General features: G+C 42.0%; 5 protein-coding genes and 1 non-coding gene across 6 annotated transcripts; 2 read left to right on the top strand and 4 right to left on the bottom strand.

Moving 5' to 3' along the window:
* Positions 1-1222: 1222 nt before the first annotated feature.
* On the bottom strand, positions 1223-28204 carry SERINC4 (serine incorporator 4). Its single transcript, XM_075273398.1, has 12 exons — positions 27486-28204; positions 25347-25514; positions 23170-23348; positions 22094-22173; positions 17990-18083; positions 17212-17423; positions 14371-14466; positions 12930-13056; positions 5947-6019; positions 5544-5589; positions 4759-4912; positions 1223-2889 (listed from the first exon to the last, which is right to left on the bottom strand). The coding sequence occupies exons 1-12, from the start codon at positions 27570-27572 to the stop codon at positions 2676-2678; spliced, it is 1530 nt and encodes a 509-aa protein (XP_075129499.1). The 5' UTR covers positions 27573-28204; the 3' UTR covers positions 1223-2675.
* Positions 28205-35073: 6869 nt separating this feature from the next.
* WDR93 (WD repeat domain 93) lies at positions 35074-52368 on the bottom strand. Its single transcript, XM_075276189.1, has 15 exons — positions 52082-52368; positions 51451-51646; positions 51298-51362; positions 51142-51220; positions 49920-50026; positions 48141-48225; positions 47346-47529; positions 46142-46209; positions 39924-40010; positions 38017-38151; positions 37745-37940; positions 37451-37511; positions 36299-36455; positions 35281-35443; positions 35074-35197 (listed from the first exon to the last, which is right to left on the bottom strand). The coding sequence occupies exons 1-15, from the start codon at positions 52346-52348 to the stop codon at positions 35095-35097; spliced, it is 1953 nt and encodes a 650-aa protein (XP_075132290.1). The 5' UTR covers positions 52349-52368; the 3' UTR covers positions 35074-35094.
* A 1412-nt stretch (positions 52369-53780) lies between these two features.
* Positions 53781-57163, top strand: HYPK (huntingtin interacting protein K). Its single transcript, XM_075273421.1, has 4 exons — positions 53781-53998; positions 54203-54258; positions 55233-55284; positions 56614-57163. The coding sequence occupies exons 1-4, from the start codon at positions 53837-53839 to the stop codon at positions 56707-56709; spliced, it is 366 nt and encodes a 121-aa protein (XP_075129522.1). The 5' UTR covers positions 53781-53836; the 3' UTR covers positions 56710-57163.
* Positions 57164-67952: 10789 nt separating this feature from the next.
* MFAP1 (microfibril associated protein 1) lies at positions 67953-80504 on the bottom strand. The gene is made up of 9 exons (XM_075273330.1): positions 80345-80504; positions 78155-78374; positions 77806-77944; positions 77424-77611; positions 76139-76247; positions 75899-76059; positions 69822-69981; positions 69641-69730; positions 67953-68946 (listed from the first exon to the last, which is right to left on the bottom strand). The coding sequence occupies exons 1-9, from the start codon at positions 80421-80423 to the stop codon at positions 68764-68766; spliced, it is 1329 nt and encodes a 442-aa protein (XP_075129431.1). The 5' UTR covers positions 80424-80504; the 3' UTR covers positions 67953-68763.
* On the bottom strand, positions 74858-74939 carry TRNAS-CGA (transfer RNA serine (anticodon CGA)). Its single transcript has one exon. It is a non-coding gene; the product is annotated as a tRNA-Ser (tRNA).
* Positions 80505-80590: 86 nt separating the features above from the next.
* RPL37A (ribosomal protein L37a) lies at positions 80591-85573 on the top strand. Its single transcript, XM_075276188.1, has 4 exons — positions 80591-80621; positions 81398-81526; positions 81624-81706; positions 85429-85573. Exons 1-4 carry the CDS (start codon positions 80619-80621, stop codon positions 85490-85492), a joined length of 279 nt encoding a protein of 92 aa, XP_075132289.1. The 5' UTR covers positions 80591-80618; the 3' UTR covers positions 85493-85573.
* Positions 85574-122035: the final 36462 nt, after the last annotated feature.

Here is a 122035-nt window from a genome sequence, read left to right as displayed (position 1 = left end):
TTCCATCATCTTCTGAATGGGGGCTCAACAATTATTTGTTACTGCAGACAGGGCACAACAGGGAGGCTCCTGTACCAGCCAGTTGTCTTAAAGTGCCCCTCGAATAACTTACCGGTACTTGTCTTACTGTTCTTCCTGACTTCCCAATATGCATACACTCTTATATAGCCAATCGTATATGGGTTTTTGACTCCAAGAAGGAAAAAAATATAGGACATTGAAATTTAACATGGTTTCAGATGCTGCCTCCCCCCCTCAACATAATCTGTAAGGACACACACGTTTAGTCCTCAGGAAATTGGTGCTTACTTTGTGTTTTTTTTTTTTTTTTGTGTGTGTGTGTGGGGGGGATGTCTATGTCTATGGAACCATTAAAACCAGACCCATGACAATGAAGAGGAGGAGGGAAGCCATAGCTGAGCTGCTGTGACAAGGGCGATGGAGATCTCTTTTTATATTTTATCTTAATTGCAGTATGAAACAAAATAGCATCAAAGGAGAGGAGGAGATTGAGAGGAAGTGCTGGGATATTTTTATCTGTTTGTACCTTTTCAGTGTTTAATGTTTTCAACAGAACCCAAACTCCCATATACTGTGGCCATTTACAGCCAGGATTCAGTCATTTCTAAGTCCTCATAATGTTAAGTGGCCAGATTAAATGAAGAACATCAATGGCTGTTTTATCATTATGTCATTATCATCACATCATTTATAGCAACTTTTATCCTAAGCATTACTTATTGGACTAACCGCTCATGAGATAAACGCTAAGGCAATCATGTCTATCAGATATCAATCGGATCAGTAGACGACAGCCAGGCCATGATGCAGAGGAGCTAATAGTGAAATTTTCAAATCGCAAAATCAAAGAGATAAGCAATAATCGTAAGTACCAAATCACCTACGATCTGCAAGCCCATGTATCTGAGGTCACTGTACCATATGGACATGGTGTCCAATGTGAAAAATGATGCTACAAGTCATTTATTTTGTGTTTAGATCATTTTGAACATTATTGGGGCATTCACATAAATCAAAGTATAATGTTAAACATGCATTTCTTCCAGGAACAGCTCCTCACCCATTCATGTGTCTGGTATTGCATCTGCGCTCCACTCAAGTAAATGGGGCCACGCTATAATACTACAAAAAAACCAAAAAACCTTTGGACCGGTGTGGCGCTGTTTTTGGATGAAAGTAAACATGTTTTTCTAATCCTCCAACTCCTTTCAGAATAAGTGCTTGTGAAGATGATCATATTTCCATAGTTAATTTTGTCTGTCACTGTACCCTGAAGTAGGATTCTGGCACACAGACATACATAACTTTATTAATGTTGGGTGGTCCTAAACTGTTTGTTGGGCATCATCCAATTAATAAACACAAAGTTCTTGCAGGATTGAAGTTAATGGAACCCCTTGAAAGTAATGCTAGTTATATGAAAAGGGGCAGTGGTTTTCAGCTTCATTAGGCTTGATGTTATCGTCAAAATCTGAACTGGAGCCTAAACACAAAAGGAAATTCCCCTTTTCCCAATATATCTGTATACAAGAACCTGAAAAGAGTTGTCATGACACCATGTAAACAGTAACTGTATTTCATCCAGTCACCGTGGCTATAAATAATGGACATTGACCCCCTCCTGCTATACAAAGGACAACTGCTCTGAAGTTATTGCAGTGTAGATCCTGCCTGACCTTGCAAGCCAAGGTAATTCCCTCCTAAGATTTTAGCTTGGGGCTTTCATGGGACACATCAGGTAGCTTTGGCGCAGTAATCCCATTATGTATAGATGAGAGCAGAGGTATGCAGACTGCACAGCTTGTACGCAAGTCCTATTGTGTTGCTTGTAGGCGTCATTTCGACATTGCTTGGTCTCAGGATACGTTCTTTGTGAAACTTGTTTGGTATTTGGGACAGAAACAAAAAAAAGTATAAAACTTTGGAATGGTTAGAATAGCTAAGAGCTTATAGCCATTCATTGAAAATCACAACAAGCATACAGTATTGCAGATAATGTTTTTATTCACTTCTGGAGTCTTGGATACCTTTTGTAAGGGTCAGTTCACGAATGTCAGTTAATTAGAGATTTTCTATTGTGATGTCTAACCTATTGAGCTTTGGATTTACCCAGAATGCACTGCCCTTACCCTTGATACTTCAGAAAATATGGCTACATGTGTTGTCATATGGTTAACTAGCTCTGCTGTGTAACACCTAGCTGAAATGTATCTCAAGATCAAAAAAAAAAAAAGTTGTCCTCCTTGACAAAATCATGTTGTAGTTCTTTGTAGTCCACATTCCATTGTAGAGTCGCAACCAGAATATGGAGCCAACATTCTCCTCTGCTCACTCTATATAACAAACGTAAAAATGAATGAGGACTATTATATCTAATGGAACATCTGATATTATCAAGGATATGTGTCAACAGGACCTTTAGGAAAGGAACCAATGGCTCTGGATTTTTTGTCCCACCCAAAGCCATTGTAGACAGATTGTTTCTCTTGAACGTTCTTAAGGTTAATTGTATGGATGAAAGTAGGAGCAATCCAGTCTCGCTAGATCTGTATTTCCTGTTGTTAATCCCCACATTTTCTTTAAGCATTGATCTCACATGTCTATTGTAAATGCTGTCACAATGCCTTTTACTCAGAAGAAAGGATTAGGACATTTCACTTAGACACCGTGACTCTTCGGAACTGTCTTCGTCTGAGTATATGTTGTGGTGGGCCACTCCCTTGGTTATGTCCATTTCCAGAAAAGCATGTTGGTGCCAAAAGAATCCACAAATAAAGGAAAACGCATGTCCAGCAGGATGCTACCTTGATCCAAAATGTAGGCCAACTTCCATGTGTGAATATGGTCTCCAAAGAAGAATCCTCATAGCTGCAACCATAAAGCATAGATGAGAATGCACAGCTTGTCAAACATTAGTCACAATGATACTTAAACATTACTCACAATGAGGTGTTCCCATTGCTAGCCATCAGTGTTATGTGTGACTTCATGAACATACTAACCGCAGCAATTGTGAACTAATTGTTTTGCCCTTTGGCTACCACAGGATGAAACTAGTACATTCAGAAGGTATAGGGTTGCTGCTACTTGCAGTAGTGTTCACATCACAACAAACCAGATATAGAAGGGAAAAAATCCTTCCACCCTCCAGATAAATAATGAAACTGGGCCGCAGCCAACTCCATGTGTTCGTTTTCTCTAGGGAGGATACCATATGTTACAATCTGCCTTTGGCACATATCTGTACACAGTCCAGAAGTGTGTAGGTCTTGTGAGTCACACTATCATAAAAGAATATGACCACGTCTGACTAGCTTTTCCCATGTAAAACCCCAGTATTAAAAGTTGTTATATGTTAGTGTATATCAGGCAGACATTACTTTACCAATGTATGTGAATATCTATCATCTGAATATTATACACTAGTAAAGCCTACGGCTACGCATAACAAAATACAGCTAAAAATTGCTGCAGGTAAAATGAACATGCTACATTTTGGATTCTGCAATGCGTTTTTTTTACAGTGAGTAGATGAGACTAACTAGAATCTCAATTACTTTGCTGGGACTGTAAAACACAGCATTCTAGCGAATCCCATCCACACCTTGGGGAAAAATCTGCGTAGCAGTTTTGGAAATCGCAGTATGTCAATTATACCTACGGAAATACTGCCAATTTCCCTATAAATATAATGGAAGCAAGTGTTGCTGCCATGGTTTTTTCTACAACGCTTTTCTGCTGTGGCTTGCTACATGGGGCCTTTGCCTAAGGGTCCATGCACATGGAGTTTTTTGACACTGAATCCACCTCAGAATCCACGTGGAAAAAAAGCCTCCCGCTAGCAAAAAAAGGAACCCATTGAAGTCAATGGGAGGCTTTTTTCCACGTGGATTCTGAGGCGGATTCAGCATCAAAATCAGCACCAAATAACTGTGAATGGACCCTAAAGATGAGGCCACACCTTGTGGACACATTGTTTTGGTCATTACAGAAACACAACGGAAAAAAAACCTTGTGTTATACAGTCCAAGTAAAGTGAATGACATTTAATAAAATTTTCATCCGCACCTTGCGGCAGGTACATTTCTTTTTAGGTTAATTTCTGCAGGTGCAGCAGATACTGAGTTATTGCACCTATCTATAGGGAAGATGGATCCTGAACGACCTTGCTCTTTGACACTCCTTAGTTTATATACATTGTACAATTGTTATTATAAGTCTGCAGCTCAGGAACAGACCTGATTCAGGTAATATGTCACTGGTATCTTTTCTGGTAGTTCCGTACATAATAATCACAACGTAACATATAAACCTATAAAATGTCAGCAAGAAACATCACAGAATATTTCTCATGCCAAACCTTCTGACCTGATATGATAAATAACCCGCAATTCCCTTCGGCCTTTACTGTAGAGATTGTAATGCAATTTGAGATAAAAGAACAAAGGCCGGCTACAGTGGCACATGGTATTACACCACTTACATTCCTGGACGGCTTCCAAATCAGAACCAACAAAGGAGTACTGGGCATTAGGAGACATTATTGTAAGAAAAGTTGATCTTCTTGCTCAATCAACATGTAAGAAGAGAATGTCCAATAAGTACCATAAATGAACGTAGAAGGGCTCTCCTGGCTTCTATCTAAACATACTGTAAATCACAGCGAGTTATTTCTAAGCAGGCTCTTATGTGGCCCAGCAAGAAGCCTAAGCACCTGGGAATGTTCGGAATGCGCACCTGAACCAGTTGGTGAGCGTCATCATTACATAGAGAGAGGCGAGCACAAATACAAAGTGGAAGAAGGAGTAGCTGTAGATCACTCGCTCGTGCTCATCGTGTATGACCGTCTGTCCACCTCCAGTGTTCCCATCCCCCTCATGGTTCTTTTCACCTGTTACAGAAGGCAAACAATGACTACCAAGTCCTTCAACAGAATGTGACCTTATCTTTACATATTGCAGCTTTTATATAGAAAGCACTTTGGGAGCGTATTAATACTGAAGTGGTTCCAGTTCTAAAAATACTTTCCATAAATGAAAAGTGCAGCTGAAGAAACTTATTATGGAAATCTGTTTCCTCCTCCAATTATTAAACTATTCTTCTTCTCATCTCCTTGGAGGAGGAGGAAGGTGATGAGTTATTGCCTAATTCTGTGCCCTGATAGGTTGATACCTTGATCATAGCAGTGTTAAAATAAGTCCCTTACTCATAGTGTAGAAGATTGCAGCAGCTGCAGTGAATTGTATGTGTTTCACAGCATCTTCCTCCACCTCCCCTCTCCATAGACCATAGGCTATGGAGAGGGACTCAGTCTGATGAGTGGAGAAGGAAACATGTTTGTTTTCTTGTTTTTTTTAATAAGATATGTTCCAAAGTTTCTTCTATTTACCTTATTATTCATAACTACAAATATAATTGTGTTGAGCTGTTATACAGAGTGTAGAGTGCAGGTTCTATTTCTAGGTTAGAAGAATGTATTTGGATCTAAATATACATGAAATTAGAACATAAATGTTCATCACCTCCTTCCTCGTCCTCTTCTGGACAGCAGAAGCAGCAAGATGCTTTCTACGAAAAAGATGGAGAAAATAGGACAACATAGTAAATCCACAGATACATATGCTCTGCATTACACTCCATAATCTTCCACGTTGCAGTCAGTGTATCCCATCCTAGACCTGACGACATCTCTGTGCACTGTGTATCACTGTTCTCTTAATGCTCAATTTACCACAATAATTCTTCAGTTGGAAATGCTGATCTGAACTAGCAATGAACCTCTTAAAATCCTGAGCTTACAGAATGAATGCCCACCAGGAAGGAAATGTGAGAAAAAGTCTCTAGCCTGAGAGATAACAGGTTAGGAAGTTTCTGAATGCACCAAAATGTGTTTTTTTTTTCCAATACAGAATAATAGTTACTAACCTGGAACTCATACGTGTAGACCTTGATCATCCACATTGGACCAAACATCTCAGCCAAGTAGGAGGCCTCATTGCTGTAAACATGAAAATACACAAACATGAGTGGTCAGTACATCGATATGGATTGTATCCTGCATGTTTCAGTAAGATACTATATGTTCAAAGGAAAGGCTATGTACATATTTGCAGCGACTGTTTTGCTGCAGCATCCAATTGCATCTAAACGTAAAAAAACAATCCTGCAAACAATCACCACCTTCAGAAAATGGCCTTAGGTTTACTTATGCTTTGTGTGTCTTATTGTGATTTTATGATGTATATTGTACTGAATATGTTAATGACTTATTGCACAGTATGATGTTACACTGTCACTTTAATTGTATATTTGCTGCAGAGTCAATGCATCTACCCTGGTCTGATACTTTTAGGAAATAGGGCATTGCAATGAATCTCCAAACAGGCAGAATCTGGTTGCACACATTGGCTCTGCAGTGAGTGGTGTCCTTTCAGTGTTGCTCGAGGTACAGTCTTTGTGTTACGGAATGATGACTTGTAGTCAAGTCATATAGTGCACTTCCAGGTCAAACCTGTTGTTTCAAAAGGCCGGTTTGGTAAAACCATTATGTACCTAAAAATCCTGTTATAAGGATGTTGTTGTAGGGGTTAAGCACAAACCCCTGTCATCTCACACTGAGTCTAGTGTTCTGTTCCTACATTGTGGACTCCTGATATTGACCCTGGCAATAACCTGTGTTGTGCTGAACATCATCTACCTCAGGATATGCTGGTGACAACATGTCTTTGTGAGAAGGGTGTATTTCTTGGCTGGAATATTACTAAATGGGGATCTAGCTACGCCTGGGTACGGTGGAGTAGGGAGAGGTGAGTTAAGCCCGGAATAACACTTAGTTACACAGGCATAGTCCAAGCTGGCCATGGATCCCTGGCCCCTACAGGCTACAGCATTGGCTTCTCTTGGGAGGCCTAAAAAGGTGAGCGGAATGACAGCACACCTACATGACCTCTGCTCCATTCATACTAGAGTTCAAGGGACCTCATTCTCATGCATTTAGACATCCACCAGACACTTTGCACCTATCCTGGGGATACTGTAACATACCTTATATGCATGGTGGCTATATCTAGAGTGGTGAGAAGCTAACTATATTTGTTTTCCTGCACCAATGTATAAAAAAGTGCCTTATGAAAGTGCCTTTCAAAATATGAACCAAGCAATAGAGTGACTGCTCTGCATACAGATGGAAGCAAATAAAGAGTGCCAATGATATTCCCAGCATGAGGTTGGTATGTTAAGCCAAGATTTAGAGAATTAATATTTACACTAATTTATGAGAATATAATGAACGGCTTCCATAGAAAAACTTCATTTGCTACCAAGAATCTCCTGTTCCCATCTCTCTTTGGTAAAACAGACCATGTACTATATATTTTCACTGTACGGTACAAGGACATATTTTTTCTTTATATATTTTCACGTCAGCAAAGTGACCTTCTTAATCTTGCAGGTTTCTGCTTTGTGTCAGTCAGATGTCCCAGTATGGGCTGAGGTTTGGAAGCAGTCAGTCTAGCAGAAGGCAGATCAGCTAATGAGGAATCGTGTGAGGTCTGACGGAAGACGTTTATTGAGGCTTAGTAAATAACCAATTCCCCGCTCTGTTACTGAAGTGAAGAGAGTTTGCTGTACTCCATCACATCCTCACTATCCGGCGGCCAACCCTTTGTGCTGGTAAACAGTAAGATTGTACAATTTATGCTTTGTATTCTATTCTATAAACAATAATATAAAAATAAATTGTGCTTTTAAAGTGCGATTTATAATCTACTGAAAAATATAACCACCAGGGAAGACAAGACCAATAACTATCAATATTCAATGTCACTGTCTAATATCATGGAATAGACCAAAGATGGATTATTGTATTACAACTTCCTCAGTGCAGAAATCACAATGAGTGCCAAGTTAGAGGTTACGTTTCTTTTCTATGGTTTACAAACGATGGAGATTGTCTTGTAATCCCATGCTGGAAATCCTACAAATCAGTTTATTAATCTCACAAAATTATTTTTTACAAACATTTAACTAAAAGAGAAACTTAATCGTAAAACTGATAAAGAAAGACTGAAATACAGATTTGTACTCATTTTTTTTCACATTTTATAGTGTATTTAGGGATGTTCTCAGTTACTAAGTCTCATCTAAAAGAAACATTTATACTATGTATAGTTTGGGAGTAAATTTTGCAGTACAAATTATCCAAATTAGTCCAAACCTGTCAATCTCAAGGGTATTATGCTAGGTTCACATCTGCGTTCAGCTTTCTGTTCTAGACTGTAATGGGGTCCACTGGGTTTTCCGCCCAAAAATGTGCATTTTCAATCAGAATGGGGAACGGAATCCCTGAACGTAATCCTGGTGCAGGTGTAAATCCAGGCTTAGCCAATTTGTTAATATGTATGGGAATCTCCCCTAGTGACATTATCATAATGCACAGATGACATCACATACCATTGTCACGTGATATAAGCAGAGAAGAGGTCCTGGCACCCACATGAGTGCTGTGGCCCCTTAAAACAGATGATCAGCTAGTGTTCAGGGTATCGGTCCCTCATTTACCGCTTATTGATGACCTATCCAGATAAATATGACCAGGATCATAAAGGAGAGAACCTGTCATCATGTTTTTTTTTTGCATGTATCATTTGCTCCATGGTCCTTCTTTTGCTATTCTACGGTATGTTATAATGCACAAGCCTTTTATCTTATATTCTCAATACAACTACACACCAAGCTCTAATGTCCCACAAAGGAACCATTTATTTTACAATGCCAGGGTTTTAATCATTCCACTTATTTTATTGGGAACAGTCAGCTTTTTATGGATGACTCTTCCCACTTGTTAAGAGCAGGCGGCAGTAAAAGGCTTGGCTGCATAACAATACAACATAGTTAGAAGTATTTACAGCGCCACAGTTAGCAAATGTCCATAAGCAGGCGTGCGTTGGAGGGCAGATATCCAGAGGGCAGCTGCTGCGGCTGGCCTGTGTGTTTTGAACTCCTAATATTGTTGGCTTCATTAGAAAAGATATTTTGCATGCCTGGAGAACCAGATAATTCCCAAATGGTTCTTGTTGCTCTGTTCATGACCTTTCCACATTTCCACTCAGAGCTCAGTTAAGTATAGAAAGCGCCATTATTTATAACAGCTGGCAATGACTGCTGCCTTTATTAAGATAAGTGTAAATATTCGTACGTTTTCTCCAATGGTGGGCATCGTTTTTATTTAGCGTGCTTCCTCCCTCTCATTCCTTGTAACATCCCCATGATTGTTATCTAAGGGAAAAAATCTTAGACCTGTGGAGGTCAGAGCAGCAGATCCCAGTGGACTTCATTACTGCTATAGCACTGAACATCAACAAGTTGCCAACATTGTCAAAAAACTATTTCCTTAAATTACGAGGCTTTGATAAGAGCTGTCATTTTGTTTCACATTGTGTAAAATCATAACTCACAGTATTTACTTATCCCCTAGTATCTAAGGAATATGATGATCCCCTTGGTTAAATGGGTTGTATGTAGAAATGAACAAACTGATTTTGTTAGAATCATAATGAGCCTGAATTTTTCAAAAGTTTCTCCCATGCGGGAGAACAAATCCCACCCCATGTATGGGACCTTGATGGGACTTGGCAGCACTGTAAGTGACCGTCTGCTTCACCCCAAGTGTGAGAAGGAGCGCTATCACAGGTCCTTCCTTCCAACCGCGACCAGGCTGTATAATCTACATCAGTCCAAGCGAAGATCACTCCGCACAGAAAACTAATGATTATGACGATGACCAGGAAGTCTTCCTTCTTTCTCTTCCGTTTTTCGCTTAGCTGCTATGGACTCCTAGTATATCTTCTCTTCTCAGCATATGTGTGCCTACATCTGTATTATATTACTGTGTATTATCCTGTACCTGTATTACTATGCTGCTGTAACATGCTGAAATTTCCCCAATGTGGGATTATTAAAGGATTATCTTATCTTATCTCTTATCTTATCTTGATCAAACCCAAAACTCTTGGGGTTTGCCACCCACAAAATACTATTATATTCTGGGGGTCTGAGGCCCAGGCAAGAGGAGTAAAAACAACAGAGTTATACACACTTTGCCTCACTCCTTCTGGGCATCTAGTATATTCCTGCTGTCCTCTTTAGGCATTACACATTCAGGGTTCACCGCTGAGACCCATCACAGGACTCAACAGTGACCCTAGGCAAAATTATGTCAGTCAGGAGCCTGAAGAGAATGCCAGGGTGCCACAAGGATGCCTAGGAGAGGTGAGGCAAAATGAGGATAACTGTTGGTTATTTTTGCTCAATGGTAGATTTTGAGCAGGTTACGGTATTTTAGGTAACAAAATGCTAGATTATTTTGTGCTTGTGGAGATCAACCACCATCATAGCTGTCAATCAGCCATGTGCAGACTTGGCATTTCAGGGGATCCAAGTAAAGTTATGTTTGGGGGCCCCCTAATGCCCCATTTACTGAGCTCTAGGGTTGAGCGATCGTGTTCAGAAAAGATCGGATTCCGATCGGCGATCGAGAAAATTTCACGATCGCGATCGGAATTCCGAACACGATCTTTTTATGTGGGATCGAGATCGGTGTTCTTTTCCCACAATGCTTTGCTTAGCCTTCACACTGAGTATACACTGTATACTCATTGTGAAGGCTCCGCTGCAGTTCAATAGGAATGAATGGAAGCAGCCGGCACACAGCCTTAACCCCCTGCGTGCTGGCTGCCTCCATTCATTCGATGGGAGGCTAAACTAAACATCTCTAGTAGCTACTTACCTCCAGAGATGGCTGCTCCGGTGCCCTCCTTCTTCTTGCCTCGCTACCCTGCCTCCCAGGTTAGTGTTTAAAGTGCTAGGTAGGCGGGGCTTGTGGCTTAGGAGAGTGTGGGCGTGTACAGGGTGGGGAGACGTGACGTCTCCCCTCCCAGTACCCGCCCACACTCTCCTAACCCGCCCACACTCTCCTAACCTGGCAGGGAGGGAGCAGCGAAGGGAGAAGAGAAGTGTGGAGCGGCAGCGAGGCAAAGAAGAAGGCACCGGGCACCAGACCAGCCATCTCTGGAGGTAAGTGGACATCAGGGGTGACTAAGTAGCCAGAGGATTAAAAAAAAAATCCTCTGGCTACTTTAGTGATTCACTACACAGCGTGGATTCTAACAATTGTTAGATTCCATGCTGTATAGTGAACAGGATTGCTTTTAAAATCCGATCTCCGATTAATAAAAAATCCCATTGACTTGCATTGGGATCGGAATTGGGATCGAGATCGGGTTCGAATGAAAAATGATCGGAAATCGGATTTTAAAATCGATCCTGAAAAGTCAAGATCGGCTCAACTCTACTGAGCTCCAAACAGTATAACACCCTGTTTACTGTCTCCCACAAAATATAATGCCCCCCTCAATGGACCCCTCACAGCATAGTAAACCCTTCAATGCCACCCATACTGTATAACGGCCACTTTACTTGCCCCAACACAGTATATTGATTTATATACAAGTCCTGGCACAGTATAACTCCCCCTTTACGGGGAGGATCCGGAGAGATAGCTATTAAACAAGCATATGGCCAGATTACAAAACAGTGATATCACAACCAAAGTGTACTCCGTATAAACTACACCCATTGAGAAGGCTAGCTTGCCATGGGCACACAGATGTGGGTCATGTGAGGTTTCATAAAGTAAAAATAAGGTGAAATGTAGATATTACCTATGTATGAAGATTAACACTTGTGCTGTCTTGTTTGGAACATTAGAAAATGACTCATAGACATGTAAGGAACACAATGTAGTAAATCATCTCCAAAATATGTTTACATCACTTCTGTTTTCTCCTATCTCTTAATCTTCACCCATTATCACCAGATGAGAGACATTTTTATGTATAGTCTATTAGTTTTTAATGAAACAGTTCTTCTACTAGGACAGTCTTTACAACAAGAACAGAATGTGAACTATATCACACTTCTACATTAACAAATAAAATAGTAACAAAATGACACCAAAAAGTCATTGACACAAGGTAGATAATACGCAGATAATGATTCTCTGGCAGCGCTTTAACCCATCCCTGCCCAATGTAACCCATACATGCTCAGCTGTACATTACTGTCCTGTTCTTTTAGGAGATTGTCACTGAGCTAGGATGTGCTGTCATTTCACTGAATGATGCATATAGGGAACGTTATTTGGAGGGGATGGGGGTATCAGTCAGGAAAGTGATTGTCCATGACGTAAAACACATATTGCCTTGCTACTCAGTTCACACATTATGTCAAACCCAAGTTAAACATGTCCAAAGAAGTTGTCGTGAGGGTACTACTCTACCTGGTTTACCCTATGAATAAGACATCACCTTACTCAAAAGGGGTACAAAGAGCTACCACTACAAAAAAATGAACAACCCCTCCCAGCAACTAGCCGTTATGGATGGCCGCTAAAAAATGATATAGATCTAGACCTTTAATAAAAGTTCATTCATTTACTCACTTGTATGACAGTGAATATTTTGTAACACACCATAGCACAAAACTTGCACAATGACCATTTATTTACCAGCTGCTACATTTGTATATCTCCCATGTTGTCTACTGGGGAGTACGACAATGAAAGGTCAGGCACAGCTTATGATATAACGAAGGGTTAATGCAATAACTAGCCCATAAGTGCCTAGGCAAATAGCACAGAATACATATGGATAAAGGTTAGCATCCAGGGGGTCGTTAAATAAACTAGAAAGGCCAGCACCACTTCAATGCTAGGGTAAATTATGTGGAGGGTTTTTAGGAGTCATATTGTACCCCAAAACTAAATTTTAATTTAACATAATTATTATTTACATTTTTGTTTCATTGTACTCATGCTGATAGATAAAGCATATAGCATATTTTATACATACCAAGCAAACAAGACGCAGATGTACATAATGCAGGCTCCAATAATAGCAATGGATGTATCTTCTGTCTGTAGCCCTTCTCTGCTGATGCTTGGGAAACACACCGTGATATTCTGTCCTCTGTACTGAACTGCAGGGAAAACATACAGTATAGAAAAAAATTGACAAGTGACACTTTAAGTGCACATGCATAGAAAACAACAATGTTCCAATTTGTATTAGGCATAGAAAGGTAACATACCATTTATATACTGCAGACAAAATCTAAGCATCAAACATACCATGTTTTACTATGAGTATAAATAGTATTTTGGACTTTTGAGTATATATTTATTTGTGCACATATGTGTGCACAAATAAATGTATACTCAAAAATCCAAAATAATATTTATACCCATAGTAAATTGGCAGGGGAAGGTGATATTTTAGCGGTTCTTTCTACAGGGGACGGTTCAGGTCTTCTATATGGCCCTTAACCATATTGTATGTATCTAAGTTTGTATGTGTTGTGTATTTGGTTTGTATTATTTATTTGCTTATGAAAATGAGGGTTTCTCCATTAAATGTAGTTTGATCATATACTATATACAGTATAGTCTATATCAACCAAAGACCTCACGTTTGGAATTATGGAGAATGCCAAGTTAAGCAATCTGAACACAATGACCTTCACTCTACTTTACTAGTACAAGGATGGAGCAGGAGATGACACTGCACAGATCGTGGGCATCAGGCAGGGTCTAATCTACTAAACAAGTTATCATATCCAATCCTCGTCGTTAGAGAAGTTTATATCTTTATAAGAGATGGAGTACCATGAAGTGGTGGGAAAACCATCACACACTGCAGGTTTTCAAGGAGAAAATTATAGAAATTGATATGTTAACAGATTAAAAAATGGTAACAAACAAACCAATGGAGAAACCATACAAAAAGAAAATAATAAAGAGGAAAGAGTAGCCCAAAGCAAGGAAATGAATAGGACTGTTTTGTGGATTGTGAGCTTGTCCTGTGAAAGGATGGCCACGTTTCAGTATAACGTGTTGACAATTACTTTTTGATCTATCTGGGAGACTGATATAAAACCCCCACAGTGAACACAATCCCCATTACACAAAGAATAGGGGCTGGAGAAGTCATTGTCATCTCATACTGACACATATAAACAGGCTGACAGCATTACAATACAAAAGTTCAACCAAGGACTTGGCAAGTGTATGAAACCACAATTAATCCTTGTCCCCACAGGGCAACAGCAGTGCAATAGTTAACTGCATCACTATCATAGGTTTGCTATGATTTTATCAGATTTTTCTCTTTAAAGGGATCTTTTAATGCAATTGATGCTATGTAATGTCCTGTATGAACATGGCCTTATTGCAAGTGGAATATTGTTATCTAAGCTGTATCATTGGATTTTTGTTAGATTTAGATTTCCACTGACCTCTTTCTGGAGGCCGACTGGACAGGGCTGAAAATGTAAGGTAAGTGACATAGCAGCTAATGATCGAGGCTTGCAGCAATCCAGACCTTGGCTGCTCTGCAAAATAAAAAATGAAAATTATATCCTTATTCATGTGAAGGAAATGAGAAAAATAATCATTGTTGTAAACTAGTCTAGAAGTATGTTGTATCATTCCAATAGATGGTATCATTGCTTCTAAACCAGGAAATATTCTGGCAGTAGCAGCAGGGGATGCAACATCAAACAGATGGATACTCTGAGCCCCTTTGGTACAAATGTCAAGATACGAGAATACCATTCACATGCTAAGTAGACAAAGTCATGACCTCACATGGCCTCACTATATGATTTGTGCCAATGGGATTACTGCAAGGGATGCTGAGCGCTGTGGGCTCTTATAGGATTTGGAAGAATAGTTTAAGCATAAATCCAGTTTGTTTATTTCTTTGCAGATCACAGGGCAAGAAGTTATCAGACTGACCCAAACAGCGGGATATCTGCGGCTATCAATCGCACTGCTGAGAAAGAACACAGATTGTCATTTAGAATTAATAGGATCTCAGGCATAAACATAAAGCGGCAGCGCTGCTCATAACAGGCAGGCAGATTTCATTGTTTTTTTTTTTCCAGATCAGACTTTAAAATGAAAGATTTGTTGCAGGAAGTCCAGAGCAAGGAGTTTTATATGTTTTCCATATAAAATATTGCACAAGTAAATTACATATGAAGGAAACCTGTCAGCTAAGTTAGGGGCACTAAACCACCCACAGGTCCTTATAGGATTGTGGTTTAGTGTTCCAAATATCCTTATAGTATTCCTGTCAGTATCTGGGGTCAGAGCCACCTTAACCATAGGGCAAATGGTGCACCAGGCCCTATAGTAGCAGAGGCCCCATCTCAAATGTGCTCCCAATGTTCTGAACAGTGGATCGAGGCCTTTCAGATTCCAATTTATCTACTGATGAGTTGAATATAATGGTGAAGCAGAGACCCGTCCAATCCCTGCTTCACCATTTGGTATCACTGACATCGCACTTGCTGCTCCCTGAGGCCTAAAGGACCAGCGACAGAAGGAGATGGGAAATGGCATTATTTTATTTTTTTATTTTAAACATTGTACTGGGGGCAACTGGAGGGTGATATAAAATTGTAGGGGCAACCAAGAGGGGGGCATGATATTGTGGGCACACCAGGAGAGGGACTTTATACTGTGGGTGCAACTCTATGGGGGCCTTATACTGTGAGGGTAACTGAAGGAGGCCAGAGGCCACAGACAAGGACATGTTAAAGGGGCTCTATCAGCAAAATTATGCTGTATGAGCCCCTCTAAAAAGGCTATTCAGGCACCGCTAATTTAATTTTAAACCCCCCTCCCGTTTTAAAATAAAAGTATAAAAACATATATGTAAATCATACCTGAACGTGCACGCTGGGCAGTCGTGCACGATCCGACTTCATCTTCAGTCCCTCCTTCCTCTTCTTTCTTCTTCCAGCGACGTCCTCCTGTTCTGGACAGAAGATACATCAGCCAGGACAGGAGGACGTCGCTGGAAGAAGAAAGAAGAGGAAGGAGGGACCGAAGATGACGTCGGATAGTGCACGACTGCCCAGCGTGTACGTTCAGATATGATTTACATATATGTTTTTATAGTTTTATTTTAAAACGGGTGGGGGGTTTAAAATAAGATTAGCTGTGCCTGAATAGCCTTTTTAAAGGCTATTCACACATATGTAGGGCTCATACAGCATAATTTTTCTGATAGAGCCTCTTTAATGTCTGAGAGGTCACTGGGAGGGGACAGGTTAATGTGTGATGGGCCAATATATTATAAGGGGCATTTAACTGTGTATAGGGCCACTAAGAGGACATTAGAATATTTGTGGGTCAGGTAAGTGGTGGTGATAGGGGGGCCACTTATGAAACCTTTAGACTAGGCCCATCCCTGTGTTAAAACGACCCAGTCCAGGATGTTTCATAAAAAGAGTTACTACTCAGCAAGAGGTGGTTGTGTTGAATGCCCAATTCTCCTTTGAAGTCAGTGCAGTACACTTTAGCTCTGCTTCATATGCATAGTGACCTGGCTTCATTGGAGAATTGCACATGTGGTGGGAGTACTCTTCTTCTGGGGAGTATAGTTTTTTTTATTATTTTAAAACATCCTTCACATGGACAGGCATACTATAGGCATATCTTGGACCCTAAAGAATTACCCTACAGACTTAGGGTGAGTTCACACGGAGTAAAGTGCCGTGTGATGTGGCACGTATACGCCGCAAAATCACGGCCGCAAAATAGCGCTGCGTATACGATCCCGGCTCCCATTGAAATCAATACGTGCCACATCACGTTTACTCCGTGTGAACTCACCCTTATAGTGTCTCAACTGCACTTGATCCTTTTACATAACATTGTATTTACAACCATACATACTATAAAAGCAGTTACAATCCCATCTTGAGTTTGAACCCAAATGCCCAATCCTTATCTCACTTGGCCAATAACTATTTAATGTGTATGGCCACTTCAAGGCTAGGTTCGTATCTGTTTGAGACTTGGCAGATTCTGTGAAAAAACCCACATAATCTTTTTTTTCTATTAAAATGACAGACACCATAACAAAACTCGATGTCCAAATTTTAGCATTAATATATCCATTATATGATGGATCCAGCACTGCATTATTTATGGTGTTTCTGTGATGGAACAGACAAACATAAAAGTACAGATGTGAACCGAGCCTGAGTAATGTGTTTTTTACTCCTTGTTATTACAAGACAAGCTACCAAGTAGCCAGACACCCTGCTATATACTGTACTTACTGAGCTGTACACATGGGGTGATGGAGATGAATGACATGATTATACACAAGCTGATATTAATGCTTATTAGTCCTTTGTTCAGGAGACAGCCAGCTGGATGGGTAAAAAATGTATATAGGAAATAGAAGGCCAGGGAGGCGATGGTATAGAAGAGTAAGGTGGCCACCAGGACAGCTAAATACCAGCGCTTGTCTTTAGCTGCACCAGTCAGCCTGTGGAGAGAGAAACAGATAGCGTTTAATGGTAATACTATAATGTATGTATCTCTTTGCTATTTTTGTATCCTGACAATAGGTGGTGCCACTGAGCATGTCCCCCATTAGAGGGAAATGCAATTTTACACGTTTCTCTATTTTGATCATTGATAGATTTGATATACAGTAGATATACCATTACATCTTATATAAATTAGCACTACTGACATGGATTTGCAAGTTAATGTCCTCTGTCTGACCACTACCCAAAAACACATTGACAAGTTATTTCGCCAATCTGTTCCTCATCTGTACATATAAATATATGCAATATGATAAATACAAGAACATTATAGTAATAGGATAAAGAAACACTGATTTCAGAGGCAAACACATAATCCTGTAAATATGGAGATGTAGCTGGTACTCCTGAAAGCAAAAAGCGCAGCTCTCACCGACACTGTCTATACTGCCCCCTGGTGGTGACATCATCTGCATACATAGACCTAATCACTTCTACTGTTCTTGCTATTAGCAGCAGAAATCATGTTAAAATTTACTATATGAGCAGAATAAAATCTTACCAATTCTTATTCCATGTGTGAGCAAATGCTGTTATCAGTATCAGCTGGATGAGGACAAAAGCAAACCCACCACATACGCCAACATAATGCCATACTGCAAAGACAGATGCCAAGAGTCAGAGAGTCATTCAAGTATGGAGTCAATTCCAATAGTACATTTAAGGGATATATACCAATATAGATGTATATTATGTGTATGAAAAGATATATTAAAATAAATACATCAGTAACATAAAATATCTTAATAGCTGTGATAGAAATAAAGTGTTTTCCCCTTGTGAATCGCTGTCTCCATTGCTGAGAAATGTTTGTCAATATGCTAATGAGCTATTTGGCGCTATGAGCGTGCTGGCACTTCCTTCTTTTGCAACAACATCAATGCTCTTATTGCTCCAAATTGTTCATTTGCAATATTGATAATAATAGCAATTAGCAACAGAGGCAATAATAGAGATTCACAGGCGAAAACACTGTTTAATTCAGATGACTCCAACCTATCTATCTGTGGAGCACACTCCCATTAACAAAGGTATATTGTTTTTCAGTATATTCTTCTCTATGTGGTCACTTCTATATGCATATCCAGCAAATCAAACAGCCCTGCAGATAAATAGGTTAGGAGCAGTGAGAGTGTTGCTGTTGCTCCAAAGAGTTCATTGGCATATTGACAATAAAATCTCAGCAACGGAGGCACAATTCACTCAGTAAAAACACTGATAGGCTGTATTCACACTGAGTAACGCTGGCGTTTTTTGTGCTTATTTTTGCACATAGCGCCGCGTTAACGCCACGTAGCACCGCGTTAACGCCACGTATATGCCGCGTTAACGCCGGGCAACGCCACCGCAAAATAGCGCAGCGTTAACGCGGCGTTAACACAGCGCTATGTGCAAAAATAAGCACAAAAAACGCCAGCGTTACTCAGTGTGAATACAGCCTTAGAGTCAGATGACCCTAACTTTATCTATATGATGACAGTCTCCCTTTAAAGGTAATTGATACCGATGACCTACCACAGGATAGAACAGCAGTATCAGAGCAGTCGGGGTCTGACATTGAGACTTCATCTCGTTCAGGTTTTTTGGCCGCGAAGTAGCCATATACTAGCTATATGGCTGGAAGCAAACCTGCTTATATACCCTTCAAGTGTATGTGAGTGCAGCTGCAGTTCCAGGCACCACACTACAGTGTTCGGAGCGCCATAAACTGTATAGGGCTTCCAGTCCGTACAGTGTAGCAGTGGCGACAAAAGATTAGGGATATAAAATCCCAAAAGGGTTGAAGTTTTCAGCATATACAAAGAATATTGTAAAACAACATCTTTTATATTGAAAAAATTTCATTGTTTAAAAGTTATATGACCTATAAAGACAACACACAAAACACCAATAATTCAAAAGAAATGGACAGCCCACAAAACGGGTACAACACTGTCAGATCACAAAAATACATGTACGTCATAACACTGAGATATTATTTATTACCCACACAAGTGTATGGGCACATATACATGTCTAGATATATATCATCTCCCACCTGAAATATATAGATATAATCAGTCAGGAAGGAAAAAATCTCAGTGCAAGAAAAATATACTATCAAAAAGATACCAAAGAGTAAGGGAGACCCAGTTTGATCATGTGAAATAAATACTACATGTATTCAACCATAACCATAGGTGGCATGCCTAAGTAAACCTAAATAGGAAAGTATGAGGAGTAAATACTCAGTATAGGTTGGCAAAAAGCCCAAAAGACATGCCTACAGGGAAAAAATGGATCCCTTACCCATATTAGAGTGATCCGCAGGAGCCCGTGGTTGTGGGGAGTCCCAACCCGACACGCATTTCGGTCTTCTTCCGGCCTTCTTCCACCCCCGGAAGAAGGCCGGTCACACGGCTGTGATCTGACAGTGTTGTACCCGTTTTGTGGGCAGTCCATTTCTTTTGAATTATTGGTGTTTTGTGTGTTGTCTTTATATGTCATATAACTTTTAAACAATGGAATTTTTTCAATAATAAAAGATGTTGTTTTACAATATTCTTTGTATATGCTGAATACTTCAACCCTTTTGGGATTTTATATCCCTAATCTTTTGTCGATACGCATTTTTTTCTGGTTGAAGTATGCTTTCTATGATTGGGCTGACTAGTGGGAGGTATTTACATATATTTGACTAATCTTGAACTCCCTTGTGCTATGCTTGTTCAGTGTAGCAGTGGCATCTGGAACTGTAAGCCTGCACTCTTTCACTTGAACTGAAGCCAAAACACCTCATTGAGGCTGGGGCTGGGTGTTGGACCCCGACCGATCTGGTACTAATGACTTATCCAGTGAATAGGTCATTAGCGTCAATTACCTTCAGATCCTGGACAACCTCTTTAAATTTGTAGGTTCATGAGAGTTGCAGTAAAATATCTTATATCTAAAATATGCTAGTTAGGCCTTTGGTGCACTTAGCGTGCACATCCCAGCCGTTCTCGCCCCTCCCATCTTGTGCCAGGACCATCCTCTGCAGTAGGAGTTGAAAATCTCAGTGATCTTACGAGAAGCAGAGATGCTTCACAGGCTAGGAACCTGATCAACGCCCATTGCATAGGGTACTGCTGGCACGAAACAGGAGGGGTTAGAGCAGCCAAAGCGATGCTCCAGGAGCTGAGGTTCACACGTCTAGTGCACCTAAGGGCTAATTAGTATATCATATATTAACATCTTCAAGTGTATTTTGCCACAAATCTTGTGAACAAACTTAATAAAAGCACATTTTTTTCAATGTACTCTGCACCTTGGTGGGGCCCTTCAATATGCTTAGGATAGGTCATAGACTTCCTTAAAAGAGACACAGGACATACAACCAAGTATGTGGCAGTAGTTATTAGAAAATCAACCAAAATGATCTCCATAATAAAACAATACTATGCCAGTTTTAGGTGAGCATAAGAAATCTCTATGATGCTGTCATTTTGGGTTATTGACCCTGAGGTCAGGCTGAGATGTGAAGCAGTAATATGGGTGCAAAAAAGGGATTGTGTGAAACTAGTCTAAGTCCTCGTTCACATCAGCACTTGAATTCCGTTGGGGGAGTCCACATGGGGACCCCCTGAATGGAATACCAAACGCAAGTGCAAGCGCTGTGCTGTAAAAGCACACGGATCCCCATAGACTATAATGGGATCCGTGTGCTTGCCGCGAGATCTCCGCCGTGGGCAGTACGCGGCAAGCACACGGATCCCATTATAGTCTATGGGGATCCGTGTGCTTTTACAGCACAGCGCTTGCAATTGCGGACTCCCCCAGACGGAATTCAAATGCTGATGTGAACTAAGCATGGGTTTAAGGCCAAAAATAGTGAATCGTAGCTATATAAAGAATGCTTGCATTTTTCACGGTGCTAATTTTTGCCTTCCCACTCCTTATAAGTCTATAGGGAAATACAGCCTTCCTTCAGTAAAAGTATACGTTTTTGATAATGCTACTTTCCACAGAGTTTTTTTTTAATGTTTGGAAGAGGTTAAATGAAATCTCCTTGAGACTATAAAACACTACATTTTTTTCTGTAGTGTTTCTGCATGTGGTCTCGGCCTCATGATAACTTTGCATTAAGAATTTTTGTACCTATCCTCTACCCTTTGCTATTTTGTTGCAGCTTTAGGCCTTATTCACACAAGGCTCATGTCCCAGGATGTGTTATAATAATGTTGTATTTGTTTCTTTAGAATTCCATCTCTTTTTTTCTCTCATTGACATGTCATCACCAGTACAGATAATATTTCACACTGTACAGATATACATTTAAATTACTCGGGCATGTTTTTACACAGTGAGTGATGCCATCTCTCAGTTTGACAGACTGCCAGGGAGACCGGAGATAGAATCGGGAGGTTCCTCTGGGCAATTGAGTGAGAGCGCTCACTGACAGCTTATATGGATGACCGGAGATAGCTGGCAGCTGCTTTTTGCCCATGTATCTGATTTTCAAGGGTTCAGAATGAATTAATGTAACATCTATATTTTTGAAACCATTCTTCCTTTGTAGCATTTTTTCCACAACTAACTAAAACTTTTGCACAGTACTGTATAGAGCAATATTGTTGATATCTCTTACCTCGTATAAAAGAATCGCTGGGGATAAAGAACGCAGCCACACACATTCCAATTAATATCAGCAACTTCAGACACCAAAACCTACAAACATAATACAAAAGTAATGACAATCAATAACGTTTCATCTTAGAGCTATAAAATGTATTTTTATATGATGACCAACTCCTTAAATGGTCACTAACTTTTCAGACAACTTAGAGCATGTGATTCTGGGCCAAAATGTAATGTATTTAATGAATATATTTCCGTTCTAGCTAATTTGCAGTTCACTTCTTTGTTACCAGAGAAGTTTGTCCATAGATATTGTTATTCCGTCTTGCTTATCCTATAACCTTGGAAGGGGCAACTCTTTTCTATCTTCACACGGTGATTGAAGCAGGGAGGGGGTGATTCTCCTCACTGCCTGACTCACATGTCTGCAAACTGTTTCTCTGTACTAAGGTTTGAAGATTCTGCAAATCTCACAGCTTACAATGTAAGAAAAGTCTTCTATGTACTTGTATCTGCTTCTGGCTGCTTGTCTGATTACAGATGGGAAATTATTCACTGACAGAAAGCAGTTTCCTGACTATACACATAGATTTTATTTTATTGTGTTTTAGCTGCTTGGCTGCATGTGTTTGCTCTGTATTTACAGTCCAGTGTTCCTGAGTCTCCTGGTAATTTGGGCCATTCTCAGCCATTTGTTTGCTGTTGTACAGTTACTCCTGGCAAAATGGCATAACAGTATTAGTAATGAACAGGCAAGGGGTAAGACTTATTATTATTGTACACTCCCACAGCCTGACAGACAAAATTTAAATGCATTTTAGCATAATGTGATTATTAGCAGCAGAAAAACTTTATACAGTTATAGAATAGACTTCCCAGCAAGGCCCTACATATATTTCAACTTTTCATGAAAACTATTTTTTTATTTTATTTATTACCCGCTCTTATTTATTATGTGTAAATAAATATGCAGGACTGAAAGGGTTAACAGAGGGAAGGAATGTATCAGTTTTAAAGATATTGCACATTTATTACAATTCATGGGGCCAAAACTCATCGGATTTATGATATTGTATTAAACTTTACCCATTGTGAACCATGGCTCTGAACTCTTGTGTAGACTTCACATTGATGAGGAAAATGGACTGAATAAAATAGAAAGATGCCGTGCCAAAGCAGACGCGGTAAACGGCAGTATACCCAACAAGAATGTCACAGTCATTACCACCAGGCAAACGATTGCACAGGAAAGAAATCCAAGGCACCTGTCATTGAAAGGAGGCAAAACATAGTCAGAAGAGGCAGAATCAGAGTTGTCAGATGTGTCAGCAACTGGCAGCAATGGAGAGAAGCTCATTGTAACACCACAAGTTACTTTAGTCTGACCCCATGGTATCGTGACAAGCTTTTCAGTTCCTTTTATCCGTATCAGCTGTTGCATGTATCTGCACACTGCACTAGCCATATATCACACTCGCTCCTCAGTCTTCTACAGTATTACAGTCTAGTTCATTCTATCTCATAAGGCTACAGTCCCACTGAAAATAGACCAATAGCAGATCACATACCTGAGAAAACTGGTAAAAAGAAATTTTCAATCATGTTCACTTGACTAATTTTATGATGACATTTATATTTCTGTAATATTCTACAATGCTGTAACTCATACCTGACTGTTCTCAGTGAGGATTTTGATGACTTGAATTTTTATATTTATTCAAACAAAAATTGTCTATGTAAGGTAAAAACTTTTCCAACCATTTTACAATGCCAGTATACCTAGTAGCAGTGTGCCACATATCCAACAAGCGAAATACCACATTTTGTAATGCAAATTTCTCAGTACGGCTTGTACAGGCAAAACCCATAATAACATGTTTCACCTGTACAAGATTCATGGTCAAAAATTGTATTAACAACTTTGCAGTCGCAGGGGTTGTGCCATTAATACAAATGACTATAATATGCATTTTAGAATAGACCCTATCTACAGTGAGCAAAGTGATCCTGGCTATAAATACTATGACACAGAAGGTGTATGAGAAATGAGGGGGACAACAGATGCCATGGGGAAGGTGGCTAGATTATCAGGGTTTGGCATCCAATGAATTGTTAAGATGTAGGATATTTAATTTTGTGGATTTGCTTTCAGGGAGATCTTGACCTTTTTGGATTCTTGAGGAGGGGGGAGTTGTCTCCTCTGATACAATGACTCCACTGGGACAGCTTAATTATGGACATACTTAGATGGTATGACAAGCTTTGTATAGGTTGGGGGTTGTTGGGGGGGGGGGTGTTAACTAGAGGCCTCATTCTGTTTAGTTTTGTACCTTTTGTTGCACTTATGTTCCTTTCATTGTGTTTGTATAAGTTTGAAGTGACTCAATAAGCGTTACTTGGATTTAAAGAAAGCTTCTGCTTTAACCTCAATAAAAGAAATAGGGATATTATTTAGGCTGGACATAGACTTTCTTTCTGCTTCTAAGAGAAGAACCCAGTATGGGCAACAGTTTATAAGAGTCAAAGATAGATGTACCAATACAAACTCCTATCAGTGATGATAAAGCCATTAGATACGCACCTCACCACTCACTACTGAAAGAAAGCCTATGTCAAGACCACATGATATGCCTAGTTTTTTTAATCGAGGTCGTTTATAACTAACAAAGCCTCACTGCAATATTACGGTGAGGAAACTTTTTTTAATTCTTTAAAAAGTTATTCTAAAATACATATTCAGGTTAGTTATTGCCATTTGTATTGATGGCACAACCCCGATAAACTAAAAGAGCAGCAGAAAATGTTTAGGGAATGTAAAAAATGCTGCTTTTCAGGTTTACTGCACTAACAACTTCCAGGGTCAGGTTGCAATGTTATACACAATATTATACTGTGTCACAGCGCCCAGAGCTGAAGAAGGAGCCCAAGAGCAAGGAGGGTAATTTTTCTGGTCTGCATTTTAGAGGTCTGAGTAAATTAAGGTACTTATACTTATACTTGTCCCAGACATCATATGGGCCGGGCCTGCGTCATTATGCGTTGCGATGCAGGTCCGGTTCACATGACGTCTGGTTCATCATTGAACATGGTTGATATCAGCAGGGAGTGCGCCGGAGACAGGGAGAGGTAAATAACATAGTTTTTTATGTTTGTATCCTCTCCTGGGTCTCTGATCATGTCAAATGTTCGCCTTGGAGCCTAGCCATTCCTAGTTACGCCACTGCCTGAAACCCCCATTGCTACAGAGAAAGTCCTATACTCACATGTTCCTTGACGGTTTCTGACACCTTTCTGGAAAGCATGAGGCAGCAGACGGTGGAGGCTAGGATGTGGAAGAATGTGTATAGCAGTCTGGTACCAGTAGATACCTTGATGCTAGGAAAGCATGCACAACATAAAGAGCATGGAGAAGGCCCACAGCAGCAACATATCTGGAAAAACATACAAAGTAAAGAAAGACAACACAGAAAGAAACATTAGAGAAGGAAGATGTGGCTAGAGAATACATTACATTGTTCTAAGGCTATAATGTGAGGCGCCTACATACCTCATATTTATAAAGACTATCAGTGTGAACTACTTGGCTAATGTACAAGATCAAGATGCTACCAGATCAAAAGTCAGAAGTCAATCAATGCCTATATGCAAGGAGTGTATCACCCACAAAATGTCTTTATACACAAAAAACTAGGGCAAAAAAGGGGCAGAACTACATGAATATTTCTACTGTGCCTGAATCAGGCAAACTGCCATAAACATCACAAAAATTGTAAAAAAAATGTTGTACTTTATTAAATTTGACACATTAAAAATACACAATAATGAATGTACAGGGGATAGTACAAACCATATAATACATGGAGGTTAAGTTGCAATACTGCATCAAAGGCTGTAGGTATAACTCATGTTACATATATATATCAGATGTCATAGTATATCTGTGCATCTGAACAGCACTTCATTAGTTTAAACATGGTTTACATAGAGTATATACACATACATAGAATTAAGATCATGCAGGGTTACATTTACCTATAAGTAGACCTCCATGTACATGAACGCGCCCCGACGCGCGTTTCGCCACTGCCGTGGCTTCGTCAGGGGGAAAAAAGATGATCTTTTTTCATCATCAAACATCATCTTTTTTCCCCCTGACGAAGCCACGGTAGTGGCGAAACGCGCGTCGGGGCGCGTTCATGTACATGGAGGTCTACTTATAGGTAAATGTAACCCTGCATGATCTTAATTCTATGTATGTGTATATACTCTATGTAAACCATGTTTAAACTAATGAAGTGCTGTTCAGATGCACAGATATACTATGACATCTGATATATATATGTAACATGAGTTATACCTACAGCCTTTGATGCAGTATTGCAACTTAACCTCCATGTATTATATGGTTTGTACTATCCCCTGTACATTCATTATTGTGTATTTTTAATGTGTCAAATTTAATAAAGTACAACATTTTTTTTAAATTTTTGTGATGTTTATGGCAGTTCGCCTGATTCAGGCACAGTAGAAACCACAAAATGTCTTGTAAACCAGTGCCACGTGTCACTTTCACAGTAATGCCTATTTAATCCATGACAACACAAGTCTCTTAAAGAATTATAGAAAAAAGTATAGGAATTTTATTTGGAGAGTATTGGATTTGTACAATTTATCTTGTATTCACTCGAGAAAATTATGGACCCATGGCTAACTCACCATGCAAAGTAGTGGCATGACGTGGGGGGCGGGGGGCTCATCTTTGAGATGGGAATACCCATTTAATAGTCAGCATAGTGAATGATTACAACATTGGGAAAACTAATTGTTGACTTAGGAGTTCTTAGCTTAGGAAAGTTGAGAAGTAGTGACTTGAAAATATAAAGGGCTGAGTCCAGGTATACAGTATGTTAGCCTTAGGCAAAAGAATCCCAATGGGCTCTTGTCTATGCCAAGAACCAAAATATCCTCCTATCAAGAAAATACTCTGCCAAAACAATTTACAATTATGTACATTTAGGTCCAGAAATATTTGGACAGTGACACAAGTTTTATCATTTTAGTTGTTTACCATAACATTTAATATACAGTTATATAATGGCAGAAAAATAGTACAAAACAACCTAAAATGGTGTTGGTGTTTTTAGTGCTTGCACAGTCGTGTATAGCCTACCGCTTACTTTTACACTTTCTGTGGTTTTCAATAAAAGTGTATTTATACATTTGTGAATTGTCTTAGCTGCGTATTTTCTTGGTATGATGTCTTTCTTTTCTTAAATAAAAAAGAATAGTTACAGTATCTGTCCTATTTCTGCTAAGTGACCAAGAATCAAAATTTCATCCATCAAGAATTCTGCTTATACAGTACTATTTTAGAAGAAGACATATTGTCTCAAAAATCTCACCTGGTAGGAGACAGAATTGATGAGATCCTTGCACAGTTTGTTCCTCCTCAGGGCCTTCCGAACAGCCATTTCATCCATCAGCCTCATAATTGCTACTGACGGATGTCTGCTCTCTACAATCTAAAGATCTTCACCTTACACAATAACATCTTCCACATCTTGATAGCTTGGTTGTAGCAGCTAGGTGTCCTACAGAATAAGATGTATTTGAAGTATTTTGTCTTCTTTAGTAAAACATGAAGTCCTTGCTTGGCTGAAAGGATGTTTAGTGACTATTGATTGTAGATATTCTTCCAGGTTTATTGTGCCCCAGGATGGACATCAGAATAAGGTTGTGTGGTTTTGATTTTTTCATAGTGACATGTCTTGACACAGATCCCCATTAACAGGTCAGCTCCCTTCGCAATATGTCAGGATCCCCGAGAAAGAGAAATGCTGAAGTGCTGATGTGTCACTAAGAGCTCCGACACCGTTTCTGTCATTTCTTCATTGATATGATCATTCATTTTTACCGTCTTGTAGAGCCATGCTGGCAGTTATCACCCTATAAGTAATGCTATAAAACAGGGTCTGATTGACAGGATAAAGTCCGTGACCGTCTTACCATCTGCACAGGTTGGGGGAGGGCTATGAAAGGCTCAGTACATTAAATAGGATTTGTTTAAAGCCAGTTAGTTACATTTCAAAATGACTATCCAGGCAATGCAATGGCCGCTAAGACCACACAGACCAAACATGTGCCAGTGAGAGCAAACAAGTAGAAAGAACACCAAATGGCATTTATAGGAGGAAGCTGCTAAAGTTGGTGCCTTATAAGTTTTTTGGCCACATTTATGTTGCTTATAGACCCAAAAATGTCTAAATATCTATGATGACCTATTATAAACCTCTAATAAATAAGATTATATAAGGCTGAGCCCCCCATGGTGCGGAAACGCAGCTTTTTTTGTTGCGTTTTTTTGAGCCAAAGTCAGGAGTGGATTGAGCAAAAGGTAGAACTATAAGAACTCTTTATAGATTTCCCATTCCTTTTGTAGCCATTGTTGGCTTTGGCTCAAAAAAACAACAAAATCCGCAATAAAAAAAAAAGCTGTTTCCGCACTGTGGGGCCTCAGCTTTAAGGTGTTAATTTGCATTAGAAAATCATATATAAAGTAATACATCATTTTTTTCATATGGTATTTTAAGTACATTACATTTGATTCCCATCAACAGTTAGACTAAAAGTAAAAAATAGCCGAATATAAGGGATAGAGAAATACTGTAAATTTACTTTGAAACCTCTGTATGAGACATACATTGCTTTTCTGCACTAAGAGGTGCTGAGCATCTACATGAATGGTGCAAGAGCTGCAGATAATCCTATTAACTCTTAATTTAGCTAGGCTAAAAATACTGCGGGCAGCAACAAAGTGACATGCGTGTCACGAGGAAGAACATCGGTAAAGTTATACAGTCCTATGAAAAAGTTTGGGCACCCCTATTAATCTTAATCATTTTTTGTTCTAAGTATTTTGGTGTTTGCAACAGCCATTTCAGTTTGATATATCTAATAACTGATGGACACAGTAATATTTCAGGATTGAAATGAGGTTTATTGTACTAACAGAAAATGTGCAATATGCATTAAACCAAAATTTGACCGGTGCAAAAGTATGGGCACCTCAACAGAAAAGTGACATTAATATTTAGTAGATCCTCCTTTTGCAAAAATAACAGCCTCTAGTCGCTTCCTGTAGCTTTTAATCAGTTCCTGGATCCTGGATGAAGGTATTTTGGACCATTTCTTTCTACAAAACAATTCAAGTTCAGTTAAGTTTGATGGTCGCCGAACATGGACAGCCCGCTCTCAAATGATCTGAAAACAAAGATTGTTCAACATAGTTGTTCAGGGGAAGGATACAAAACGTTGTCTCAGAGATTTAACCTGTCAGTTTCCACTGTGAGGAACATAGTAAGGAAATGGAAGACCACAGGGACAGTTCTTGTTAAGCCCAGAAGTGGCAGGCCAAGAAAAATATCAGAAAGGCAGAGAAGAAGAATGGTGAGAACAGTCAAGGACAATCCACAGACCACCTCCAAAGAGCTGCAGCATCATCTTGCTGCAGATGGTGTCACTGTGCATCGGTCAACTATACAGCGCACTTTGCACAAATAGAAGCTGTATGGGAGAGTGATGAGAAAGAAGCCGTTTCTGCACGTACGCCACAAATAGAGTTGCCTGAGGTATGAAAAAGCACATTTGGACAAGGCAGCTTCATTTTGGAAACAAAAATTGAGTTGTTTGGTTATAAAAAAAGGCGTTATGCATGGCGTCCAAAAAGAAACAGCATTCCAAGAAAAACACATGCTACCCACTGTAAAATTTGGTGGAGGTTCCATCATGCTTTGGGGCTGTGTGGCCAATGCCGGCATCGGGAATCTTGTTAAAGTTGAGGGTCGCATGAATTCCACTCAGTATCAGCAGATTCTTGAGAATAATGTTCAAGAATCAGTGACGAAGTTGAAGTTACGCCGGGGATGGATATTTCAGCAAGACAATGATCCAAAACACCGCTCCAAATCCTCAGGCATTCATGCAGAGGAACAATTACAATGTTCTGGAATGGCCATCCCAGTCCCCAGACCTGAATATCATTGAACATCTGTGGGATGATTTGAAGCGGGCTGTCCATGCTCGGCGACCATCTAACTTAACTGAACTTGAATTGTTTGTCCAAAATACCTTCATCCAGGATCCAGGAACTGATTAAAAGCTACAGGAAGCGACTAGAGGCTGTTATCTTTGCAAAAGGAGGATCTACTAAATATTAATGTCACTTTTCTGTTGAGGTGCCCATACTTTTGCACCGGTCAAATTTTGGTTTAATGCATATTGCACATTTTCTGTTAGTACAATAAACCTCATTTCAATCCTGAAATATTACTGTGTCCATCAGTTATTAGATATATCAAACTGAAATGGCTGTAGCAAATACCAAAATATTTAGAACTAAAAATGATTAAGATTAATAGGGGTGCCCAAACTTTTTCATAGGACTGTACCTATACATTCCTATGCAGCCAATGCTGGATATCCAAAATCACCGCAAATAATGTGTGATTATAAATTTGGCTCAGCTATTTAAGAAAGGTTACTTAAAAGGATACCTAAGGATACCGCTTTCAAAAATTTTCAGAAGTCCTTTTAAAGGTTTTTCCGGGATAAAGATTTTTATGGCCTATCCTTAGGTGTCACTTACAGTCGCACCTAAAGCCGTATCTGGCGGGAGAGAACGGCAAGGGGGAATGGGGCTTGAGTGACTATTAGGGTTTTTTTTGTTTGTTTGGTCTATTATACTGCGATCACCAGAAGGAGAATATATTGAGAGGGCACCAGGAGAGGGCCGTAATATTGTGGGGGTAATCTGGAGGGGAACTTTATACTGTGGGGGCAACTAAAGGGGACATTATATTATGAGGGCAACTGGAGTAGGACACCATAATGTTGGGGCATTATAGGGGCTTTAAACTGTATGGGGGCACAAAGAGACATGGAGAAGAGTGAGCAGAGCCAAAGTGGAAGTGGGTGTGATTGGAGGTGGGTCTTACTACTTGTAAATTTAGAAGTGCCGCACATTCTGTCCCACTTTCAGTACTTTGAAATTTTGTGGAGGGTGAAGGGGAGTGTGTAAGTAGTTCCCTCATGCTGCTTGCAGATTGTAGGCTGCAGACCTAACGTGGCCTACGGTCTACAAATGGGAAAGTGTCAGTAACAGAATCGGGGTTAGAGACCCTCTCCATCCTGCTTCTGTGGTCTGGACGTATTTTTAACATTGGCAGAAAACTGTCCCCTCTGCCCATTGTACTGTAGCCCTAATAGTATGTAGTCACAAGTAATCCAAGAAAATCCAGTAACATTTCCTTGGATTGTGGATTCTCGTTTCTCATCCTCTCCATTCTCTACAGACCGTCATAAAGTTTCTTCAAGATACAAGTTATTTTTGCAGAGTTTGCCATACAAATGTTTTAGGTTCCTCATATTTCCATCATTCCCTAAATTCTGCTACAACCTCTAATACCGTGCCCCAATACTACAATAGCACCATGCAGAGGAAAACGCTGGGACAGAAAGAAGGGTGAAGACGACAGCAAACGTAATATTTTAAATCACACCTCTAACCTCGCCCACACAGTATAATGTCCCATAGTGGTCCTCCACACAGTATAATGTCCTATAGTGGCTATCCATACAATATATTGCCTCATAGTGGTCCTCCACAAAGTATAATATCCCATAGTGATCCTGCACACAGTATAGTGTCCCATAGTGGTTCTCCACACAGTATAATGTCCCCTAAGGGAGGGTTCACATGGTGTAACGTGCCGCGTGATGTGGCACGTCTACACCGCGGGACCCTTTGCGGGCCGTACACGCTCCCATTGATTTCAATGGGACCGGGGATTGTATGCGCCGCGCTAGTTTGCAGCCGTGATGTTGCGGCCACAAAATCACGGCCGCAAACTAGCTCGGCGCATACGATCCCCGCTTCCATTGAAATCAATGGGAGCGTGTACGGACCGCAAAGGGTCCCGTGGCGTTTACGTGCCACATCACGCGGCACGTTATACCGTGTGAACCCTCCCTAAGGATCTTGCACACAGTATAATGTCCCATAGTGATCCTGCACACAGTATAATGTCCCATAGTGGCCCTCTAGATAGTATAATGTCCCATAGTGTTCCCAACACAGTATATTGTCCCTTAGTGGCCTTGCATGCAGTATAACGCACCATAGTGGCCCTACACAAAGTATGAAGCTCCTTGGTGCAACTACAGTGTAATGCTATGTAAATACTTAACATGTTCACCTCGGGCATTCATCTGATGACGGACCCCGGTAAGTGGACCTTAGTGTACCCCTGACATACATGTTTCTATAAAGATCAGGGAGGGCTTACCATAGTCATGTGAGATTACATCACTTTAGACAGTACAGTAATTGCTTTTTATCTAAAATAGTGTCAGGACAGATATGGTTTATAAGATTTTTGAAAGTTTTTTTTATTTTTAAACTGGCTGCACCAATATGAGGTTTAAATTAAAAAACAATCCTGGTTAATGTGAAAAAAACAAAAGATAAAAGATTTAACAGCACTCCAAGAGACTCCAGTGAAAACCTGTGATTCCTATGCAGCAATGTTTCAGGCCTACATCTAGACTTTCATCAAACAATAGGTTACGCAGTGTGGGAATGTGATTGCTGGAGGAGAATATGCCATTAGAATTACAAAAAAAGTGTGCATCACACCCTAGGAAAGCAGGGTGGAAGAGACAAGTCTTTTTTTATTTGAAGACAACTGGGTTGTTAATGAGCTTTAATTAGTAGCCAGGTAGGAGGGGCTCTACAAGTAAAGTGCCAACCCACCCCATTATGCTTCCAATCTAGGGGAAGACAGGGTGTGAGTCGGGGGGCTTTGGGACCAAGAACCACGTGAATGGGTATGAATTGTTATGATTGTGGAGATACTGGGTAGTAGGCCCAGGGTCTCATGGGGAGGGGCACTGAATGTGTAGTCAGTAGCCAGATGGCTAAGGATTTGTTTTGTACTGTTATGCGCATTCTACTTGTGTGAATAGAAGAATAAAGCTGGCTGAGGTAGTTTTGAACGGAATCTACTGCTTTGTAGTGAGAAGTTATAGGAAATATTTGATGTATCAACCAACTTAATGAAGAGATGGCTATCCCGAGAGCTAAAATAACCCGTGAGTTGTCACAACAGCAACATATTCACATCATGTGATCCACTTACATTCATTTACATCAAGTGCAATAGAGTTACAAAAGTCTTTTAGAAATGTGGTACTATAGATATACATATGTGTAAAATCACTGTGCCCAAACAGATAATACATATATAAGATGAACAAATTTTAAAATCATCAGATTATGGTCAAATTGTATCATCCCTATGAATATTACAGAAGATGTGGGATGCTGGGATAGTAAATGGCTCACAATAGCTCCCACCTATAGAAAGTTTGTAATAATCCATTAGTATTGCTATAATCCCAGTGCACATGTCCACAACACTGGCCAATCCACACTTAAGAATAAAGTCATCTAGTCGAGTCTACTAGTTACCAGGCACCAAGAGAGGATTAACATCTCAGTTATGTGGTACTTCAGATATATGCACACTGTGAACTATCCCGGTGAATCCTGCCATCTTGGAAATGTCCACCTATTAACTAGAGGCGTAGAAATAAGCTGTGCAGTAGTAGCAGTGACTACCAGGCCCTGCACCTTGAAAGGACATTAAAGGTCCCCAGCCACATTACAAATACTACTATTCTAAATGACATATGATACGTAAGGGCCCCATTACAAATTTTTGCATTGGGTCCCAGGAGCTTCAAGTTACACCACTGCCAGTAACTTCATAGCCCTGTTTATCTCATTGCATGGGGCTTGGTCACATGTATAACCGGTTACTTCCAGTAAAGGTGCAAGTAGTAACATCACAGATCTAATATATTGTATTGTGCTTTATCCAATGACTATACAGGCATGTATGCAGTGGAGAAACATCACTGTCAGTGCATCTACTTTGGAAAGCAGAAACAAAAAAGGTAAATAAAAGGCGCAATAGTCCCATTTGGGTAAAAGGGCTACCAGATATACAAAAATAGTTGAAAGATCCAAATCCAGCAAATTTAAATCAATGCTCCAAAGACGTATAGCAAATATTACATATATTATAATCTCTCATAAATGGCATCCTGCTACCGTATGTCATTCAGCAAGCAGGCTCTTTTGCTGATGAAGCACTTTAAAATACCCCCCTTTTGTTCACTGAACATACACCACATTTTTGCTGTATTGTCCACAAAACTGAGTCAGTTGTGCGTTTTGCCACTAAATATTTGTCAAAATACTGTGGTTTGCAGCTTAACCACTTCAGAAGATCTCACTTTAGATTTTTTAAAGAGTGAATGGATTGGGAGTACTTAGGGCTTTGTTGTGATCATTGGAAGTCACCCAGCAATTATCCCCTATTATCACTTGTTATTAGTGAAATACCCCTTTAACATTGACAAATAAGCATACTTTATTATAGTTCCTATACCTTCTTCACACTTTAATGGACACTGACAACATATGTTGGATAAATTCCTTTCCAGAAACTTGAAAGCAGAACAACTTCCTTTTCATAGGGGATGCTATTCCAGGTGTCCAATCTCTACTGATAAGATATTTAAGACACAATATATCATATTTCTTTGACAATAATGATTATTGTGAAAAACATCCTTTAAGGTTTACTGACAATAACAAGTCATTGATATGGAATACAGCAAAAAAAAAACCAAAAACCTTCCAATACGATAAAAAAAATTCCTGCCTTTCCAACATCCTATGTCCTGTAAATTCAAAAACAACTTTATAATCTGGGATTTTAGGATGGAACTGTGCAATAATCTAGGGTGCGCTTCCTATGAAATCGTAATCTTTACTTAAATTATGACTGGGAAATCTAACAGTCCAATATCATCTTGGAACTTTTTTGCGAGTTGAAATTCAAGTGTTGTTTTAACATGGGACCTATACATCTTTTTGTTCTTCCATCACCTGCTCAGTGTATTGCTCTGGGTAAAATCGGAGGCCTGCTTTCTGAGAAGTGACCATGATTCTGCAATCTTCTTTCTCCTTTCTGGAAAAGTTTCTAACCTGATGAAAACAGAATGACACAGAGCTATGATTCCTATGTCCTTTTGAGAAGTTTTTTGGTTGAATGTACTGGATAAACCTACCTCATCTGAAACAGTGACTTGCATCTTTCTTCCCAGTGTAAACTTTGTGCAGGTAAGATCACTGGCTGCTGAGTCTTTACTATAGACTCCAGACTGAAGACAAAAAGAGAAGTAGTGAACTTTTCAGGGGTCATATTCTCTCCAGAGACCCTGTTCTCATTTGCTACAAGATAAAGATAGAGAATTGTAGACAGGTCTATTAAGGAGCAAGATCTTCATTTCTAAAAAAACAAAACTGGGAAATTTTAAGGCAATAAAATATTATTAAGAAAGGGTAAAGTGGCAGAGCACAGGATACATGCTCACGGTCACACAAGCAGAATCCAGAACTAGAGCTTGTAGACTAAAACAACAGTGTCAATGAGCTGAAATAGTTAATATCCAGTCAAACAATAGTAGCAATCTTACCCTATATTCACAGTAATAATCGGATGTGTGATGGATGGTTTTTTTTAATGTCTGACATACGGCCCACATTAATTGCACTGTATGTGAATGGGGGCTATTCACATGACAGATATTTTGACAGGCTGTTGTAAAGGACCATCAAAATATAGGCCATGCTTTATTTTTGTGCATTTTCACAGATCGCTCCACACACTGCAATGTATGAAGGATCCATGAAAATGGCCGCCTCTCGGTTGTAAAATGGCTGTGAAAAATTGACATATTTCATGGCCGTTTTCATTCATGGTTGTGCAAATCTAGGCTAAGGCTGGGTTTACATGGTACTTATTAATTTAACAACTATATGCAGTTTTTAATTACAGTAACGCCAGCACGTTACTATGCATTTCACCTATATGCTAAAGGTCATGGTTTACTGGAACAGTAAAAATGTGCTACTCATAGCGGCAATAAAAAAAAACTGCATACAGATCTTCAGAAACAAAGTAGAGTGTACACCTAGCATAAAAAGTCAAATAATCACTGTTACTAAAGCTGGTGTATAGAGTATATTGAGCTAAATTTCAGCAGCAGATGTGTGAGTTATACAATGTTGGATAACATTATCTACCTTTAAGAAAAAGACAGTGGTTTACTGCATCAAGCACATACACTGGCTGCCAGGGAAATGCTACTTTATAGGGCAAAGGAAGAACAAACTGGCAAAATGGTTGTTGTTCAGCAACATCCAGAAGCTTTACCAAACCACCGCGGTAGAATAGGAGCACCTACAAAAGAAAACAGAAAAAGTCATGGTAGAAAAACTGGATAAACCCGTCATTTTATTTTTTATAATGAATTTCCCTTTCTAATATAACACAACAATCCAGAATAATCCACTGTACAGAGTGTGCTGTACAGAGACTGTCATGACTCATTTCAGACTTATAACCAATGGGGCTCATACTCTCCCTATTTCACACATTCATATACGACAGGGCCAATTCCCTAGGAAGCCAATTAACCCATTTGTATGCGCTGAAGCAACAAACGTATACACAAGAAGTGTATACATGCTCCATTCACATATTCTGGAAGGCAAATCGAAATGCAAATAAAACAATTAGAAGACACAAAAGAGCAGGTACAGTAGTAGAATGAAGAAACTAACAGGTATGTGCTTACTTTGATGTGTTAATAATAAGTACAATTATATATAGTATTAGTTGGTCTGCTCTAGCAAAGAAGGTGGGGCAAAGCCTCATTAGAAGCAACAAGATCCTTCCTGATGGTACCTATGATACCCAAAAAGGAAGCAAGTGGAAAAAAACAAACTGTATTTGGTGCTGCTCTCGATCCAGAAGTCACAACCATAAGACTGCACATAGAGGAAGTGGATATAAATATATACTGCATTTCTAGCTCAAAGTCTTTATCAGGGTTGAAACTTATAGGAGATTTAGTTGCAATATAGTATATACTTCCTCTACAAGTGATCTCCTGGTTGTGACTCAGGAGGTCAGGACTAACACCAACAATAGTTGTCTTTTTCCACTTACATCCATTCTGATGTTGGTCTTCAGATTCAAAACTAGGATCTTAGGACAAGGCAACAATGCTGACCGATTGCTCACTATGGTGATCTGTCTGCAAACATAATACATTTACTAAGCCTTGCTTATCAAGAAGGAAACAAAAAAGTGGGACAGATATCCATAGGGTTTTAGCTAGAGGGGGAAACAGGGGCACCATGAAAGATTAAAACGTAAAAACTAGAACTCACACCATTGGGAAAAGAGGAGACTGGGGTCACTGCACTTATTAGTTCTTCTTTGGAGTCAGCGCTATAAAAATGAATAAGACACTGAGTAATTTGCTGTATTATACATATATAGCATTATTACAGAGTAATTCAGTCATTTACAGCCACTAGGCATAAGAATGGAAAAAATGGTAAAACACAAATTAAACCATATAATTTGGAAGAGGTATGTATAGTCATAGCTAGCCAAAGTCACAAACCATTCACAGACTGAATTTATAGACCAAATTAGTAGTCTAGATTGAGATGCCTCACCTGTCATGGAGAAGAACGACGTGAGACTCCTTTCCTCCAGCTGTAGTCACAAGGTAGAGAGACTTATCCATACACCACACCAGGACCTGGGCCCTAAGAACAGCAGGAGGATCTCCATTGGAAGTTATGGGCTCCAAAAAATAAAGACTAGCTATAGATTTTCCCTCCGGCAGGACAACAACACCTAATGGAAATCCTGAGACAGAAGAAAGAGGTCATGGCCAAACAAGTATAAAATAGAAACATACCACCGAACTTCTATAACAACGTACCAGAATGCTTCACGTCCCAAACTGTAAGGGTCTCATCTTCAAGGCCATAAGCAAAGTAAGTGAAGCAAGAACTGACTGCTGAGAATTTTATAGGGGCTGCACATGGCCAAACCACATCAGGTTTTATGTCACCATCTAAAAAACATAAAGACGTACTATTAAAGGGATATTCTGGCAAATATTTAGGTGTAATGTTCTATGATTTCTAATACGCCTTGATTATCCATTATTCAAGATCTGCATCCCCCATACCCTAGAACTCCTTACCAAGACACATAAGACCGACCCCCACAATCACAGGCTTCAAGAAGGCCCTGAAGACTCACCTATTCAGGAAGGCCTACAATCTCCAATTACACTACTGTCACCACACCGCCTTCTGAACAGTCTGTATCCTCACCTTCTGTCTCTATCCCTCTTCCTTCATAGACTGTAAGTTCTCACGGGCAGGCCCTCTATCTCACTGTGCCAGTCGGTCATTGTTAGTATCATATCTGTTTGTACATTTTGTGTCCTGTATGTAAACCCTCAAATGTAAAGCACCATGAAATTAATGGTGCTATATAAATAAACAATAATAACAACAACAACAACAATAATAATAAGAATAATACTGTAATAATACTTTAAAGATTAGATTATACAATAAATCATCAATATGCGCTAACCATTCACATCTCATGCCTGTTTTACTTGTATAGCACCATCATGTTCCGCAGCGCTTTACTGACAATGTCAATGCTGTCCCATATAGGGCTCACTATCTAAATTCCTATCAGTATGTCTTTGGAGTGTGGGAGGAAACCCAAACAATGTAGAAAAGCTTTCTGTATGGCAGTCACATAACCTTGGCCTATTTGTTCACATGACCATTCCTAGGCCTGATGTCATACAGTGACAGATTCACTGCAGAAAGTGGTCAAATTACATGATGAAATGACCGTAGTATGATGCTTATACACATTATATTAGTCATATATATTATATGGGATTCAGAAATCTTCCTTGAATACTTAGATTTTTAAATAAAATGTGGAGGAACCTACATATAACCACATGCATTTGTCTAACCAACAGCACCCAAAGGCGAGACATCTGTACATACTCTGCCCCCTTATTTGCGTTCTGTATTTCATATGCATCATGTCAGCAGAGCCTAGTCGATAGAATATGTAAAAGATTGTGCAATATCAATACAGATTGAAGAAAATGAGCATTCTGCTGCTTCAGGAGTGACTCAGTCATTCTATGTGAGCGCACATCTCATATACAGACTGGAAAAGCTAATTTCAGAGAGATTTCGGCATTTGTGGTCCCCAGGGCCACAGTCTCATCCTCCCGCATTCACGCAACTCTGGGACCTGCATCAATCAAGAATTTATGGTATATCCTCTGGGTGTAACCATAAATTTTAAGATGGGAACACCCCCCTTTTTAACATGCAATTAATCCTATTCCAAATAAAAGTTATCTAAATATACAATACACATAGAATTACCAATGGAAAGATCCTATTAGATGTGTGAAAATAATCTAGCAGCTCCCAACTCCCTATAAGGCTGAAGCCCCATGTTACGGAAACGCAGCTGTTTTTTGTTGCAGATTTTGTTGCGGTTTTTTGAGCCAAGGCCAGGAGTGGATTGAGCAGAAGACTGAAGTATAAGAACTTCCTAGATAATTCCCATTCCTTCTGTAGCCATTCTTGGCTTTGGCTCAAAAAACTGCAGCAAAATCTGCAACAAAAAAAGCTGTGTTTCTGCAAAGTGGGGCCTCAGCATAAAATATTCTCCTCCAAAACTACACTGACTTGTTTTTAATATGACAACGAATTAGAACAAATATAGAATTACAAATCATTTTCCAGGATTAATAGAATTTTACTTATTTAGCACATTTACATTATTTACCTGGTTTGTCCTTTGTCGGTTTACCTAGTAGGTACATAAGATGATTCTGGCATGTATCCCAGTGTACAATTATGGCATTAGATGTAGCTATAGAAAGAAGAAAGAATTAGGAAGAGATTGTCAGTATCTTCATTTCATTACAATGTAGTACATATGCTTGAGTAGAAGATTTAAGTAGTGGCACCATCTAGTGAACAGGAGTGACATTTACACACTAATATCGTGTAAGGTATAGTAGTACAAAATATAAAAATCCTAGGACCTGATTGGTGGCAGATACATTCTGGATTATTGGACAGTCACAGAAATATACCTAAAATTGAGGCAAAGAATTGCAAAGAACACAGCACAAAATAACACAGTGCATAGAGAGGCTTTGAATTGGTCTTGTGGTTCTGGAATCGTCTAAAAAAAAAAAAAAAAAAAAAAGGTGAAGAAACCTTGACTTCAATATTGTCATAGCAAGCGTCGGCTTGAGTCTGCAAAAGAGTACGAAAAGTGGACAGTAGAAGATTGCTCCAAATCATCTGTTTCTCATGAGATGAAAGTCAATAGCCTGGGAACTGATGGGTGCAAATGGGTCTGGAAGAAACAAGGAAAAAAGGGGCTAATGGACTGAGATGTTGAAGGAACGGTCAAGCTTGGTGCAGAGAGCCTGATGATATGGGTTTGTTTCACAGCCAAAGCCATTGGATACTTTAGAAGGCTCGCAAGTGGTCAAAATGTTCAGCTATATGAGTATCCTACAAGACAGTATAATGTTCCACCAAGACAATCACCTGAAATACATGCAGGGCGAAGAAATGGTTCAAAGACAATGAAGCAGAGGATTAGTCTCCAGACCGTAACCCAATCAAACACTTGTGGTTAGAGTTGAAGAAAAAGCTATGTCTGCACTTAAGTGAGTTGACCAGTATGCACCAACATTAGGAATGTGTAGATTCAGGCAGTATTGAAAGCCAAATGACAAGAATCTGCATAACTAATCATATGCTAAATAGTTGTAAGTCCAATTTATGTATGCGATAGCCAAGATGATGGTAGTCTCAGCTTAAAAGTGATTTTAAATTATTTTACATTGTAATATTTCACCAGAAGTCCAGAAATCCAACATGTATGTATTATTATAGGTTTGTATTGCAAAGATCTTGTATATTGTCTCATGAAGACAAGCCATGTTCATATGTCTTACTCCGACTGCCTAGAGGAAAGGTTCTTCTTCCTGTGTTCATCAACCATTCTGGTAAACGTCTAGTAGAAGGCCAGATCTAGTACTTTTTCTCATGGCAAATTTTTCAATAATAATAATAATAATAATAATATGTGTAACAAAATTCTCTTATATATTGAGGACAAGACATCAGCCTACTGGTGCTTCAGAGATTTATTCATCTATCTGAGATTCACATTTTCTAGAACTGTTTATTATTGAGCACATAAGTAGACCTAACAATAGGAGGAAATTGTAAGAAGAAAGAAATGTACATCTTCCTTTAATAAGAACAAACAGAATAAAATATGAAATACATTCTAGCTTACTTCTTGCTGGTATTTTAAGTTACTGGAATAAAGCCTACAGGACGTCTACATCTAGTTTATCATGATATTTCTCCCTGTGCTGTCTACAATGCGCACTTTCTTACAGTCTTGAATACTACTTGTTATGTGAGTATGTTTGTACACACACGAGTCAAATCACATTATTATGACCACCAGCTAATATACAGAGTAACTACCGTGTGCAGCAGGGACAGGAGCTAAACAGGCTAAGAAGGACTCAGTAAGGGGCTAATAGGTTGGGTAAGGTATCTGACGCCATGCTGTCTGCAGTGCATGTCACATTTGCTAGAGGGTGCATGGGGAGGATACACAGAGTGAATATAAGATAAGATAAGATAATCCTTTAATAGTCCCACCTTGGGGAAATTTCAGCGTGTTACAGCAGCATAGTAATACAGATACAGGATAATACAGAGTAATATGTTACAGACGTAGACACAGATAAGCTGAGAAGAGAAGATATACTAGGAGTCCATGGCAGCTAAGGAAAAACAGAAGAGAAAGAGGAAGACCTCATGGTCATCCTCATAATCATTAGTTCTCTGTGCGGAGAGCTCTTCGTTTGGTCTGATGTAGATTATACAGCCTGGTCGCGGTTGGAAGGAAGGACCTGCGATAGCGCTCCTTCTCACACTTGGGGTGAAGCAGACGGTCGCTTACAGTGCTGCCAAGTCCCATCAGGGTCCCATACATGGGGTGGGATTTGTTCTCCCGCATGGAGGTCACCACAGACAGTATCCTTCTGTCACCCACCACCTGTACTGGGTCCAAGGGGCTCCCCAGGACAGAGCTGGCCCTCCTGATCAGCCTGTCAAGTCTATTTCTGTCCCTGGTTGATATACTGCTTCCCCAGCAGGCCACACCGAAAAAGATGGCTGAGGCAACCACAGAGTTGAAGAAGGCCCTAAGAAGTGTCCCCCGGACTCCGAAGGCCCTCAGCCTCCTGAGCAGGTAGAGTCTGCTGTGGCCCTTTCTGTGCAGCGCCTCCAGGTGATCAGCCCAGTCTAGTTTATTATTGAGGAGCACGCCCAGGTACTTATAGGTCCTGACTATCTCAATACATGTTCCTTGGATCTCCACCGGGGTCGGAGCACCTCTCCGTTTACTAAAGTCCACCACCATCTCCTTGGTCTTCCCAGCATTAATCCTGAGCTGGTTCTGCTGGCACCATTCAACAAAATCCCGGTTTAAGTCTCTGTATTCCCTATCATCGCCATCAGTGATAAGACCGACTATAGCAGAGTCATCGGAGTACTTCTGTAAGGAACAGCTGGATGAGTTGTGCCTGAAGTCAGCAGTGTACAGTGTGAAGAGGAATGGGGCAAGAACTGTACCTTGTGGTGCCCCCGTACTACAGATCACAGTGTCAGACACACAGTCCTGGGCTCTCACATACTGAATATGGCGACTGACATGGTCCCAAGGAAGTACTTTTAAGTCTTGATCATGCTCTTCCAACCTCTGTCTGACATTTCTAGCCATGTGACATGTTGCACTGTTTTAGTGGGAGATTCTATCCAAGCAAGACAAACAGCATGTATAGATATGTAATCTGCATGGAATCATATCAGAAACGGTTCAGAATGCCTATCATATGGTTGGCTCACAGAAAGCAATAAAATAATTTCCCAGACCATAACATCACCACCAGCTTGTGTTCTTCCAGTGCTGGCTGCACACTGTGTGTTCTCTGATGTTTCTCGTATGACATACCAATGTCCATCTGTTCACTGAAGCAAAAACTGTGACCTATCGGGGAAGACAACCCTTTGCCAATCAGCGGCGGTCCAATTCTGATACTGCACTGCAAATTGAAGTCTTTTTTCTAGTGTGCCTTTGTTAGCATAGGTGCAGTAACCATCAATCTGCTTTGGAGCCCCATATATGCAGTAGGGTTTGCTGAGCTGTTGTTTTAGACATGTCTGGTAGTCCCCTGGTTCATCTTTCATTTGAGCTGCTTCACTGTAGCTTGTCAGTTGGCCATCAGGCACCTTTACAGCTAACATTCACCTCTCACAAGAATATTATACGGTTCTTCACAGTTTCCATGTTGGTTATTCCCAATGGTGCTATTTGCCCACTCATGATACAAATCATTCATCACAGCAGCATATAAACAGTTCATAAACTGCGCTGCTTCAGAAAAACCACCATCATTCCTTTTTTCAATTCTGATAAATCACTTTTTTTACCCACGGCAAGAAATATTATGTGTTCAAGCAGCCTATCATAATAATGGGACTCAACTGTATGTTGGGGTGTAGATGTATAGGCATGGCTCAAAGGCAGAGCAACAATTGGAAGTTGGATACAGGGTACAATATCTGAAAACATCATGCCTATAACTTCAAGCACAGATACAAAAGAAATAAGCAAACACAAAGATTTTAGTTCTGTACACTTTATTATATACACCTATCATAGAACACAATATGCTGTTCACTAGAGATGAGCGAACAGTGTTCTATCGAACACATGTTCGATCGGATATCAGGGTGTTCGCCATGTTCGAATCGAATCGAACACCGCGTGGTAAAGTGCGCCAAAATTCGATTCCCCTCCCACCTTCCCTGGCGCCTTTTTTGCACCAATAACAGCGCAGGGGAGGTGGGACAGGAACTACGACACTGGGGGCATTGAAAAAAATTGGAAAAAGTCATTGGCTGCCGAAATCAGGTGACCTCCATTTTAGACGAATAGTGGATTTCAAATCCGGGTCATATGAGAATGTGAACTTTGTGACTATGAGACAGGGATAGCTGTACAGGCAGGGATAGCTAGGGATAACCTTTATTTAGGGGGGAATGTTATTAAAAATAACTTTTTGGGGCTCTATCGGGTGTGTAATTGTGATTTTTGTGAGATAAACTTTTTCCCATAGGGATGCATTGGCCAGCGCTGATTGGCCGAATTCCGTACTCTGGCCAATCAGTGCTGGCCAATGCATTCTATTAGCTTGATGAAGCAGAGTGTGCACAAGGGTTCAAGCGCACCCTCGGCTCTGATGTAGCAGAGCTGAGGCTGCACAAGGGTTCAAGCGCACCCTCGGCTCTGATGTAGGAGAGCCGAGGGTGCACTTGAACCCTTGTGCACCCTCGGCTCTGCTACATCAGAGCCGAGGGTGCGCTTGAACCCTTGTGCACACTCTGCTTCATCAAGCTAATAGAATGCATTGGCCAGCGCTGATTGGCCAATGCATTCTATTAGCCCGATGAAGTAGAGCTGAATGTGTGTGCTAAGCACACACATTCAGCTCTACTTCATCGGGCTAATAGAATGCATTGGCCAGCGCTGATTGGCCAGAGTACGGAATTCGGCCAATCAGCGCTGGCTCTGCTGGAGGAGGCGGAGTCTAAGATCGCTCCACACCAGTCTCCATTCAGGTCCGACCTTAGACTCCGCCTCCTCCAGCAGAGCCAGCGCTGATTGGCCGAATTCCGTACTCTGGCCAATCAGCACTGGCTAATGCATTGTATTGGCGTGATGAAGCAGTGCTGAATGTGTGTGCTTAGCACACACATTCAGCTCTACTTCATCGGGCTAATAGAATGCATTGGCCAGCGCTGATTGGCCAGAGTACGGAATTCGGCCAATCAGCGCTGGCTCTGCTGGAGGAGGCGGAGTCTAAGATCGCTCCACACCAGTCTCCATTCAGGTCCGACCTTAGACTCCGCCTCCTCCAGCAGAGCCAGCGCTGATTGGCCGAATTCCGTACTCTGGCCAATCAGCACTGGCTAATGCATTGTATTGGCGTGATGAAGCAGTGCTGAATGTGTGTGCTTAACACACACATTCAGCTCTACTTCATCGGGCTAATAGAATGCATTGGCCAATCAGCGCTGGCCAATGCATTCTATTAGCGTGAACTGAGTTTGCACAGGGGTTCTAGTGCACCCTCGGCTCTGCTACATCAGATTGCTACATCTGATGTAGCAGTGCCGAGTGTGCATCAGATGTGTAGTTGAGCAAAACTGACTCAGCACTGCTAAGTCTCTGCATTCGCATAGGAATGCATTGGCCAGCCTTCGGCCAATCAGCGCTGGCTCTGCCGGAGGAGGCGGAGTCTAAGGTCGGACCTGAATGGAGACTGGTGTGGAGCGATCTTAGACTCCGCCTCCTCCAGCAGAGCCAGCGCTGATTGGTCGAGTTCCGTACTCTGGCCAATCAGCACTGGCCAATGCATTTCTATGGGGAAAAGTTAGCTTGCGAAAATCGCAAACTGACAGGGATTTCCATGAAATAAAGTGACTTTTATGCCCCCAGACATGCTTCCCCTGCTGTCCCAGTGTCATTCCAGGGTGTTGGTATCATTTCCTGGGGTGTCATAGTGGACTTGGTGACCCTCCAGACACGAATTTGGGTTTCCCCCTTAACGAGTTTATGTTCCCCATAGACTATAATAGGGTTCGAAACCCATTCGAACACTCGAACAGTGAGCGGCTGTTCGAATCGAATTTCGAACCTCGAACATTTTAGTGTTCGCTCATCTCTACTGTTCACCTTTACGTTCTGCTGTGAATCATGGCAGCACATAAATATTTTTATAAGAGAAAGCTGAATCAATTAGAAAGTATATATCCTTCAGAATCTCCCTATGTTATTCTCAGACAGATATGATTTTATATCAAATATATACACATGTAATATAGCATGCTTACCTGCAGTCATCTGTTCTGAATCGCTGTGCATCATTTTATTATGCGGAAGGAAATGAAACATGGTATTCCTAATGAAAGAGAATCTAGTCACATGTAGTACATGTAGTTCTGCAGCTTAGACATTCATATCAGCTTCAATAAATAGATACATAAACAAAATATGTATGTAGAAAGGTAGTAGAGGGGAGTTTGTCACGTGACTCTATAGGGATGCATTGTGCACCATAGCTTTGGTGCAACAGGTCAAAGCTCTTGTATTTCATATGAAAATCCTGCCTGCCAAAATGGGAAGGCACAGTTGGCTCTGCCCGGGTCGCCATTTTCAGGTGGTCTGTTACAGTGCTGCGTCTGATGTCTGTGAAAGGCAGAGAAATCTATGACGCGGGGGGTGCTCGGAATGTCCCCGGTGGTCTGTGATCGTAATTAGCATAACAGAAGTAACAGATTTTATTAGAAATGGCGGGGAAAAGAAAAGGATGGAAGGTAGGAGTAGAATAGCCTTTTTAAAGGCTATTCCAACGTGACATTAGTTAAAAAGCTGTTTTTCTAATGATAAACTCCCTTTAAGGTCCATATTGGCCGTTATAGTCATTCAAACTGACCACACATATTCAATGATACAGCATGATGAACAAACAATCTCCACATGAACATTAAATATGGCCGACTTCTTTCAGGACACTGACAATCTCTTATTAACTGACTAAAATACTGTTAACCTTACAAATGATCAGCTTGGTTGAAACTGTATAGCCACTTTTATACAACGATATCTAGATTTCATTAAGGCTATGACATCCTTGATGTCATTAAAAGGGTTATCCAGTTTTTATCATTGATGGGCTACCCTTAGGACAAACTGTAGCGGCGAGTGTAGGCACTGCAGTGCTGCCGCATAGATTTCAATGGGTCAGCGCTGCAATACCCACATTTGCTGCTACAGTTTGCACGGCGAGTGAGCAGCGCAGCTTGAGGTAGGTAAACAATACCACGAACCACGCTGTCTCAGCAAGAGTGACCTGCGGGATCCCAAGTGTTAGACCCCGGCAGATCTAATATCGATGGCCTCTCCTAAGGATAGCGCATCAATGTCAGAAACCGGATAACCCGTTTAGAGCACAAGATCAGCAGCAGTAGCTTGTTTTAGAAACACTGTTGCAGAGCATGTATGACGATATTCTCCTCTCTATATCATCTCATTTACCTTGAAATCCTTCCATCTTGTGTGTTTGGCAAGTCTAACCTCAGATACTTCTCAAACATTCCCATAAATACTGAATCTTGTTGATCCCACTGATGAGAACCGATCAAGTGATTCTGTCCAGTGCCAAATACACAGTTGTCATCATTCTTCTGTACAGCCTCCTGCACACTTCTAAAGATACTTCCTATAAGACAAAAGGTGAAAATACAAAGCATCACACGACTCCAAATCTTCAAATTTTATACAGCCCGACTCTGTCTCCTACTCAGTTGATTCAGAAATAATGATTGTGATTGAATTGTTAAGAAAGTAAATATGCCACAAACTATGTATTGAATTAATTCTACAATATCAATAATTTATAACATATTTAAAAATAATGAATCATTTTATTTTGAAGCCAGAGTTGGAGTCAGTAACTTTTCTGACTCCGACTTTACGGCCCTACATTATTGTATTCCAACTAGTGCTTTTTCAGACACTACATCCTCAAGATGTTGGTAGGTAAAATGACTAGTATCCATTATAATTGACTGCAGGACTCCTCTGCTAAGAGGAGCCATCCACCCATTCATCACATAACAAATAAAGAAGTAAATATTGCCTAATAGATTTATCATCTTTTGCCAAACAGGTTATGCATTTAGAGATTGTACTGTACTACTTTATACTTCGGTTGTTATTTTAAGGGGAGTTCATGTGCAACTGCTAAAAGCGCTAAGCAAGAGCCCTCCACTGTGCAGACGTCGCTGATAGGAGGTTATTGCATATCCAGCATGAATCACAATTTGTTACCTGCAATAGGTTTAGGTGGCCTAATCTTCATTAAAAGTGCTGGTTGTGTTATCTTTGGGTCAGTCATAACAGGCATACTAGCTGACTGGAATACAGAAATAAATGTTACTTGTCAGAGGGAATATAAGCTACTATATGGAGAAAATCCCAGACTAGAACATTACATAGCTGTAAACAATTATAATAGCAAATTTAGCATTTCATAAAAAGCTCCATTGACTGTACCTACACAAAGGTCTACAAGTTAAAGTTAATAATCTTCAAATTTTTTGCAGATTTGCCACATCTAATTGCGACATTTTTATATACATACAAACTAATACCACGTCTGAATATTCTATCGGATTTTTACTGGAAACATAAATGCAAATTCTGCATTCTTCATAACTGTTGCAATGGTAGTAAATAGAGATGAGCGAGTACTATTCGAAATGGCCATTCACCCATAGGAATGAATGGAAGCGGCTGACGCGCAGACTTTGTCGGATGCCAGCCGCTTAACCCCCTGCGTGCTGGCTACGTCCATTCATTCCTATGGGTGCGTGCTATTCAAAATTGGAGTTTCGAATAGTACTCGCTCATCTCTAGTAGTAAATTAATTATATAATCATTATTATTTTTTAGCCTGAGGGATTAGCATTACAGATGGTATACTTTGGATAGCCCTCATAGGTTCTGCCACAAAGGAAGACTACTTAAAGAGGACCTTTCACCATTTTTCCCAAAGGCAGTTTTATATACTGCCGGCTTTCCCAATCTGTGCCCGGTGTGAAGAGCTTACGGTCTGGTACCGTAGCTCTTCTATGGTCAGAAGGGCGTTTCTGACAGTTAGCCAGAGACGTCCTTCTGCCTCGCGGCGCCTATCGCGCTGTGCTTTGGAGCGGGGAGGAACGCCCCCTCCCTCTGCTCACACAGCTTGTCCATAGACGAGCATTATCAGGAGAGGGAGGGGGCGTTCCTCTCCGCTCCAAAGCACAGCGCGATAGGCGCCGCGAGGCAGAAGGACGTCTCTGGCTAACTGTCAGAAACGCCCTTCTGACCATAGAAGAGCTACAGTACTGGACCGTAAGCTCTTCACACCAGGCACAGATCGGGAAAGCCGACAGTGCGCTGAATTCAGCGCACTGTCAGCTTTCCGGCAGTATATAGAACTGCCTGTGGGAAAAATGGTGAAAGGTCCTCTTTAAAGTATGTAGGGGAAGGTGTACATGTCCCCTTTCTATAGAAATTTATGCAACATTACTGAGTATTCGATAGAGGAGAATTGTAGTAAGACTGCCCTTATGAAATAAAAGGGATTCTGTCACTTGATGGTATATCCTACCCTATCGGAAAACAGCATAAAGTTGCAGTAGACATTTTATTATAATGGTGGATCTCTTACTTCTTAACATGCAATAGTTTTCATAAAATCACAATTTCTAAAATTCAGTGTGGGATGAACACAGAAACTACTCAGTGATGTCCACACATTCTGGAGTTGTCTTTATTCATGAGCAACAGGTAAACCCCACCCACTCAATATGAATTGACAGCTTTCTCTCTATGCCATAGTAATGGAAGATAGATAGGAGAAAGCTGTCAATCAACATCATGCCTATGGGTGCTATTGACATATGCATCAGGAGTGTTCCTGCTACATAAAGGAAATGTGCATTACACATGCAGATTGAAAAGTCTTTTAGATTTAAAAATATTGCACAAGTTATTAAAAATTCTAACAAAAATGGTATGAATTTGTAAAGTGTAATAACTTTCTTATTTTATAAATGCACTCACCAGAGTGTCTGATGTTGGTGTGGGTAGCGCTGCCACAGAAGATTCCAACTCATTTAACCAGATTTCTTTGGGTAGTTTATATACTTCCAGACAAGTATCTTCTACACCTGAGGTCGATATGTTAATATGTTAACAGTTTAGAGCAGCATTAGGGCGACAGCACAGTTAGTGGCTGCTCTGCTACAATTGCACAGGCCAGGATCCCATACATTGCTACATTTGGTGTCGGCCAAGTGCAGTCTCCACATGATGGCCACTAATTGTGTTATCACCCTAAGTATACAAAAAGTATCTTTAATATAATAGGGTATCATGAGATCTAAAACACCTAGAGTGGAGTCTCTCACCATTAAAACTGATATGAACCAGCCATAGTGCATGGTAGTCTGAGCATTATCAACATATCTTTAGATCATCCTTTTTTCACTTCTTTGCCTCCCAAAAAAATTGAATAAAAAGTTATCAAAAGGCCAAAATGTAATCAATAAAAGCTACAACTTGCCTTACAAAAATAACTGACACCAGCTGATACAGCTCCATAAACAAAGTTATTGGTGTCAGAATACAGTGCTTACACTTTGCCTTTTAGGCAAAACTTGGGTCCATTTTCCATGTCACTAAAATATAACTTGGGTTTAGGTTCACACTGGATTTCCTGGTCGATTTCAAGGAATTATTTCAGTATACAATCATACACAGAAGGTTGTTTTAACCTTTTTATTTTCTAAAAGTTATTATAACATAACAAAAACTATATGAATTTGCTATTGCCAGGATGTACTGGTGCACAAAATAAAGACAATGTGTAATTTTACTACCAGCCATTTTGTTTTGTTTTTTACTAGTTTTCCAGTACATAACACAAGATATAAAATAGTGCAATTTGTTCCGTAAGAAACATAAGTCCTCGTACCACTGTATATACAGAAGCTTTTGGATGGTGGGGAGTTAAAAAAAAACATGTCAAATTGATTTTTCATTTTAGTTTTTGCTCAATCTAAGGTATGATATCACTCAGAATAATGTCCCCTGCAATGCATTGTTGCTGCTTTAACATTGATTTCCCTGGTGACAGACTCAGGAACCAATAATTCACAAGTGACATGTTTTGGGTTTCGTTTAATTAATATTCCTTAGTATTTACATAGCAAAAGTTATTCTTGAAATGAATATGCAAAAAAATGGAGGACAGGGTGTTAATACATTTATACATTGTACACACCTTCTAAAAGAATGCCAGCATAATCGCCTCTTTGGGAAATCTGAAATATTATGCAGTTGGTCCTCTTGCTTATATCTTCCTGTGAAGAAAGCATTACACTTTACAACTGAGGCAAATGATCTCTCTGGATCTCTGTAATAAGAAAACAATTCCTACCGGCTCATTAAAGGACTTCAGAAAACTGAGGTTTTCATCAGCAAAATAAAACAGACGAGCAATTCCTAGAGAAAAAAAAGCAGACCATTATGTGAAGTAATGTAAGCACACACCATCCATCTACATAGTGTCAAAGTGAATTCAATACTTTACCCATATCATCCACTGTGCTAAGGAAATAGACTTGGTTTTGAACGTGGCACACTGTTAGGGCACATACTTCTACTTTATTGGTTTCCCAACCACAGATCCAGTCATTGTCAGTTAAGCTGTATACTGCCAGACCTTCGGAAAGACCAACAAATAAATACGATCCTCCAACAGCCAGACAATTCACTCTTTTGGTCACCTGGTAATACAGATAAAAAATACAAGGTGAGCTGGTTAATGAAAAGCAGGCTTCTGAATGGATACTATACCTTAATATTCTTGTTTGTAAGATACCTGATATTCCAGAGTAATGGCACAGCATAACACTAGCTTTACCCCATGTTTTTACCAGTTAAGTCATATGTTGTGTGGAGCATGCTGCAAAAAATGCATATATATGACTGGATATATATGCACGACAGAAAATCTAGAAGGCTGCACTTTTCTGTATCATCAAAAAAACATATCCAAAATCTAAACTTGCTTGTTCAAGCACATCGTAGCTCTTCCCATCTTAGTACACCGTGTACCAAGATGTTAAAAGCATGCATATGTTAAAGAATCTGGCCATACTGAAACAGGTTGTTGATAAGTACTTAAACACATGTCTCATTGCGGTGTGAACAATCCTTACATGTATTTCAGCGGTTGGTTGCAGGACATTAATTTTTGCCTTGACTTTCTCTGCCTCTCGATTTTGCTGACGTATGTTAATCATTTCAATAGCCTGATCAATGAGAAGGTCCACTACTTTCACGATCATCCTATAAGGCTGAGGTAGCCGATCTTGTGACTGGTCTGGATCCCTCAGAAAATAATCTTCCTCTTGTTCTTCACTGGCCCAGTCTTTCTCAGATCCTGGAGGGATTTCCAAAGGCCCTTTCCTGATATATACAGGCATGGTGCAAGCAAAATATTTGTTACCTGGCCTTTTACTTGAAGAACTGATGTCCTAACACCTGAGGAATAAAAACATAAGAATATGATTGTGTGCAAATAACTACTAACATTGTAATGCATTATTTATGATTGAAGGTTTATACAGTGGTTTTACCTTAGTACAAAGAAATTGGTACTAAGGTAAAACCAAATGACTGTCAGCTGAAGCTGGTCTTACATGTTGGATAGCTGTCGATGGAACACTTGTTCATTATTAATGATAATTTTCTTTAGACCCATTTGCCTTTTGCTCTCATTTCTTAATAGCATAGAATCTATAATAAGGGATTGTAAAAGACAAGTCAGGCCCATTAAAAGTCACTATATATTGTATTCTAGTCAGGATGCTACTTCAATGGGATTACTGAAAGGAAGTACAGGAAAAAAGTGGATACATGATCACTACTATATACTACATACAAACCTCCAGAACATTTATATACAGTATATATGAGAGTCATACTAGCAGTTCTGTTTATAAGAGGGCACACAGATCTCTCCCTATGAATTGCAAACAGAAACCCTGCAGCTTTGAGCAGTAGAAGAAAGGTGGATGAGATCTCATCTAATCTGATCCTCGCAGTGCGCACTCCAGACATATCAATTCATAATGTGGATTTTCACAATTGATTTCAACCTTTACAATGTATAGGGTGAAACCTGCTAAATACCCGCACTGATGATGCTATGACTACTGCAGCAAAAAACTGTTTCCCTAGGCTCCCAGGTAGACAGGGCTGTAACTCTAGGCAGTGCAATGGAGCAGCTGTGTAATGTGTGCAACTGCTCCACCTTACAAGATGACAGAGCTCCTGTGGTGCAGTATACCCTGCCAATGTCACATATATGACTAGTGGACACCTGTGCCCTACAAGACTCTATATAATCCTCACCCACTCCTTGTCACTGCAAGGCAAGGTTTACTCCACTTTGCTTCGCTTGCTAGCCGTCACCATAGTAACAAAAACAGGAAGTGCTTGGGAAACAATTCCGGACACAGCAAAAACTCTCAGGTTTTATTTTCCCGCTAGTGTCATATAAAGAGTATGGGGGTAATAAGGGAGGTATTCTGGGGCATGTAGGTGTCTGGTAAAGTTTGTTTCTGGATCGGACGAGTTACAGGCTATGTTTAAGGAACGTTCCTAGAATGGTTGCAGTTTCCGTCGGAGTTCGTAGTAGACGTACAGTCACGTGACCATGCGCTTGAACGTTGTGGTCGGCCTAGGTTACTCCAGCCAGTGTCTGTGATACTCATATAGAATACACTTCATCTGATATGTGCAACAACTATTAACTGAAGTATTGGCCACAAACCAGTTTTCAAAATGGCGCCATAAGCTTCACCAATTATAGTTTTGTCAGTGTCTGGCACAGGAAGCGACGTAACGTCTGCCGGAAGTGTAGTTGCACGTTCAACTCCCTGTCTTATTTTCCGGCACGGGGAAGAATCATGGCTGCTGAAGGAGATGTGGAGCTGGAGTTAGAAACTGAGGAGAATTGTAGTGAGCGGCCGGCGGATAAACCCCGCAAACATGACAGCGGAGCCGCGGATCTGGAGAGAGTCACGGACTATGCGGAGGAGAAGGAGATCCAGAGCTCCAACCTGGAGACGGTGAGATGTGCTCGGTGCTCGCCTGCAGGGTGAGGTGGTGGCTGCTCACAAAGCAAGGGACCTGGGAGGACAGGGGCGTCCTGTGCTTGTGTGGTCACGTGATAGTCTGTGCAGGTTCTAGCTGTGCTAGTAGTGAGACCAGAGCAGGGCTGTAGTCACGTGACATCTCGGCCTCATGTAATGCTGCTTGTATGTCGTCTACAGGCCATGTCAGTGATTGGAGACAGGAGGTCCAGAGAACAGAAAGCCAAACAAGAAAGGTGAGTTATTTCTCCTTACAATATACCATACTGAATATCATCCTGGTTTTTACAATTGCCTGAAATATTGCATTTCTCTTGTGTGTATTCAAGTGGCAAAATGAGTTGGAAACTCTGTAAAATAACCATTTGTTAAACCCTCTGCTCCAGTGTTCTCCCTCGTAACTCCAGCGTCACTGGCGTCAGTGCTCACGTGTCCTATATAGAAGTGTGACTGCTGAGGCTGGTGACTGACTGCAGCTGCCATCTGAATGGTGCACGTGATGTCACAGGGGTATTTATTGGGTGACAATCAAATCAAAATCATCAGCATTTTACCTCGACTATGATTATTTTAGGACACTCCCCTCTTTACTTGTCAAGTCAGTATTTATATGCCATACCATATATAACCAATCCTGATTGCATAGCCAACAGTCAGTGACATGTCCTTTAGCCAGTGACAGTGTGAGACGGGATGGCATGGATGCAAAATAATTGAATTAATCAATGTAAGCAGATTCATTTGAGCTGACTTTCACTTGCAACTATTTTTCGATAATGGCCCTGCCCGAATGGTTCCCTACAATTATAAAGTGTGATATGCCAATGTTTTATAACATGAGAATACTTCTTTAAGGGAACTGGAAAATTGCATTGTGGACATTTATCACCAATATACAGTGTGGGTTATCAATGTTTAGTTTCTGAGTCCCCTGCCAGTTACTAGAATGGGGTCCAAAGATTCTGCAGTGATGTAGAATCATCACCCTGCCTCCCCATTCAATAACTATGGTGCTGTTTAAAATAGTAGATTTAAAAAAAAAATCTAATGAAGTGGAAGTACAACCTATGTGATGTCCTTTGTGGAGGGAAAAAAAAAAGTATAGGTGTTTTCCTACCATGGTAAGTGATGTCATGTAACCAGAGCAGCTAGCTGTTGCCTTCCACTATGCTGTGCTTAAAGGTAATCCTAAATTGTTTTATTGTTTTAGAGAAAAGGAACTAGCAAAAGTTACCATCAAGAAGGAAGATGTGGAACTTATTGTGAGTATGGGTTGTTATCTGGTAATAAGTTAAGGCACAGTCAAGAGATGCATTCACCATCCTACAGGTTTTTGTCAGTAAAGGCTAAAGGGGATGTCTGGGCACCAGGGCATTTGTCATACTGATGATCTTTCCTCGGGATAACTCCATCAGTATCTGAAGGGTGGGGGTCCGACAACCAGACCCCACAAAAATCGGCTGTTCCAGGTGCTGGAAGCAGAAGTCTCTGTCCGTTGCATAGCAGCTGTGCCTTATTACTGTAGCTCTGCGTCTACTGAATTTAATAGGGGTGGAGCAGCAATATCCCAGCACAGGAGCTATACAGCAAACAATATCTTCTGCTTCTGGCACCAACCCCGGTATAGCTTTCAACATCCTGAAGATAAGTCATCAAAAATTGCCTTTGAGTCCAGACAATCACATATCTCTTACGACAATATATACTGCAGTGGGAGTTCAAAGGAGTTATTTCCATCTGGGCACTGATATTGAGAAGATATGCCATAAATGCTTGATAGCTGTGGGATCCACCTCTAAGACTTGAATATATCTCAAGAACAGGGTCTTCTGACCACTGTCAACAGCCACACATGGGTGGGTCTCTCCATTCTCTTGTACATGAGATCCCAAAGTAGAAAAGCAGGCAGCCTCCACTATTTTCAGAACTCCCATAGAAATGTATAGAGAGTCCCATGCATTTGTGCCACATCTCCTTCATTGTGGCCATGAACAGCACTTCATTCTTCATGAGGATGAGTTAAGTGATATTTCTTTATTGTTGAACTCATGAATTAAAAGTCATACAGCTATGGTGCCAACATGTCTGAACCAAAGTTCTTCCACATAGTCTAGAGGCTATCAAAACTGTTATGGAAGATTTATTATGCTTTGTATGCCAGTTCTCTGATTTTTATTTATTTTTTTTGTGCAAAAAAAAAAATGTATTTATGAATTTAGGCCATGGGTATACAGCTGTCATTACCTAGATAGGAATACTACTTTAAGCTAGCTATAGCCATGGTTTTTTGGTTGGGGGGCACAGAGAATCTCTGCCCCTTCCAGAAGAACACACAAGTTTGCATTTCACTGATCTACCAAAAATCTCTTTTCACTTTTCTTATACACTTCTTTCAGTAGAGATAAATATGAAGTATAGAATGTTTTATCCTTATGTGGTGTCTAGTATTACAAGGAGAAACATTTTCCGCATTATAGTGTGTGTGTGTGTGTGTGTGTGTATATATATATATATATATATATATATATATATATATATATATATATATATAATATATAGTATACATATAATTTTTTATTTTTTTTTTCCAGATGAATGAAATGGAGATCCCCCGATCTGCAGCAGAACGAAGTTTGCGAGAACACATGGGAAACGTAGTAGAAGCCCTCATTGCTCTCACTAACTGAACCTTTATTCATTAGATGAAAAATTCTCTTTTGATGGTTTCTATAACTTCAAGGAAAACCTATGATTGGAGAAATGGGAAACAACTGAAATGCGGACTGTCCATTAGTGCATAGACCAGCAATGTTGTTGTGGAATACAAAACCTAATATGTAGTAGATGAGCTTGGACTTTTAGTTTCATATCAGGGGTTATTAATGTTAAATTTATGATTTGATTTCAAATGAAACTAAAAAGTTCTTGGAGACATACGATTATATTCTGCCATTTCCCTAAAGCACTAGATTTGACTCTTGGTTATTATGTATGAAAATTGTGAACAAAGATGTATAAGAGAAACAGAAATGGCAACTATAAACCTAACTGGCACGATGACATCCCCATTTAGTATATTTAGTACACAACAACGATCAATTCATTTTGAGGTGTGGGAAATAAAGTTATTTTAAAACTTTGTGTAACAGAATGACTTCAGTATACTCTCTTAATGTTCTCTTAGGGCTAGTTCACATGTGAAAACCGCTTGGCTTATTTTGGTCCAGAAAAAACCCGCTTCCTAATTAGGAAGCCGTTTTTGGACCTTGATGCGGTTTTTGGTTAAAAAAAAACAAAAAACTTCAGAAAACGCCAGGTGGTTTTCCCCTCCTCCAAAGTGAATATACCTTAAAAAAATGCGTCACGGTCTTTGCAAAAAAAGTGCCAAAAACTTCAACAAGGTTTTTTGCCTCCCTTTCACTTCTATTGCTTGCCTTAGGTGGAATCTGCCTGAAGAAAGGTCATCTCGCTTCTTTTTTTTTCCCGCTAGTGGAAAAACGAACGCTAGCGGTCGCCATAGACCACAATTGTATGTTGAGGTGAAATTCGCAGTCAAAATCCGCCTCCTTGCCCCCGTGTGAACTAGCCCTTACATGTGTTAATCCAGGTGACAAACTATCTATGTGCCAAATTTCATCCAAATCCATTCAGCCATTTTTGCGCGATTGAGTAATAAGCATACAAACTTTCACATCCTACTAATATTATAAATATGAATATTTGTATGTTTGTTACTCTATCACGCAAAAACAACAACACACAGACAAAGTCGCGGACAGAGGCTAGTTTGTAATATTAGTAGGATAGAATCTACCATAGACTGCAAGACAGTTGTATTGCAGTCTATGGGACTTGTAATCAAATGACTGCAGGGTCAAACCCTCTAGGGAAACTAATAAAATAGTAAAAAAAAAAAAAAAGTTTTAAAAATGATTTAAAAAAAAAAAAAAAGTTCAAATCACCCCGCTTTCCCTAGAATACAAATAAAAGTACAATATTGTTGTGCAACACATGCACATTAGGTATTCCAGTGTGCCCGAAAATACCCAGTCTATAAAATTGTAAAAATATTTTTCCTGTATGGAGAATGAAGTAGTGGGAAAAAACAAAAATTGGAAGTACCAAACCGCTATTTTTTCACTGCTTCACCCCTGCTAAAAATTTGAGCGAAATGTGATGAAAGCAATAGATATTCCCCAAAATGGTATAACTAAAAACTATATCTGGCCTTGCAAAAAAAGACACCCTATACATCCCTGTACACAGAAATCTTAAAGAAAAATACAGGTGTCAGAAGATGTTGATTTTTAGAAACAATTTTTTTTTTTTTTTTTTTTTGCAAAGGTAGATTTTTGAAAAACGATGCCAAAGCAGAAACACCAAATGTATAAAAAATATATATGAAAAAGTTTTATTTGAAAATACATAAAAACATACAATTACATCAAAAAACATAATTTAGAAAGGAAAATAAAAAGAATTCACCATGATATTCAAAATGACCTAGTTTTGTATGTGTGTATAAAGTTATATTTTTGTTAAGGGGATAAAATATAAATAAAACATTGGTATCCCCAGTACCGTACTGAAAAATTGAATACAGGTGTCAATTTGGCTGCAAACTGAATGCCATAAAAATAAAGCCCGTAGAATGTCGCACAAATTCACTTTTTTTTCAAATCCACCCCATTCTGAATTCTTTTCCAGCTTCCCAGTACATTGTACAGAATAATTAATGGTAGCATCATGAAGAACAATTTGTCCTGCCAACATTTAGCCCTCATATGGCTCTGAGATTGGAAAATTAAAAAGTTATGGGCATTGGAATGTCACTGGTGGAAGGGGTGACAGACCCTATGGTAATGGCCCATTATATGATATGGGGCCACTGAAAGGGCAATTTGAAAATGATGGGCCACTGAGGGGGTATTATAATTTGTGCGGGTCAGGTATGTTCCTAGTGGTAAAAAGGGGGCTGGTTTCGGCACCCACTTTTAAAAACCATTGTGTTTCCTTTAGTTTTCCTTTTGTTGCCACTCCTTGGTATGGTTCAAAAAAAAACACAGCAAAATCAGCTGGGGACTTCAGTCATGGGACCTCAGATTATTTTGCACTTGCAGTTTTTGGGGGCTTTATTTTTGTTTTAATTGTTTTACAGCATATCAGATAGATAGGTTAGAGTCACCTAAAACAAGCCTCCATTGCTGCGATACTGCTTTTTTTGTCAATATGCAAAAAAAAAGCTCTTTGTAGCTATAGGAGTCTTGACCCTTACCTTACCTGATTTGGATTCAGCATGTCACAGTACCTACAAAGTGGATGGGATTCTGGCTAATCCCATCCACACATTGCAGAAAGATATTTTGAGTTTTTGTAAATCTCAGCATGTCAATTATTACCTATGGAAACACTGAGGTTTTCCACTTAGGTATAATAGGGACAGAAAGTCCGCAGAGATAAACACTGCAGACTTTCTGTGAAAAGTAATGCGGAAAAAAACCCCACAGTGTGTTTCTGCTGCAGTCTTTTCTGCAGCAGCTTGCTATGTGGGGCCTTAGATAGAATAGGGTCACCTGAATTATCTGCAGGGTTGGGTTGATGTGCTGGTGGCAGACTCCTTTAAAGGGATTCTATCATTGGGAAAACTCATTTTTAACTAAGCATATATTTGCATAGCTTTTAGAAATGCCATTCCAGACATACCTTTAATTTGCTAATCCTCTCAGCTGTTTTTGAATTAGCCCGCTTTTATTGACATGCTAATTAGCCATCTTGGAGCACCTGAAGTTCACTGAACACTGTGTGATATGTGTACACAGGGGGAGGTGAGAGCAGGGAGGATGATGACTCATCAGCCTCCCTGCTCTCACCTACCCGTTTACACGCAGCATACACTGCTCAGTGAACTTCCTGAGTGCTCCATGCTGGCTAATTAGCATATCAATATTTCCAGATCCTAGACAAAATTCATTCCTCGGATGAGGACTCTGAGGGGTTCTGCAGTCCTCTTTTTCCTCTGGACAAGATGCCCAAGTTACTCAAGTCCATCCGGTCAGGCGATCGAGATGTTGACCCTGGGGAAGCCTCGCGTTCCACCTATAGGGGGCCTAGGGCCTTCCAAGTGAACCCTGCCTTGGAAAAGGCCATAGTGGCCATGTGGAAGTATCCTGAAAAGCCCTTCTTTCCGTCCAGAAGATTTAAGACCCTTTTCGGAGTGTCAGCAATAGCGTTGAGGCCCGCCTCCAAAGGTGGACTTTGCTGTGGCAAAATTATCCTGGCGTACGGTTGTGCCTACTGATGACGGTTCCAATTTACAGGATCCTATGGAGAGGCGCACATAATGCACCGGGAGGCGATTTTACTCTGCACCTCTGTCCAGGCCTCTGTTGGTATAGCTACCAGTGAAGTAGCTAACAAGTTACACTCTGATCTGGCTAGACTAGAAAAAGATATTGATTCGGGTGTCTCTCTTGACAACCTTTTGTCATTCATATCGTCAGTTTCCTTGGCTGCTGACTACCTGGCTGAGGCGTCCTTGCACCGGGTCAAGCTGGCGTCTAAGTCTATAGACCTGTCTATGGCTGCCAGGAGACCCTTGTGTCTTAAACTTTGGAGGGCTGATAACACCTACAAGTATAACATCTGTACTCTTTCTTTTGATGATGGGTTTAGCCAATAAGAAGAGGAAGCGTCTTACCCACTCCTATCGAGGTAGCTCTGGGTCTTCTTCCAGGGGCAGAGAATTTCCACTTCAGCCCCCACCTAGGTCTCAGTACTGAAAGATTATGAATGATAATCTGTTTTCCCTTAGCCCAAACAGCAGCACAACTGGGGTATTCCTGCCCATATGAGCTGTTAGGACAGGTGGAATTTTTAATTACCTAACAGCTTTGACCCCTATAAGAGGCTGGAAGACCTGCTCCTCCCTTGTGTTAGTAACAAGTATAATGTACAGCATATAATTTGTACAAATAGTACAGCATAGGGAGGGAGCCTTGTGCTGCTGTTTGGGCTAAGGGAAAACAGATTATCATTCATAATCTTTCATTCCCCCTACGCCCAACAGCAGCACAACTGGGGATGTAGCAAGTATAGCTTTTACCCTAGGGTGGGTGATCTTGGCAGGCTGATGCCAACACAGAGTGTCCAAACTCTGTGTAATCCGTCGTCCGCCAATTCAGTCTATAATGCTTGGCAAAAGTTAGATGCGAACTCCAGGAAGCCATGGCACATATCTGCTCTAAATAAAGGGAGCGCCTTTCGGCCCAAGATGTTGCCACTGCTGGTGTGGCATGGGCACAGACAAAGTCTGGTACGGGGAGGTCTTGAGCACGTAGAGAGCAGATGATGGCTTCCTTGATCCATCTTGACAGAGTTGGTTTGGATGCTTTGGCACCTCTATTGCGGCCAAACACGTTAACTAGCAGATTCTCTGATTTCCGGAAGGGCGCAGTGCGCTTCAGGTAAATACGTAACGCTTTCACCAAGTCCAACTTGTGCATCTTCTCTTCCCACTCAGAGGTTGGGGATGGAAAAAAGGCCGGTAAGACAATTACCTGGTTGATATTCTGAAGAGTGGGTACCTTTGGCAAGAATCCTGGGACGAACCTCAGCTGTACCCTGTCTGGAAAGAAGGTTATAAAGGGTTCGTAGGCCGCTAGAGCCTGTTGTTCGCCAACCCTCTTGGCGGAGGTTATTGCCAACAGGAAAGTCACTTTATATGACAGGTACTTCCAATCCACTTCAGACAGAGGTTCAAAGGGAGGAGCACAGAACCGCAGCTAGGTCCCAGTTAGGGACAGGAGGCTGCACCTGTGGCCGGAGCCTAGCAGCCCCTCTTAGGAATTGTTTGATAAGAGGATACTGAGATAATCTGGTTTCCAGGAGAGCAGAGAGGACTGAAACTTGAACCTTCAGGGTAGCAGGTGCTAGCCCCCTTTCCAGTCCGTCTTGTAGGAACTCCAAGACTGAATCTCTGTTGAGGTCGCGTTGGTTACTTGTACACCAACTCTGAAAAATCCTGGCAATCCTTTGGTAGCTCTGGTTAGTTGACTCTGCTCTTGAGTGCGCTAAAGTCCTTAGCACTCCCTGGGACAATCCTCTTTCTCCGCATATGGCATGGTTAGCCTCCAGGCAGTGAGGTTGAACTTGTTCAGGCCCTGGCACGGCCGGCTGTTTAGAGTTACCAGGTTTCGGACTGATGGAAGCCTCCAGTAGTTCCCCTGACTCATAAGAATGAAGTCGATGAACCATGCTCTTTTTGGCCTGAACGGCATGATCACTATTGCCGAGGTCTGGTCCTGCCTGAGTTTCGCCAATACCTTCAGAATCATTGGAATGGGAGGAAAAACGTATGCCAGTTTAAACCTCCAAGGTATTGACAGGGCATCCACCGCCAAAGGGTTGTCTTCCCGGTACAGGGAGCAAAACCTTTCTACTTTGGCGTTGTATTGGGTGGCCATCAGATCCACCTCGGGGAGACCCCACATCTCAGTGAGCTGGTGAAAGATGTCTTGACGTAAAGACAATTCGCCTGAAGTTGTCAGGCCTCTGCTGAGTTGATCCGCCAGGATGTTCAGACAACCTGGAATATGAACCGCCGATAACTGGGAGAGATTCTGTAGTGCCCAGGCGAAGATTAAGTTGGTGACTTGAAGGAGAGAGGGGGACCATAACACACAGGACAGAAAAAAACACAAAGGGGAGTAGTTCTTCCGACCTCTTATAGGGGTCAAAGCTGTTAGGTAATTAAAAATTCCACCTGTCCTAACAGCTCATAGGGGCAGGAATACCCCAGTTGTGCTGCTGTTGGGCGTAGGGGAAAAGAGACTGTCTGGGTATCCGGCTAGAGGCTCTGGATGCTGTTTTTCCAGGGATGAGATAAGAAGAAGCCTTCATTCTGACACCATCATTCCTCCTCCCTTGGAATCATCTCCAGTTGTCAGAGGTCGTCTTGCCCATTTCCTTCCCGCCTGGCTGCATTTCATCCAGGACCCTTGGGTCCTTCATCTAATTCAGTTCGGGTACAAAATAGAATTTCTTTCCCTTTAGCACGATAGGTTTGTGATTTTCCGGTCTGAAGCAGGCCTCTCTAGAGAGGTCTGTCCAGGAGTATCTGAACAAGTTGGCCTTGGAACCAGTTCTTTTGGCGGAACAATGTTTAGGGGTCTATTCTCCAGTCTTCTTTGCGCCAAAGTCATCAAGAGGTTGAAGAAGGATCATAGATCTGAGATTCCTGAACCAACTCAATTGCAGGATCCGGTTTTTGTATGGAAACCATAAGGTTGGTAATTACTTTTCTTCAGTCCGGCGACAGTCTCGCCACTCTAGACTTAAAAGACGCCTATCTGAACGTTCTTGTGTTTCCTCCACACAGGAGATACCTCAGAATTGCGTTGATGTTGGGTGGCCAGCTGCAGCATCTTCAGTTCACGGTATTGCCTTTCGGCATTTCCTCAATCCTGCATACCTTTACGAAAGTGGTGGCTCCAGTGGCCGCAGCGCTCTGGCTCCAGGGGTAATTCATCGATCCCTATCTGGACGACTGGTTGCTGAAAGCCCAATCAGATGAGGTGCTTAGTCTCTAACTGCAGTTGGCCGTGTCCTTCCTCCAAGGTCTGGGGTGGATCATAAATTGGGAAAAATCAGACATTGTTCCATCCACACGGAAGACATTTCTAGGGTTCAATCTGGACTCTGTCCGGATGGAGATCTCTCTCCCCCTCTAAGGAATAAGATCAGATCAGCAACTCGTCATCTGTATTTAACCCAGCAGGTTTCTATCCGAACTGCCATGAAAGTACCTGGCCTCATGTCAGCGTCTGCAGATGCAGTCCCTTGGGCCTTATGGCATGCGTCCCCTTCAGAGCGAGATCCTGAAGGTCTGGACCCACAGCGCGCTGGGCTTGGACGAGCCAATTCACTTATCCCTCAAGAATCGTCTCTCACTCAGGTGGTGTTTCCATCTCAAAGACAGGATGTCCACCGTCCAGCTGGTCTGGACCCTGTTGACCACCGATGCATCCTTCTCTGGTTAGGGAGCGTATCTAGAGGAGATCCCCATAAGAGGAACCTGGAATTGGTTGGAGAAGACCATGTTGTCCAATTGGTGCAAGCTCAGAGCAGTCCGCCTGGCACTCCTGCATTTTGCTCCACTTCTCTGTGGAAGAGCAGTGAAGATCCACTGAGACAATATAATTACAGTCCTCTACCTGAACAAGCAGGGAGGTACCAGACCATCATCCCTTCTCAGGGAGTCAGATCTCATATTTTCCTGGGCAGAGAAGAACCTGATGCATCTCACAGCAGTGCACATCAAAGGATCCCTAAACATTCTAGTAGATAAGCTAAACCGAGGTCTCACATTTTTGGGCGAGTTGTCCCTCAAGGAGGATATATTTCATCAAATTACCCTGAAGTGGGGTCTCCCGGAGGTGGATCTTATGTTCACCAGGTTTAACGCCGAGGTGGAGAGATTCTGTTCCCTTTATCAGGACAATCCCTTTGCAGTGGAAGCCCTGTCCATTCTATGGAGATTTAGGCTGGCATACATCTTTCCTCAACTTTCCATAATGCCGATGGTATTGATGAAAGTCAAACAGGATCAGGTTTCGGTAATTGCCATCATACTGTTTTGGCCAAGAGGGCATGGTTTTCCCAGCTCAATCAGATGAGTCAAGGGATCTATTGGAGGCTTCCCCTAATCCAAAACCTGGTAACCCAAGGAGATCGGCTCTTACTCCTGCTACCTTAAAGGTTTATGTAGCTGCCCTTTCTGCCTGTTTAGGCAGACATCTATCTCAGTATGTCCTGTTCTTTCCGTTTCTTAAGGGGGCCGCAAGATTAAGACCAACTATTCATGTGCCTGTTCCTCAGTAGGACCAGTCTACGGTCCCATTATGTCTTTATGGGGCGACCTTTCAGCCACTAGATGTGGTGGACTTCAGATTTTTGTCTTATAAGTTGGCTTTCTTTCTGGCAATTATCTCGGACAAGAGAGTTGGGGAGTTACAGGCTCTGTCTGCCTCAGAGCACTACCGTATATACTCGATTATAAGCCGAATTTTTCAGCCCAGTTTTTGTGCTGAAAAAGCCCCCCTTGGCTTATACTCGAGTCAGCAAAAAAAAATAAAAATAAAAAATATATATATTTTTTTTTTAATAGGGGGGGCGGTCTATGACCAGCCACAATATTAATGTATAGAATCTCCCATAAAATAGTGCAAAAAAAAAAAAAAAAAAGTTCTCATTCACTCCTTTCCCTAGAATACATACAAAAGTAGAAAATTACTGTGAAGCACATACACATTAGGACATTAGGTATCCCTGTGTATGAAAGTGCCCAGTCTACTAAATATAGGATATCTGCAGTGCTCCTGTTCCGTCGGGAAGGGGTTAATAGGAGCACTGCAGATACCCTATATTCAACCAGACTGAATTCCAAGTGGGGGAAGTAAAAACCCAGTCCTCAAGCTCAGGGAAGGGGCAGACAGACAACCAAAACACCCCCTCCCCTTTCCCAGCATCTACTGCACCCAAAAACACCGACCATTTTAATTTTTGAAATTTTTCAGTAGCTTCTGCACTTCCCCCCTAGGCTTATACTCGAGTTAATAAGTTTTCCCAGTTTTTTTGTATTAAAATTAGGGGCCTCAGCTTATATTCGGGTCGGCTTATACTTGAGTATATATGGTATATTTCCTTTTTCACGGACAGGGTTCAGTTAAGGTTCGTTCTGGGGTTTCTTCCCAAGGTACCCTCTACCTTTAACCCCTTCCCGACATGCGCCGTAATAGTACGGGAGCCGGGCGGCCGCCATAGCCGCCGGGTGTCTACTGCTTTAAGCAGTAGACAACCGGCTCTAATGCCTCCGATCGGTCCCCGGACCGATCGGAGGCATTAACCCCTCCGGCGCTGCTGTCAAAGGCGCCGGAGGCACCATTTTCCCGGCGGCGCATGGGCGCCGCCATTTTGGCAGGGATCGCCGGCTCCTGGAGCATGCTCCAGGGCTGACGTCCCGTTGCCATGACAGCCGGGAGCCTTGTTAAAGACTCCCAGCCGGTCTGCAAATTCTCTCTTTTGCAGGCTGGTGTATACAGCCTGCAAAAGAGATGATGATTTTTTGCAATGCATTGCAATGCATTAGCATTGTAATGCATTGCATTAGTGATCAGACCCCCTGGGGTTCAACACCCCTAGGGGGTCTAATAAATGCAAAAAAAAAAAAAAAAAAAAAAAAAAAGTAAAAAAAAAATATAAAAAAATATAAAAAGTATTAAAAGTTCAAATCACCCCCCTTTCCCTAGAACAAATATAAAAGTAGTTAAAAACTGTGAAACACATACATGTTAGGTATCCCCACGTCCGAAATCGTCCGCTCTACAAATCTATAGAAATATTTTTCCTGTTCGGTAAACGCTGTAGCAGGAAAAATAGTCAAAAGTGCCAAACCGCCGTTTTTTCACTGTTTTAATTCTGATAAAAATTTGAATAAAAAGTGATCAAAGCAATAACATTTCCCGAAAATGGTAGAACTAAAAAGTACACCCAGCCCCGCAAAAAAAGACGCCCTATGCATCCCCGTACACCTATGTATAAAAAAGTTACGGCCGTCGGAATATGGCGACTTTTAGAAAAAAAAATTTTTAACACCGTTTTGGAATTTTTTTTAGGGGTCAAAATGTAAATAAAACCATATAAATTTGGTATCCCTGGAACCGTACCGAAACACAGAATACAGGGGACATGTCATTTTGGCTGCACAGTGAACGCCGTAAAACCAAAGCCCGTAAGAAAGTCGCAGAAATGCATTTTTTCTTCAAATCCACCCCATTCTGAATTTTTTTCCTGCTTCCCAGTACATTATATAGAATAATTAATGGTGGCATGATGAAGAAAAAATTGTCCCGCAAAAATTAAGACCTCATATGACTCTGGGAGCGGAGAAATAAAAAAGTTATGGGGTTTAGAAGGAGGGGAGTCAAAAACGAAAAACGAAAATAAAAAAATGCCATCAGCGGGAAGGGGTTAATATCAACCAGGTTATTTCTCTGCTGGTCTTTTTTTCCTTCTTCTGCAAAGGAGGAAAAAATCACATTCTTTAGATCTGATAAGGTGCTTATGCATTCATCTCCAGCATATAAGTTCCTTTAGGAAATTGGAGAACCTGTTAGTCAATTTTGCTGGAAGGAGCAAGGGGTTAAAGGCTTCAACGCCTTCATTGGCAAAATGGATAAAGGAGGGATCGGGGTATCCTTTTCCTCCCAGGGGCTTTCCTCTCCAGAATTTGTGACAGCCCACTCTACCAGAGTGGTTTCTGCCTCTTGGGCAGAAAAGCGCTCTGTCTCACTGGAGCAGATTTGTGCTGCTGCCACTTGGAGGTCCCAGACGACCTTCATAAAACATAGATTAGATTTGCAAGGCTTGCAAGACAGTGTATCAAGGGGGCCCTCCGTAGGGGTCTTCTTGCTACATCCCCATGTGTTGTGCTGCTGTTGGCTGTAAGGGGAATCGTTGATTAATATAGATAATCTGTTTTCTCTTAGTCCGAACAGCAGCACAAGCTGCTCTCACTTATGTTCTTGTACTTATTTCCTTTTACTTTATAACTAACACGGGGGGGGGGGGGGGGAGATCTTATAGGGCCTCTTGTTGTGTAATTAATTTTAATTAAGAGTTCTACCTGTCCTAACAGCACAGATGGTTAGGAATACCCCGCGTGTTTCGCTGCTGTTCGGACTAAGGGAAAACAGATTACCTACATAATCAACGATTTCTTCGCATATTACACAGACCCCTACTCCTATACACAGTAACATTCACTGAGAGGCAGAAACAGCTCTCAATACAGAAGCAAAGGAAAGGATCCAAAATATGTTAATAAAGTATATTACAAAATTTATTTATGGCAGAAAATCAAAAGTTGTCCTAAAGTTTAGTTATGCTAAAATCCCCAGTCAGAATGGACAATCACTGGCATTCCATCAGAATCCTTAGCAATAATGTGCAAGGCTGGTCTAACTCATCTATGAATGTAAGAATATCTCACCATGTGTTAATGGTCACAAAGTCCTAATTTAATTATTAACATATGATTCAATGAATTTAATGGAAACCATCCTGTTAAAAGATGATATTCTAATATACTGAATAGATTATAAAAAGCTGAAATAAAAATTTCTAAAGTATTTGATTATCATTATTACTATGGTTATATGGAAACCTTATTAAGTGAAAGCAAGCATTCCACATGTCCAGGAGGGTTTAATTTTTCATATTAAATCACTGGTAGTGAGGTTACTACAGATAACTGATGGCACTGATCATAACAGATACCGATGATGGATGCTTTGATCCTTTGTTAGAATCATTCCAGTTTTAAAAGTCACCTTTAACACCAATAGTGATTGTTTGTAACCCTTTACAAGTATATCCAATAGCTTGGAATTTCACATTATCCTGCACTTTAATGATCCCCACAATACTGAAGTAACAAAGACAATAAAATGCGCCTTCAGGGCAAGAAATCATTCATGTATTCTTCGTGTTCTACAACAAAGACCAGATAATTGTTTATCACATTTAAAAAACTGAAAATATATAGTACAGGGAAATATTTATTTACATAATGACCATAAATAGTCATAATATTATACAAAAAAGCAATATTCTTTACATCATTGGACTTAGGAAGTCTATGGGTGTAAAAAAAAAAAAAAAAAATTAACTCCGAAGGCGATCCATTAAGTAGTTTTTCTTTTCTTCACTGAAGGTCTCTCAAACACATCCCTTACACCAGCTGCTTTCTGCTTAAAGAACTTTGTATTCTGGGCGCTCTCTTGTCCCCAAGCAGAGTCAAATGACGTTGTATCTTGATCCACCAAGTGAGTGTATTTTGTTCGACCAGAACGACCAAAGTTTTTGACCTGAATGGAACAGATCAGAGAAATGGTTTATTGTGGCACTGCTTCTCATATAGAAATCAATAACCAAACAAACACAAAAGGGAACATTTATCATCCCCCCAACATCTGTTCTATTCATCTGAAGAGTGTTCTTTTGATACCACGAACAGGGATTTCTACAAGTTCCATTCAGATGAATTAAACAGTCATAGAAGCATCTGAAACAAAAACTGCTGTATGTGAATCTATTTCAAGCCAACGCTGTTTCCCAGCTAAAGCCAGTCTACCTTTTTCATTTTGCTATTTCGTAGTGTGTGGTGAACATTTTCTTCACCTATCTATTTTCCTCTAAATAGAAGTCAGTTATTTTATATCTAGTAGTGCAACCTCGGCAGCATATTAAAGCTGACAAACTCAAATATTAGGTGGTATCAAACTGGAACTGGCGATACATCCATTTGAGGCGACTATCCCCCACTTTGGCAAACATACTGCATGGACTACGGGTGTAAGGGACAGACTCTCCCTGGTCATGCTTAGTTTAAGCATTGCTAACGTGAACTTCACAGACTGTTTTCTATGAAAAGTCAGTTAGAATGGTGAACATTTTTGTAATATACTTAAATCAACTTAAACACTCACTCAAAACCCTAACCCCCCCCACAGACCTAATAATTTAGCGCTATTTTTACAATATTACTAATAAGAATTGTACCTGCATGACTTTAGGTAGAATAGTTTTGTTGAAGTGGTCCTCCAATGTAGGAGCACTGAAATCTCGTTTGTACACATCCTCATCTTCATCCTAAAGAATAAAAATACATTTTTTTCATTTCTTTTAAAATGGCAAAAGTGAAATAAATACACCTCAGATTTGTGACTGGATCATCTCCTACCATGAAGAAGGCTCCTCTGTGGTAGTATTTCTGGAGAAACTTGTATTTCCCTTTCAGTGCTTTGTTGGTGATTATCTTGCCATTGGCACGAAGTTCAGCTCTTCGCTCTTCCTCAGTCATATTACGCATGCGTTCAATCTCAGCCTTCTCCTTCTCCATGCTATTATAAAAAATTATCATGCTTGAAAATGTAACCATTGTAGCTACCATTGTGGCAATAACGAGTGATTATGAAGATAATCTTGTTTCCCTTAGTCCTAACAGCGGCACAATGTGGGGTATTTCTGCCCCTGTGTGCTGGTAGGACAGGCGGATATTCAATTAGCCAATCAAATGCGTGGCAGGCCCTATAAGAGGGCACAAGAACCTCCCCTCTGCGTGTAAATACAAAAGTACCTCCATTACATTTATATACAGTTTTATACATAAGATATGATTCCCAGGGTGGGAAATCTTGTGCCGCTGTTAGGACTAAGGGAAACAAGATTATCTTCATAATCACTCGTTCCCTGTCGTCCTCAACAGCGGCACAATGTGGGGATATAGCAAGCAGGTCCCCAAGATGGGTGGGACAAACCCATGACCGAACTTAAACTGGTCTGGGCAAAGGCAGTGGAATCTGCCACTTGGTCCTTCAGGCGGTAATGCCGAATGAAGGTGGATTCAGATGCCCAAGAGGCAGCTGCATATATTTGGTCCACAGACAAAGCACTTCTTTCTGCCCGTGAAGTGGACACTGCCCTGGTTGAATGGGCATGAAGGAAAGATGGAGCCGACAGCCCTTGGGCGGTATAGGCGACTCTAATAGTCTCGGTAACCCACCGGGATATTGTAGCTTTGGCGGCTTTGGCGCCCTTGTTTTTCCCCGTGTAGCTGACCAACAGGTTTTCAGTCCACCTAAAGGGGCGAGTGCGCTGCAAGTAGATCTGTAGGCATCTAACCACATCCAGCTTGTGCCATCTTTCTTCTTCAGCAGAAGAAGGGAACGGAAAAAATACTGGAAGGGAAATCAGTTGGTTCCTGTTTACAGCAGATGGCACCTTGGGACGAAACCCAGGGAGGAACCTAAGCTGTACATGGTCAGAGAAAAAGGTGGTATATGGCTCCTCAGCGGACAAAGCTTGTAGTTCACTAACGCGTTTGGCAGGTGTGACTGCCAATAGCAGCGCCATTTTGCCGGTTAGCGACTTGAGGGAGACCTCTTCCAGAGGTTCAAATGGCTGGCCACATAGAGCGTTCAGGACCGGAATAAGGTCCCATTGGTGGACAGGGGTGTTTACCACCGGTCTCAGCCTAGTTGCCCCTTTAATAAAGGTGCTCACTAAAGGATCCTGAGACAAACGCCTCCCCAGATAGGCGGACAGGGCCGCTACGTGTACCTTGAGTGTGGCCGCAGCAAGACCTCTGTCTAGTCCGTCTTGAAGGAAGTCCAGGATCGCCTCCGTAGGGGGATCGGTGGAGTCCACTTGATGCTGCAGACACCAGGCATTAAAGATGTTACCTATTCGACGGTAGTTCCTGTTAGTCGAATCTGCTCTGGCGCTGGATAGGGTCTTCAAGACGGCTTGTGACAGTCCTCTATTTCTCAATAGGGACTGGTCAACCTCCAGGCTGTCAGGTTGAGTCTCCTCAGATCCTGGCATCTCAGCTCTCCTTGGGTTACCAGGTCTGGGAGTGGGGGAAGCCTCCAATATATGCCCTGACTCATTTGTATGAGCTGAGCAAACCAAGCCCTTTTTGGCCAGAACGGGATTATGGCTATTCCCGAGGCTTGGTCCTGTCTTATTTTTATCAATACCTTCGGTATGATTGGAATTGGAGGGAATATGTAAAACAGCCTGAACCTCCATGGGATGGACAGGGCATCCACCGCCAAGGGATTGTCCTCCTGGTACAGAGAGCAGAAGGTCCCCACCTTGGCGTTGAGTCGGGTAGCCATAAGATCGACCTCCGGGAGACCCCATCTCTGGACGATCTGTTGAAATACGTCTGGATTGAGAGACCATTCTCCTGATACGGTAATACCCTGACTCAGCTGATCCGCTACTATGTTCAGGGAGCCCTTTATGTGAACAGCGGATAACTGGACCAGATTCTTCTCCGCCTAGGCAAATATGAGATTCGTCTCTCTCAGCAAGGTTGGTGACCTGGTGCCCCCTTGTTTGTTTATATAGACTACCACCGTCATATTGTCTGACCGGTTTTTGACAGACTTGCCTTTCAATTCTGGGGCAAAGTGTACTAGGGCCAGGTACACTGCTCTGAGTTCCTTGAGATTGGATGACCCCAGCTCCGGACATCTCCATCGTCCTTGTACAGTTTTGTCTTGACAATGGGCTCCCCATCCCCACTGGGATGCATCTGTTGTCAACAGGGTCCACACTGTCAGGACCGTGGACCTTCCGTCTTTCAGGTGTATCCACCATCTGAGGGAAAGACGGGTAGCGGGAGAAAGGCAGATCTTCTTGTGCAATCCCCGTGGAGACCTGTTCCAGGTTCTCAACACTTCCATCTGCAGGGGACGCAAATGCCATAAAGTCCAAGGCACCGCCCTGGCCGAGGATGACATCAGGCCCAGGACTCTCATGGCGGTCCGGATGGTTACCTGCCGAGTGCGCAATAGGAATCGTGCACTGGCTTGGATTCTTTCCTTCCTTGGACTGGAGAGGAAGATCTGCATCGCTTCTGAATCCACTATAAATCCGAGGAATTTTCTTCAGGTGGATGGAACGATTTCGGACTTCTCCCAATTGATAATCCTAACTCCTGTAGGAAGTTGATGGCAAGGTTGAGCTGCTGGAGGAGGGCAGCAGGAGACTGAGCTTTCAGTAGCCAGTCGTCTAGATAAGGGACGATGAAAAGACCCTGAAGTCTGAGGGCCGCGGCGACCGGAGAAATCACCTTGGTGAATACCAGTGGGGCGGATGTGATGCCGAATGGCAGAGCTGTGAATTGATAGTGCTCCCTGTGGCCGGCCATAGCGACGGCAATCCTGAGGAACTTCCTGTGGAAATGAGCAATGGGGACATGTAGATAGGCGTCCTTCAAATCGAGGGTAACCATCACCTCTCCTGGCTGAAGAAACACAGCCACGGAATCCACGGTTTCCATTCGAAATGACCTCTTCCTGATAAACCGATTGAGGTACCTCAGATCTATTATCATCCTCCAGCCCCCGGTGAACTTGGGGACCAGAAAGACGGGGGAGTAGACTCCCAGACCGAGGTCTGAGGCTGGTACCTTCTCCAGGGCGCCCTTGGTAACATATTCGGCAACCAAGGCTTCTAGACTGGCCTGCTGAGAAGGTGGAAGAGTTTGGGTGGAAACGAACCGATCTGGAGGTGGAAGATGAAAGTCGATGTGATACCCGTGTTGTATGATCTTCAACACCCATGGGTCTTGGATATGGGTGAACCATGCTCTGGAAAAGGAGGAAAGACGTCCTCCCAGGAAGGGGGGCCACAGGGAGCTGCCCCACGTCAAAACTCAGGCTTCCTCTTGGTGTCCTCCTTGGAAGCGCCACGACCAGCTCCCCTAGGGCGATATCTAAAACGCCGTTGTTGGGAAGGGAGTCTATAATTAGAGGAAGAACCTCTGCCTCTAGAGGGAGCACGTCTGCCCCTGGATGCTTGAGGTAGGGACCTTCCCCTACCTTCAGCTAATCCCTCCATAATGGCGTCTAAGCTTTGGCCAGACACCCTTCCCGGCTCAAAGGGGAGAGCACAGAGTGCTGCTTTAGACGCAAAATCTGCCCGCCAAGGCTTTAGCCAAAGGGGTCTACGGGCCGCAGTAGACAACGCCATAGATTTGGCGGAGATTTTTAATTGATGGCAGGAGGATTCCGCCAAATAATCTGCAGCCCTATGAACTCTTTTCATAGAGGGCAGAATCTCATCTCTGTCTACGCCCAAGTCTATATCCCGCTCCAAGGCGGCTAAGCGGTTGCGCAAAAAGTCACCAACCATAGAGGAGGCTATGGCCACAGAGGCTTGCGCGGAGGAAGCTGAGTAGACCTTCTTCAGAACGGATTCCGCCCTACGATCCAGAGGGTCCTGAAGATTTGAACCATCTTCCAAGGGCACCAGGGTTCTGCGGGACAGCTTTGCTACGGCCAAATCCACCTTCGGGGGAGGCCCCCAGGAATCCCACTGGGTAGTGTTAACAGGAAACAAACTCTTGAAGATCCTGGAAAGCGAATGTCCTTTCTCTGGCTGTTTCCACTGCTGCGCCATAAGGTCGGTCAGCGTGGCGTCCGCATGGAAGGCAATATGTCCCCCAGAGGCAGACGTGGAGGCTTCCCCGTCAACATCTCGGCCCACTGTAGACCGGATGGACTTCAGCAGCCTGCCCGTTTGTTCATAATGGAACGCAGTTCTGCTGGAATAACTGAGTCGTCCTCGGAGGAATCATCCTCTGCCACCCACAGGTGTTACAAGGGGGGGGGGGGGAGACGAGGAACGGAGCTCAGAGCATGGTCTCCTGGTGAGCTGAGACAAGGTGCAATGGATCCCTTTGAGGGAATCATCCTGCAAAACAAAAAAGAGAGTACAAGCAAGGGAAAAACTATTTACCCAAGCGATGCCCAAACTCACCATCTCCTTGACCCATGCCATCATATCTCTGGGAGAGGGCTCCACAGGTGGAGGACCTCTGCACCCGCGACAACGGGCCCACTCATAGCCTGAAAATAGGCAAGTTATAGGACCAGTAGTACCCCGCAGGGCACAACCTTTCAAGCCGCTACCTACCATCAGGGAGCGGTGTGTCGCAATCGTAGCAGGAAAGATGTTTCCTCTTGGAAGAGGTTTTCCTCCTACCATCCCCAGGAGGGGTAGTAGAGGATGACATATCCTACAGAGAGAGATAATAGACCATGCAACACTGTCACCATGACATCATACCAGCTTTAAAAAAGGGTAGATCTTACCAGGTCCTGTAGACCGGACAGAGAGGTGACTTGGCGCCCAACGTGCGACTCGAACCCACGACCTTGAGATTAAGAGTCTCATGCTCTACCGACTGAGCTAGCCGGGCTGCGCTATGAACAGGATCTGAACCTGTGCGGGGAGACCCCATTGGATTTCGAGTCCAAAACCTTAACCACTCGGCCATCACAGCCGGTTCCCAATAAAGTTTGCAAACTGGAAAAGAGTTCAAGATCAATGAACACCACAATCGCACGCCTTCAGCAGATACTGCAGGAAGGTCTCTGACACCAGGCCAGCCAGCCTCTTAATTCTGGCCGGCTGGAAGTGGGCGGAGCCACAATCAAAGCAGGTGAGGCAACCTGCCCAGACAACTAACCCTGTAATCAGGGGTCTGCAAAGATATACATTCCCCCCCACCAAGAGGCCCTTAACACGGGCACTTACCCCCACATCTCCCCGTCTTTTCCGGCCTTTAATAAGGCCTGAATCTTCCCTGAGTGAGCGGCCGCCAGCGCCAGGCCGTTGCCATGGCGCTATGATACTTCCGTCGAAACCAGAAGTGCGCGCTTACAGCGGCCGGCGGGGAACAGGATACACAACAGTGTGGTTCCACCCGCCGGCAGTCCGCGCGGCCACCAGAGGCGGCATGCGGAGTCCCCGGACTCTCACCAAAATGTCAGGTAAGTCACAAGGAGCAGGGGAAGCGGAGGAGAGGGGGGGCAGGGGGGATAGAGGGGGGTAGCCACACATGGCTAACAAGCACCTTCTCCCCGCAGGGCACAGAAGGTGACAAGAAGAAAACAACCGCTCAGGAGGTGAGTGATCCTGCTGAGCTTCTCAAAGAGGACACAAGTCCTCCCACCTGTCCTCTGTCCACACAGGACAGAAAAAAACACGCAGAGGGGAGGTTCTTGTGCCCTCTTATAGGGCCTGCCACGCATTTGATTGGCTAATTGAATATCCGCCTGTCCTACCAGCACACAGGGGCAGAAATACCCCACATTGTGCCGCTGTTGAGGACGACAGGGAACACTATAAATGCTATGAACATTAATATCAATTAAAAATGTAGTCCAATATGATAAAGTTTTACCTAAAACTGTAATAAACTGTGATATATACATGTAAATAATAATAAAGAATACATACGCTTCTCTTTCTTCACGGTCACGCTTGATGCGTTTAAGTTCTCGTACTTTCCAAGCCTCATATTCTTCCTCATCGTTCTCATCATCTGTGTTTAGAGCGTCCAATGCAGCTAGAGATCTCTTGTTCTCCTCTATCTCTTTCTTTGCTTCCTCCTCTACAATCTACAAGACAAGAGTGTATTACACTTTGATCTGTGACAGCTTAAAACAGTCAATTCTCTGATCTATAATTAAAACCTACCTTTAATGTGTATTTACGTCTTTCCTCTGCCATTCGCTTGGCTTCTGCCTCTACCTCTTTCTGCTTAATAGCTTCAGCTTCTCTTTCCTGAACGGTTACTCTGTCCTTCCTGAAAAATAAATAAACCAGTTTCAAATTCAGAGCAACATTTCAACCACCACTGATGCTCTACAACAAAGCTCCTATGTCAACACTTTCCGTTAGTGCCCTGGCCTTGCTTATAATTGTCACAGGGGTATCTGCATCCTTAAAGAGTCAGTGCCTCCCTGCGTGGTCCAGTCCTGATGTGTGGCAGAAGTCCCAGCCAGACGTGACCACAGAGGCCGATCAGCGGCCTCAGCGAAGGGCTTGCGATGCCACTACCTGTGACATCATGGGTCTCTTCCTGAGGCCAAATCAGGAGCTTCAGTGGAACTGAGGAAGAGACCAGTGAGAAGCTGCCGGAGCTGAAAGCCCGGAACACGTCAGGAGGACACTGGAGCATCGGGGGCAGGAGAGTATGATTTTCTTCTATTTTTTCACCTCCCATGGATGTAAAGGAATTATAAAAAAAAAAAAAAAAAAAAAAAAAGATGCCTAGACAACCTCTTTAACAAATCATGGCAGTTATAAAAGTATATTTGTGTGAACTCTGATGTGGCTGGCCCGTTCATCGGGATACATAAACGTGAGAAAGATTTAATAAGCCACAGAAGTGTCCATCCTTACCTTTTGGACTGTTTTGAGATAAAATAAGTGGCATTGAAAAAATTATTTAATTTTTTAATTCATATCACCTTGTGCCATTAATCTTGGAATTGTTCAAACACTTGGAAACGTTATGATCCATATAATATGAACGTGCCAGAATATTGGCTTAATTTGAAGTAAAAAAAAGCCTGGCTTACTTACTGAGCACCACATAGATTATGTATTTTAGGCACTTTTTTTTCAACTTGGCTGACAGGTATGGTAGGGGTGAGTCTGGATGATTTAGAGGAAACTGGATCTGCCTTGCAAAAAAGGGGGCTTCATTGCTTAAGATGTGACAATCTGTCCAACTAATAGGTGGCACAAACTTAGACTAGAACATCTAAAGATGCACCACATTTATTGTCCAGCATCAGCCAAAGTCTTACATCTGCTGGATTTTCAGAGTGCCCAGTTGACGTTTGTCTAAATCTCAGACAGAATTAGACTCAAGCACTGATAACACAAATTAAGCAAAAAAAAAAAAAACTTAAAAAATACATATAACATTTCTGCACTACTACACACCAGTGAATCCAATGTCTTCTTTACTCACTTTCTAATAAAAACTGGCTTTAGTCTTGGCTCTGTTTCATCTTCACTGTCTGTGTATTCCTCATATTCTGACTCAGATTCTGACTCTTCTCCTGATTTCCATTCATCTTCTACCTCCATCACTTCCATCTCTTCATTTTTCCTCTCTGCAGCTCTTTGACGCATTAATGAACGGCGACGCTCAATTTCCTAACAGGAAATAAAGCTGAAGAATCATCCGCAGGAAAAATTAATGTTAAGAAGAACCAACCATGGAACCCCTTCAATGTTTGGTTCTTTAATATATTGTATACAGATTTAATACATATGTAAATCAGGTGGGCTAGAATACTTCAAGTAGAAAACAACAGGGACATGTTGTGTAGTGATATATTATAACTCACCTCATCATCCACCTCTTCTTCCTCCTCCTCACTTGTGTCTTCACGTTCCACACGTTCACGCCATTCTTCACCTGGTTCAGACTCAGATTCACTTTCACCCACCACCTCAGGCTCCACAATCTTTCGATGTCTGGCCAATCTGCCCAATAAGATGTTTTAAAGTACAATTAGCCATCCAACTTCTAATAATAATCCAGCATAAAATATCAGAAGGACTCTTGGAACAGTACTGAAAGCAGAACGTCTCTCATGCAGAATTAGTCTCATACAAGAATAGAAGCTGACATTACCAATATACAGAGTTGTTACATTTACACAAGCGAAAAAGTATATAAAGCATCAGGTTTACCTCTCCTCCACATCCTCATTCATACGATTCTGCAATCGACGCAGACGAGGATCACTGGTGCTTTCTTCAGGCGGTTCTTCCAGTTCGACATCCTGCTCCTTCCCTTTCTTAATAAACTGGAACTCTTCATCCTCCTCATCAGAAGATTCCATTGGCGCATAGTCTGGTCTTTTACCGGAGACATAGCGCTTGACCTTCACTTTTTCCATCGAGATTTCACCTGAAATACAGATCAGTCACATTAAGGAAAGCCCTCTGTCAGATATCAGCAAGTAGAACTTGAGATACCAGATACAATGTATTATGTTCCATACAGAGTCTTCACACACAGTCATGCTGTATAGAGAAAGCACCCTCAATGTCCCCTACAGTTACAAGCACACACTCATTTGCAGCCATTTAAATCATTACATTTTTGGTACATAGCAGAATACATCAGAATTAAGATCAGACAAATGGAAATCACACATCTCCATATAGAATCCTTTGGATAAGGTCTGTTTCAGGCTCAGAAATTGTCTGTGCAGCTGCTGAATTTGCCAAACCCTGCTCAGCATCTTATTTCTGTTCCGGAGAACAGTATTCAGGTTAGTAAATACAATACATTACACAGGCCAAGTTTCCAGGTCCAAATTCAGATATGAAAGAAAAGCCTTATGCACCCCATTATATCATACTCCACTTCAGTACTGCAAGGGAAGCAGAGTAACAGCAATAATACCTTCAACTAGAACTTGCTACTGAAGCCCATGAACTAAAGAACTAGTTTGATACAAGCTGTACCATAAGACAAATTGTTATGTAACAGCTGTAGAGGAATCTGAAATTTGAGTTAATATCAGAGGATTCCGGAATTATATTAGGACTTGCAAATAATGCAGTTTCCTGATATCTTTTACAGTGGCTTCTGAGGTTCAATGGAGTTTTCTTCTGTGTCTTCAGACTGCTCAATCTCATGCTGGGAGATAAGCTGAGAGGAGCTAAATAGAATTTTGACAACAATATGATTGCTTGTCTCCTATTAGGCAGTACTGCACAGAATAAGTGCAGTGTGAGACCTCATCTCTATCACTTAAAATTCCTAAAAGGACATATTATTGGGGAGTGTCTAACATAGGTTGATCTTTAAGCCAGCATACACACAGTGATCTCCTATTTTTTGTTTCTGTTTTTTTTTGTTCTGCTTTCGGAGAAAAAAAAAAACCCAAACCCAGAAATAACGGGCGGTATAACAGGCCATCATCCATTAAAAAATAACAGACCTGTGACAGGGGGCGTTCCTTACCACCCAGCCATGACGCTAAGCTGTGAGGAACGACCCCCAGTACTATTCTATAGATGAGTACAGTCAGGGGGGGGGGCATTCCTCACAGCTTAGCATCATGGCTGGCCGGTAAGGAACGCCCCCCTCTGACAATACAGAGCTATGGACAAGTACTGTCAGGAGGGGTGTTCCTCACAGCCAGACTGTCAGGAACGCTCTTCTGACAGTGGGTTGAGATCGTTGCCGTTATAACTGCACCAATATCTCCAGCCCCGGGGCACATAACAAGAAAGCTGACAGTGCGCTGAATTAAGCACACTGTCTGCTTTCTAGCGGTATACAAATCCGAATGTGCCCGAGTACACGAAAGGTCCTCTTGAATGACTGGCACCCCTGCCATCCACCTGTTCTCAGAGAATAGAGCTGGGTGCAGACAGTTCTGATCTATTTGTCAGACCAGGTTACTAAAGATGTGCTCCCACTCAGGCTGATTTACATATACATATACAATGGTATATTTTGCTCCCTCTATAGAGCCCATTATTGGTTCCAGAAGGATTTGTACCTGACGGACTCCATTTAATGTGTTTATAACCAGTCGTCCTGCTTGTTATGTGACAAATAACACTGGGTCTGTAATGTATAGTTACTATATTAGATGGAATATCTTACAGTGTATATGTTATACATATTCCCCCCATTCCAAGGACGGGGCTTTATACCGTATGGAGTAGCACATTATAGGTGCAGTATACGTTTCTTTTTCACATGGATCCCTATAACTACCCATAAACATGCCGGGGTTACAGTAAATGTACAGACACTGTCGTGAACCCAAGTCCCTTATTGATGCGCTGCTGCATACTCTAGGCACAGCGTTTGGCCTACCACAATGACTCCCTGCTGGCTACACACGGTCACCTTACCCTTCTCATTGCGGACAGGTACGGCTCCAGCCGTGGACTGGATAGGGGGCTGCTTGCTGAGAGCGCTGGAGGACGACATGATTCCGGTAATCGTTCAAACCCAACACAGGTAAGTAAACTACAGCCTCCCGGGGCCTCGGAGGACTGAAAACCACAGAGACGAAACAGCGGGAGGAAAGAAAGGCCGGCTGTCTATGGCAACTTCCTGGTGCGTGTGCTGTAAATCGCGCATGCGCTGTTTACTCCTCCCTTTCCGTTCGGGTCCTGGAAGAAGATGGTGAGTTAGATTCCTCGCTCTCTATACCGGGATTTTATCCGTTGTCATCCTTTATCTGGAGACGTTACCGAGTTACCCCGTTATGTTTTCTACTAACGGCGGATTGCTAGCTTTCTGCCCATAGTCATATTGATGGTTTTAACATAGTTTTACTTATGTGTCTATGGAGGCGGCTGTGGTAGTAAAGCAGGCCGGGGACATTGCATTGAGACACAATGCAGTGTATTGGGCGGCCATAGATGAGCTCGTTCATATAGGATGTGTCTTGTAGTCAGTCATGTGTGAGTGGATACTAGTAGTGGGTGGCGGCCATGTATACACAAGGGCAGCGCTGGCATCTTCTGCGGCTGCTTACTCCGTACTGTGTGGGCTGTTGGAACATCTTGTAGGCCTTAGGGGAAAGGTGCAGGGTGGTTGGGAGTCTGACAACTGGGACCCTCATGAGCATAGGCTCGTGTACCCTATGTATGAATGAATGAATGGAGTGGCAAGTGATGTGTGTATTGTGTGGGGCTGCCTAAAAGAGGTGACCTGCTGCCCCATTATAGGGAAAACGGGGCAACTGTTCTTGTGATTGGTGGTTTGGAAGTTCCCCCTTTTCAGTGGTTGGGAGATAGCTTGAAGCTTGCAGAATGCACCGTAAGTGATGGTAATGACAAGGAATAGTTGCCCTATGTGCTAATTGTATATTATCTTTGTATTTGACAATCTGCCTAAATTGTCCTGTTTTAGTAACTACCTTCATAACACTGGTTCTGCCTAATCTTGTCTTTCAGGCCAAACGCACCAAGAAGGTCGGCATTGTGGGTAAATATGGGACCCGTTATGGTGCTTCCCTAAGGAAGATGGTCAAGAAAATTGAAATTAGCCAACATGCCAAGTACACATGCTCCTTCTGTGGCAAGGTAAGTCTATGGAGGCCATAATATCTTGGTTTCACCTAAAGGACAGTTCTAAATTTCTGTGTGCAGAAGTGTAATATTGGTGTATCTTCCTTGTTAGACCAAAATGAAGAGAAAGGCTGTTGGAATCTGGCACTGCGGATCCTGCATGAAAATCGTAGCAGGTGGAGCCTGGACCTACAAGTAAGTACAAGTTTAGTTGCGGACATTGATATTTAACAAAGGATATAAACATAAAGCCTGTGAAGTAATTTATTTATATGGGTAGACTAACAAATTGGAACAGCTAGAAAATGAAATGTGTGGTGCCTGTAAACAAGGAAAAGGCCGGTTGTTGACACTGCTTGCTTGCATATCTATGACAGTGAGCAGCGCCTTATTCAATAACTACTTAAGGTTAAGGTCCCATGTGGTAGACATTGAATTATTATTTTTTTTTTTTTTTTTTGAGCCACTGACGTTGGCTAAAAAAAAAATGGTACTATTCCGTTATCGGGCCAGCAGCAGCGCATTTCAGCACCAGCTTTCGGGACAGCAGTTCAGTTCAGCAGCGGGAATTACAATGACATCCGAGGACTGCTGGCCCGATGCTTGTGCCCAGTAGCCAGTACATCAATGACCCCCCCTCCATCTCCTCCTCCTTCCAGTGCTGCCCCCCAGCTCTCCTTACATCTACCCCGTACCCTCTCCCCGCCACATGACTAAGCCGATGCTGGCCCGATGATAGAGGCCGTGCTTGTGTGTAGTAGGCAGTACATCGATCGATGCCCTCATCCTCCTCTTCCTTCCAGTGCTGCCCCCCAGCTCTTCTTACATCTGCCCCGTACCCTCTCCCTGTAATAGGCCTCACCGTAAATCTTGAGCAATGAATGCTACTAGATAGCCGCCGGACGCTGCAGAAAGTTTGTCCCTCCGGCTCGCTGTAGCTCACCGTTCCTATAGTCGGCGTGTTTCTTGTCAGGGCCTGGATTGAGCCCCGGTGTCTTTCCTTTCGGTCTCGGTACTAGCGCTGAGGTGAGGCCTAGTCGTGTGGCGGGGAGAGGGTACGGGGAAGATGTAAGGAGAGCTGGGGGGCAGCACTGGCAGGAGGAGAAGGATGGGGGAGGGGGGTCATCGATGTACTGGTTACTGGGCACAAGCATCGGGCCAGCAGTCCTCGGATGTCATTGTAATTCCCGCTGCTGAACTGCTGTCCCGAAAGCTGCTGCTGAACTGCGCTGCTGCTGGCCCGATAACGGAATAGTACCAAAAAAATCCCCCAAAACCGCAGCTGCAACGAAAAACGCTCTCTTTCTGCAACGTAGGACTGCGCCTTAGAATGCTTACCAAAAGAAGAAATTTCAGATTGGTACACACTAAGCTCACAACATACTAAATGCTCATGTAATACCAGGTTGTACTTGATGTCTGTTTGAGGACGAGATGAATGACAAAGTGGCTGCTGAACTAATAGACACTTAAGGGCCCCTTCACACGGAGTATACGCTCGCTGATTCTGAACGTGTAAACGTTACGAATCAGCGGCGTTAAAACAGATCCCATTGCTTTCTATGGGAGCCGGCATACATGTGCTCCCCATAGAAATGAATGGGCTGCTTTTGGAAAAAAGCATCCCATTCATTTTTATGGGGTGCGCACGTATGCCGGCTCCCATAGAAAGCAATGGGATCTGTTTTAACTCCGCTGCTTCGGAACGTTTACACGTTCAGAATCAGCGAGCATATACTCCATGTGAAGGGGCCCTAATAGAGCCTAAGCGAGCCATTGAGTGTTTTGGGTTTTTTTTTGTTTGTTTGTTTTTTTTGTACCAAAATAACCAGATGAAAGTCAAGCTTGCAAGACTTTTTTTATCTGGTGATTTTAGATCGATCTGTGTCAGAGACATGGCACAGATGTGAACTCTGATTTAGCCATGTGTTTTTTGTTTTTGTTCCAATCACCCCCCTCTTGCTCACACATGCTGTCTCTTCGCTCTTTATCATCCAGCAGCCTCCATTGCCGGCAGCTTGCAGAAAGCACACAGTCCCGTGTGGCTCCGCCCACTAACGAGTCATAGTCTATCCTGGTGATAGGCTGTGATAACATCATCGCAGGTCCTTGAACAAACTTCCACTAGCTACGCGGGCCAGACAGAAGCAGTCAGAGGGCCGGATGTGGCCCGCGGGCCGCACATTGCCCAGGTCTGATATAGAGAGATGCTCATAGACAATAATACAGTAGTATTGCAGTCTAACACAAGCGATCTAAAGATCACAGGTTCAAAAATAAAGTATAAATCAGCCCCCCTTTTACTTTTACTGGATCTCAAAAGATAAAAAAAATTAACTTAAACGTATTATGCAGCCCCAAGAACAAAAACAACTGTAGCATGAAAATAGATCGAAAGGGCCAGAGACCTGGGGGGGGGGGGGGGGTCCTTTAAAGGGGTATACTCATGTACATAATCATATCTATCTTTGTAGATAATTAAAAGTTGTATGGCAAGTGAGAATTGTGGCTTCTAGTATGTAAACCTTACCAGGAGCCATGCTGTAGGAACTGCAGATTTGTGGGGGTCTCTAGCGTCTGACCCTCTGAAATCTAATATTGATGGCCTATCCTTAGGGTAGGCTGTCGAACTTCGAAAGTGAATAACTCCTTTAGGCAGGACCAACATGGCCGAAACGCTTGCCTATTTATTTATACCCATATTTTATATATTTTTTAAAATACAAAAATGTGGTTTTTACAGTCTATGCAAAGTGGAAGGGGTTCTAGCAAATCCCATCCACACATCGCAGGGAAAATGCGCTCAGTGGAAACTGATTTCCAAGACCGCTGCAGTCTTTGTCAATCACAGCATGTCAATTATACTTATAGGGAAACTGCTGGTGTTTCCAGAGGTATAAATGAAGCAGAAATGTCTGCGGACTTTCTGTGAAAAGCATTGCTTCCGTGTTGTTTACTACGGCCTGCTACATGGGGCCTTAGCCTTAAAGGGATTCGATCATTAAAATAGTAGTATTTTTTTTTTCTGCCTGCCACGTTGGAATAGCCTTAAGAAAGGCTATTCTTCTCCTACCTATAGATGTCTTCTCCAGGCCGCCGTTCGGTGGAAATTCTGGCTTTCGTCAGTATGCAAATGAGTTCTCTCGCAGCACTGGGGGCGTCCCCAATGCTACGAGAGAACTCTCCAGCGCCACCTCCATCTTCGTCTGGAACGGCCTTGCTTCACGTCTTCCAGCGCTGGGTTCATACTGTGCGTGCCCGCTGGTCACAAGAAAATGGTCGCTTACACTTAGTGTGTAAGTGGCCATTTTCTTGTGGCTGGCAGGCATGCGTAGTCTGCTTTGCCCGAGGCCTAGAAGTTTGAACCTAGCTCCGGAAGAAGATGCAAAGAGAGGCCGTTCCAGACGAAGATGAAGGCGGCACTGGAGATTTCTCTTGCAGCATTGGGGGTGCCCCCAGTGCTGGGGCCCGCCCCCAGTGCAGTGAGAGAACTCATTTGCATACCAACGAAAACTGGGGTTTCCACTGAACAGCGGTCTGGAGAAGACCTCTAAAGGTAGGAGAAGGATAGCCTTTCTTAAGGCTATTCCTACGTGTTAGGCAGAAAAAAAATAATGTTCTAATGATAGAATCCCTTTAAATACAAGTAGTTTACAGTAAACACATGAGATTGTACATATCATGTTTGCTGTTAAAAGTTGCCATAACTGCTCTCATGTGCGCACACACTTACATGAAAAAGATATGCTCCTTCACAATACTGTTTTCACGCTCTCTCTCTGCAAAGTGATTTTACAAGCCCCAGTCTACTTGACAAAAGGATTGTAATTACTCTGCCAGTGATATTTTCTTCTATTGTTCCTTGGAAACAGCTCTGATAGCCATGTTAACCATTGAAATGTCTCGTTTTTTTCCAGCACCACCTCTGCTGTCACAGTAAAGTCTGCCATCAGAAGACTGAAGGAGTTGAAAGATCAGTAGATCAATCCTTTTCGTGGAATCTCCTTTTCATGTATCTGTCTGGACTATTTCTTTAATAAAGAAATGTCTTGGAAAATATAAGCTTTTGACCTGTGTATTCTGTTGTACATATCCACACAGCTGAGGCAAGGCTCTCATAACACAAGCTAAATTCTTGCAGGATAAACTGTAGTGTAATGGATATGTAATTGGGATGTACAACCTGGGAAAACAATTATCTTATACCCTGTTCAAGAAGGGAGCATACCCTGTTTAGGGTCCGCATCTTAGTGGTTACAAAGAACCTCATTCTGGAGAACCTACCACAGCGTAAAATGAAGAGAAATTCCTGTTACTTTCACAGGATTGCCATAACAGAATGCCGATTCCTCTGCATCGGTGTTTTGTTGTGGCTTTCCTTTGCTGATTAGGCCTTTATGAATTGGTAGCAAGTTTGGAGTGGCATCTACTGCTGAATCTGTGGCCCAATTCCGTGGCAGATTCCTCTGAACGTGTTGTAACGCTGGTAGTCCACTGACTTGAATGGCAGCTGTGTAATGGTTAAAATCTCCTTTGGAGGTGCTACAGAGAAATAAAACACTTTGGGCCCATGTACATGAGTCCTATCTGTGGGAAGCTGTCCTTGTGTGGGCCATAGTGCCCCAACTGAACCTGGCTGTGTGCATCATAGTTATGTAACAGTGAGTTCCTGAACAGCCCAAATGCTACAGGAATGAACTCAGTTCTGTAGCACTTGGGCTGTTTGTGAGCTCACTGTGTCATAACTATGATGCAGTGACTTGTATTCACACGGTTAAGTACAGTCCACACACATGCTGTTTTCCAAGAACTGGACTCCTTTGTGTGTGAGGGCCTTTACTGCTAAGTTTTCTTACTAGTAACACCTGATTAGTGAAGGCTGTAGCCGGGTGCCTTTTGTGAACAATGCCTAAGTTGATCATACAATAGTGTTCTATTCTCAAATTAACAGCACCGATATATCCAGCAGCGGGGCACATACCAGACAAGCCGACTGCCCTAAAGTCTACACCCTGCTTTCTAGCTTTCTATAATACTGCACTTCGATGAGGATGTGAAGGGGTCCTCTTTAAGTGTATTGTTTGGGAGAGAACATGACATTCTTAAGGAAAAAAGCACTGTAAATCTTACCTGAATATAAGTTTTGATTAGTCCTATGCAAAAATTTTGTAAGGCTTAAGTGATTGCACACAAGCGCATGCTTAACCAGCTGCCGTTATTGACCGGCATGGGCAGCACATGAGCAATACACAGATATCACCTGTGCACAGGCTGTACTTCCGCAGCCCCTTTCATTTAATGAATAGGAGCCATGGAAGCAGGACTGTAAAACAGGACCTGTTCCATATTTTGGGGCCCAGACTGTCGGCCCGCACACAGGGCTGTATAATTCACGATTATGTGTACGTGTCTGTAGAAATGAATTTGTGTGCTATCCGGGAAAAACCCAGATAGCACACTGACCTAGCACATGGTTGTCTGCAAGGGGGTAAAGATGCCTGTAAATGAGTCTAAGTATCTCAAATAGGGACAACAGGCGACTGGATAAACTGTTTGGTTCTCCAATATAAATCCACTTTATTGTAACAGAACTCAAAGCATCTGATGGGCAAGAGTGTGGGGGGTAATAACATGCAAAGCTTACATTGCAGCCTTTTGGCCTCTGGTATGGTATGCATCATAGTTAGTTATGTAACAGTGAGTTCCTGAACAGCCCAAATGCTACAGGAATGAACTTGGTTCTCTAGAATTTGCGACTGGATGCTGTTACAGTGCATCGGCATCCAGTTGTGCACTCCGCTCTGGATTAGGCCCAAATGAATGGGCCTAGTCGGGAAAGAGTGTCTTCAGGTGGATGTCTGCCTGAAAGAGTGAGCAATGTGGCTTCTTTTTTCTGGGAGTCGGAACAAACTGCTCCCGGAAAAAAAACTGGCCAGCTCCCATTGATTTCAATGGGAGGCATCTTTTTGGTAAGGATTTTGCGCATAAGACGGAACCCATTGAATTAAATGGGATTCTGTTTTGAAGCGCTGACTCTGACACGAGTTTGTGTCAGAATCAGCGCCGCGTAGGTGGCTCAGTGGTTAGCACTGCAGCGTTGGGGTCCTGGAGTTCAAATCCGGCCAAGGTCAAAAAAACATCTGCAAGGAGTTTGTATGTTCTCCCCGTGTTTGCATGGATTTCCATCTCATATTCCAAAAAGACATACTGATGGGGGAAAAAAATGTACACTGTGAACCCTATGTGGGGCTCACAATCTACATAAAAAAAAAATAATAAAAATCAGCGCCGCGTTACATCGTGTGCACGAGCCTTTACACTTGACAAAGATCATTTGAGAGCTTACAGTAGATTCTAGATGAGGAAAGATCAAAGCTCTGACCGTTACATTTTAGTTGCGACAAGCCTTTTAAAGTCACAATGTTTTACACTGAAACCTGAGATGACCACCCAACATTGCATAACAAAAAAGTCTACAGTATAGTGCCTTTATCGAAGATGGTTAATATGGAAAACTGAAAATTCTTCACAAAAAATGTGGTTTTCTCAGAGATTCAGATTTGCAATACCTTGTATGCCTGTTTTCTAGTGTGCTAAAAAATTTTCAACTTTTTAAAATCTGTGCTGCTTTTACTTTCCTGAAAAGGGTGTGTGCAAGATTTACCATAATTTACACCAGAAATCAGGTGTATTAACGATGGGGAGAATATACACCAGCTGTAAACTAGCATACATTAATATCGTCATGTCATATGTGAAGGCTGGCATTTGTAACATTAGTCTTCATAAATCTGCCCCATTTTGCTTTGGAGAGGTTTCGCTGTATGTCTTTGGCAATGACAAACTGTTTTTGGCAGAAACATCCAAATGAGCTTTTGTTAATGAGATTTAAACCCAGTTCACACCATGGGACAAAATGAAAACTGCAGGATTATTAGAATCTATTGCCATTTTTCAGTTCTATAGTGCAAAATTACATTGCAAACTGATTTGCGAGTTTCGCTGTAGCCGGTTGTGTGTTGCGCCTGTATTGCTGTATGGGAATTAAAGCTGAGGACAGCTGGCCACAGATTAAACCATGCTTTCAACCACAGAGACATGATGGACAATGAGTCATTGATCTCAAATTTTCACTTGTTTGTCCATAAAGTTTTACGGCACATCTGATTCCCAGTTGTCTGTAACAACTTGTCACCTAAGTACTGACATTTCTTTTTTTGTTAAATTTTTTACAGTTGTGTCTTCAATAGGGAGAAGGGAATACGCTGCTGTCAGACTCTTCTGGCAACATCACCCATGGGAATGAAACATAGCGCATGTTTATAACCCCTTTATCTCCTGACATATGTTGTCAGGGCAGTCTACACACACAAAATACATTAAATGGGTGTCCACTACAGTCAGAGGGGTGACGGTCTGCGAGCGGTGCATCTAGCGTGAATATGTTATGAAGTTGACTATAAGATTTAATGTTTCCTGAAAAGCAAAGGGGGACACATATATAAACATAGACCTATTATGTGTAAGAAGGAGATTATGTGTAGTGGGAGAATGTTATATTTAAGGGAGGAACTTTTATTTATAAGAGGGGATATTATACAGAGGGAATTATTATAAATATCCCTCCTTAAATATAATATACAGTATAAATATAATAGTTCCCCTACAATACATAATTGTTCCATATATATATATATATATATATATATATATATATATATATATATATATATATATATTACAGACCAAAAGTTCTCATTCAAAGAGTTTTCTGTATTTTCATGACTGAAAATTGTAGATTCACACTGAAGGCATCAAAACTATGAATTAACACAAGTGGAATTATATACTTAACAAAAGTGTGAAGCAACTGAAAATCTGTCTTATATTCTAGGTTCTTCAAAGTAGCCACCTTTTGCTTTGATTACTGCTTTGTACACTCTTGGCATTCTCTTGATGAGCTTCAAGAGGTAGTCACCTGAAATGGTCTTCCAACATTCTTGAAGGAGTTCCCACAGATGCTTAGCACTTGTTGGCCATTTTGCCTTCACTCTGCGGTCCAGCTCACCCCAAACCATCTCGATTGGGTTCAGGTCTGGTGACTGTGGAGGGCAGGTCATCTGGCATAGCACCCCATCACTCTCCTTTCCTGGTCAAATAGCCCTTAAACAGCCTGGAGGTGTGTTCGGGGTCATTGTCCTGTTGAAAAATAAATGATGGTCCAACTAAACACAAACCAGATGGAATAGCATGCCGCTGCAAGATGCTGTGGTAGCCATGCTGGTCCAGTATGCCTTCAATTTTGAATAAATCCCCAACAGTGTCACCAGGAACACACCCCCACACCTCCTCCTCCTCCATGCTTCACGGTGGGAACCAGGCATGTAGCGTTCATCTGTTCACCTTTTCTGCGTCGCACAAAGACACGGTGGTTGGAACCAAAGATCTCAAATTTGGACTCATCAGACCAAAGCACAGATTTCCACTGATCTAATGTCCATTCCTTGTGTTCTTTAGCCCAAACAAATCTCTTCTGCTTGTTGCCTGTCCTTAGCAGTGGTTTTTAGCAGCTATTTTACCATGAAGGCCTGCTGCACAAAGTCTCTTCTTAACAGTTGTTGTAGAGATGTGTCTGCTGCTAGAACTCTGTGTGGCATTGACCTGTTCTCTAATCTGAGCTGCTGTTAACCTGTGATTTCTGAGGCTGGGGACTTGCATGAACTTATCCTCCTCAGCAGAGGTGACTCTTGGTCTTCCTTTCCTGGGGCGGTCCTCATGTGAGCCAGTTTCTTTTGTAGCGCTTGATGGTTTTTCAACTGCACTTGGGGACACTTTCAAAGTTTTCCCAATTTTTTGGACTCACTGACCTTCATTTCTTAAAGTTATGATGGCCACACATTTTTCTTTACTTAGCTGCTTTTTTCTTGCCATAATACAAATTCTAACAGTCTATTTAGTAGGACTATCAGCTGTGTATCCCCCTGACTTCTGCACAACACAACTGATGGTCCCAACCCCATTTATAAGGCAAGAAATCCCACTTATTAAACCTGACAGGGCACACCTGTGAAGTGAAAACCATTTCTGGTGACTACCTCTTGAAGTTCATCAAGAGAATGCCAAGAGTGTGCAAACAGGTTGTTATGGTCAGCAGGGTTTATTAAAAAAATAAAAAAACAAACCCTACGGAGCCCTCTGGGCCACTGACTACTAACCAACCTGGTGTGAACACACGCTAACAGTTCCTGTCACTGCCAGCTAAAATAACCAGGTGCGCTCTGTTAACATTCACAGAGGCATGCAGTCAGAGCAGCCGCAGAAATAAACAAACTGGCTAGCCTGAACTCCAGGACTAGCCAGAGACCATGTAAACCCTGTGTGTGGTAGTTCCACCCAACCACCCAGGCAACTACCGCCAAGCCCACTCCCAGTCACCCTGTCTGGGAAGTATTGCTAGCTGCCCCTACAGAGTTGTACCACACATACAAGGCAGCATGCTGCCTGACTAACTGTGGAATTGCTAGCTCAGGGGCTAGGGCAATTCTAATAATATTTTAGGCAGGAACCCAAGCACACACACAACACACATCATTTCAGGTTTGGAATGAGATCATAGAGCGCCGGGCGTCCAGACCAGCCCCCTTATATAGGCAAGGGGCGGTCACCAGCAAATAGCCCAGCTGCCCAATCCGAGCGTCCATTGGTTGACACACATGTCGCTCAACCAGTCGACCACGCCCGGCTGTTGCAAGGCAGGTTAACCCTTGCAACCCTGGATTTTGCAGAGGAACAGACAGCGACGCCCATATCATGGCCGCAGTCTCTGCACAATCCTAACACAGGTACATTCCAGCCAGGTACCTAAAGGGTGTATGGTAAAGACTCACACCAGGGAGTATACACCAGGGTGTATAATATCTCCCCTCCATGAATAAGGAGGGACTTTTATTTATAAGGGGGTATTACTGGTAATGGGGTCTATTGTATATAAGGAGGGGCAGTTGCTGATAAGGAGCAATATTCATAATCAAGGACTATTATTTATAAGGGATATTATTATTAATAAGCTTGGGATATTATTTATAAGGGTATATTATTGTAATTATTAATAACTAGGGATTATTTATAAGGGGTATTGTTATTAAAGGTGTTATCCAATTTCTAACATTGAATGCCTACTCATAGGATAAACCATCAATAGTAGATCTGCAGGGGAGTCCAACACCCAGAACCCCCACAGATGTATCAGTACTGAGACAATGTGGTTTGCGGTATTGTTTACACACCATAAGCCGTGCTAATTGTAACGGGGGAAGTAGGTATTGCACCACTGTCTCATTGAAATCTATGGGGCAGTGCTGCAGTACCTACACATTTTGGAAACCCGATAACCCCTTTAATAAGCAGGGACTATTATTTATAAGATGATATTATTATTAATAAGCAAGGAGTATTATTTATAAGGGAACATTATTTATAAGGGGGTATTATTTATAACGGAAGATCATTATTTATAAGAAGATGCTATGAGACTCGATGAGAGGGTGCAAAAATCTATTAGGCTGAATAAATGTGGTAATTCATATTGTGCATGGGCCATATTTGGGCCGTGTACCATATATACTCGAGTATAAGCCAAATTTTTCAGCCCAGTTTTTGAGCTGAAAAAGCCTCCCTCGGCTTATACTCGAGTCAAGCAAAAAAAAAAAAAATTTCGGAAGGGGGGGGAGGGGGCCAAGACCTGCCGCAATGGTAATGTATAGAATCTCCCATAAAATAGGGAAAAAAACAAAAGAAGCTTTAAAAAAAATATAATAAAAAAATAAAGTAAATAAAAGTTGTAAATCCCTCCTTTCCCTAGAATACATATAAAAGTAGAAAATGACTGTGAAACACAAACACATTAGGTATCCCTGTGTCTGACAGTGCCCGGTCTACTGAATATAGGGGATCCTTTTCCGTTGGGAAGGGGTTAATAGGAGCACTGCAGATATCCTATATTCAGCCAGGCTTAATTCCAAGTGGGGGGAAAAAAACTCAGTCCTCAAGCTCAGAGAAGGGGCAGACAGACAACCAAAACACCCCCCCCCCCCCTTCCCTTCCCCAGCATCTACTGCACCCACAGAGGCCATTTTAATTTTTGAAATTTTCCAGTAGCTGCTGCATTTCCCCCCTAGGCTTATATTCGAGTCAGTAAGTTTTCCCAGTTTTTTGTGGTAAAATTAGGGGCCTCGGCTTATATTCAGGTCGGCTTATACTCGAGTATATATGGTATATTATTGTGTATCTATTGGTAGTACTGCACTGCCTTCTGAATATACTGAATGTGATGATGTTTTGTTTGTGTATCAGCATTTGGGGCCTTACTTTGTCTAAGACCCTGTTCATGGGCGGCGTTTCCCACTACATTCCTTCACAGTGGCATATGTCGTGAATTCCTCTTGATATTTACCTCCAATCTACACTGCAAACTGATTGTGAATGCACATTTACCTGCCCGGAGATCCTAGTTATTGCTGGTTTGAGCAGTAACAGAATGACAGGGCCTCACAATTGACACTAGCAGTAGTGTGTCCTAATTCTCTGCCGAGAGCCAAATATAAAATGGCAAATTAAAATCTCTATATGCTACGAAACAAATAAAGATCTTGTACACCTGACGTGACTCTGATCCCATGTAGCTAGTGTTAACATTGCCCTATTAACCACATGAGGACCGCCGTACGTAAATTTACGGCCTCATGTGCTGGTACCTAAAGACCGGACTATTGCCGAAATACGTCCGGCCTTTAGGTACCTTTCTGGCGGGGGGAGGAGTGCGGGGGGGACAGGGGTTAGGTGTTACTAACACCTAACCCCTTCCTCCATAACATCCAGTCGGAACTGAGTCCGACTGGACGTGTTAACCCTTTCGATCGCGCCGTCAAACATCACGGCGCGATCGAAAGGGATCCGCCGACAAGTTAACCCGATCGGCACCCCCCGCGGCGAGATCGGGGGGTGCCGATGTCAGTAGAAGGTAGTCTGGGGTCTGGCCAGTGACCCCAGACTACCGGAGCCCCCACATACCTGGTGATCCTGCCAGGCGGTGGAGGAAGTGAGCGATGTGTCTCACTTCCTCTGCAGCTTACAGGACACGAGCAGGCTCATGTCCTGCTCGTGTCCTGTCAGCTACTGTGTAGAATCAGCTGATGCTTTCATCAAAGCATCAACTGATTCAAGTGTCCTAAAGGGACACATGAAAAAGTAAAAAAAAAGTTAAAAAAAAAAAAATAAAGTGTATGAAAAAAGTAATAAAGTTCTAAAGTCCAAAAATCCCTTTTTTCTATACAAAATGAATTATATAAAAAAAAGCACTAAAAATTAAAAAAAGCAATGCATATTTGGTATCGCCGCGTCCGTAACAACCTGTACAATAAAACTGAAATAATATTTAATGTACACGGTGAACGTCGGAAAAAAAAAAACGGAAAAAACTCGCCGGAAATAATGATTTTTTGCCATCTCATCCTACAAAATATGCTATAAAAAGTGATCAAAAAGTCATATTCACCCCACAACAGTGCCAATAAAAAGCGCACATTTTCCCGCAAAAAATAAGCCCTCAACCAACACTGTCAACCGAAAAATAAAAATGTTACGTCTCTCAGAAGATGGCGATGCAAAAAACATTGATTTATGTCCCCATATGTGTTTTTGTTCTGCAGACTTAGTATCGCATAAAAAAATAACATAAATGAGGTATCGCCGTAACTGTACCGACCCGCAGAATAAAGGACACATGTCACTTATACTGTACGCTGCATGGCGAAAAATTTAAAATGTAAAACTCAATGCAGGATTGATTTTTTTTTTTTTTTAATCCAGCAAGAAAGAGTTAATAAAATGTAATCAGTAAGTTGTAGGCACCCAAAGATGGTGTCATTACAAAATGCATCTCATCCTGCAAACAACAAGCCCTTATATGGCCATGTCACCAGAAAAATAAAGAAAATATAGCATCTAGCAATGTCAAGGCAAAACCCCCCAAAAATCGCCAAATTATTAGAACACAACTGGCTGCGGCAGATAGGGAATATATAAGCTGTGCGAGCGAATATCAGGGGACACCCCAGATTTACAGCTTATGAGCGAAAAAACACCAGAAGTGACCCCCAAAGTGACCCCCAGAGTGACTCCCCCAATCATAGGAGCTACTGGGACATAGTAGGGAATTTGGTGTCTGCAATGTTCTCCGCACAGCTTATATATTCCCTCTTCGCCATCCGCTGTGCAGTCACGTCTGGGATACTAATACTCACTACACCCCCTGATAAATTCTTTGAGGGGTGCAGTTTTCAAAATGGGGTCACTCCTTTGGGGAATCCACTTTTCTGGTACCTTACAGGCTCTACAAACATGACATGGCGTCCAGATACCAAACATCAAAATCTGTACTCCAAAAGCCGCATCGCGCTCCATCGCTTCTGCGCCCTGCTGTGCGCCCAAACTGCAGTTTATGACACATGTATGCCACATGTATGACACTGGTGTACCCTGGATAACGGACGTAATGTCATATGTGGGTATAAACTGATATTAGGGCACAGCTGGACGCAAAAGGGAAGAAGGATTATTGGGTTTTTGGAGCACAGACGGTTTGGTTTTTGGATGCCATGACACTTTTGTAGATCTGAAATGCCAGTAAAGTGGAATCCCCTGATATGTGACCTTATTTTGGAAACTACACCCCTGAAGGATTTCTCCAGGGGTACAGAGAGCATTTTTAACCCCCAAGTGTTGCTATAACTTATTATCCATAAATGAATACGAAGCTGATTGTGAGAGGTGAAAATGACAATTTTTCCAGGAATACGTCATTTCAGTGCGTAATATGTTGTGCCCGCCTTGTATCAGAGATGAACGCTCTAAAAGCTGTTGTGCCCGGGATACCCGCTTACCAGTTTTTGGAGTGTCTCTGCTGACATAAGTTGGGCACAACATATCGGGCACTAAAATGGCGAATCTCTGGAAATTTTTCATTTTTAACTTCTCATTATCAGCTGTGATTTCATTTCTGGAAACTAAATAAATGCAACACTCAAGGGTGAAAAATGCTTGCCACTTGATAAATCCCATGAGTGGGCTAGTGTCCAAAATGGGGTGACATGTCTGCGGATTCCACTTTATTGGCAATTCAGGGGCTTTGCAAAAGTGGCATGGTGTCCTAAAACCAAACTGTGCTCCAAAAACCAAAATAGCGCTCCTTCCCTTCTGTGCCCGGCTGTGCCCAAACAGCCATTTATACCCACATATGGCATTAAGTCCGTTATCCGGGGTACACCAGTGTCATACATGTGGGCATACACCGCTATTTGGGTACCCAGCAGGGCGCAGATGTGAAGGAGCGATATGTGCTTTTGGAGTGCAGATTTATATTCTTTGTTTTTGGACACCACGTCACATTTGCAGAGGCCCTAAAATTGTCCCTACAAAATGGGGTCACTTCTTGGTGAATTCCAGTTTACTGTCACCTGTGTAGTTTCTAAAATGGGGTCACAATGGGGGGTTTCCATTGTATTGATACTTTAGGGGCTCAGCTAATGCGACATGACACCTGAGAACTATTCCAGCCACATCTGCTTTCTAAAAGCCAAATAGCGCTCTTTCCATTCTGAGCCCCACCGTATACCCATACAGCAGATTATGGCCACATATGGGGTATTGCCGTGTTAAGAAGAAATTGTGTAACAAACTCTGGGGGGCTTTTAATTCTTCAGTTACTTGCAAAATTAAAAATATGGAGCTAAATGGACGATTAATTGGAAAAAAAAAGTAATTTTTCATTTTTACGTCCCATTGTTAATAAAATCTGTGAATCAGCTGTGAGGCCAAAATGCTCACCAAACCCCTAGATAAATTCTATGAGGGGTGTAGTTTCCAAAATGGGGTCACTTTTAGGGGGTTTCCACTTTATTGGTACACTAGGGGCTCTGCAAATGCGACATGGCACCTGAAAAATATTCCAGCAAAATCTGCCCTTCAAAAGCCAAATAGCGCTCTTTCCATTCTGAGCCCCACCATGTTCCCATACAGTAGATTATGACCACATATGGGGCATTTCTGTGTTCAGGAGAAATTGTGTAACGAACTTTAGGGAGCTTTTTTTCCTTTATCCTCTTGTGAAAATGAAAAATTTGGGGCTAAATTGACAGTTTGTTGGAAAAAAAGTAAATTTTCATTTTCATGTCCCAATGTTAATAAAATCTGTGAAACAGCTGTAGGGTCAAAATGCTCACTCTACCCTTTGATATGTTTTGTGGGGGGTGTAGTTTCCAAAATGGGGTCACTTTTAGGGGGTTTCCACTGTATTGGTTCTCTAGGAGCTCTGCAAATGCGACATGGCACCTAAAATTATTCCAGCAAAATCTGCCATCCAAAAGCCAAATAGCGCTCCTTCCATTCTGAGCCCCGCCATGTTCCCATACAGCAGAATATGGCCACATATGGGGTATTGCCGTGTTCAGGATAAATTGTTTAACAAACTTTGGGGGGCTTTTACTCCTTTAACCCCTTGTGAAAATGAAAACTTTGGGGATAAAGTGACATTTTAGTAATTTTTCTTTTACACATTCCAATGTTAGTAAAATCTGTGGAACAACTGTAGGGTCAAAATGCTGACTATACCCCTTGATGAATTCTGTGAGGGGTGTAGATTCTAAAATGGGGTCACTTTTGGGGGGTTTCCATTGTTTTGGTACGCTAAGGGCTCTGCAAATGTGACATGGTGCCTGAAAATTATTCCAGCAAAATATGCTGTTCAAACACCCAGTGTCACTCCTTCCCTTTCGTGCACTGCCGTGTGCCCAAAAATCAGTTTACACCCACATGTGGGGTATTTCTGTGCACGGGAGAAATTGCATAACAAAATGTGAGATGCATTTTCTCCTTTAACCCTTTGTGAATGTGTTAATTTTAGGTCTAAATGAATGTATTAGTGAAAAAAAAATGAAATGTCTAAATTTGACCTCCATATTATTTTTATTCTTATGAAATGCTTAAAGGGTTAACAAACATCCCAAATGCTGTTTTGAATAATTTGAGGGGTGTAGTTTTGAAAATGGGGTGATTTATGGGGGTTTCTATTATATAGGCCTTTATAATTCCTTTCAGAACTGAAGTGTTCCCTAAAAAATTAGTTTGAGGAATTTTCTTGTAAATCTGGAAAATCGCTGTTACACTTGTAAGCCTTGTAACGTCCAAAATGAATTAAAAGACGATCAAAAGATGATGCCGATATAAAGCAGAGATATGGGAGATAATATTTATTCATGTATTTGGATGGTATGACTATCTGCCTGAAAAGCAGAGAATTTCACATTTTGAAAATTGCAATTTTTTCCAAATTTCCATCAAATTTGCTAGTTTTTTTATAAATAAATACAAAAATATTGATTAGTGTTTACCACTAACATGAAGTATAATGTGTTACGAAAAAACAATTTCAAAATCACTTGTGTAAGTTAAAGCGTCTCAAAGTTATTGCCATTTAAAGTGACACATGTCAGTTTTGAAAAAAGAGGCCCGGTCCTTAATGTACTTCTGGGCCTGGTCCTTAACCGGTTAAGACACCGGCCTTTGTAGAGTCATCATTTCAAATTGTTACTAAATAGAGATGAGCGAACACTGTTCGGATCAGCCGTTCCGAACAGCACGCTCCCATAGAAATGAATGGAAGCACCTGGCACGTACACTTTGCTGGCGGCCGGTCGCCGTGCCAGGTGCTTCCATTCATTTCTATGGGAGCGTGCTGTTCGGAACGGCTAATCCGAACAGTGTTCGCTCATCTCTAGTACTAAATAATAATTGAAAGATATTAGATAAACTTACCTGCACTATTCTCACCATTCTTCTGGGCTAGAATGTCATTTGAATCTACTTGCCTTGTTTTGCTGTTTAAGTTTTTTTTTTTTTTGAATAGCAGATACATACAAAAACACCTTAAGGCTGCATTCACACGGAGTAAACGCTGGCGTTTTTTGTGTGTTTTTTGCACATAGCGCCGCGTTTACGCCGCGTAGCGTCGCGTTAACGCCGCGTATACGCCGCGTTAACGCCGGGCAACGCCACCGCTAAATAGCGCGGCGTTAACGCGGCGTATACGCGGCGTTAACGCGACGCTACGCGGCGTAAACGCGGCGCTATGTGCAAAAAACACACAAAAAACGCCAGCGTTTACTCCGTGTGAATGCAGCCTTAGGTTAAGGCCCCACATAGCAGCGGGAAATACCATGGCAACATCATGGTTTTTCTAAAATCGCTTTTCACAGAGATTCCGCAGAGACTTTCTGCTTCTATCTTACCTATAGGGAAACCACAACTGTTTTGGAAACTGCTGCACTGTCTGCTGAGTGTATTTTTCTGCAATGTGCAGGGACTGTAAAAATGGCGTGTTTATTCCACTTGGGTTCCTGAGCTAAGCCTAAGGTCCCACATTGCGGAAACATAGTTTTTTTGTTGCAGATTTTGTTGTGTTTTTTTTGAGCCAAAGCCAAGGAATGGGAAATATATAGGAAGCTCTTATACTCCTATCTTCTGCTCATTCCACCCGTCTTTGGCTCAAAAAAACGCAACAAAATCTGCAACAAAAGCTGTGTTTCCCCATGGGTCTTAGCCTAAAATAGATTCCTCTAACCTGTACCTGAATTTTTCCTACTCCTTACCAATCATTGGGAAAAGAAGGAGAGGAAGGAAAAATATAGATGGCGCTTTCTTTATTTGTTTGAACGCTATTGTGACCTTGGTTTTAGTATACTTATATGTCCAGTTCTGTGGATTGTATTTAACATTGCATTGGTGGGAATTTAATATACCTTTCACTATAGTTTTCTGGTACCAAAGTTGCAACTTTTATGCCACATGACGGTTTATGCCAAAAAATGCAGATTTACTATATTGTGCCAGAAAACTGGCATACATTGTACCTGAAGTCTCGACCAGTTCCTGACTTGTGCAGGTTCCAGTTCTGGCACACAGGGCCTTCGATGTTCCAAAATTATTCTGAGGTCGTGCCTCTTAATAACTGTGCACACTGGTGTACAAAATATTAAAGACTGGAGCACGTTGCCATTGGTCTTAATAAATTTTCTGCAATGTTTCGTAGACTTTAATAAAGTCTTGCTTGGTAGTCAGCCAGTAGGGTGCTGGGACAACTGCAGTCATGTCCTTAAAACATTAAGTCAGAAGTTTCAATTTCCAGATGGAGTGAGGAATTTTTGATGCGCCAACTAGCTGAACTGTGGCCATTTAATGAGAAATTGGAGATTGAGACGAGATGTTGTACTGCCAGCGAGAGACTTGTATCAGTTTATATGGCTTGGGTACCATGATAGGAAATGTCCTTGGGCAAATGCAAGGGTATTGTAAAGGCACATGAACTACAACAGAGAGCTGTCTTTTGGGCACAGTGCCATTGAATAGTAATGAAAGCTTGAAAGTCTAATCATTGATTTGGGACCTCATTTTCCATGTATTCATGCTTTAGTGACTAAGTTCATTTACACAAATTAGATGCTGTATTTTTATGGAAATAGCTGTCATGAGGTGAAGTTGTCTGGAAAGTGAAGAGGCTTTGTCATATATAATGACTTTGTGGAAATCCATGAAATGACTTTAATATCCATGTATGAGCTGATTGAAACTCAACATATTTATCATTCATAGTGGCTCATATTTAATAATCGGACTATGCTAAATTGACGTAAATTATGTCAAAAAGGTACAAACGTGATGTGCGACAGAAATCAGTGATTATCCGCAACACTGAAAAGCGATGAAAACAATGTTCACGCTTTCCAAGTAGTTTAGGCCAAATGAATCGTACAGCTTTTACCCTGTTTCTGTATCGCCCATAGATGTACATAGGGGTTATGGAAAAAGCATAACTAGTGTAAACCTACAGAAACTATGTAGCTCTCTGTGTACGGTATAGGGCAGCCCACTTGGCTGTTCCTGTATTATTATTATGCTCACTTATATAGCGCCATCATATTCCGCAGCGCTTTACAGACATTGACAGTCACTGTCCCATATAGGGCTCACAATCTAAATTCCCTATCAGTATGTCTTTGGCGTGTCGGAGGAAACCAGAGTACCCGGAAGAAACCCACGCAAACACGGGGAGAACATACAAACTCCTTGCAGATGTTGTCCTTGACAGGATTCGAACCCGGGACACCAGTGCTGCAAGGCTGCAGTGCTAACCACTGAGCCACCATGCTGCATTTCACCTATAAACAGTTGAGATAGGAATACCCCTTTCACTTATATACTTGAGTTCTGTTTTATTTCAGGCAGAAATTTGTCTCCATTTACATATATTAAATATCCCTAATATTTTGGTGTGAACACAGCTTTATATGCATTTCCTATTTAAGAACGTGAAATGTCTTCCTGCAGCCTCCAGATGGCGCTTACGTATAGAGCAGCGTTTTACCTAACTGATGTGATTTTCTACAAGCGTATGGAATTTAGTAATTACAACTTTGTTAGAAAGTGATCAAGCTTTTATTTTCACATGTATCAGCAGATTTATGAGATTACTTTTAGCTCTTCAAGAACCGCTTCGATGGCTCATTCGTGTTTTCTCCATAATTCACAGTAAAGAAACCATCTTCTGGCACTAGGTTGGTTTTCTCGCCAATCGTCTAGACTTCACTTAAATCGTCATTAAACCTAAAATCTATCCAATGTACATTTGCGGTGAAGTGAGTAGATAAGAATGTCCTGGCAGATACAAAATAAGGAGGTGATGGCAAACGTGGCTAAAAACAGTCATTGCCCTACTTACGCTATTAGAAGAGTCTTTGGATGCCCTAATAATAAACAATCATTGGATTGCAATGGCGTGTTTCCTATCCCTGTACTATGACATCACTGTGTGCATTATCTTTGTATCATGATGCTGTGTTTATTATCTATCAGGACATAATCCTGTACAATTAGGGCGCATTCACATGACCGAGTTTCAGCTGTGGAATTCAGTCCATGTGATGGCTGGATATACCAGCCTGCACCTTGTGCGAGGAGAGGGTCAGTATGTTGCTGTCATGAGGGCTAGTATGTCCCTGGGAAGTATGCACTCCTAGCAGCATAAGATAAGATAAAATAATCCTTTGATAGTCCCACCATGAGAAAATTCAGTGCGTTACAGCAGCATGGATAATACAGTAATATAGATAACTATACTGCTAGGGGTCCATCTCCCGGCATAAGGTGCAGGCTAGTAAATCTGGCAAACAAATACCGTAGACCAAATTTCACAGCTGGAAATTGGTCGTGTGAATGCACCCTTAAGAGTCCATGCACAATGATATCAGCACGGATCATAGAGCATACACACAAGAATTCAATAAGACTTCACCAGTTTCCTGTGTCCATGTAGTTGCTGTAAAGTAAATTTCTTCTCAGGTGCTGTACTTCTGAAAGGAGGAGAAGTATCTTCAAGTGGACATAGGTTATCAGGTAATTCCTCCATAGTTTAGCTCCCTCTAGTTTATTTATGCCGTGTATGCACACGTGGAAAACTGCTGGCCAGTGCTAAACTACATCTAAACATATGAACACAGAAACTGTGGAGGATGTTAGCTTGTGTAACCTCCATTTTGGATTCCAGCCATGTGCTGGTAGCCTCCATTTTGGATTCCAGGACTATGTGGTGCAGCCATTGTACAACTCCTCTTTGTTTAGGGAACTCACATCCCCCTTCAGCTTTAGTGGGATGAGACTAAGCATGCGCCAGGACTACTGTTACAACTTTGCCACCAATCTTGTTATGCTAATTATACTAGTCCAACCTGTTCTTTGTCTATACAATGTATTTTAAACTGCCTCTTTTTCACCATTTAAAGAGGACCTTTCATGGGTTTGGGCACAGGCAGTTTTATATACTGCTGGAAAGCCGACAGTGCGCTGAATTCAGCACACTGGCGGCTTTCCCGATCTGTGCCCGGGTAAAGAGCTATCGCTCCCAGTACCGTAGCTCTGTGCAGTCAGAAGGGTGTTCCTGACAGTCTGTCAGGAACGTCGTTCTCTACCGCAGCGCCTATCGTGCTATACAGTGTGAGCTGAGAGGAACGCCCCCTCCCCTCCTGATAATACTCGTCTATGCATGAGCACTGTGAGCAGAGGGAGCACTGTCGGCTTTCCCGATCTGTGCCCGGGTAAAGAGCTATCGCTCCCAGTACCGTAGCTCTGTGCAGTCAGAAGGGCGTTCCTGACAGTCTGTCAGGAACGTCCTTCTCCACCGCAGCGCCTATCGTGCTATACAGTGTGAGCTGAGAGGAACACCCCCTCCCCTCCTGATAATACTCGTCTATGCATGAGCACTGTGAGCAGAGGGAGGGGACGTTCCTCCCCGCTCACACTGTACAGCGCGATAGGCGCTGCTGTGCAGAAGGACGTTCCTGACAGACTGTCAGGAACGCCCTTCTGGCTGTAAAGAGCTACGGTACCCGGAGTGATAGCTCTTTACCCGGGGCACAGATTGGGAAAGCCGACAGTGCGCTGAATTCAGCGCACTGTCGTCTTTCCAGCAGTATATAAAACTACCTGTGTGCAAACCCATGAAAGGGCCTCTTTAAACAGAACCCACTATATACACCACAGCTGAGTGTATTGTGTGTGTATCTGTATGCTAGCATATTAAAATAACTTTTTTGGACTTCAGTATGGTGATACTCAGAGTGGATTGCGCTCACAAAACTTTCCTCAATCTCAAATTCCTTGTCCTTACCCAGATCAAGGGAATACAAGCAAGTTCACTTTTTTTTTTTTTTTTTTTTTTTTTTTTACTTTGGGTTACCTCTACTACATGTGTATATATACAAGGGGCACCTGAGGAGTTCACAGAACTCTTTTTCACATGGTCTTGTTTGGAAGGCAATATGTTATTTAATTATATGAAAGGTCTCACAAGCAATCTGGATGTATTTAGATTTTTATTTGTTTCAGGTACTGCATTTTAAAGTGAGGTAGTGAAGCTGAAATATGGAAATATAGACGTTGGCAAAGCCGGCAGTCGTTTATATATGTATATCTACAGTAGAATGTAAGTGTCCTCCCTGTGTTCTCTATTTCCTCCCACATTAGGAATATCTCCTGGCAATGTAATTGACTTCCCATAAAATTACCCTTAAAAATATATGCATGCTTGAGATAAGAGAAATAAATTGTAAACACCACTGGAGCTCGGATAGGTCTTAATACATACGCTAGATGATATAACAACGCCATACATTATGGAGGACAGTAATAAATGCAAGGAACCATTTGTATGGATGACTTGATATCTTATACATTCAGAAAGACAGATAATTGTTCTTTGAGAATTACTGCATAATTGGAAGCAATTACATACAAAAAGGTTGCAGGAACTTATTTACTTTCACCGTCATTTATAATCTGCAGCACTGGCCGCTTTCCTCTGCAGGCCAAAGCTGAGCTCACTCCCTAATTTCAAGCTAATCTCAAATTATATATATAAATGCTTCTACAGGGAGCACACACTAACAATAAGTCCCCTTTGGATCTCTGTCAGGTCTGATATATCACACCCCTAAAACAAACAAACTCATGTAATAAAGTTTGTGCACATGCCCACTGGCCGCGGGCATGCGCAGAGAGGATGCTCCCAACGAAGATGGAGGCAGTGCTGGAGATTTCTCTCACAGCAATGGGGACGCCCCCAGTGCTGCAAAAGAACTAATTTGCATGCAGATGAAAATCGGGATTTCTACCGAACAGTGGCACAGAGAAGACATCTAAAGGTAGGTGACGAATAGCTTTTCTTAAGGCTATTCCTATGTGTGATCAAGAAAAAATGTGATTTTTAATGATATATAGAATAGATAGAATCCCTTTAAAGTAGTTGCTCGTAATAAACTGTCTGCTAAGGCCATATTTACACTCCAAAGTTTTTTTTTTTGTTTTTTTTTTAAATAAAAACCTGTATATTTTATTATATACTGTAGTAGAAGAGAGCTTCACTGAAGAATGAGTGGTGTATTACAACGACATACAACTTGGAATTGTATCAAGCAGTAATACACTGCTGTGCAGGAGGCCTGAAAGATTTATTATTAGTATCAAGTAACTTCAGAGCTAATTTGCCTTCTCCGATGGTTGATGATAATGTGGTGGAGCCCTGTGGGTAGATGGCAGTGTTGCTTTAAATTACAGAGTCAAGCATTGTTTCCGAGCTTTCTGGTTCACTTACAATTTTTGATTACTATATATATATATATATATATATATATATATATATATATATATATATATATATATACACACACGGTATATGTAAATTAGACTAAAAGCACATGAAATGTGACATTTAAAGCCCAGTGATACAGAACGGTTAAAAATAAAAACATAAAATTATGTTATGTTAATATACAAATGTAACCAATTCACTGACAAGCCAAAATTACAGACCAAATATAATAATAGCAAATTCAATGAACAGTGCAATAATAAAATGTAACCTTTAATAATTATTACCTACAAAATGTAACTAAAAAGGTTAAAATATGTGCCTGCAAACAAAAAAGAAGCATATCAGCAATGATCAAGTAGCAGGTTCATCATTTACTTCAAAACAATTTACCAAACAGATCACATTTGCTTCTAAGTGGGCATTCACACAGAGTAACGCAGCTCTGATTCTTGCACGATAACTTGCGTAAGAATCAGCGCTGCAAAACAGAATCCCATTGACTTCAATGGGTTCCGTTTAACGCGCGTAACATATTGAAATCAATGGGTTAAAAAGCCTTCCATTGATTTCAATGTGTTACACGCGTTTAAACGGAACCCATTGAAGTCAATGGGATTCTGTTTTGCAGCGCTGATTCTTACGCGGGTTATTGTGTAAGAATCAACGCCACGTTACTCCATGTGAATACCCCCTAAGATCTCTTACTATCCCTGATGTCTTCTGAGGTTGGATTTAAGTCAAGGCTCTTGTCCACCAATATAAATCCTACCCGATTCGTATATTCTTCAGTCCAGACAGCCTTTTGATTTATTTCACAGTAGATGGAATTATAATGCAGTCAGTTGGTGATAGCTATATATATTTACCTTGTTATGGTCGCAATGTTCTCATCCTAACCCCTGGTTCACATCTGCGAACGGAAACCTATACACATTAAAAAGGGTTAGCTAAGAAACCACACGGACCCCATAGACTATAATGGGATCCGTGTGGTTTCCACACAAAATATGTGGAGAGAAAAGTGCTGCTTGACTGCTCTCCTCTAGAAGACCCTACTATCTACACCAGGGATCCTCGAACTATGGCCCACGGACCACATGCAGCCAGCCGAGAACATTTTTCCGGCCAACCGCATGTGATCAGTGCACCGTCGCCAGGATCGCTCACTAATGGGGAATCCGGTACAGAATTCCCTGTTAAGACAGCGAGCAGTCTGTGTAGGCTGCGGTCCTCGCGACCGCGGCCTACACTGACTGCAGAGTGTGAGCTCTGCCCCGACACAGGCGCGATGACGTAAGTCATCAGCGCCTGCAGTCTGAAAGAGGAGGACGCCCAGCGGCTCTTCATGGGTAATTATAATACTATTTGTGTATTTGGCAGGGGTGGGGTACTGAGGAGCATATAATACAGTGTGGGGGATGTACTGAGGAGCATATACAACTGTGTGTGTGTGTGTGTGGGGGTTGGGGCATACTGAGGAGCATAAAATACCGTGTGGTTGGGGGTGTACTGAGGATCATATAATACTGTGTGGGGGGGTGGCGTACTATGGAGTATATAATACAGTGGGGGGTGTACTGAGGAGCATATAATACTGTGTGTGGGATGTACAGAAGAGCATATATTAACATGTTTGGGGCATACTGTGGAGCATATGTTACTGTGGGTGCCTACTGTGGAGCATATAATACTGTGGGGGGAGTTACTATGGAGCATATAATCTTAATTTTTTTTTAACTATATTTCGACCCTCCAATGGTCTGAGGGATAGTGAACTGGCCCCCTGTTAAAAAAGTGTGAGGACCCCTGATCTACACATTATAACCTATGATGCTTTGCAAATCACTAATACACCAAGAAACCTTAGGGCTTATTCACAAAGCCATCAGCTTTTCACAGACCAGCGACTGTGAAAACTTCCATGGCATACATGATGGGGCGCACAGCCTGGCCAAAGGTGCATTTTGTCATACATGCAGCACAGCTTCCATTGCCACGTGAATAAGTCCTTATTGATCAAAATGTAAAATGAACGTAAAGAATAAATCCTAATTCCACCAAGGTATCGTTTTGATTGTTAAAATAAGAATAATAGAGCCACATTCAGTGTTTTTTACCCATCAAGAACGAGAATATCTCTGACATTGAAGTCTTATTTTGGTTACTTTATTCACAGCATGTACATGTTTTATGTAGTATCACAATGTTAGGGCTCATTCACATGACAGAGTTCAAGTGAACGATCCAAAAAAAGATAGAAGATGCTAATTCTCAGACGATTCTTCAATAGACTTATGTTTATGAGGGATAGTGAAATCGAATCACCCTTGGGTGTGCACACGGCCATGAAAAAAATACTTTTCATAAGTTCAGGACTTTGTAGTGTAAATGTATCCTATAAATTTCTATACATTGTTCAGTTTGACTCGTATTCATAATTCATATTAGATTATGTATGTCTATTTAACCAATAACAATTAAATGATAAAAATCTGACTTCCTATATTCACCACTGGGGGGGGGGGGCTTACCGAAGGCATAGTCATTACTGAACTGAATAGTAGATGTACAATACTATACATATGAAAATTCCTTAAAGGGGTTTTCCCACAAACAATACTTATCATCTATCCCCAACATAGGTGATAAGTTTAGAAAATAGAAAAAGCTGGGCACTCACCATTGGAAGAGTATAAAAATATTTCAAATCTTTATTTCAAACATCCATGTAAAATACAATACGGGAGGAGGCACGCCTGGGAGAGGAGAACGACAGCTGTTTCGTGATGGTAGCACTTTTCCAAGCTCAACAACACTAGGTGATAAGTTGTCTGCTCACTGAGGCTCCCACTACTGGGACCCTCACTAACCCTGAGAATGAGGCAGGGGAACAGATAGAAGTACATGGACGCCTATAAGTCAGCTGAAAATAGTATGAGTTATACAGGTAATTTCCATTCTAGCGCACAGGCATGCCTGTGATTTATTAAGAGGCTGGAACCTCTTAATTCAGGCTCACCTTGCACCAGTCAGAGTCTCATTAACACTGGCTTTAGAAACGCCAGCCATAATAAATTTCCCCCATTGCCTCATATAAAATACCTCTCCGTATAACATCACTAATGACCTGTAATGATCTGTCCATAAAACTATTAAAAAAAATCTGAATACTTTTAAATTCACCACTCCAACAAGATGTCCATTACATAAAACAGCTTTATTAAAGGGCTTGTTCAGCCCCAAATTGATTTTAGATACTGATGACCTATGCAAAGAATCAACTACTTGTGGATAGGGAACATGTGCAGCAGCCCTGTCCACTCTATAGCGGGTGTCAGACCCCACACACCATATATTGATGACCTATACCCGCATTGGCGAACCTATGACACATGTACCAGAGGGGGCACTCAGAGCCCTCTCTGCTGGCACACGTCCAGATCGCTCACTAACAGGGAATCCAATGCAGGATTCCCCGATAGTGAGCGATCGCTTCTTTCAGCTGTATGTTGAAATGCACATACAGTTGAAAGCTGTCAGTGTAGGCTGCAGACTTACACTGAATGCAGAGTGTAACCTGTGACCAGACGCAGGCACTATGAAGTCATACATCAGTGCCTGCAGTCAGAAGAAGGACAATGCCCGGTTGCTCTTCGGGGGACTTCAGGTAAGTATAATACTGTGTCTTTGTGTGTGTGTGTGGGGGGGGGGGGCTACTGTGGTGCATATAATACTCTGTGGGAGGGACTATTGTGGAGTGCATAATACTGTGTGTGTGGGTGGGCCTACTGTGGAGCATATAATACTGTCGGGGAGAAGCCTACTGTGAAGCATATAATATTGTGTGTGCAGGGCCTACTATGGACCATATAATATTGTGTGGAAGGGGGCCTATTGTGGAGCATATAATATGATGAGGGGCCCAAAGGGGAGCATATAATACTTTGGGTAGAAAGTTGAATGTATGATTAAAAGCTTGGTAAAGACCCATTCACACGACTGTATTTTGTGGGTCCATAACTGTCCACAATTGTGGATCCGCACAGTATTAAGGTTAAATTGGCATGTTGGCAGTTTGCAATAATTTTTGTGGGTTTTGGGTTGCAGTTTGGGTACTCGGTTTCTAAAAAGTTCGCCGTCACTGACCTATACTGTACCTGTACTCAGCATGAAAATTTGTTTTGGGGCTGAACAACCCATTTAATCACTTGTTTTGGGTAGTTGAACGCTTAAAGGGATTCTACCACTAAAGCAACATTTTTTCTAATTACCACGTCAGAATAGCCTTAAGAAAGACTATTCGTCTCTTACCTTTAGACATGGTCTCTGCGGCGCCGTTCCTTAGAAATACCAGTTTTAACCGGTATGCAAATGAGTTCTCCACAGCAATGAAGGCAGGCCCCAGCGCTCCAGCGGAGATGAGGGCGTCCCCACTTCTGCTCAAGAGCTCTTTCCAGCACTGCCTCCATCTTCAGCTGCAACCCCACCTCTTCTGTTTTCTTCTGTTGGTCCAACTCCCGACGCCTGCGCAGTACGCTCCTATATTGAACTACAAGAGCAAGAGTGGCCTCCCAAAAATGACGTGGTAATTAGAAAAAATGTTGCTTTAGTGGTAGAATCCCTTTAATCATTACATAAAAAGAATCAGCACCAAACAACAGGCGACAGGTTCACTTGAGGTTGCATCAGCCACCTTACATTCCTGTAATCCCTGTAATAAAACAAGATGATTCATATTTTCAGGGCTATATTACTCTTCCTTTACAGATAGGATTTAATGATGCAAATATATTGGTTCTTTTTTATTGGTAGAGAACTGTTATAAAGCTTCATTCCTGGAAGGGTTAAAAACAATTTCTTCCTAAACTATACATTGATTATAAAGTAGATGATTTATGGGGAGGTTGCTCCGTCCTGGTACTTATATTGTCTGCCCTTATCTCTTCTAGAGAACAGATGTATGAAGTATTCAGCCTGTGAGCAGTTGTGGTGCACATCCTTAGAGAGGTGACATGCTGGCACATTAAATGCATTTGCAGCTTGCAAATGAGTCTGCTTTACACCACAGCCAAACCAGCTAATGGATCTCAAGACTATTAGCAGAAGAAGTCATCTATGACCACTTAAATAAAAGACCTGTCACTGTGCATAAAATGAGCATTTCAATGTGGTAGTTCAGATACCAGGATTCTGCTTCTTCTAACTGTATTATATGCAGATAATACAGAACAGAGCGCTGCTTAAACTCATCATATTACCTCCTCTAGTTAAGGCGGATGGAATTTTAACACAAATTCTAATGATTTTTTTTGGAATATATAACTATGGGCTTTTATGACAGAAATATTATCAATGTTGTCTGAAGCAGTGTAAAATTGTTCTTGATGTTTTCTGCCTAGGTCTCGATAATCTGCACATCATAAATCAGTGTCTACACCCACATTCACTAGACTTCCCCCTGCAGAGATGTAAACCTAGGTGAAGCAGTTTAGCCAGTTCAGTCTTGGCTTTTTTAATTCCTTTGTATATTGAGCCTGATTTATAGCTCTCGCTGGTTTTTCAATAAGTGGTATTTGTAATATGTCAGTTTGATAACAGGACCTGGCAGGTGGGTCAGTACTTTGGGCCACCATCAGAGCAGTAGGGGCAGTACTTCTGTGAAGGGCCCTGCCGCAGTACCAACTGAAAGGGACGTGGCAGACAACAACAGCATGAGGTCAACATAAGCTCCATCATCATCATCATCCTCACCCACCAACAGCCTTTACGTTGCCACTAGCCCAAGACGAGAGAGAGAAAGTCACACAGACAGAGGAGAGAATCTATTATTCTGTCTACGCTCGAAATCTATAGGAATGATATTGTAGCGCATGTTTGACACAAGGACTTTTCTGTGCCTCAGTCCCAGGTCCTCACCCGCCACATTCTCCAAATGGCATACCATTCGTCATTCTTAATAAATTTGGCCCAGAATCTTTGGCTGGTTTATATTAGCGCCAAAGCTGGAGGCTAAATGACAATGGCAATACTTTTTTTCATCCGTCAGTTCATATATGAGACCGAATGTAAAATTCTAAAAATATCTTCATGATATATAATTTTTACCTCTCCGTGTTTTAATCTCATTTTCAAAAGTTGAGACTTTTTATTTTTCGTATTAGGGTTTTTTGAACAAATTGTCCTTCAGAATGGCACCTTTTACTATTCCCTATGATATACTTTGAAGATTGTTCTCATTGGACATTGGTTTTTACATGGCAGGGACTGAAATAAGCAGCTTATACATAAAAACCTGCCAAAGTGAATGAATATAGTTTTGCAAGGATGATATGGCTAAAATCTTTTAACAACTAGCAATGTAAAAGACTAATATTGAATTATAGAAATAATTTGTGTGATATTACTGCAAAAGGGTGGTGCAACTGGTGAATAAATGTGTTGTCCCACCAGAGACAACAATATGACATATGACTAAGATGTCATCTATTTGGTATTTGTATGCAGTAACAACATATCTTTTCTGCCTGACACACAGCCATATGACCCAGAACATCAGCAATTCCAATACAATAAGCTCACATGATGCTTTGTGTGGGTTAAAGCAATGAGATTTATGTGTTGGTTATAATAAAATAAAATAAAAATAGATACTTAAAGTGGTTTTATAGGACTATGATACTGATACTTCACTGCTTACCAAACATAGTGTCATACATGGTATAGTGGCTGTGCTTGTTATTACTACGTTAATTGGGAACTGAGCTGCAGCATGGCCATAAGACCATTGGACATGATATCACTGGAGTGAAAAGAGGAAGGGGAGCTCACCCATAGATCATAGTCCCCAAAAACCTCTTTAATCACTCTGATTTAGTGGTAGTGACACATCATATCCTACTATACCAAAATTATACACCATTAAAGACTCAAACGGGTTTTCCAAGCTATTTTTTTTTATTTATTATAGCCTATTGTTAGGAGGGGCCGTCATTACCTGATGGCCCCTCTTTGTGACTACTGCTGGGCAACAGCTGGCTCTATATCTTGTATAATGGATGTGCAACATTACTGCAGCTCAGTTCCCATTCACGTCATTAAGCTCCTTTCCCCTCTGCTTCTGGCTCTGTACACTGTATAGTTCCAGGCCCAGCAGAATTCCTGAACAGCTAATTTGTGCGTGAACTTTATGTCAACCCCCACCAATCAAAGATCGATGGCCTCTGAACAGGCCATTAATTAAAAAATCCATCCTTTATGATGTTGTCCCCTGTTTCTCCCTCCTTTTATAGTGTCCAGTTTCTTTCACCCTTTATAACGTTATCCCCAGTGGCCCCAAACATTTATAGTTCTATCGTCAGTGGCCCTTAGGGTAAGGTCACACAGGTTTTTTTGGACAGGAACCTGAGGCGGAGGGTAGCTGCGACTGGATGCCGGTGCAGTGCAATGGCATCCAGTCGCGCACTCGCTCCAGATTAGGCCCAAATGAATGGGCCTAGTCGGGAGGGAGTGTCTTCAGGCGGATGTTGCGAGGCGAATCCACCTAAAAGAATGAGCATGTCGCTTCTTTTTCTGGGAGCTGGATACGGCCTCAAGATCCTGACCCAAAACCCTGTTTGAACTTACCCTTACCCTTTATAATGTTATCCCCAGTGACCCCCACCCTTAATAATGATCTCCCAAGAGCCCCCTTTATACAGTCCCCAGTGATTCCCACATTGTAGCTGCCTGAATAATGGAGCAGGAAGCTGCTTTACTAATCCATTGACTGTGAATACAATAAATGTTAGTTCATGCAACTGACTGGGCTACAGCTGCCGTCTTTTGTCTTTAACAGGCAGCGTGATGGCAGGGCTAGTCCAATGCAAATGGAACCAAGACTAAAAAGTCCCAATGTTTTAGTCACAAAGGCAAAATTGCCTTTCAATCTCTAGACCTGTATACACAGTCCAGTGACTGAGAACAAATGGTTGTACAAATAATCGTTTTGTGACTATCGCCCTGTGAAAATGGGTACTTAATTGTCAGGTCCCACTAATGGTAGTTCCATCAGTTTGCAAATGATTGCATTTTTCTACACCTTACTGCTTGTAGCTAGGCATGTGGAGAAAACATCAACACGACTACATTCAAGTAAATCACCTATGTTTCAATTTGTGCCAAATGCCCATGAGTGGCAATGTATCAAGGATAAAGCTGAACAAGCAGATGCTTTAAACATAGCATGGCAGCCACTTTGTTCTAGGGACCTCGACTCATTAAACATGGATGGCATTTAGTATCAATATGCTAGCCCTCTCTCTGTTACAAATCTGGCCCTTTTATTTTTTTGCATGGGCGATATGTATGATGGAGACATTTGATACTATAATATATGCTAAAATAATTTCTTATGTATTTGAAGGTAGTCTACCATCATCAAAATTGCTTCTAAATGACTTATATACTATTGTAGGAACAGTTATGGACATAGTCAACATACCTTTCTTGTATCAAAATGCAATCTTCCTGCTAACAAATTACATTTTTAATCCATATACAATAGAGCTTGTTCAGTGCACTCAGAGGACCAAACCTGTTCATACACCCATTTTCTTTTGTGGTCACAACTCAGTTTCCCGACCCCTAATTAGAAAGAGGCTTACTTGTGTATGGAATAAAAGTTTGATTTTTCTGCCGCATTTGCACTTTGACTCCACTAAGGGATGAGTAGCAACGTGAGTAACCAAACCTTTCACAGCATGTAAAGGGAATTTGGTTTTGGTGGTGGTAGACTCCATTTCATGTTTTGTCTAACCTTGCTGGAGACAAATATTTAATAACAGAGACAGAGAGAAATCTGCATAGAGACAAATACTTTTTTTACAGTTCTTCATACTGTATATACTGGACTTGATTTTTGGACCTTGTATACAACACGGTCCTATCCGCAGTTTGTATTTCAGCTCCTAAAAAGTCATGAATATAGATTATCTTAGATATGTTGTAATGTGCACATTGCAATTATATCCTTACAAAGGCGAAAGCCTACTTATACAGGCACCAAATAGAGAGGGGCGAACCAACTTGTACCAAGCAGCGTTCGACCAGAATATTACAAATTGTTAGGTTTTTTTTTTACAAAACCGAATAAATGGATCTTCGTCTCGGGCAAACTAAAATGGCAGCTGCATTATAGTCTGGAGTCGATGCAGAATGTTCACCAGGGGAGGTTACAAAATTTTAAATAATTATTCATACTAACTTTCTGTTACCTTATTTGGACTGCCTCACAGAGTCTAGAGCTCTCCTGTGATGTCATGAACCTGGGGTCATTGCTGTGGCCTGTGGCTGGGCCACCAGCAGTCACATGGGCATGTCGAGAATCATGATGTCATAATGCTCAGTGTGCCCATGTCACCTCTGAGGCCCAATTACAGGCCTCAGCAGTGACCCCGAGTGCATGATGTCACAGGAGAGCGCCAGACGTCACTGAGGAGACAGAGAAAGAGTGCTGAATGCAGAGAAGAGACCCAAAAGAGGTAACAGAAGGTGAGAATTAATGTTTTTTTTTAATTTTTTTACCACACCCTTCGGTGGTGCATACTCTGGGGTCTGAGAAGTTCACCCAAAATAAATAAACATAAATAAATATATCATACAGTTGCAAATGTAGACTCACATCCTTAATGTATAATTAATAATAGAATTCCTCATTATTGAACGCTTGTCAACACTGTTCAATAACGTTAAACAAAAAATGTATGCTGACATACAGCAGCCAAACAATGCCAAAAAAACACTCCAATTTTTCCGTACTTGGCACATACACCAGGTGCATTTTCTGGCATATATACTAAGGATACACAATAAATGTCAAAAATGGGTGGCAGCTCATAATATCCTACACAAAAGAGTTTATCCCAAAACCAAATTCAATCCAAAATTTCCATCTAAGGCTATCTTCACATCACATTTATGGGATAAATTTGGCATAATTTAGCACATAGTCAAATGAATGCCTATTGTGTCTCCATGCAGAGGCAATCTGCAAAAATAGTAATAAATTGTCCAAATCATTAATAGAGATATAATTTTCTCCATTCTCTTCATGTCCACCAGGATTTATTCAGTACATAAAGGCTTTACTAAGAAAACCCCACATACTGTATATACTGACAGCTTTGTTGATGATCTCCTAGAGGTGGTCCAGAAAGCATTTAAATATAATTGTACTGAAAAAAACATATTTGTATGAAAAATGTTCAGGACAAGTGAAAACAAATTTTAATACAATCCTTAATATTCATTTTTAACAAACTCCTGTGGTTTTCTATTATTTGTGGAAAACAGGAATACATAGGGCATCTTGGAGATCAGCCAATGTAGACCTCCCACAAGGCACACAAGATATAAAATCAGGATAAAAGCAATTGCGTCGTCTAGAGAGTTTAATTACAAAGATTTATAAGAATCTTAAGAACACCGGACAGAAAGTAATGCAGCACTTAAAATAGGAACACCTCTGTAAATTAGTACGACAGAAATAGACTAGGCCCAGTTTAAGTTCCCCGTTGGAGACGGAAAAATAATTTCTCTAGAGGGCTAGCGCAGCAAGCGACTGAAATTTGTAACGTTTTAGCTAAAGAATCTCAAATTTTCCACGAGCACCCACTGAAATAGTTTTTTGATGGCTGTGAATAAGTGGCTACTCGGGGATCTACAGGCACTTCTGGAAATGTAAAAGGTGATTATCGCACGCCGGAGATTTTAGTCCCTTTCATTCAAATAATGCTGAAGCCTTTGGCAGCGTGTAGACCGTGGTCTGAGACTGAAGAATACATTGTATAAAGCCGGCGTTATTACAATTTACCCTAAAGCTTAACTGCAGAGCAGAGCAGAAAATAACATTTTTCAGACCTCTGTATGATCTTATGAAGCCTGGCAGTAACAATTTTCTACCCAGGCGTTTTTTTTATTACAGCTATTTCTGTGGCTAGATATAGATTTAGAAAGAATTTACTCCTGAGCAAAGGTGGTTTTAAATAGTGAAAATAATACCTGATAATTCTGTCTGGAATAGAGATGAGCGAACAGTGTTCTATCGAACTCATGTTCGATCGGATATTAGGCTGTTCGGCATGTTCGAATCGAATCGAACACCGCGTGGTAAAGTGCGCCATTACTCGATTCCCCTCCCACCTTCCCTGGCGCCTTTTTTGCTCCAATAACAGCGCTGGGTAGGTGGGACAGGAACTACGACACCGGTGACGTTGAAAAAAGTAGGCAAAACCCATTGGCTGCCGAAAACATGTGACCTCTAATTTAAAAGAACAGCGACGCCCAGCTTCGCGTCATTCTGAGCTTGCAATTCACCGAGGACGGAGGTTTCCGTCCAGCTAGCTAGGGCTTAGATTCTGGGTAGGCAGGGACAGGCTAGGATAGGAAGGAGAAGACAACCAACAGCTCTTGTAAGAGCTAAATTCCAGGGAGAAGCTTGTCAGTGTAACGTGGCACTGACGGGCTCAATCGCCGCAACCCAGCTTTCCCAGGATCCTGAATGGAATACACTGTCAGTGTATTCCCGTATACCCGATATATACCCCGATACCCGTTCCAACGGTGTGCCCCCCCACCTTCACCCCAGAAATACCCTGCAAGTCCCCTAGCAATAGAATTGGGGCTATATACACCCACAATTTTTACTACTGGTATACAGTGCCATTGTCTGACTGGGAATTCAAAGAATATATTGGGAATACAAATACCCTCATTTCTTGCTACTGCCATATAGTGCCAGTTTCTGACTGGTAATTCAAAGAATATATTGGGGTTACGTGCACCCACAATTTTTACTACTGGTATACAGTGCCATTGTCTGACTGGGAATTCAAAGAATATATTGGGAATACAAATACCCTCATTTCTTGCTACTGCCATATAGTGCCAGTGTCTGACTGGGAATTCAAAGAATATATTGGGGTTACGTGCACCCACAATTTTTACTACTGGTATACAGTGCCATTGTCTGACTGGGAATTCAAAGAGTATATTGGGAATACAAATACCCTCATTTCTTGCTACTGCCATATAGTGCCAGTTTCTGACTGGGAATTCAAAGAATATATTGGGGTTACGTGCACCCACAATTTTTACTACTGGTATACAGTGCCATTGTCTGACTGGGAATTCAAAGAATATATTGGGGTTATAAATACCCTCATTTCTTGCTACTGCCATATAGTGCCAGTTTCTGACTGGTAATTCAAAGAATATATTGGGGTTACGTGCACCCACAATTTTTACTACTGGTATACAGTGCCATTGTCTGACTGGGAATTCAAAGAGTATATTGGGAATACAAATACCCTCATTTCTTGCTACTGCCATATAGTGCCAGTGTCTGACTGGGAATTCAAAGAATATATTGGGGTTACGTGCACCCACAATTTTTACTACTGGTATACAGTGCCATTGTCTGACTGGGAATTCAAAGAGTATATTGGGAATACAAATACCCTCATTTCTTGCTACTGCCATATAGTGCCAGTTTCTGACTGGGAATTCAAAGAATATATTGGGGTTACGTGCACCCACAATTTTTACTACTGGTATACAGTGCCATTGTCTGACTGGGAATTCAAAGAGTATATTGGGAATACAAATACCCTCATTTCTTGCTACTGCCATATAGTGCCAGTTTCTGACTGGGAATTCAAAGAATATATTGGGGTTACGTGCACCCACAATTTTTACTACTGGTATACAGTGCCATTGTCTGACTGGGAATTCAAAGAATATATTGGGGTTATAAATACCCTCATTTCTTGCTACTGCCATATAGTGCCAGTTTCTGACTGGGAATTCAAAGAATATATTGGGGTTACGTGCACCCACAATTTTTACTACTGGTATACAGTGCCATTGTCTGACTGGGAATTCAAAGAATATATTGGGGTTATAAATACCCTCATTTCTTGCTACTGCCATATAGTGCCAGTTTCTGACTGGTAATTCAAAGAATATATTGGGGTTACGTGCACCCACAATTTTTACTACTGGTATACAGTGCCATTGTCTGACTGGGAATTCAAAGAATATATTGGGAATACAAATACCCTCATTTCTTGCTACTGCCATATAGTGCCAGTTTCTGACTGGTAATTCAAAGAATATATTGGGGTTACGTGCACCCACAATTTTTACTACTGGTATACAGTGCCATTGTCTGACTGGGAATTCAAAGAATATATTGGGAATACAAATACCCTCATTTCTTGCTACTGCCATATAGTGCCAGTGTCTGACTGGGAATTCAAAGAATATATTGGGGTTACGTGCACCCACAATTTTTACTACTGGTATACAGTGCCATTGTCTGACTGGGAATTCAAAGAGTATATTGGGAATACAAATACCCTCATTTCTTGCTACTGCCATATAGTGCCAGTTTCTGACTGGGAATTCAAAGAATATATTGGGGTTACGTGCACCCACAATTTTTACTACTGGTATACAGTGCCATTGTCTGACTGGGAATTCAAAGAATATATTGGGGTTATAAATACCCTCATTTCTTGCTACTGCCATATAGTGCCAGTTTCTGACTGGTAATTCAAAGAATATATTGGGGTTACGTGCACCCACAATTTTTACTACTGGTATACAGTGCCATTGTCTGACTGGGAATTCAAAGAGTATATTGGGAATACAAATACCCTCATTTCTTGCTACTGCCATATAGTGCCAGTGTCTGACTGGGAATTCAAAGAATATATTGGGGTTACGTGCACCCACAATTTTTACTACTGGTATACAGTGCCATTGTCTGACTGGGAATTCAAAGAGTATATTGGGAATACAAATACCCTCATTTCTTGCTACTGCCATATAGTGCCAGTTTCTGACTGGGAATTCAAAGAATATATTGGGGTTACGTGCACCCACAATTTTTACTACTGGTATACAGTGCCATTGTCTGACTGGGAATTCAAAGAGTATATTGGGAATACAAATACCCTCATTTCTTGCTACTGCCATATAGTGCCAGTTTCTGACTGGGAATTCAAAGAATATATTGGGGTTACGTGCACCCACAATTTTTACTACTGGTATACAGTGCCAATTTCTAACTAGGAATTCAAAATGCGCAAGGCTCCCGGAAAGGGACGTGGACGAGGCCGTGGGCGAGGTCGGGGGAATGGTTCTGGGGAGCAAGGTAGCAGTGAAGCCACAGGGCGTCCCGTGCCTACTCCTGTGGGGCAGCAAGCATTGCGCCACTCCACAGTGCCAGGGTTGCTTGCCACATTAACTAAACTGCAGGGTACAAACCTTAGTAGGCCCGAGAACCAGGAACAGGTCTTGCAATGGCTGTCAGAGAACGCTTACAGCACATTGTCCAGCAGCCAGTCAGACTCTGCCTCCTCTCCTCCTATTACCCAACAGTCTTGTCTTCCTTCCTCCCAAAATTCCGAAGCTTTACAGAACAATAACCCAAACTGTCCCTGCTCCCCAGAGCTGTTCTCCGCTCCTTTCATTGTCCCTCAACCTGCCTCTCCACGTCACGATTCCACGAACCTAACAGAGGAGCATCTGTATCCAGATGCTCAAACACTAGAGTCTCCTCCATCTCCGTTCGATTTGGTGGTGGATGACCAGCAACCCACCCTCATCGACGATGATGTGACGCAGTTGCCGTCAGGGCATCCAGTTGACCGGCGCATTGTGCGGGAGGAGGAGATGAGACAGGAGTTGGAAGAGGAAGTGGTGGATGATGAGGACACTGACCCGACCTGGACAGGGGGGATGTCAAGCGGGGAAAGTAGTGTGGATGTTGAGGCAGGTGCAGCACCAAAAAGGGTAGCTAGAGGCAGAGGCAGAGGTCAGCAGCTTAGGCGAAGCCAGGCCACACCCGGAATCTCCCAAGATGTTCCAGTTCGTACCCAGCCCCGAAAAACTCCCACCTCGAGGGCACGTTTCTCGAAGGTGTGGAGTTTTTTCAAGGAATGCGCCGAGGACAGATATAGTGTTGTCTGCACAATTTGCCTCTCGAAATTGATTAGGGGCTCTGAGAAGAGCAACCTGTCCACCACTTCAATGCGCCGTCATTTGGAATCCAAGCACTGGAATCAGTGGCAGGCAGCAACGGCAGGACAAAGGCCGACTGCCGTTCACGCCACTGCCACTGCCTCTGCCTCTGCCACTGCCACTGCTGACTGTGCTGGCGATGCACTCCAGAGGACGAGCCAGGACACCACTTCATCTGCCTCCGCCACTTTGTTGACTTCTACCTCATCCTCCCCTGGTCCTGTCTTATCTCCTTCTCCTGCACCATCAAAGGCACCATCAGGCGTTTCTTTACAACAACCCACCATCTCTCAGACATTGGAGCGGCGGCAGAAATACACTGCTAACCACCCACACGCGCAAGCCTTGAACGCCAACATCGCTAAACTGCTGGCCCAGGAGATGTTGGCGTTCCGGCTTGTTGAAACTCCCGCCTTCCTGGACCTGATGGCAACTGCGGCACCTCGCTATGCCGTCCCTAGCCGTCACTACTTCTCCCGGTGTGCCGTCCCCGCCTTGCACCAGCACGTGTCACTCAACATCAGGCGGGCCCTTAGTTCCGCGCTTTGCACAAAGGTCCACTTGACCACCGACGCGTGGACAAGTGCATGCGGACAGGGACGCTACATTTCACTGACGGCACACTGGGTGAATGTAGTTGAGGCTGGGACTGCTTCCCAAACTGGCCCGGTGTACCTCGTCTCCCCGCCTAACATTCCTGGCAGGGACACGAGAAGAACACCCCCCTCCTCCTCCTCTTCTACCGCCTCCTCCTCCGCCACCGCCTCCTCCTCCGCCACCGCCTCCTCCTCCGCTGTTAGATTGACCCCAGCTACGAGTTGGAAACGTTGCAGCACTGGCGTTGGTAGACGTCAGCAGGCTGTGCTGAAGCTGATCAGCTTGGGGGACAGACAGCACACTGCCTCCGAGGTGAGGGATGCCCTCCTCGATGAGACGGCAATATGGTTTGAGCCGCTGCACCTGGGCCCAGGCATGGTCGTTTGTGATAACGGCCGGAACCTGGTAGCAGCTCTGGAGCTTGCCGGACTCCAACATGTTCCATGCCTGGCCCACGTCTTCAACCTAGTGGTGCAACGTTTCCTAAAGAGCTACCCCAATGTTCCAGAGCTACTGGTGAAAGTGCGGCGCATGTGCGCCCACTTTCGCAAGTCGACAGTAGCCGCTGCTAGCTTAAAATCTCTCCAGCAACGCCTGCATGTGCCACAACACCGGCTTTTGTGCGACGTCCCCACACGCTGGAACTCAACGTTTCAGATGTTGAATAGAGTGGTTGAGCAGCAGAGACCTTTGATGGAATACCAGCTACAAAACCCTAGGGTGCCACAAAGTCAGCTGCCTCAGTTTCACATCCATGAGTGGCCATGGATGAGAGACCTTTGTGACATCCTACGGGTCTTTGAGGAGTCCACAAGGAGGGTGAGCTCTGAGGATGCGATGGTGAGCCTTACAATCCCGCTCTTGTGTGTTCTGAGAGAATCCCTGATTGACATCAGGGATAACTCAGATCACACAGAGGAGTTAGGGATAGCATCCGATCCGTCACAGCTGGAGAGTAGGTCCACACATCTGTCCGCTTCACTGCGTTTAATGGAGGAGGAGGAGGAGGAGGAGGAGGAAGAAGAGTTGTCCGATGATGTGATGGTGATACAGGAGGCTTCCGGGCAACTTCGAATCGTCCCATTGTTGCAGCGCGGATGGGTAGACATGGAGGATGAGGAGGAAATGGAGATTGAACTTTCCGGTGGGGCCAGAGGAGTCATGCCAACTAACACTGTGGCAGACATGGCTGAGTTCATGTTGGGGTGCTTTACAACCGACAAGCGTATTGTCAAAATCATGGAGGACAACCAGTACTGGATCTTTGCTATCCTTGACCCCCGGTATAAAAACAACATCTCGTCTTTTATTCCGGTAGAGGGGAGGGCCAATCGCATCAATGCTTGCCACAGGCAATTGGTGCAGAATATGATGGAGATGTTTCCAGCATGTGACGTTGGCGGCAGGGAGGGCAGTTCCTCCAGTAGGCAACCAAGTTCTCACCGGTCCACACAAACGAGGGGCACACTGTCTAAGGTCTGGGACACCTTGATGGCACCCCCTCGCCAAAGTGCCGCCACGGAGGGTCCTAGTGTCACCAGGCGTGAGAAGTATAGGCGCATGTTGCGGGAATACCTTTCCGACCACAGCCCTGTCCTCTCCGACCCCTC

This window comes from Leptodactylus fuscus, chromosome 5 (assembly GCF_031893055.1).
Source record: "Leptodactylus fuscus isolate aLepFus1 chromosome 5, aLepFus1.hap2, whole genome shotgun sequence".
NCBI classification, from domain to species: domain Eukaryota; kingdom Metazoa; phylum Chordata; class Amphibia; order Anura; family Leptodactylidae; genus Leptodactylus; species Leptodactylus fuscus.
The sequence above is the reverse complement of the archived record's forward strand: the minus strand, read 5'-3'. Positions and strand labels throughout refer to the sequence as shown.

What these genes read in the sequence shown, in the direction of transcription:
- MFAP1 (XM_075273330.1), bottom strand. Translation starts at nt 80,423, where the DNA reads ATGTCGTCCTCCAGCGCTCTCAGCAAGCAGCCCCCTATCCAGTCCACG. An exon ending in AAGAAGAGGTGGATGATGAG is followed by an intron (nt 77,612 to 77,805) that starts GTGAGTTATAAT and finishes ATTTCCTGTTAG; the next exon opens with GAAATTGAGCGTCGCCGTTC. An exon ending in TTCTACCTAAAGTCATGCAG is followed by an intron (nt 68,947 to 69,640) that starts GTACAATTCTTA and finishes TGTTCCATTCAG; the next exon opens with GTCAAAAACTTTGGTCGTTC.
- WDR93 (XM_075276189.1), bottom strand. Translation starts at nt 52,348, where the DNA reads ATGCCTGTATATATCAGGAAAGGGCCTTTGGAAATCCCTCCAGGATCT. An exon ending in CAAGATGGAAGGATTTCAAG is followed by an intron (nt 46,210 to 47,345) that starts GTAAATGAGATG and finishes CTCTTTCATTAG; the next exon opens with GAATACCATGTTTCATTTCC. An exon ending in TTCAGAACAGATGACTGCAG is followed by an intron (nt 40,011 to 46,141) that starts GTAAGCATGCTA and finishes TTCTTTCTATAG; the next exon opens with CTACATCTAATGCCATAATT.
- SERINC4 (XM_075273398.1), bottom strand. Translation starts at nt 27,572, where the DNA reads ATGAGGCTGATGGATGAAATGGCTGTTCGGAAGGCCCTGAGGAGGAAC. An exon ending in CAGCGATTCTTTTATACGAG is followed by an intron (nt 18,084 to 22,093) that starts GTAAGAGATATC and finishes CTGTCTTTGCAG; the next exon opens with TATGGCATTATGTTGGCGTA. An exon ending in CACACATGGAATAAGAATTG is followed by an intron (nt 17,424 to 17,989) that starts GTAAGATTTTAT and finishes CTCTCTCCACAG; the next exon opens with GCTGACTGGTGCAGCTAAAG.
- RPL37A (XM_075276188.1), top strand. An exon ending in CATGCTCCTTCTGTGGCAAG is followed by an intron (nt 81,527 to 81,623) that starts GTAAGTCTATGG and finishes CTTCCTTGTTAG; the next exon opens with ACCAAAATGAAGAGAAAGGC. An exon ending in GGTGGAGCCTGGACCTACAA is followed by an intron (nt 81,707 to 85,428) that starts GTAAGTACAAGT and finishes GTTTTTTTCCAG; the next exon opens with CACCACCTCTGCTGTCACAG.
- HYPK (XM_075273421.1), top strand. Translation starts at nt 53,837, where the DNA reads ATGGCTGCTGAAGGAGATGTGGAGCTGGAGTTAGAAACTGAGGAGAAT. An exon ending in CAGAAAGCCAAACAAGAAAG is followed by an intron (nt 54,259 to 55,232) that starts GTGAGTTATTTC and finishes TTATTGTTTTAG; the next exon opens with AGAAAAGGAACTAGCAAAAG. An exon ending in AGGAAGATGTGGAACTTATT is followed by an intron (nt 55,285 to 56,613) that starts GTGAGTATGGGT and finishes TTTTTTTTCCAG; the next exon opens with ATGAATGAAATGGAGATCCC.